This window comes from Chenopodium album, chromosome 27 (assembly GCF_948465745.1).
Source record: "Chenopodium album chromosome 27, dcCheAlbu1.1, whole genome shotgun sequence".
NCBI lineage: Eukaryota > Viridiplantae > Streptophyta > Magnoliopsida > Caryophyllales > Amaranthaceae > Chenopodium > Chenopodium album.
Genome location: NC_137860.1, coordinates 25,798,273 through 25,941,786, shown reverse-complemented (window position 1 = coordinate 25,941,786; position 143,514 = coordinate 25,798,273). Strand labels below are relative to the sequence as shown.

Here is a 143,514-nt window from a genome sequence, read left to right as displayed (position 1 = left end):
TTTGGTAGAATTTTTGGGTTAGGGTTTAGGAGGGTGGTCAGTGAGGGTAAATGGGAAAGTGAAGGGGTCAATTCGGCGGTAGAGGTTGATCGGCGGGGGTAAAGGGGAGGGGGGGAGGGGGCTGCTGCCATGGTGGTGAGGGTGGGGTTTTTTCTTTTTTTTCTTTTTTTTTTTTTAAATTTATAAATTAACTTATTTATTAAATATTTAGTGAGAGTTATGGGTAATTAGAAGAATTAAGGGGAAATTAGTGGTTAATGGAGTGATTAGGGATCCTAGGTTGTTTTCAACAAAAATATTTTACAATTTGGTTTTTTCTTGCCAAAAATTTTTTAAAAGGTTTTTTCCGACAAAATAGTTGTTATAAATGGTTTTTTCTGACAAATTTTCCTAAAAATAATACTCCATCCTGTCATATACGAAGTAGAATCTTTTTGGACGGTTAAACATTAAAGGAGTCTTCTAAATTTCTATCTATATAACAAAAAATCTAGATTTTTTTTTAGCAAAAAAAAAAAAAAATCATAATGAGCTCTACTTTAATTCGTCTGGATGAGCATATTATTAATATTTACTTTTTATATTTTTTGCTAGTGTGAGATAGTTACAATTAAAGATTTGCCTTAATGTACATAAATGAGAATAACGTTATGAAATTAAGAGTGTAATATTTAATAAAGATTTTTTTTTATATATAAACTTTTAATAAAGATTTAGGGTGTGTGTTATTAACCTGATTTCATTAATCTAAACTTATTAGTAAAACTTATTTTAGTTATAATTTAAACATAGATTACTCTTATCAAAACTTATTTATCTTAGAGCTCGCCCCAGTTTCTCAATTGAGAAACAATCATGTTTCTTAAAATGGCAAATACTGTAAATAATGTCAAACTTTTCAATATTTTATTATTTTTCTTGCTGACTCATCCTCTTCCTTCTCCTTTCATTTTCATCATCATTTCTTCAATCTTTTGAATCATCATCAATGGCAGAAGAATTCCATCACCATAACCAACACCATCCCCAACACCACCAATACTATAACAAACCCCGACCTTAACACCACCACATCCGGCGGTTTCGCCGTCGAATTTAACGAAAAACCCTAAGAATAATATATAAATTAAGGGCATGGTTAACCCCAAGTGGTAGGTTATTGTCATTGTCTAAGAATGTTCCCTCCATTGTTGAAGAATTATGCGATTTTTATTGTTGAAAACTGCTCATCAAAGTCCATTGTCGAGGAGAGAGAAATTGAGAGCATGGGTATTTTGAGGAGAGAGAAGTTGAGAGCACTGGGTATTTTTTTATCAAAAAACCAAAATGCCCTTTTGAGAAACATACAATGTTTTTCATGTTGAGAAACTTGTATTTCTTTATTTAAACTAAACTTATTAGACATGAAATAAGTGAAAATAAAGTGAACAAAACTTATCTTTAGTTAGTTTTATATATGAAAAAGGCTAAAAAAAAAAAATATTTAATAACATGAAATTTAGAGAAATATTGGGATTATTTAATGGAAAATGTACTATAATATTATTTAAAAATAAACTTAAGTTTTGGACATTAAGAATCCGGCCTTAAATAATGAGACGGAGGGAGTACTCCGTAGTATATAAGATTGATGCCCATAAGAAGGAAAATAAATGAGTTACCACTTGTGTCCCGTGCTTCTGTAAGGTGCCTCCTATGATGCCGGTAGTGATGAATGCCTTGTGATTTGGTAGCGGTGACGACAGTGGGCGCGGTGGTACCAAGAAACACAATCAAACTTAGAATACAAGTAGTGAGTTTCAGCATTTTATAAGAAAGTGCTGATGAATTTGTAAAATCAATTTGTTATGGAGTTTAGTAATAGCTATAGAGTTTGAGAATGGGCTTAACATCCATAATAAACTGGTGGAAGCTACACGCTGCAAGCCTGCAAGTGAAGTGAAGTCATGCCTTGAGTCAATGAGTAAATTTCCAAGGACTAGTGTGGCCCAAGATACACCCTGTGAATTTTTGTTTTAGGCTGTTGTAGGTCACACCAATTTGCAAGCAACTTGACCAATTTGAACCATAATAATTTTCGTTTTTGGTACGACTAAATTTGGCTGAATAATTGTACTACTCGTCCTTTACAAAACTATAATACCTCTATTTTATTTTAGGTGCTTTGAAAAATTAGTTTTAATAATCTCAGCTTTGGTCGGTTTTGTTTAAAATAAATAATTTAAACTTTTGATCAATTTCAAATAACCTGAATTTTGAAGGTATTCGTTTTTATTAATGGGAAATTCTGAATGGTGACCTTCAAGATTCGAAAATTTTGATAATTAGTTTTAGGATTGAACCTCACTTGGGCTATGTTAACAAGCTGCAGGAGCCATTGCTGTGTAAGTAATAGCCGGGCTCATCTCAATTGAACTATTATCGGATTCTATTATTGAGTTTCTTTCGTTCAGCTCCATTTGTAAGCACTCTTTCAATTCGGTAACAATGTGACTCATTGTTGGTCTTTCAAATAACTTTTCTCATTCAGCTGTTGTGTAATACAGTATGATACCTAAACAAAATGAGCCTACATGTCATATAAGTTGTGTAATATGTATAAATAGGATTTATTAACACATAATTGTGTCTAGTTTGTTAAATTTTGCAGGCTTAAATTTTGAATGGATCACATAATTGTGTCTAGTTTGTTAAGATGGTTGGTTTACTATTAGATGCTTCTAAAACCTTCAGGCATATGCTTTCAATGACAGAGATGTACTATATGTGTGAATATAACATTTCATTAAGAGGGTAACATTCGAATATTTAGAAACCTCTTAATAACTGTGACATCTTTAAGGTCTGTGATGCATATTGGGAATGCAGAGGATTGTATTATGGATCAATGCAAATTGACAGGTAAAATGGAAAGCTTCCACTGTCGTGACTTTGCCACTCGTTTAGTAATCTATTAAGCCTGCACAACCACCAAAGAAAAAAGAAACCAGCATATGTATTTTTGTAATCTGATTCCACATCACAAAAACTATAGGTAATGAAAATAGTACTAATTGTGTTTCACACAAAGCAATGAAAGTTATGCAACAAGGCCGAAATAGGAAGACATATGTCTGGAATGCAATTAAGCCAATAACAAATTATGTGACTCTTATTGTTATCTTACTTCTGGAGCCATTTCTGTGTTCGCGGTCACTAGGCACATTTCTGTCGAATCATTAGGAACTGTTGTATCATGTTCAGTGTTCAGCACCATAGCTAGGCATTCTTTCAATTCAGTGACAATCTGACTCATTGTTGGCCTTTCCATAGCAGTTCGCTTCACACACGCCATAGCTATATCTATTACCCTCCAAACAGAATTCGTGTTCTGAACATCCTGCAACCTTCCATCCAAGATTTCCCTCATATCCCCCGTTTCAAGAAAGGGAATCACCCATTGAACCAACTTTATAACTTTTTCTTCAATATTCACCATTGCCTCTTTACCTGTGATTAACTCCAATAGAACCACCCCAAAACTGTATACATCACTTTTCTCTTTCAAATGCTCTGTTTCATGATACCTAAACAAAAACAATTGTTAATATACTATTTATACATCACTCTCAATAATTCCTAGCATGCTTTGGTTTCAAAATTCATTAAATTTTTCATATGCACTAGATTAGAATCAGAACACATGTTCTTAATGGTATTAGCTGCTTAATATGTAAATCAATAAACAAGTATGAGTTATACATAAATGAACTGCTAATGCCACAAATGGTTGAGTTACATGTAATAGCAATGCAAAGATTATACATGTATAACTACAACTACTAATGGCAATGGCATTGCACTTTGCACAAAAAAATGGCAATAGACAAAAAAATGTGATACATCAGTTTGATCCTACTGTCAAAATTCTAGGAAAGTTTTATCTTGTCTAGCATTATTTTATCCAAAAATGTTGCATAATGAAGGGCTAGGCTTTAGGGTGTGCTTACTGAGGATCGAGATAACCTGGTGTACCGATCACCCTTGTTGATACATGGGTTCTAGTTTCATCTGGGAAAATTTTGGACATACCAAAATCTGCAATCTTTGCCTGGAGAATTTCATCCAATAAGATATTTTCGGTTTTCAAATCTCTGTGGACTACAGGGGGCCTGCAACCGTTGTGCAAGTATTCCAGTCCTACAATTAAGATTATGTGCAAACAATGTCATGGTTAAACATAGCTTGATATAACCTCTAATTTCCAAACAAAAATTTAAATATACATACACTACTTGCTGACCTTGTGCAGAATCTAATGCTATCTGGAGCCTCAATTTCCAGCTTAGTGGCTTCGAAGCTGGTAGAAAGAAGTAATGAAGAGCACCATGAATTTCTTTTAACACAAATGTTATAACATGAATGTTACAAATTTAGCAAGGTATAAAGCATATACTCGTAAACTAGAGCTAAGTTTGTTTCTTCTTCACAGTATCCAATTAGAGAAACCAAGTTTTTATGACGAATATCCATTAAAAGTTCAACCTGTTGTTAAATTGAATGCGGATCAATAAGGAAAAAAAAATGAAACAAGCAGCCATGACCATAGATATTAAATTTCCAACTTGTTCGGATCAAACCTCTGTTGTGAATTGTTCAGAAGCGAGGATTGATTGAGACAACATTTTAACAGCCACATCCGTGCCATCATTTAGGCAACCGTAGTAAACTACTCCAAACCCACCCCTTCCTAGTTCTCTTTGGAAGCCATTGGTCATGCTTGTTAACTCGGAATTAGTAAACCGTGTGACTTCTCCCTTCCTTTTGCCGTGGTATGGACTTGGTCTTTCATACAGTCTGTGAATAAAGGTTCACTCATTAACTAAAGAATCCGAAGAGTATCATGATTTAAATCACATCATCATTTAGTAATGTACTTAACATATGCGGAATTGTACCTAGCAATACGTTTCTTGTATATAAAACAAATGATGAATCCTGCAACAAGTAGAACCAATAGAGCAGAAATTGATGCTACATGAACTACGTGTGCTTTACTTATCTTCTTCTTCAAAGTACAGGATTTCGTCGAACATAGGCCTGGAAAGTTTTCCATACTTAACTCGGCCAAAACAACATAAACAAGTCAGAGACATATGCTTATGGGAAGGGGAATTGTCAAAGAGAGAAAGCTATAAGCTCGTGAATATCTTTTGATAATAATACCTTAAAGACAGAGTTCCTGCTGCAGATTTTTCTAGCAGTAGCTCAGGAACTGAACCAGTGAAGTTATTTTTTGAAATGTTTCTGCAAACAGTGATCGTCTTAATACTTCCACATACTTTGAACATATAATACCCCTGTCTGAATTTAGCTGTCACTTTGCTAGTCAATTAATTTCAGACGGAGGGAGCTTAGAGGAGAAGAAAACGAGAGATAAAATGAAAAATAAACTGACAAGGTTTTTAACATTGGCAAGTCTGCAAGAAGCTCAGGTATCATCCCAGTGAGGTTGTTGTCTGACAAATCCCTGGAATTCACGATATTATCCACAGGTAAGAATCTTGAAATGACTGAAATCATGCAGACCTCAAAGCAAAACTGTTATAAAAAACATTACAGTATCTGTAACGATGTAAGATCAGCAAATGACGCTGCAATATTTCCTGTAAGTCCTTTTGAACTAAGATTCCTGATAACAAAATTGAACGGACTAAGTTCAGTACTCGTTAATTACCAATTGAACAATACGAATAACTGAAAGCTGCTAAAATAAGAAGTACAATTATAAGTTCTCAGCCAGCTAGCTTTAAATCTTACACTGAAGTTATTCTGGAGAAATTGGAACTGTCATAGTTGCAGACAACACCAGCCCATGAGTACCTCTTTGGAAAGTATGGATCTCCTTGCCAATCGTTCATCCGCTTATAGAATGACTTAATTTGGTTGAGAGCAAGAACTAATACAAGTGTAACCAATTGACCTCATATCAAAAGACAAGCATTCACTAATCATTCAGCGGTAATGATAGATTATGTAGTAAAAAATTTACCATCTGCTGCATCAGTGGACAGTTCTGAAATTATAATGCCGTTAAACACTTCAATGGCATTCACTATTGGAGGAAGGGTAGAATTCTTGGTACTTTGGATGGTAATATTAAGATAGGAGTCGGTAATTGGTTTCCGGTTGATAATGGTTATAGCTTGTAAGTAAGGCAGTGTAACGATGTCGGATTGTTGCACTCCATTTAAAGTGATAGCAAGTTCCCTGACTTCACCTTTACGAAGTTCTGAAATCTCAGCAACATAGAGGAAGAAGTAAATTCCTGTGCTTATATCACTTTCTTGCTTGCAGAATATTTCTATAGATTGATTTAGATCTTTTGGTACAAAGGCTGCTTTCATAACTGGTGATGGCAATAAATAGTCATCCGAGTCAACTCTGGACATGGTCTGAATGAAGCTCCCTGAAGTTGGGTGTGTAGGTGTCCAAATGCGGTCAAAGACATCATCCTTGTATCTGAAACAAAGATTAATTAGCCCCAAAATCATATAATATAATGAAGGTTATAGACTTATAGTTATATTATATACTTTACTTGTACTTGATCAAACTGACTATCATCCATTTTCAGTGCAATTTATGTATTACAGTTAATAGTCAACAAAAACTTACCTTATTTTATTTGAGCTCAACGAATAGTAATTTCGATAAACAAGATCAAGCGAGCCAGAGTCTCTTTTATAGATGGAGTCAGTTAGATGCCTTAGTTCTAATCCTGATATAAAAGGTGTTCCTGAACCTGTATTCACGACGCAGACATACAAGAAATCCGTGGATGGTGTGTGTATGATTTCTTTCCTGACTCTCTGATACGAAGTATCTAATTTGACAGTGGCCCATAAATCAACCCCAAGGAGTAGATCAAATGTTGGAGGTTTATTCAACGAATCGTAGTTTCCATACAAAAAATAAGCTCTGATAAAATAGTTTCTGCCTTTCCCTTGAGATGGTTTCAGAGTGTAGCAATTCTTGGTTCCCTCAGGAAAACTTCTGAGATTTGTGTACTGCTGCTTGAATTTGTCTGATTTGTATTCTGGAAGAATGTCCATATTAATTCCACTGTCAATATAATGTTCATCTGGTGTGTAATACAATGTTGTAGAACTATCTGTGTAGCTTGCACTTGTCCCACAATCAATGCTTATGAATCCTGTTACCAGTCAACACAAAAGTTAACAGCAGATTTGTTGAAAATTGTTGTTACAAATTGTTGTTAGTGGTTAGTCATAAACTAATTGTATAAGAATATGTTGTTCTAATGTTAGGCATGATCTAAAAATGATTATGGGATCATGTTTTTTACTTAGAGAGAGAGAGAGAGAGAGAGAGAGAGAAGTAATAAGCCCTTACAAGTCATTTTCTGTTTTATGAGTGCCTAAAATAATGAAGGGAAAACCACCATGGCAAGAATGGTTTGTTTTTATTTGTTTTGACAGTGAGAGCAAAGAAAGAAAAGCACAAGCAAAAATTTAAAAAGACCAAAAAAAGACACTCCCGTGCACGAGCCTTTCCAGCCAACCAGTGTACAGGAATTACCCATTTCCGAGGAACCTTAAGAATTTTACAAGCCGTAGTGGTAGACAGAAGAACCGGATATCCCGAAGTAACTAGTATAAAGAAACCTCGTCCCTCGGGCTAACATCAGACACAAAAGCTCACAATCCGAGTAAATAAGAATCCTACGAAAACCACGAGAAAAGGCATTGCGTAACCCCCGGAAACAAGAGTGGTTGAAAAAGAAAGTATGTGATGATAATGAGAATCATGCTGAAGAGAAGTAATTCACAAATTACAAAAAAAATTATCGTAAATATGTGCGAGCTGAGTGCAATTCTACATAAAAAAAGTTGATAAATCATACTCCCTCCATTTCGTAATAATCGCAACACTAGATGTTGCACAAAGTTTTAGGATAATTATAGAGTGATGACCTAACCAAAAGGTGAATTTTATAATATCAAGTATTGTTAGAGGGAATAAATTTATATGTTAGTAGGAGAAAGCAACGATAAAAAAAAGTAGTGTAAATGGGATTGGTAGGAGAGTAAAGTAATAAAATAATTATATGTCCTTACTACTCCCTCAGTGTTTTAATAAGTGTTACACTTACCAAATCCGGTCGTGTTTTAATAAGTGTCACACTTCCTTTTTTGGCAAAAAACTAAACTAAAATATTTATCTCTCTCCTCTCATGGTCTCCACCTAAATCCACTTAGTTATTTTATTATACATTTCCTCTCACATTCATTACTTTTCAATAAACTATTGACCCCACTATTTTTCTTTTACAGTTTTTTAATACTCTAACTACCCCACTTACCTCTTATTTTATTTAAGTCAATTTAATTGCCTAAAACTATGTGCCGGTCAAACTGTAACACTTTAAAAACACGGATGGAGTAAACAATAAGGATTGTTGCAATTATTATGAAACGGATATGAAAGGAAAGTGTTGCAATTATTACGAAATGGAGAAAGTGGTATTTATATAGGATTTTTAGCCACGTTATGCTGCTTTTATAATTATTTTTTAGTTCATTTAGTTGCTTTAAAGGTCGCATTTGTAAGTTTGATTATCGTACTCTATTACGTTTCGCTAATGGCTTTCTTAGTGTTTCAGCCTTTCAAGTAATTTTTTAAGTTATTTGGACACTTTCTAAGTGTTTAGAGTTCACTAGGATAATTGACAGTTGATTCATATTGTAAATTGGTTGAAGAAACAAAGGGTTTGTAATCGATTCTCTGATTAGTCGTGAAGTGTGATGTACGAGTCTATGGCTTAACGTAAATGTCTTGGTTTGAATTGAGTGTTGAAGGTAAAGATGCTATGGGCCGTGTCAGGTTGTTGTGCCTCGTGCCAGGCCCACGTGCTTTGGCGTTAGTTAGGCCCGACCCATGGCTCGGCCCACGAGTATCATGTCGTGTCGGGCCTAAGTTTTCAAAAGGTTAGCCCGTGCACGGCCCAAGCCCACGTACCTTCGTGCCGGGCTTGCGTGCCTAAGAAAAATTGCATTGACTTTGTCGTGCTGGGCCCGGTCATGCCGTGCCTTATCATGCTTCTCATAAATAAAGGCGGCCCACGACCCACACGCAAAGTATTGTGCCGTGCAGTGCTTTTTTCGTGCTGGGCTTTGTGCCGACCCGGCGCAATAATATTGCAAGTAAGGCTTAGCTGCCAAGCAATCCGTGTTTCGAAGCTGCACCCGCATGCCGAGCTGCTTCGTTAGGCATCTACAAGCAAGCGACAAGCAACGAATATGCCTCACCCACAGAGGCCACGGTTTTTGCTGCGCCTATAGCCCATTAGACGCACATGTCTTACGTGTTGGTTCATTATCGACATCGTAGCTTCGTCATCACCATTAGTCCATTGCTAACTTATGCAATTTTTTTTTATTTCTTTTCTTCAATTAATTTGTTTATTTAAGGGCTTTTTTATTATTTTTTTTATTATGTTGTTTAAGAATTTAAGTTTCTTGACATTTTTTCATTTTTACGCTCGTGGTAGTATTCTCTGTAACTCTAGTCGTTTCTCAATAGCATCTCTCCAGGGATGATTCTTGTATTTATTATTTCATTCGATTTCTATCTTTTACTCCTTTTTCTTAATTTATTTGTTGCTTTTAATTATGTTTCTTTTTTAGATTTAGTATTTATTGTTAATTTCATGTTTGAGTAGTTTATTTTATAGGGTTTGAGAACCCATATATATGTTTATACAATGAATCTTGATTAATATTTGTTGGTGGTTTGATTAAGATTTGATATCTCTAATTGATAACAGTTTTAGCTGATCTTGCAACCTGAACAATTTGATTAATCCATGTTAATAAGAGTTTTGAATCGAAAAATCATACTTTTAGAGGCTTAGAACCTACATATAATTAGCAATTTTGATCATGTTAGCGATTGTACTGTATATGCTGAATTGAAAGTATTCCGACCCGATTGTAGGCTTAGCACCTGCTTTAGATACTTGATTAGTTGAATTAATAATGATATTTTGATTGATTTAAAACTTAAAACAATCTGGCGTAGGTTTATTTATATTTGGTTTTGTTACTTTTAATAATCTTGACTATCTTTTTATCTAGATATTGTGACAGGATAAAATTTCTGTAAATGCTATATTAAATAGTTATTTTCTTGTGATTCGACTTTACTTATCCTACTACATTGTAAGTTAGCTTTGTTAGAATTTTATTTTTGACAAGGGCCGGTGGCAACTTATTAGAAGTAATTTTAATATGGCATTGGTGATATATATTGTGCAACATCAAATCATTGGAAGTAAGAAATATGTATTGTTGTTATTGCAATAACAATATCTGTTGAGGTCACACGTCAAGATCAAACTGTCATTATAACCGAATTGTTGGTACTCCAAAATTGAAGGCGACATCACATGAGTGTGCATCTCGACTTCAACAATTTGAAGAATTTCCAATCGCAACGTTCGTGTTACTGCCGTTACGATTGCGGGAGGGTGTTAGAGATAATATCGGAAAATATATGTGTGATATATTTTCCGTATTGATCTTATTAGGAGATTTATATATTTAGGTTTATTATATGTTAAGATATTATTTTAGTATATCTTTTAGGAAGATTGTTTCCTATCTTATGTTCTTAGGTTTTGTATAAATGCTCTACCTATTGATGAATAATAATCAAGTCATTCTATTCACTCTTCTCTATTAATTTGGCATGGTATCAAGAGCAGGTTAGATCTTGGGATATTTCACAAAAATTTTCCTCCTGCCGGTGGGTTAGAAAATTAAACTCACCGGCGGGATTCATAAATTTTACCCAAAAATTCCGTTGTGAAATTTTTTTTTTCTTTTTTGTGAGTTTATTCGAGCATGATTTTGCTCCTTTGGATATGAGTTTGGTTTTACTCAGAAAAACCAATAAGAGATTTGAGTGTGGTTTACTCTGAAAGACCAATAAGAGATTTGAGTGTGGTTTACTCTGAAAGACCAATAAGAAATTTGAGTGTGGTTTACTCTGAAAAACCAATATTTGATTGGAACTCGGTTTTGATCTGGAAAAACCAAAAATTGTTATATTTGCAGGTTCGAAAAGAATGACGTTCCTGTTTGATTGATGACAGATGAGTTAAAAAAGATGAACGTTCTCATCATTGAAGAAAAAAAAAAACAAAAAAAAATTGAAGGCGACATCACATGAGTGTGCATCTCGACTTCAACAATTTGAAGAATTTCCAATCGCAACGTTCGTGTTACTGCCGTTACGATTGCGGGAGGGTGTTAGAGATAATATCGGAAAATATATGTGTGATATATTTTTCGTTTTGATCTTATTAGGAGAATAATATATTTAGGTTTATTATATGTTAAGATATTATTTTAGTATATCTTTTAGGAAGATTGTTTCCTATCTTATGTTCTTAGGTTTTGTATAAATGCTCTACCTATTGATGAATAATAATCAAGTCATTCTATTCACTCTTCTCTATTAATTTGTCACTCTGCAACTTTTTTTTTTTTTTTTTTTGTCACATTTGATTTTTCACGGTCTCCAAAACTTGGTTCAAAGGTATACATCTCCATTTATATACGCATAAAACTATAAAATTTGATTTTAATAAATACAATGAAACGATTTTAACAAGATCCTACATAATTATATTATCATTTACAAGTTTGACCCATATAAGTTTTATAAGTTTGACCAATATATTTGCAATGGGGGCTAAAAATAAGGGATGCGGGGAGTAGTTAGGTAACTCCTAATCTATAGGAATGTGTTTTCTTTAGTGATTAGTTTGTGTTAGTAGAGTCATAAGAGTAGGGTGTTTAGTGATACAATATTAGGCACCTAATGATTTTGGGGTCGGTCATGTTCGGATGTTCCTTACTTCATTGTTGTGTATTTCGTTTTTAATGGATTGAATAAAAGTTTGGTTTTTCTTTCCCCTCTTTCATCTCTAGTAATAATTTTAACAAGATTTTCAGTCGTACAATCATCCAGTTGCAACAATGCATCTTTTATTTTTCACAGATACAGCCACATGCATATGGCCAATATGAGAGTGGTGTAAACAAAATTTAAATTGCATTAAACTAGTTTACTTCATTATTTTTTTTTTTTATTTTTTTTTTTTTATTTTTTTTTGGTGTTTAGTGAGCCATAAGGGCGGAGATGAGAATCGATCCTAGGATCTCCTGGAATCAGGAGGAAAGCTCTAACCACTTGAGCTATCCCACTTCGAAGAACCTTTATGATTGGATACAAACCCCGACTATTTGCCTATGTGGTTTTTATAGTCGTAGTTCAAATTCTAATATTTTAAATTTTAAATTGTATCATATTAATATCTTTATTATTAGTATAAATTAAGAATAAATATAAAAGTTCCTAATCTCACATAACATAGTATTTCCTTTGTTTATGTTTACTTGTTCTATTTACTTTTCTCTTTTCTCTTTTATTTTTTTTTTATTTTTTTTTTTAAATCACGATCTTCAATTTACATATATATTCAAAAAATAAATTACAGTATTATACAAGAACAACTTACTATGAGTTTAGCCTATAATAACATTACACATACACGTTCATCATATTCCCAAGCAAATTACTTCTAGTTTCTCTCTCTCTCTATTTTTTTAATATTTTTGTATTATATTTTGGTTTTTTTTTTGGTGTTTAGAGAATCGCAAGGCAAGTGATGAGAATCAAGTATCCTCTCCTTAAATCGAGAGGAAAACTCTAAATAATAAATTAAAGCTATCCATGACTCGCTGTCTCCTCATTTGTAACACAACTAGTTTAGTCCCCGTGCGTTGCCGAGATTACGTGGCTATTATTTGTTTAAATATAGTTGTCAATTTTATATTCGAAAAACCGTAATCATAATCTCATTAATTAATTAATTTTCAAAGAAGTATTGTATTTATTTAGTTTGAATATATGAGGGAAAAAAAACAAAGAAAAAAGGGTTTATATACATTATTTTTTGCTGATGTGAAATTTACTAAACTGAAATAATTTTACTACTAAAATTTAATTTTATTGATTCTCTATTATATTTGTTTTTAAAGTTATTAATTTTACTGATTAACAATTATTTTTATTGAACTGAAATTATTTTTGTTGAACTGAATTTTTTTTTTGCTGAGCAGAATTTAATTTTCCTAAACTTAAGTTATATATATATGAATATTATTAAGGAGAAGAGAACACGGTCTAACAACAAGACAATAAAAATAATTAAAGTTTAGTAAAAATTTATTTAAGTTAAGCATATATTATATATTTAATTTTAGTAAATATATTTTAAATAAAAAAATAATTTAAGTTAGTAAATATCAGGTAAAGAGAAAAGGGTTTATATACATTTTAGAATAATTGCACCATTTCTTTCTAGCTCAAGAATTTAGGATAAAAAGGAGCATTATGTTACTACTTTAATGTTTTGAAATAAACATTCTAACCAAAATTTCCTGTCAAAAAAACATTCTTAACAAAAAGGTTTATCAATTAATAAAGAAATGAACGATTTGGTTTTAATGATCTCAACTTTAAGCCATCATTGGTTTTTAATAAACCCAACGTTTAATTTTTTTTAACAATTCAAATTTAAGGGGTATTTGCTTTTGTTTTGTTGGACCAAATTATTAAACCTGCTTTACGTACCATGGTTCCTTAGCACGTTTCAATGCCTAATTTTTTATTTAAATTCCTGTAAAAAAAAATACAGTCCACCACCTCCCATTGTCGACTAACTTCCCCACCACGGCACCACCCAAAATTTTTAACGGACTATTAATGAATGATATAAAGATCGGACTATTAAAACTAACTTATGTACAACAATTTTAATACTAAGGAAATATTCCCTTTGTCCAATTATTTAGTGCTCGGTTTTTCATCAAGGGAATTAAGGGTAGTGGAGAAAATATGTAGTACTCCCTCCGTCCCTTAATACAATGCCTTTTTTTCTTTATTATGTGAGGAATAAATGCTCAAAAGAGGCATTGTATTAAGGGACGGAAGGATTACTTTTTAACGTATTAGAATTCTACATGGGAAAGGTTAAGGAATAAATATAATATTTAATAAAGATTTAGTTGGTGTTATATTAAAAATAAAAATCTTTGATGACATGAAATTTAGAGAAATATTGGTATAATTCATAGGATTTTTTGACTTTTATTACCAAAAAAAATCAAAAAAATGTTTTTTACCACCAAAACTTCTAAAATTTTTATTTTACCACCAAATAAAAAATTAAAAGTTGTTTTTTACCACCTATCGTCAAAAACCTAACGGAATTTTTTAAATTCTTCGATTTTTGTGTCAAACACATGCTCTTAAGGGGTTTTGGGGGTATTTTGGCCCTATGAGCCCAATTTGAGGTCAGAATTGACAAAAAATGATCGGAAATATCTCGTTTTGCGTGTTTAAAAAAACCTCGGTTTGCGTGAACACGCAAAACGAGGCATTTCCGATCATTTTTTGTCAATTTTGACCTCAAATTGGTTCCAAAGAACCAAAGTGCCCCCCCTAAACCTATGAAAAACATATTTGCGCACGAAATTCGAAGGAAATTTTTTTTAAGCCGTTAGATTTAACGGTTTTCTTGACGTTTGGTGGTAAAAAACAATTTTTAGAAATTTTTTTGGTGGTAAAAAAACAATTTTTTGATTTTTTTTGGTGGTAAAAGTCAAAATTTCTTAATTCATATGGAAATTAAAATGTAAAAAAGTAGGTGTATTTGGGATAGCAACGATTTATGTACGGTGATATTTTGTTTGAAGTAAAAACTTTATTTTAGGACATTAAGAATCAGTCATGTAATAATGAGACGAAGGCAGTACTTTATGGTAAGGAAAAATAAATGAGTTACCTGTTGTGTCCCTTGCATCTGTAAGGTACCTCCTTTGATGCCGATAGTGATGAATGCCTTGTGGTTTGGTAGTGGTGACGACAGTTGTCGCGGTGGTGCCAAGAAATAGAATCAAGCTTATAATATTGAGTTTAAGCATTGTATAAGAGCCGATGAACTTGTAAAATCAATTTGTTATGGAGTTTAGTACTCCGTAATAGCTAAAGATATTGGGAATTGGCTTAACATTTATAACCGGGCGAAAGCTACGCGCTGCAAGTGAAGTGAAGTCATGCCTTGAGTCAACAAGTACATTTACGTGATTTTTTGTTTCAGGTTGTAGGCCACACCAATTTGCAACTTGACCCACTTAAGCAAAATAAATTTGTTTTTGGTACGAGAAAATTTGGCCAAAAACATGTACAACCGAAAAAAAAAAAAGAAGGGTTTTTCTACATAGTACCCCCAAGGTATTGCGTTTTCTATGTTGCGCCCTCCTAAATTTAAACTTTTACACGGTGCCCATTAATTTGATGTATTGTTTAATGTATGCCCTTCATAAGCTATTTTGTTAACGATAATTAACGTATGGTTAAATTAACCACCCATCTTAGTTTAGTACTACTTAAATTTAAAGGAAATAATTAAAATTAAAATAGAAAATTAAAACCCTTCTAATCAAACCCTCACATTCATCTCTCGTCCCTGTTTATTTCGAACGCTTATCTCATTGAATTCCCAATTGTTTCAAACCCTAAGATTATTGCTAAAATATTCGAAGCTAATAAGGATTGATTAATAAACTAACATCTTCATAATTCTTCTTTGCCTTTTGTTCGATCAGTTTTTTAGTGTTTATCGTTTGGGCAGAGGAACGATTGAACTACTTTTTTCATCCGAAATTGATAATTAATTTCTTATTATTATGTGCAATAATTAAAAATGATTACATCAACTAAAAGAGTTGGTATATTTCATACAAGTAGTTGTTGGTTGATAGTCTAATTAAAAAGGATTTTCCTTGTCAAAAAAAACTAAAACCATAAAAATATTGCTGATGCTATGCCCTGTTATCTAATGATTTTAGTTTTTAATTTTGTCTTTGATTTTCGATTCTATTTTCTCTAGAATGACGATGCGGCGTTTTGGGGTTGAATTGGAGTCGTTTTTGGGGCAGAATTGGATTCGTAGCAATCGTCATTTTTCGCATATTTTGGTACTCCGTATCTTGCAATTACATTTGAGTCACTTTGAAGTCGGAGAAATGATTATGCGACGAACTGTGTTGCTGAATTGAAAGGCTTACAGGGAGAGAGATTTCTGGGTTTTTGGGGAAGGTTGCATGTCTGGAAAATGAATTAGTTGTGGTTTTTGGGTTGTTAGTTGTTACAGAAGAATAAGAAAGAATAGGAAAGAAATTAGAATGGGGGAGGGTCATGAGTCTCATGACACGTGAGTATGGGAAAGTATAACCACTCTTTTTTTTTAAGAAAAGGAAAAAAATAATATAATGCTAACCATAGTTAGTAGTCAATTAAGAGTATTTAACATTAACTTAATAGGGTTAAAATGGATTAAGTTAATTAAACTTATGGGCACCGTGTAGAATTTTAGATTTAGGAGGGCGCAACATGTAAAAGATAATACCTTGAGGGTACTATGTAGAAAAACCCAAAAAAGAAATACTCCTTTGATCAAAAGTAATAAAAAAAAAAAAAAAAAAAAAAAAAAGACCTTTGAAGACTTGAAGTCTTGAGTGAACGAGTACATTACCTTGCTTTATTTTTACATCACGCGGTTTTAAGAAAAATAGTCCAAAATAATAATCATTGTCCCCTTTTGATAGTCCTTCCTGGGTAAATTTAAGTCCCAAAATGTTCACCTCATTTACATTTTCTAACAATCACTTATATTAATTTTTTTACCTAAATTCCCTCCAATTTGCACAAGTATTGTGCAAATTTAAATTTCCCATGTAAATTTTGTTTTTCCATGTACTTTTATTACTTTCTCTCTCTATTTTTTTGCATACCCAATGTTAATTTACTTTTTCAATGTACTTTTCCTATTCTTATTTGTGTTTATTAATTCCCGTGAAAAATGCCCATAAGGAACTATCAAAAGGGGACAGAGGGAGTAAAAATTACGTTTTGATGTAAGATGTAAGGGAAGTTTATTAAAAAAATAAAAAAAAAAAATCTAAAAACAACAAAAATGGATATCTATAAAGAAGAGAGGGAATATGAGAAATATTAAAATATGATGTAAAGAGACCATTAGTGGAGTGGAAAATAGAAAAATATTGTTAAAAAGTAAAGTTTTGGGTGAGACGGACTCACGTGAGTCCACTATCATGTTTTTGGTATTGTGGGCCTCGCGATCGGGTTTAGTTAGCCCGCGCCTTTTTATTGGACTTTTGTTATTGAGCCCGGTCTCACACAAAACCTTTTGATGTTAAAAATTTTCAAAAAAATGAAATGCCACAAGTAATAATATACGACTTGAAAATGGAGCAAGCAATATAATACTAAGGAATAAGTATCTCTATTTTATATCAGGTTTCTTAATTATAAAATAAAAAGTTGGTTTTAATAATCACAGCTTTGAACAGTTTGCTTAAAATAATTTGAACTTTCAATTATTTATAAATAATTCGAACTTTGGGGTATTCGCTTTATTAGTCTAAACCGGTCACCTAAATTGTTATAATAGGTTACTAGATACACATGTTAGAAGCACCAACACCCACCTTAGAAGCATAAGTTTCCAGCACAATTATTGCAAAAGATCCTTGAGCCTTATTACTCCAAACAAAAGCTCCTTTTTTAAGTGGATTTGTCAATTCCTTGCTAAGTTGCTAATTATTTCACAATTTCGAACAAACTTCCTGTAATAACCTAAAGTCCTAAGAAACTCTTTAACTCCTAGTTTGTAGATCCACACCTCTTTCAGAAATATAGTGACCTAAATGTAGGGTGGCAATTCGGGTCGGTGGGTCGGGTTCGGGTCAGATTTCGGATTATGCTTAGAAACAAGCAAAAATAGTGTAAAACTTAATATTATTACGAAATATGAAATTTTGGTCAAAACGGGTCGAATTCGGATTATTCGGGTTCGGATCGGGTCGGGTTCGGGGTTTCTCTCAGTAACTTCGGGTCGGGTTCGTTCGGGTTATCGGGTCGGGTCAAGGATTGCCAGCCCTTATGGCCGGCTAAATACTCCACCTTTCCCATTGCAATTATGCATTTACTAGCCTTAATTAACATACATCTTGTTTTGCTGCATCAAACTAATCATCTGAGTCAAATGTTTCCGGTGCTCATTTTAGTCTCTACTTTTTTTTTTTTTTTTTTTTGAAAAAAGTGCTATACGGCATATACAGTTGACAATCAACGTCAATGAAAACAGATCTAACAAAATCAAACAAGAATTGATCAGAAAAGGGCTAAGAATCCAAATACATATATATAACAATTCGGCACATTTTCGATTCGTTGTCTCATACAACATTTTAAGTGGGTTGCCACTTTATAAATTTGTGATAAAGAAAATTCTTGTGCTGATTTTGTAACCCGAACCTAATCAATAATCAATCGTAGCCCCACACAATTGGAGACCAAATTAAACGCAAATAACACCTGATTGACCTGAAAGTTAACTTACACCACCAAAGAAAATCAAGACGCATTTCCTAAGAAGTGGGTTCTAGAATCTAGAGACTGTTCATGCACCGTTGAAAAGAAGCAGGAGCATTGGTGAGTCGTACCAATAGCTAGCATCACAAGAATTCAAACTCATACGAGTAGTGATCGGATCTGCATGAGTTTTAAAGGCTGTCTTGAACATATCATCACCATCATGCATGTAATAACCGTACCGTCTCTAAGGCCTGGATTACTAAACATTAACAATAACTTTTGTATACATTCGGTGTACAGTAATTTATTGTACATCGGGGGTCACTTTTTATCAAATTTAGGGTCACTTTTACAATTTTTTGGGTAACTTTTATCAATAAAGTATAAATACTTTGTAACATTTATTTATGTTAGGGTAACATTTATCCATATTAGGGTAACTTTTGCTTTTTTTAGGGGTAACTTTATAACGGATGTACAATATTTATTGTACATCCGATTTATTTAAAAGTTTGTGAAACATTAATGCCCCAGCGTAGCTTTCATCAATTACGAGAATAGGGCAAACTTTCCTTTTACTCTTCTTTTCCTACTCTGTACTACTCCCTCCATTTTTTAAATACTTGCTCCATTTTTCCTAAATATTTTAAGGTACAGCAGCCGGTACCTAGCAAGTTACAGACAAAAAAACGCGGAAAGAACATGTAGCAGTTTTTTTAAAGAACATAAAGTTCTTTTGTAAAGAACATCCAATTTTATGTTTTTTTTATACATTTAAAGAACATCCGTAACATTTATAAAGAACATGAAAATATTATGTAATGAGCATTGTTTATGTATATTCACCATAATTTTTTTTTTTTTAAAAAAAAAACAAAGAAAATTTCACAATAAGTAATTAACATTATATCACAAAGAAAATTTCACAATAAGTAATTAACATATGTTCTTTTCACTCTTTTTTAATATAAATATGTTCTTTTTTACTTTAGATATATGTTCATTATTATTTAATAGTATGTTCTTTTCATTACAATGGTATGTTCTTTACATGTGTGTAATATGTTCTTTTCACGAAACGGTTGTACGATGCAAGGTACCCACGCCTGTAGGAGCCACACATTGCATTTTTCCATGTGCAGAGTTTTAGGAGAAATTGGAGAAAGTAATAAAATAATGAGGTAGTGGGGTAGTTGAGAAAATAAAAAATTGTAAAAAGCAAAAATAGTGGAAGAATAGGAGGAGAGAGAGTATTATGTTGGGTCCACTAAGTATGAGAAATGAATTAAGGGGCCGTTTGGTTGGGGGTAATCAGGAAAGGGAATGGGAATCAAATGGCTCGATTCCCTTTGTTGATGTTTGATTAGCACTTTCTTTCATTCCCTTTACCCTCCCTATTACCCCAAATCCTTTCAACTTCATTCCCCACCCCCCCAGGTTATTCCATTCCAATTCCTTACCCACCTTCACACCACCACATCACCACCACTCACCATCGAAAATCATCCACTGCACCGCTGCTCTACCTTCGAAGGTTTGTCGCACCGCTACTGACCGATTGCCGCACCTCCTTCGGCCGTTCGCTGCACCTCCACCGCCTTCCCTCCCCTCGTAACACTTCACCCAACCCCCCGAAAAACCTTGAAAACTCCCCTCCCTCCCCGTAAAACCACTAGACGAGCCTCCCACCACCCTCGAAACCCTAGGCGCTAAGGTTTCAAGGATGGAGGGAGGGTAGTCTGGCGGTTTTACGGGGGGAGTTTTTAGGGTTTTTCTTGCCTAAGGGAGGTTTTTCGAGGGAGGATGTGCGGGGTGGGGCCAGCGAGGGGTGGGGGGGGGATGGCGAACGGCGGCGATGGGCGGTGGAGGGCTGGAGAAGGGCGGCGATCGGTTTCTTAGCTGGAAAAGATGGAATTAATCAAATGTGTTGTGGTTGTGGTGGTGGGATTGATTCCCTTTGTTTTTAAAACATACAACAAAGCAAAAATGAGGTATTTTCATTCCATTTGATCTATTCCACTCCCTTTGTTCATTCCATTCCGATTACCCCGTGCGAACCAAATGGCCCCTAAATATTGTAAGCTTTTCAAAAAAGGAAATGGAGCAAGTATTTAAAAAACGGCCAACAAAAGAAAAGTGGAGCAAGTATTTAAAAACTAAGGGAGTATCAATTTCCTGTAATAATCCATACACAATTTCTGTAAGTGTTGTCTTTAAATCAAAAAAAGTTTGTTGTCCAAAAATGAAATAAAGTTATCCTGATTTAAATAAAAAATTAATAATCCTATTTTGATAAGGTTACTATATTCAAAAGGTACCCATTATTAATTTATAAAGTTACAGAGTACTATTTTCAAAAGGTACCAATTATTACAATTAGATAATTACTCCCTCCATATTTTATTACTTGCTCCATTTTATTTTTTTGTAAACCTTTTTATAATATTATACGAGTACTAATTTATTCTTTCATATTAGACCCCCAACTATTATACTTTAGTATTTCCATATTCTTCCTCCTCCCAACTATCAATCTATCATACTTTATTAACATTTTATTCTTCCATCCGTCTCTTAATTAATAAGTGTCTATTTGGATTTTTTCACGGGAATTAAGAAAGTCGATTAGGAATAAATGTGTACATGTGAGGTTAGAGAGATGTAGAGAAAAAATAAAGTGATTGGGAATTATTAAAGAGATGGAGAGAGATAATGTTGGAAATTGATATAAAAAGTCATCATTAGTACAAAAAAGGGACGACAACTCATTAAAAAGAAAGGAATATTACTCCGCATCAAAAAGTACAACCTTTAAATAGAAATAAACTCTTAATTTTAGGCTCCTAAAAAAATACAGTACAAGCTATTATTTAATGGAAGAAGGGAGTATTATCTACAATTTCTCCTAATACTTCGCAAATGGAGAAATGGAGTAAGTGCTCATAATAAAATCTAGAGAGAATGTGCATTAATCACAAACATTAATCAAAGTGGAATAAATTAATAGTGCTAAAAGTTAAAACGTTTCACTTATTTAAACACGGAGAGAACACCTTTATGATACAAATTGTAGTTAGATTTTTGACAAGGATTTTTTACAAGGAAAATTTGACATTTGCTACCACCTAAAACGTCACGCTTCAGATTTGCTACCTATTTAAAAATTTTTTTTACTTTGCTACCATCTAAATCAGAGTTTGCTAAAAATCACTACCACTTAACGGAATCCGTTAGAATTTCCGTTAAGTTTATTTTTTTAAAAAAATAAAAAATAAAAGCAAAAAACCCATCCACCCCACTGCCACCCCCTCCCCTAAACCGCCACCCCTCCCCCTCCCCCCCCCCCCCCCCCCCGCCGGTGGCCAACGCCAAAAGAATCCGCCGGCGCCGGCGACCTCACCCCCTCCCTTTTCCCCACCCAAAACCGACAACCCTAATCCTAAGCCACCAACCCGAAACCACCCTAAATGGGTTTTAGGGTTTCCCTTATGGTGGTTTAAGTGGCTAGGGAACTCCGACAACTCCTTCGCGCGACATGGGATTGGTCGGAATGGGACTGAGATCTGATTTGCGAAATTGGGTTCAAATTTGCGAATTGATAATTGCAATTTTCGAATTTGGGGGTTGCGAATTAGTTGTTGGGGGTTGCGAATTGGGACAATGTTGCTGCTATGTGCGGCGGCTGGCGGTGGCTGTGATTGCGTGTTGGTGCCGCTTGGTGGTGATGCGAGGGAACAGGGGAAAGGGGCAGCGAAAGGGTTGGTAATTGATGGTGGTTTTGCTGTGGTTCTGCTGCTGATTGGCGGTTGTTGTGGTGGTTTGGGTGGCTGGAGTCGCAGGCAAGGGATTGGGCAGCTGGTGGGTGGGGAAAGAGTGGTGGCTGGACGGTGGTTGGGTGGTGGTTGCATTGGGTTTGATGTTGAATAGTTGCGGTGGATTAGGCAGTGGGTGGGAAGGAGTGGTGGGTGGGAAGGAGTGGTGGCTGAACGGTGGTTGGGTGGTGGTAACAGAAATACTAACGGTGTAAGACAAGTGGTAGTGATTTTTAACAAAATCTGATTTAGGTGGTAGCAAAATAAAAAAAATAAAAATAAATAGGTAGCAAATCTAAAGCGAAGCCTTTTAGGTGGTAGCAAATGTCAAAATTTCCTTTTTATAATTACACAATAAAAACGAATTGAATTGAAAAGGATGTCGCGCAACTTTTGTTTGAAAATTAAGAATTGGCTTGGAGAATATGTGGCATGTGAAATTTATACTGTATACACATAACTACATGAGAGAAGAAAGATCAAAGTTAAGGGGTACTAACAATACATCCTCCAAGGGTATTACAGCTATTATGCCTGGATATTTTATATACATGGTATTAATCATGAGATCGGGAGATAATATAGATTTCCAATGCATGTAATAATAATATATATAAGGGGTCGTTTGGTTGGGGGTAATAATTAAAGCGAAAGGGAATGAATAGGCCCCATTTCCTTTGTTGTTGTTTGTTTGTTTGTCACTTTTTGTCATTCCCTTTACCCATTTTTATTTTTGAATTTACCCAATTTTATTCCACACTGATTCTCCACCCCCTCTAGCCTTTTTCATTTCCTACCATCGCCATCACCTTCAACCCTAGAAATCCAGAACTACCGACAGCAACCATTAAAGGCCACATGCAGCAACCATTGAAGGCCACCGACATCAACTATTAACTCCAATTTGCATCCTCCGGCCACTCCCTCCTTCAAACTCACATTCCCGACCACCACTACCGCTCCCTACATGCGCATGTTTCCACCAACCATCATGAATCGCTACCCCTCCTCTCTACCTGAAAAGCCTCCTTCCCCTGAAAACATTCACCACCCGCGAAAAACCCTAGCCTAGAATCCCCTTCCCTGATAATTTTTCGCGGGTGTCTAGGGTTTTTCGCGGGTGGTGAATGTTTTCGGAGGAGGGGGAGGGCTTTTCGGGGAGAGAGGCTGGGCTGTTAAGGGTGGGGGATGTGCGGCAAGGGGCAACGAGTGAGGCTGAGTGGTGTTTGGGTGGCTGGAAAAGGTTTCAAAGTGAAGGAAATTGGAGGTTCCGTGGTGGTGGTATGGTGGCCTGGTTTGCTTCCTTTTGTTGTTTGTAAAACAAACAACATTATTGTATATAGAATGGTTTTTCATTCCATTCTCTTTCTTTCCCTTTGTTCATTCCATTCCGTTTACCCTGGACAAACCAAATGGCCCCTAATTATATTTTAATAATTTGTAAATATAAAAAAAAAATATAAAATCTCTATAAATTATTTGTGAAATTTTGGGCAGGATATAAGCTTGAGGAGAAAAATAACTCTCATTCAGTATAGTATTATTATAGATTGATTGAGTGCCAAAAAAATTGTTCAACTAAGGTTCGTACTAAATTCATTAATGTCCTCAAGAATTCAAAATTTGAGGTCAAAATTGATAAGTTGTTTTCTAAAAATGTCTTGGTTTGTGTATAAAGAAACATCTCGGATTACGTGCTTGATTTGCATATAGGAAAGTGGATTAGTTCGTTACAGTTTTAAAGGGTCGATTTATTAATTATAGATCAAATTTAAATACATTGCATTCAGGAAGTGGCTATAACTTTGTTTAACAAAAATGAGATTAGGGAATCTCTGAATGTTTTAAAATTGCAACTGTCATGGAGGATGAACTGGATGATCATGCATGAAATTGACATTACTTTAATTGGTTAAAAAAATTTTCAATTCACACATGTACATAATTTGGAAAGTCGAATTGACTTGATTAGTTCCCTCTAGAGCACGTCTCTTGGGAGGGTTTATTCAAGGGTTCCTAGTTTTTCCTTCGTTTTGAAGGCTCTTACTCGATTTGCGAGTGTTTTGCTCTGATTTTCAATGGAGAATTTTTCAATAACAAGAGTAGATGACAATAACAGTAATAAGAATACTATAGTGACCAGGGAACAAGGTAATATGCGAAGTGAACCAGAAATTGGAGAGAAGATAGAAAAGTCGATCGATACTCGGGAAGAAGAGGATGTTGTAGATTGGGATGTTGGAGAAGAAGAAGATGATGATGCAAGAGTTGAACTAAGTCTGGTGGGTAAGATCTGGACTGATCGTACTATTAATGTAAATGCTTTTACTAATACTATAAGAGTGTTTGGAACCCTAAACATGGTGCTGATATTAGTAATGTTGGTAAAAATCAATTCATGTTCCAATTTTATCATTGGAGATACAAGGGTAGGGTTTTGGAGGATCAACCATGGCATTTTGATCGTCATGCTATAATCCTTGGTGAAGTCGAAGATAATAAAAAACCATCTGACATTGACTTGTTCTTGATTCCTATGTGGGTGAGAGTGCATAACTTACCCTTTAAGGGGAGGATGAATGTCTCAAATGTAGAGAAACTTGGAATAAAATTGGCTCCTTTATTAGGATGAATAGTACGGGATCGATGGGGATTGATAAATCAATTCGGCTGCGTGTTCATATTGATGCTCGAAAGCCTTTACGAAGGAATGTTACATTAAAAATGAGGTGGGTTTGAGGAAAAGTTTGAAGTCAAATATGAAAAGCCCCCTTTGTTTTGTTTCTGCTGTGGTATGCTTGGACATGGTGTCAAAGACTGTGATAAATGTCATGATCCGGATAATGCTGAGCTTGTATATGGCATGTGGCTCAAAGTTTCTCCATGGAAAGTGAGTAGAGAAGTTGAAGTTGGAAGAGAAGGCAAGGCTGAATTCTCTTGTGCGAGGAAACTTTTCATTACTAAACCGAAACCTCAAAAGGTGGGACAACCTAATCTGGATGTTCAGGCTATGACAAAAAAATTAGTGAGATTGAGGTGTCTTACTATACAATTGAGGGACAAATACTTGCTTAAGAAGACCAGGAGAAAAGCCTTGACGATAGGGACGGGGTGTTGTCTGTAGGAAATATTAATGAAGGTGAACAGGAGCTAGAATTGGAGATGATGAGCGTTGATAAAAGTGGGGAAAAGGGAGGGAAAAAAAAGGGTGGAGAAGGAAGGGAACGAGGGAGGAAGTTCATACTATAGGTGTGAAACGAATAGTTAGAGAGGAAGGGGTCATTGAGGAAAAGCTAATTGAGCAAGAGGCAGGAATAGCTGTGAAAAGAAAAGAAACCGAGGTGAACGAAAGAACTGTGGTGGGGCCACATCTTGGGCTCTTGGTGACTTATGAATTATATCCTTTCTTATAATTGCAGAGGCTTGGGGAGTGCCTATGGAGTGAATGCGTTCAAGCACATTGTGATTACAGAACATCCCCAACTAATTTTCTTATCGGAGACTAGATTGAAATCGTTTGAGATGGAACGTGTGAAGGTGAAGCTGGGGTTTGAAAATATGTTTGCAGTGAGTTGTGAAGGAGAAGGCCGAAAGAGAAGAGGCGGATTAGCTATTTTGTGGAGACCTGTTTTTGATATTTTGATGTAATCCTTTTCTAATAATCATATTGACTCTCTGCTAATGAGTGGGGAAAGTGAAGAGTGGAGATTTACCGGCATTTATAGGCATCCAGAAGAAGACAATAAAATGAAGATAGGGGAGCTGCTCAAAAGACTTGCAGGATGTGATAATAAGCCGTGGGTTTGCGGTGGCGATTTTAATTTGATGCTCATAGCCTGTGAGAAGCAAGGTGGGAATGTCTTTAATGTTGAGGAAGCTGACATTTTGCGAAATGCTGCCAATGTGTGTAATTTCGTTGACCTTGGGTATGTGGGGTATGATTTCACTTGGAACAACAATAGGGGTGGGAATGCAAACTTACAAGAACAACTTGATTGCTTCTTTGCTGACGAGGAATGGAAGAGTATGTTCCCTGACTCTTTTGTTTAACATCTTACAAAGCGAAGATCAGACCACTTGCCCATTTTGCTTTGCATGAAGAAAGATATAGTAGTAAAAGAAAAGAAGAACAAGGTTAAATTGTACAGATTTGACGAAATGTGGACTCGAGACCCGTATTGTGCTGATTTAATTGAGGAAGCTTGGGCTCGTGGAAGGGCGCGCGATTACATCAAAAATCAGTGCCACGGCCTCTCAATATGTATCTGGAGTAAAGAAAATTTTGGAGATTTTGCAAAAGAGTTTCAAAACTGTAAAGGAAGAATAGAGACCCTGATAAGAGAGGAGCAGACTGAAAGTGTTCTTGCGGAGATTAGAGCTCTCGATGATCGATTGGATGAGATTGAGAAACGTGAGGAATTGTTTTGGAGGCAACAAAGTAGACAAGATTGGCTCAATAGTGGAGATAAAAATACGACCTTTTTTCATCAGAAAGCAAAGCAGAGAGTTGCCAGGAATAATATTGAGTTTATCAAGGATGAAGCTGGGAATATATATAACACAGAGGAGCAAATTTCAGAAATTTTTTCTTGTTTTTACGAGAAGCTTGTTTCTTCTGGGAATCAAATTGAATCTAATCAGGTTGTTGACAAGGTTTCCACCTCTATTCTAGCCAATTTTTTAGGCGTGTTGGGTGGTCAGTTTAGAAGGAACGAAGTAAAGGAAGCCCTCGATCAAATGCATCTATCCCACCAAGGCTTCGGGGACGGATGGAATGTCAGCAATCTTTTATCAGAAATATAAAGGGATCGTGGGGAATAATGTTTGTAATCTGGTTTTGGGAGTACTTAATAACGGTGATGGTATTGGTTCCTTTAATCGGAATCATGTGGTGTTGATCCCAAAGAAGAAAATGTGTAAGTTCCCGGCGGATTTTAGGCCAATAAGCCTATGTAATGTATTGTACAAATTGGTTTCAAAGGTTCTTGCTAACCGACTTAAGAAAGTGTTCCCCTTCATCATTCATGAGACGTAGAGTGTAACGGATAACATCCTTGTGGCTTATGAGTGTTTTCACTACCCAAGGAAAAAGAAGAAGGGCAAAAAAGGGTATATGGGGCTTAAATTAGATATGAGCAAGGCGTACGATAGGGTGGAATGGTGCTTTCTAGAAAAAATGATGGTTAAAATGGGATTCCCGTCTCATTTTAATTTGTCTCAACAATTATGAAGTGTGTATCTTCTGCTTCCTTTTCGATGCTTATCAATTGTCAACCATCGAGATGGCCTGGTTTCACCCCTAGCCGAGGTCTCTGACAAGGTGATCCCCTTTCACCTTTTCTCTTTATTATTTGTGCGGAGGGCTTGTCGATTTTATTAAGGGATGCGAAGATGAGGAAATGCATTTATGGTATCAAGATTGGAAGAAAGGTGGCTCTCATTAGCCATCTTTTTTTCGGGGATGACAGTTTATTGTTTGTTAGAGTGTGTGAGGAGGAAGTGGACAAGGTCCTTGACATTCTTTCCATCTATGAAGCTGCTTCGGGACAGAAATTGAATATGGATAAATCAGAGGTGTCGTTTACCCGAAATGTAGAGCTTGCAAAGAGAGATTTGCTTCAGACAAAGTTAACCTTTAAGGCAGTAGACGACCACGAAAAATACCTTGGCCTTCCTACTTATGTGGGAGCGTTAAATAAGAAGATTTTCCAATCCATTCAAGATCGTGTTTGGAAGAACCTTAAAGGGTGGAAAGAGTGTTTTCTTTCACAAGCAGGAAGAGAGGTTCTCATCAAAGCCATTGCACAAGACATCCCTTCTTATGCAATGCAATGCTTTGCTCTACCTAAGAGCATTCTTGATGTAGTGGAGAGGTTGTGTAGGCAGTTCTTTAAGGGCCAGAAGGGTGAAGAAAGAAAGCTGATTTGGATAGCTTGGGAAAAAATGTATTATCTGAAAAAAGAAGGGGGCATGGGGTTTCGAAATATGCAGCTATTTATTGAAGCCCTTCTTGCAAAGCAAGGGTGGCGCATTCTCATAAACAAGGACTCTCTCATGTTCAAGGTGCTGAAGGGGGAATATTTTCCCAATTCTTCTTTTATGGATGCAAAGGTCAGCCTTACTGCGAGCTTTACATGGAAGTCAATCTGTAGTGTTAGGCAGGTTCTTAAAAAAGGTGTGAGGAAGGTGGTTGGTAATGGGGACTCTGTTGATTTCTGGTCATGGAATTACAGTAAGAATGGGGATTTTTCTGTTCGGACTGCCTATAATATGCTGCTATAGGAACGTAAACAAAATGCTCCTTCTTCTTCTCGTATTTTGTGTGATTTCAAGTGGAAGCTCTTGTGGCATTCAGATATCCCTCCCAAAATAAAATTGTTTGCTTGGAAGGCCTTGAAGAATGGGATACCTGTTCGTACAGAGTTGGTCAAAAGAGGTATGTCCATTGATCCGGTTTGCCCTATGTGTGGTGAAGGTGAGGAAAACATGTTTCATCTGCTGGTTCAATGTCCTGCTGCTCATATTGTGTGGAGTCAATCTCCCCTTAGAATACAAGTGAGTGAGGTTGGAGGTGAGAAAATTCAACAGTGGTGTTATAAGTTTGCTCATTCTATTTCTGAGAAGAAATGGTGGAGGATTTTTTGGTGTATTTTATGGGGCTTATGGAGATGCATGAATGTGTGGTTTTTGAAAAGGAAAGGTGGTAATGTGGGGAGGTTAATCACAAAGCTTTGCAAATGGTGAGTGAATGCGAGAGTGTCATGAATAAGGACGTAGCTGCTGCTAATGTCAATTGAAGATTTTTATAAAGTTAATTCTGATGCTTCTATTCTCGCGAATGGTTTGGTGGGTTTTGGAGGTGTGGTAAGGGATAGTACTGGTGATGTTGTGCTAGCTACTTGTTGCAAGGTCAGAGGTAGTAACGACATTGATGTTGCCAAAGGGCTCGCTTTAAGGTTTTCCTTAAGGGTCTCCTGGTAAGCTGGGTACCGCAAGTTGATACTTGAAATAGACAACCAACGTGTGTTCTTTGCTTTAAAGAAAGGAAAGGGGGATCCTTCATTCTTGGGCATGATCGTTGAGGATATCATTCTCATGGCTTATAACTACTATGATTGCTCCTTTTTATGGGTGAGGAGGACGGGGACTCAGGTGGCGCATCATCTAGCAAGGATAAGCTATAGGTTTGAGGAAGAGCGTGTTTGGCTAGAAGACTTTCCTGATGAAATTCAGGCCTATGTGAACTTTGATAGTGGTTCTTAGTTTCTTTGTTTCGTTTCCCGTCAAAAAAAAAAATTTGGAAAGTCAAGTCATATGTGTTTATTTAACTGGATAGACGCGCACAAAGATGTACTAGTAATACTACATACTCTGTAATTTACAAGCTACATATGTAGCTAGGCTTGTGTACTTCTGTAACTAGCATTGTTTGCATAGCACCTAAACCCATGTATTGTACAGAACTACAAAATAACGGTACTACTTCAGTTAGTAAATCAAGATTTTTTTTAAAAGGTAAGGAGGACCCTAATTGAATCTCAACCCTCACGGTTTTTTGGTCCGCTACTTACGGATCAGGCACTTTGAGAGTTGGGGGGGGGGGGAATAGGTTGGAAGGGTAAGGATCTCCATCCTCAAAGTGCCTCTAGTGGGGATTGAACCCCCAACCTCAAGGTTGAAAGGTGTCATCCTTACCACTAGTCAAGAATGACCTCTCGGCTCTTGCATACATTGTGTGTATGTACTTCTATCTATATTGTATCAGGGTTCTTAGGGAGCTCAACAAAACGGGAGTCTCGTCCTTTCATCCATTTTTTTTAAAAAATTATTCTTTTGAAAAAAGAAAAATTCTATTTTCAATCTAAACTATATATTAAAAGGCGTCAACCCGTCTTATGTGTGTCCAGCCACACCGTGTGACCACTTATAAAAGAACAAAGTAACCCATATAAACTGACCAAGTAACCCCTGTAATACTAACTGAGTAACCCCTATAACATTAACTGAGTAACCCTATAGCACCGACGAAGTAACCCCTTTAATACTGACCAAGTAACCCCTATTACACTAATGGAGTAACCCTTGCCATACGGTGTGGCTAGCCACATATAATACTTTGTTAACTGGCACTGGCCGCACTGTTCATAGTATATATGCAATGTCAATGCCACGTTATTATCCAAAATATATGCGCCACGTAAGCTTGCTATTTCTCATTTAACAAAATAAAATATGCTTTAAGCCAGATTCGAATCGTGAACCCCCAATGCGTAAAGGTAATACATTTACCATCGCAACCAACTTTTATTAATGTTTCAAATTTCATATAATATTATAAATTGCTTTCATTTATTAAGTAAATTAGAGATAATATAATTCATTTTTTTTTCACAAAATAAGAATATAATTAAATACATATAAGGTAAAAAAAAAAAAAAAGTGACAACCAAGACAATGCTCCAACCACATGTATTATAGTACAAATAGTTGAACATGATTATCAAATTAAAGAAATACACAAATTAGCAGCCCGGGGCATCGCACGGGGCATACACTAGTTGTAGAAATTATACATTTGTATAGTTGATTGTTGTATGTATAAGCTAGGGGTGAGCATGGGACGGGTACCCGTACCGTTAGTACTAACGGTTCGGGTACCCGATAACCAAAATCACTAAAAGTGATATCCATAACCGGAACCGATAAGTTCGGGTACCCGGACTTCGGGTACCCGGATTTTCGGATCGGTTATCGGGTACCCAATAAGATATCCAATAATGATAATTATACTTAATTACGTAGTTACTATGATATAATTTACAACTAATTAACAACAATACCATATGATCTTGACTAAATTATTAATAATATTACTAATCATTGATATAATAAAGTGATTATGAAGTAAAGTGAAAATTTAGATTTATATTAATAGATTTAAGTAGGGACAACAAGCAAAAAAAAATGCTTATCGGATCGGATCGGGTAACCGTTAATTTTAAAATGATACCCATAACCATACCCGATAACAAATTATCGGAACGGGTACCCGAACCGTTATGGTTATTGGATCGGGTACCCTAATTTTCGGAACGGTTACGGATCGGTTTTTCGGGTTTTCGGTTTTTTGGGTAGTTTTGCTCAGCCCTAGTATAAGCTATTTTGTTCATAATATAATCCTGAAAAAAAAAAAAAGCTATTTTTCTCATTCCCTAACTTAGGGTATTTGTTTCAAATACTGAGTACCAAACAACCACTTATCAAGGCATGACACAAAACAAAGCTTGATGTTGTGAAAAGTTTAACATATGCTCGTATTGTTAGCAACATATTCTTCCTATCTCATTAAGATCATGTGCCATTGTATAAATTCCAACGTATTTTGGAATTTGATACCAAGTTTGAAGAAGCATGTCCAATCAATTTTATCATGATCAATTATCTTGTCATCTCTTCTTAGGTAATAATTCTTTATTAATTTACTCTGAATTTTGCTTAAATTCTTGTTTCCACAAATTTATATTTGAATAATTGAATTGTTTAATATCTGGAATTAATATTTCTAGGAATTAAAATATTGCATATAAGATGATTACTAGGGTTTTTTTTTTATTGGAAAATTAAAATTTGTGTTAAAGGTTTAAGCTTAGTTCAAGGTTGTTCTAAAAATTTAATCAAATTTAATTTAAGATTTTTATAGTTAGCTGCGTTGTTAATTTTAATTTCTAAACACAATTTATCTAGAAATAAAGATGCGGATTCGTGTGAAATTGACATAATGTTTGTTGAATTTGTTGTATTGGAGAGTTTAGAGAATGTAGGTTTTAAATACAAGTAATCATTTATGGATGGATGCTCTAATTGAGCTTATACTTTGTACAATACATGGATACAATAACCGAGTCAAGCTCGAATTTTTCGTTTGTTTTTGCTCGAGTTTGTGTGCAAATTCCTTATTTAATTACTTTTTTCGATTAATACTTTAGCAGCTTGTTTGTTTAGAGGGATAGAAGAGGGTGATAGGATAAAAGAGGAGGGATTTAATCTCATCTATTGATTCCACCTTCTTATTCCACTTAATAATCCCATCCCTCCTATCAAACGCCCCGTAGTTTTACAAGAGTATTTGAAACAGGGCTTGCCTAGGTAATCACAAAATTTGTCAATCATAATCTCCACCTCAGCTTTTGTGACCCCCACTTGATGAATCAGCAAGATGAAACATCATTTTATAGAACGCCGTAACCGCAATTGGGTTAACCATTGAAAAGCTTCGTACTCTTTCTTGCTCCATTAAAGCTTCATCAACCTCCATTCCACCATTTTCCCCATCTCCACAACCTTTGAAGCTTTCCCGACACCACCATTGATGAATCCTCAAAATCCACCCACCTTCCCCAATCTTAAACGAAAACCCTATGAATAAAGGGTGAAATTAATGGCATGGTCAACCCCTAAGGGTAGGGGTGACCATGTCCTCCATTCAAGCTCCTTCCATTGAGCTTGATTTTCGAAGATGGGTCGTTAATGGTAGAAGTGAGGTCGTCGATGGCAAAGAGAGGAGATGAAATATACATGACGGTGGTTGTGATGATGGTTGTGGTTGTGATGGTGGTGGAGTGCTTTCACGTTTGACATCGATCGCCGATTGAGTGAGCTCTTCTCTTGGAAGTTACCTCCATTGTTGAGAGATTGAGAAGAGTGAGGAGAGAGAAAGTTGATGGAAAATGTTATGTTAACGGTGTGAATTGTGTGACTGTGAGCTGGAGTAGTGATATGGCAAGAATGCCAACTGTCAATAACAAATTTACCATACCATCCCTAATTTAATGATGGAAATCTCATTTACACCCTTATGATTGACAATTTTTGTAGATCATGAAGATTAACTGGTGTTTTCCCATTTGAAACAGCCCCTTGATTATATTTTCCGATGAAAAGGTCAGTTTTCCCATTAGTATTTTGCCCTTGTGTCGTATCCAAAATTTCTAAGTCCAATTAAAACTAATGAGAAACTTTGAGTCTTTTGTTTGACCATCCGGCGGGTTTAGACTCACAATGGTGGTCGGATGGTTGGGAAGGCTATGAGAGGGGAGAAGAGAGAAGGTATAGTGGACATGGGAGGGGAGGAGAGACAAAATTGAGTGGCCATGGGAGGGGATGGTCGGCAAGGCGATGGGAGGTGGTGGGGAGAGAAGTGTTTTTATTTTTCATAATGCCACTAAGTTAAAAAGAGATGTTAATATAAGATATTAATAGGGACTAGCTCAAATCTAGGCCAAAATGAAAAAGATAGTTCTACTTAAAAGGAAAAAAAAGGATATTGTTGTTCGTAAACTACCTCGGGTTTTGGGTAGTCTTTCTCTTTCTTTATCTGTTGAATTTTTTTAATGCATGCATCGTACATACAAAGTATAAACTACAGATGCTTTTTATAATCATCCCTTTATTTCTTTATGGGAGAAGATTTGCAATATTTATCTTTATCAAAACAATTTTACTTATTGACATTCTCTAGACCAACTGTTTCTGTCTTGGACTCTTAATAATGGTAGATATTGCCTTGGAAAATCTCCACCCTTCTTGATTGTTACGTCAAAAGCAATAACATATTAACAGGGGTCATAAATGCAACTATGCAAGTACAGCTATTTTCTCTTGTATTCTTGTGTATTTAATTATTTATGGAGTGCAACACAATCAAACTATCCTTACTGTACTAAAAATATAAGGCTAGTACACAATGGTTGACTTGCCAAATAAAATATACATGTCCTTTGAATCCCACTTGACACGACTATAGTATTCTAATCAATTTTCATTTATATCCCATCCTTTTCCTCAACTACATGATAAAATCGTTTTTTTTTTGTTCTATACTTACTTCATCTATCTACTTCCATTTTAGCAACTTTTGAACATTCTACTGAGGATTAATTATCATTTTCAGTTTTTAACCTTGCACTAATTTTTAATTAGTAGAGCTTTCTTGGAGGTTTCACAGTAGAAAAAAGGGTACCTATACTGAAGATTAGGTGACAAGTTCTTTTAACCTCTTTTGCTCTTTCTTAATTGGCAAAGTTTTCAATAATTACAAGTTTATAATAGAGTGTCAAAGTTTCTTATTAGTTTTAATTTGACTTAAAATTATTAGAATGTTGAATACATTAATAGAATTGACCAAATCATTGACTTGTTGTTTGTCTTTATCTCCTCTGCCTTGAAGAAGAGGCCCACGTTCATTTCACAACCATGCAAATTTCTGAAATTCTGTATAAAAATATCTGTTAAAAGGCGGCAAGCAGTGGGTGTAACATTATTGAAAAAACTCAATTATATGCATTTGTCATGCTGACTTTGGTAGTTGATTGTGGTGGTTTACAAGTTTTCATGAGTTTTACGTGCTATTTGAATTAAGTTGTGTGCTATTTGAGTCTTTTTTTTGTTTTGAATGAATTAATTCCATTGTCTCCTGCAAACAAAAATGTGCAAGATTACAGCTGCCTCATATGGCTTTTTTCTTCTTTTTTTGCTAGTCCTGAATCTCATCATAACTACTTCCACTTCTCAGGACACTATTACTGTAAACCAGTCTCTCCAAGATGGTAAGACCCTAGTTTCTGCAAATGGGAACTTCGAGTTAGGATTCTTCAGTCCTGGTAGTGGCAGCAGCACAAGAAGATATGTAGGAATCTGGTTTAAGAAAATCCCAGTTGTGTCTGTTGTTTGGGTTGCCAATCGAAACTTTCCGCTTCTTGATTCTTCTGGTGTTCTTCAGTTTAGCAAAAAATCTGTTCTGGTACTTGTCAATGGCACGGGAGGATCTGTTTGGTCCACTAATTCATCGAGATCAGTATCGAATCCAGTTGCACAACTTTTGGATTCAGGAAACCTTGTTGTCAGAGACCAGAAAGATGATAATCTTGACAATGTCTTGTGGCAGAGTTTTGATTATCCCTGTGATTCCCAGCTGCCGGGAATGAAGTTGGGAAGAGACCTTGTTACTGGGTTTGACAGGTTCCTTACTTCCTGGAAAAGCAGTGATGATCCTTCTCCAGGTAGCTATACGTATCGGATTGATCCTCAAGGATACCCACAACCGTTCCTTCTGAAAGACGACGTTGTGCAGTTTCGTGATGGTCCATGGAATGGTGTTTGGTTTTCTGGTACTGCCAGGTTGCCAGCTGATTCCACTCAGGTGTATAAATTTGTTTTTAATAACAGGGAGGTGTCGTATGTCTATGAGCTCATCAACATCTCAATCATCACTAACAGAATTGTAAATCCCTATGGAAATATTCAACGTCAAGAATGGAATAATCATACACAAGGGTGGGCAACATTTTACTCAAAACCAATTGATAATTGTGATACTTATGGGGTGTGTGGTGCATTTACTAGTTGCAACCTTGTAAGATCTCCTCAATGTCAATGCATGAAAGGATTTGTGCCCAAGTCATCCACAGATTGGAATGCAGGGAATTGGATTGATGGGTGTGTTCGTAGTGCTTCGTTGAATTGCAGTGTCAGTGACGGGTTTATCAAGTATGCCAATGTCAAGCTGCCTGACACAAGATATTCCTGGTATAACAAGACAATGACTCTTGATGAGTGCAGGGGCAAATGCTTGGAAAACTGCTCTTGCGTGGCTTATGCTAATATAGATGTAACCAATGGTGGAAGTGGCTGCTTTTTGTGGATTGATACCGTGATTGATGTGAAAGTTATACCTGGTTCAGGACAAGATCTTTATGTCAAGGTGCCATCTTCTGAATTGGGTAAGAATCTTTTGTGTGTTATTATTATTAGCATACTATCAACATTTGACTGCTACTTGACTATCTGTAAGCCGGCAAAATCTGTTGAATTCCTAAATGTACTAACCTTCACAAGATTAATATGGCTTTCATGGATTTTTTTTTTATTTTTTATTTTATTTATTTTTTTCTTTTGGTGTTGACTTGAGCTATTGAAGAATTAACTCAAACCTTTCATCATTTTGTGTATGTGTAGGAGGTAATAGGAAAAAACGGGTATGGATTGCTATTATAATTTCCAGTATTTTGGCTGTTATGTCTCTCTGTGGAGTTGCACTTTTTATTGTGTGGAGAAGGAGGCGGAAGAGAGCAGGTATGCTAATTTCTGTTTCATGATTTCAACTGCTATTATTCCTTTCTAAAGTATGGGTTGATCATTGTTTGGGAATTAGAAGATAACTCTTTCTATCTTCTGGCTTGTAGTTCATTGCACCCCAAAATTTGGTGCTACTCTGACTCTATTCCTGTTTATTGATATGTTATGTTCTTGCAGAAAAATACATTGCTAGTAGAAGATTCACCATAAATAACAACAGTGAAGGAGAATCTGAATTGCCAATATATGCTTTTGATGTAATTGCCAAAGCTACAAACCATTTTTCCTTTTCTAACAAACTTGGAGAGGGTGGCTTTGGACCGGTATACAAGGTTAACTTTATCTCTATTTATTTATTTTCTTTCAAGGCTTCCATTAATTTGCATTGATGATTTGATGCTGTTGTTACCGTCTTTCTGAATCACATTATAGATGCATTCGGTAAAACTTGTAAACAGTGATGCAGATGATGGAGTAAAGATGAAAATTCAATTCATGTGATTCTTGCTCATAGTACTTTTTTCTTTTCTGGAGTTGGATGTGAATAGTTTAAAATCTGAATGTAGTTTCATGTGTTGATTGGAGTTTGACTTAATACTTGCAATGAGCAGTAATTTACCTGCATGTAACTTGCATGTCCAGCAAGAGTAGAGGATTGGCCATCCTGTTCTTGCTTCTGGGTTTTGGCCATAAGAAAACTGATTCTGAAACTATTTTATGACTAGTAATTCACAGTTCCATTGTTTGAGAGAGTGCTCAAGTCTAGAGATGAAGTCAATATGCTCTGACAATCTGAAAGCTGTAGTAGGGGCTTTCTGTGTCTCAATTAAAGGCATTATTATTACAACAAGAACAATCACGTTCACTCTAGGAGTTTTGTTTTTTAAATTGTCTCTTGATAATTGTTAGGGAGTGCTAAGTGATGGACAAGAAATAGCTGTGAAAAGGCTCTCTAAGGATTCAAGACAAGGACTGGACGAATTCAAAAATGAGGTTATATTCATTGCAAAGCTTCAGCATCGAAATCTTGTGAAACTTATGGGATGTTGCATTGAAGCAGATGAGAGGTTGCTTATCTATGAATATATGCCCAAGAAAAGTTTGGACTGCTATATCTATGGTATGTCTTACTTTAGATTTCATGTTTACATATCTGTTTCTTTTTTTGTAACTAGTGCACATATTAATTACTGACTATATTTTTGAGTTTGATTTCTTATGAGGATAAGGTAATACGCTTTGCAACATAGTGATGTAAACTACTCATAAAAATAAATTCAAAACTTTATGCCTTGTTTAGAGTGAGTGTTTCAATGAAAAATTTGATCCAAGTTATATAATTTGGCTAGTTACACACTTACACATCCTTAGCAACAAAAGCTTACAGTCATACTTTGTGGACAGATCCAACAAGCATTGACTTATTAGATTGGCCAAAGCGCTTTGAGATTATTATGGGAATTGCTCGTGGGCTTCTATATCTTCATCAAGATTCTAGACTGAGAATTGTTCATCGAGACCTCAAAGCGAGCAATATTCTACTAGATTTTCAGATGAATCCCAAAATTTCTGATTTTGGCCTGGCTAGATCTTTCATTGGAAACGAGGATGAGGCACAAACAAAGCGAGTAGTTGGAACATAGTAATATTCTTACCTCATTTGTTCTTCTGCCGGTCTCTCCTTGACAGTTTCCTGATATTTTGCTAATTTTTTGCAGTGGTTACATGCCTCCTGAATACACTATTGACGGATTATTTTCAGTGAAGTCTGATGTCTTCAGCTTTGGAGTATTAATACTTGAGATAGTGAGTGGCAAGAAAAATAGAGGGTTTAATCATCCAGACCACCATCACAATCTTGTTGGACATGTAAGACTAGTCTTCTTTCTTTCGCAAAGCTAAGTTGTAGCATGATGTCATTGATATATAGGCTAATAGGGGGGGGGGGCTGTACTTGGAAATTGTTATCATTTATTGAAGGGGTCTGTTAATTACCTGACCAGTGTGTGTAAATTGTATAGGCATGGATGCTTTTCAAAGAAGATACAGCTTTGGATGTAGTTGATCCGTTGATTAGGAACTCGAGTTATGCACCCCAATTGCAGAGAATGATTCACATTGGTTTGCTATGTGCTCAGCAACATCCAGATGATAGGCCAAGCATGTCACTCGTTACTGTCATGCTGAGCGGTGACTCTAATTTACCTGAACCTAAAGAGCCTGGCTTCTTTGTTGGAAGGAATTTGCCACAGGAATCAGTTTCCGGCAACACCCAATCAAGCTCCAATTATGAATCTGTATCATTGCTAGTTGGGCGGTAGGGTGGTGTAATTCAATATAGAATCGAACTTAGAATTCATTTTAATCTTCAACCATGGATATCAAGAAACTACTGACTTACTGAGATTCCAAAAGCTGAAGTAAGTTCTCCGTTTCTTGAAAAGAAATTAGGAAAAAGTAATAAAAAAGAAATTAGTAAGTTCTCCGTATCATTCATTCAGGTTTCAGAAACGTTTTTTCCATGGTTACAGGAATGCTCCTTACAAGAAGTCATCCTAGGTGGGAACCTTATTGGAGACATCAGGTATTGATGCATTGATATGTCATGGATCTCTTACTCACTCAAACACCATGCATTTTAATTTGTTGTTCTATTCTGGATTAGATAGCTTTGTAAAGGATTTGCTCTGAAATCATTTTTATGGAGAACGATGGATTTTTATAAAATTCCTTTTGCATATCTTGCAGAGAAGATGAGCTAGAGAAGAATGTGCTTGCAAGTAGCTGTTTCAAGAAGAGTAAATAGGTCTTTCTGAGTATCATTGCACAGGAACCAGGAAAGTTCTAACCCATTGGAAATTTAAGCCAATTTGTTTATGTACACGGTACACCTAGTTTTGGTTCACATACTTTCACTGCTTCACTGTACAAAAATTAGTTTAGTCTCCACTAGATGTAAAAGTGTTGTGATAAATGATGATGTTCAATAGTAAATAACAAGCTTATTTGATTTGATGGCCTTAATTTCTCTCCCATTTATCTACATCTGAATGAATTTTTAATATTTTTATTACCAATTTTTTTCATTTAGACCAAATTATAGTCCAAGCTGTTTTTTGTGAAGTCCGTTCGCATTATATGCTCTGATGAACTATCATGTTTTCCCAACACATTTCAATCATCTTATTTTATTCAGTCATAGAAATAAGTTAAAGTCTATACGTTTTGTTACCATATCCAATTTTCGTGCATCTGTAGGATTTCATAATTTAGTCTCATATATTTCTTACAATTGTTGGTGTACTTCTTTCTTTTCTATTTTTATGATGATGCTGACGATCTTGACATAGTATAGATATGAAAACTCTATGTTGAATGGGTTTATGAAGACTTATTCAAAAGAAGCGGCTCTGAAAATCTAGTCAATGTTGACGCTCTGATGAATATGATATATAATGTTGGGTCAAACTGTTTTACTCATACCTCTTGCTGCCATGTACATGTATGGGAAATGTTTGGTTAACCCTTTTAATTTGCAATCCTCATAACCATTGGAAAGTTCCTCACAAATGCAGTACATAGTTTAGAGAAAAAAAAAAAAAAAAACACTTTATTCTGTTGCATTTTTGAATATTTATATTCTCTCTCTCTCTCAACTCTCATGACGGTTGACAAGTCATTTTCCTAAAATCTCGTCCTTTCTTTGGTGTGTGTGTGTGTGAACATCTAAGGGTTTGTTTGTTGGAAAATCTTGATTATGTCAAATTTTCATAATAGAATAATCTTCTTCAGAGGATTACATTATTAGCTATAGTTCATTTGCACACAAGGATAATTGTTTATAATAATATGCATGTCTAATGTTGAATGAACTGATTTTGACATGAAGTTGCTGACTTTTTGTTATACTTTGCACACTGGGATTATTGGTTTATAATAATTATGCTTGTCTGATGTTGAATGAACTGATTCTGAGCACCCAGTTAAGCTCTTATCTATCGCTGTAATATACGTTTTAGATTTGTTCTATTGTATTGGGCTTTCTTTCTTACTTTTCTCTAGTCACTATGTTCTTGAGTTAAGTGGGTTGTGCTAACCATCATGAAAGCAACCGCATATATTCTTCTATCGTTACTTGTATTTGTAGTTACTACCTCTGTAGCTCGAGACACGTTAACCACAACTCAATCCATTCGGGATAGGGAGACCTTGGTGTCTTCTGGTGGAACCTTTGAGCTGGGATTTTTCACCCCAGGCAGTACTGAGAGACGATATATTGGAATCTGGTTTAAAAATGTTCCAGATCAAACTGTTGTTTGGGTTGCAAATCGAGAAAGTCCACTTCTTAATTCTTCTGGTGTTATCCGGTTCACCAACAATTCTCTTCTTGTACTTATGAACAATACTGGTAGTGTAATATGGTCTACCAATTCTTCAAGATCAGTGCTGAATCCAATTGCACAACTTCTTGACTCAGGAAACTTTGTTGTCAGAGATCAGAATGACAACAATCCAGATAACTTCTTGTGGCAAAGTTTTGATTATCCTTGTGATTCACAGCTACCTGGAATGAAGATAGGAAGGGACCTTGTTACTGGTTTAGATAGGTATTTAACATCCTGGAAAAGTAGTGATGATCCTTCCCCAGGGAGCTATACCTACCGGTTCGATCCCCAAGGATATCCGCAACCATTCCTGTACAGAGATTCTGCTAAGCAGTTCCGAGATGGTCCATGGAACGGCTACTGGTTTTCTGGGAACAACTTGTTAGACTCAAATCCTTCAGAATTATACCAGTTTGTTTTTAATGACAAGGAATTTTACTATGTCTATAAGCTTATGAATTTTTCAGCTGTCACCAATAGACTTTTAAACCCGTATGGGACTCTGCAGCGAGTTGAGTGGAACAATCGTACACAAGGATGGGCCACATATTTATCGAAACCCATAGATGGCTGTGACGCATATGCAGTTTGTGGCTCATTTGGTATTTGTAGTCTAATGGATTCTCCTCAATGTCAGTGTGTAAAAGGATATGTGCCTAAATCTCCAAAAGATTGGGATGGGAGGATTTGGTCAGACGGGTGTGTTCTGAATACCCCTTTAAATTGTAGCATCAACAATGGTTTCGTAAAATACTCCAATGTCAAATTGCCTGACACGAGATCCTCTTGGTACAATACAACCATAACTCTTGAGGAATGCAAGAATAAGTGCTTGAAAAATTGCTCTTGTGTTGCCTATGCAAATTTGGATGTCACTGAAGGAGGAAGGGGCTGCTTGCTTTGGTTTGATGATTTGATTGATGTGCGAGTTCTCTCGGGTGTTGGGCAAGATCTTTATGTAAGGGTGGCATCGTCTGGGTCAGGTGAGAACCTAATTACTGGTTCTTTTTAATATTTCAGTTGGAGAATGTGCTTATACTTGATTTAATTCTTCCTGTTGAAGGAAACCAAAGGATTATATCTGTAACGGTGTGTGTTATGACATTATCTGGTTATCATAGGAACAAAATATCTTCTTTGCAACACATTGTTATGGACATATTCTCCGAGGTACTTCTGTCTGGCTGCATTTTGTATTCCCTGAGAAATTGTTTGCTATTTGCATGATAGTAGCCTTCGTTTTTTTTTTTTTTTTTTCCTTCTTTTGGGATTCAGCAATTATCCTGATAAAATTACTGTAATGTAAATGAGTTTGTAGATAGGGAAGGAGTATCATTTGTTTTTTATTCTTTTCACTTATGAGATGGATCTAGATGCTAATAATATATAATCTATATATTAGTAAGTGATAAGAAAATTGTGCTGATCCAGTTGGTGTTATCTTACTGATATTGCTTTGAAAGATGTCTTACAATTTTCTGTTTTTCTGTTTAAATTCATTTGTTTTCCTAGTCAATTTGGAACTGAAGAATTTAGTTTGGTGTTTCTCTGTATTGTAGGTGGTGATAAGAAATTATGGATCTGGATTGCAGTAGGCTCCAGTTTGGTATTGATTCTGATCTTATGTTGTGCTGTGATCTTTATTCGTTGGAGGAAACGGAGGCTCAACAGTGACGGTAACTGATAGGAGTTTGTACTCTTTTCTTGTTCTGTTTTTAATCTGAAGTTCCATACTACCATAGCAATTATAGAGCTCAATATTCTGTGGTCCTGTAACCATTATTATCATAATTTAGGATATTCTCCATCTCATGACACTATAGCAGAAATTATAGAAATTGATACGGTGTATATATGAGCCATTGAGGAACCTCTAGCCCTGGATCAATCTTCTATTTCTTTATTTATTAAATGTGGTTTTTCTTTGTTCACAGTTAAGGATCTAGCAAGTAAAAAAGAAAATGGCATTGAAAAGCATGAGGAAGAAAGTGAGCTGCCTATGTTTCCCTTCGACGTAATAATTCAAGCTACCGATTACTTTTCACATACCAAGAAGCTTGGAGAGGGAGGCTTTGGATGTGTCTATAAGGTAGTAGTTTTAATTTTTTTATTAATTTGCTAACATAACTTATTTTTGAAGAAGATATGAATTGTCAGACATATTGGCATTGCACAAATCATGCCAATTGTCAGAAATATTAGCATTGCACATCAGACCCCCTCATGTCAACACTCCTCTCTCCTAGTTCAAGTAGAGATTATGAGGAGGTCAGGGTGGGGGGTAAAAAAAAAAAAATTATGTTTATTGGCTCTTTTCATATGTTTGACATGGATTAACTTTGATATTTGCTCCTTCAATGTAGAATTTATATACCAATTATTACTGTATCTTTTAGTTTCTTGGGAAAGATTTCTGCTGAACTTTCATAGGTTTACCCATAAATATAAATTACAGAAACAAGATTAACATTCTTTAAGCTCTATTTTGCGTGTGTTAGATATTATATAATGATATTATGTCATTATTAGGTATAAATGTATAATATTAGATCACATCGGAGACTTCTAGTCTTCTACTACTCTCAACTTGTAAAGGATCTGATGTAAGCCAATGAAGCTCTTGTGAGTCACTTATTCTAGGTTTGTTATATCATCCAAACTCTGAAGTATATTTCTTATTTTGTCGCATGATTATTCTCATTGTACTGGACAATTTTATTTTATTTTTTTACTTCGTATATTTATGATAAATATATTTTGATTTCCTGTTGTTATAAATTCAGGGAGTGCTGAATGATGGGCAAGAGATTGCTGTGAAAAGGCTTTCGAAGGACTCAAACCAAGGGTTGGATGAGTTTAAGAATGAGGCTCTATTTATTGCCAAGCTTCAGCATCGCAACCTTGTGAGACTTATAGGATGTTGTGTTAAAGCAGAAGAACGGATATTGATATATGAATACATGGCTAATAATAGCTTGGACCGGTTCTTATTTGGTAAACCTCTTCTTAGCCTTGACATCTATGATCTAAATTGTACTAACATGTTCCTTTAGTAAGTAAGTCAATCAGTAAGTTGTATTGTGGACACACGGATCAAGCAACCATCAATAAGTACGGCCTCTCCCCTCCCCAATGTTTGAAATTAGGAAGTTAGGAACCAATAGGCTAGAGCTTTGCTCCTTAAATACTCACTTGTATAATTCGATATATTTGATATATACATCCATAACAAAGGAATTATTGTTTCTGAATTTTACCAGATCAAACAAGCAGTGGCTTATTGGATTGGCCAAAGCGTTTTGAGATAGTCAAGGGGATTGCTCGTGGCCTACTATATCTTCATCAAGATTCAAGATTGAGAATAGTTCACAGAGATCTTAAGGCAAGCAATGTCTTACTTGATAATGAGATGAACCCCAAAATTTCTGACTTTGGCATGGCAAGAAGTTTTATTGGAAGCGAAGATGAGGCACGGACAAAAAGGGTGGTTGGAACATAGTAATATCCTCTCCTCATTTTGTACTTACCCCCTCTCATTTGAGGTCCATATATATGCTAACGTTTATTGTTTTGTTACAGCGGCTACATGCCTCCTGAATATACAATTGATGGCCTATTTTCAGTGAAATCTGATGTCTTCAGCTTTGGAGTAATAGTGCTTGAGATTGTATGTGGCAAGAAGAACAGAGGATTCATCCATTCAGATCACCATCACAGCTTGCTTGGACATGTAAGATTAATCTTCCTTTCTTAAAATGCCGACCAAGGTCATGCAATTATTGCTTAGGGTTTAGGCTATCCCCTGGTTTTGGTGCTAATGTGGTATGCTGAATTAAACCATCATGTCATCAGAAAAATTCTCCCGTCTCCTATCTCTGTTGCTCTTGGTGAAGTTGTGATTTTAGCCCTCTTCTTATTGAAGATAAGCAACCCTCATGCCATCTTTAGGATATTACATGGGAAATGAGTTTAAACAACAATTACTTGACCATTGCATTTGTGATTAGGTGTGATGACCAAGATGCATTGGCATGGTTTTAGCCCAAGTTTCGCCAAAAATATTTAATCATAATAAGCAGTACCATGAAGCTTTATAATTTTGTAAATGCAAATCGCCCCAAAGTGGTGGCAGTATTTACTCCCTCAGCTTCACTATAGTGGTTACATTTGAGATTTTCACACACAATGAGATATGTTTGGAAAATATAAGAGAATACAGGAAGGTGGAAGTGGAATGTTGTTAGGAAAAAAAAAAAAAAAAAAACTAGTTAAGTGGAGTGTTGTGAGAATATGAAAGGAATAAAATAGTAGGTTGAGTGAAATGTTATTAAGTAAAAGGAAGAATAATAAATAATAGGCTGAGTGGAATGTACGTTGTAAGTTTAATTGGGAAAAGATAGTGAAAATGAACTGACTGAGGTGGGTTTACCCTAAAATAAATAATGCAAAAGTGTAAATATTCACTTGAAAGTTGAAACACATAATTATGGAGAGTGTGATCATTATCATGAAACGGAGGGAATTTAAGGTTGCATATTATTGTTATCTCCCTAGTTTGGTACGGCTGAGTAATCTGACTGATATATGTTGTCTAGGCTTGGATCCATTTCTTAGAAGGCACTGCTTTGGATATTGTGGATACATCAATATGGAACATGAGCTATTCATCGGAAATGCAAATGGTGATTCACATAGGTTTGCTGTGCGTTCAGCAGCATCCAGAAGACAGACCTAGCATGTCACAAGTTTCTGTCATGTTAAGTGGTGATACCAAATTGCCTGTACCTAAAGAGCCTGGCTTCTTCATTCAAAGGTATTTGCCCAAAGAACTAAACTCAAGAGGCACACAATCTCATTCCAATGATAAAATTACTATTAGTTTACTGTCTGCTAGATGAAGTGTACATATTGATCATTCCTGTATCCTTATGGTTTCTACAGAAACTGTAAAATTACTGCTGTAAATTGCTTTCTGAAATCAAACTTCTATATTTTGTAATCCGTAAATAGATGTATTATGACTAGCAGCATTTACAATGTTGATTTTCAATATCTTGAATATAGCTAGTTTGAGTTAGTCATACTCAATTTTGAACTTAACAAAGGAAACGGTCGTGTCATTGTTATTGGATGGAGTATGGTTGCATTGTGTAAAGATTGAACATATTCTACATGCAATTTTCAGAACAGCAGAAAAATATGCTGCAAAAATCTGAACATTCTAGAATCAATTGACCAATCAAAGGTAGAGAAGAGAATTGAAGAAAAACTTACAGAGTTACAGTAACAAAAGGTTGAAATATAATTGTATGGGACTTAATCTTAATCACTAAAAAGTCTAAATCATATAGCAAGGTTAAATTCTATGAAGCAGCTGTTGACTATTGTATCAACCTGTCTAGTGGGATGAACCTTCAAGCAGTTATGTTTGAATAAAGAATGCAAATTTTAGCCACGGAAAATTTGGATGAATTTTCAAGTTTTTAATTAATGACATTGCAAAAATTTGAAATAAATGAGCTTTACAATTGATTTGTTCACTCATAAGCAATGCAATCTCCCTTTCAGAAGGTCTGAACTAAGTAGATCAATCACAGAAAATAATTGGATCTCTTGTTAGGTTGTGTTAGCTTTACTTGCACATTGATCATTCACTTTTCTTCTGAAAGCAAGATGACAACTTTGTATGTTATAGCTCTTTTATGGTCATTTTTGTCTCTGATCATTACTTGCATAGCTATAGATACAATCACTCTAGGTCAATCCATTCGAGATGGAAACTTCTCGGAGACTTTAGTGTCTGCTGGTGGAGATTTTGAGCTGGGATTCTTCTCAGGAACTAATGAGAGGAGATATGTCGGGATTTGGTTCAAGAAAATCCCAAGTACAACGGTTGTTTGGGTTGCCAATCGAGAAACTCCCATTCTTGATTTTTCTGGTGTTCTTCAGGTTACCAACAACTCTGTTCTCAAACTTTTCAATGGTTCTGGAGGAGTCCTGTGGTCTACCAATACAACAAGATCAGTAAAGAATCCAATTGCGAAGATTTTGGATAATGGAAATCTTGTTATAAGAGATCAAGATGATGACAACCCTGATAATATCTTATGGAAAAGTTTTGACTATCCTAGTGATACCATGCTGCCAGGAATGAAGTTGGGAAGGGATCTTGTAACTGGGTTTGATCGGTTTCTGACGTCATGGACAAGTAGTGAGGATCCTTCTCCGGGTAGCTATACATATAAATTTGATCCTCATGGATATCCACAGCCTTTTGTTTTTAGAAATGGTTCTGTTGAGCTGTTCCGGGATGGCCCTTGGAATGGTGTTTGGTTCTCTGGAACCTCTATGTTACCAGACGATACTTTGGCCAGTTTTGATTTTAGTAACAAGGAGATGTATTATACCTATACAATTTCTGACATCCCGACTATGAGGACTTTGAATATTGATGGAAGTATTCAACGTCTTAATTGGAATAATAATACAGGTGATTGGGAACCACTTTATAATAAGCCAAATGATAGATGTGACACTTATGCATCCTGTGGCTTATTTGGTATTTGTAACCTTGCAAATTCTATTCAATGTCAGTGTCTGAAAGGGTTTGTGCCAAAGTCACCCAAAGATTGGAACAATGGGGTTTGGTCAGGTGGGTGTGTTCATAACGGCCTATTAAACTGCAGCATTAACAATGGGTTCACGATATATTCCAGTGTCAAATTGCCTGACACGAGATATTCCTGGTATAATACAACCATGAACCTAGATGAATGCAAGCACAGATGCTTGCAGAATTGCTCCTGTACAGCTTATGCAAATTTAAATGTCATAGGTCGAGGAAGTGGTTGCTTGCTTTGGTTTGATACTTTAAAGGATTTGAGAGCTATCAATGGCCCTGGACAAGACCTTTACGTAAGGGTGTCCTCCAAGTCTAGTAAGGATTTATTGTTGATGCTGTTCCTTAAACCATTTTTTATCTTCAGTTTTTATTTTCTATGTTAAAAAATTTAACATTCTTATAAATTTTTTGTTTCTGGTCTGAACTTTTTTGTTCCTGATCCTGTTTTGAACTGTCATTTCTGTAGGTGGTGGAAAAAGACGAATCAGGATAGCAGTAGGTTCCAGTTTATCAGCTGTCTTGCTTATATGTGGTGCTATTATTATCTTTTTTCGAAGGCAGAAAAGGAAGGAGGGGAGGAAAAGAAGTCAGTAAAAAACTTATGCTGTTTTCTTTTTATCTAAATCTCAACTGATGTTTGAAAGTTCAACATCCTGTGGTTTTAAATGAAAATTTATTTTGTAGTAGCAGTATAACTTTTTAAGTCTGAAACATGCTGGTTCCAACTGTAGGAAAAAAATTGTGCTTCGGTCAATCTCATATTTATTCTACCATTATTTTTAATTTCTTATCTGTGGTCACAGGAAACATTAAAACAAGGGAAAGTGAACAAGAAAACCGTAGCAACAAAAAGGAGTCCGAGTTGCCAATATTTTCCTTCGGTGTGGTAGAGAAAGCTACCAATTACTTTTCACTCAGCAACAAGCTTGGAGAAGGAGGCTTTGGGTCTGTCTACAAGGTATCAGATTCAGTCATTTGCTCAACTACTTGGTTGCTTACAGAGGCACTGGCCAATGTAAGCAAATACAAGTATTACTGTCAGATACTCCAATGCTGTTAGGAATCGAGTTGGGCAGCTGATATCTGTTATATTGTTTGGTGAACATCCTTATTGAAAGGACGATATTTTTTACGACATTTCATATATTTTAATTAAATAAATGTGAATTAGACAGGTTTTACTTCTAAATTGGTGTACAGTTCTGATTGCCACGTCTAATAATTCCCAGGGATTGCTGAACAATGGGGAAGAGATAGCAGTGAAAAGGCTTTCAAAAGATTCAAGACAAGGAATAAATGAATTTAAGAATGAGGCTTTGTTTATTGCTAGGCTTCAGCATCGCAATCTTGTGAGACTTATTGGATGCTGTGTTGAAGCAGAAGAAAGGATTTTAATCTATGAATACATGCCCAATAGAAGCTTGGACCACTTCATATTTGGTTTGATATTCTCTAGACTTCACATCCATGCTTATTTTATCACTTTCATTGAAACTTTTTTCTTTCCTTTTTTTTTTTTTTTTTTTTTTTTTTTTTTTTTTTAAAAAAATTTTTTTTTTTAACATGCAGAATAACTAATAAGTTCAGTAAAATTTACGGTGTTTGTCCTGAAACTGAAGCTTTAGATTAGAGCATTGACAATCATTAATACAAAAAACTAGGCATTCTTTGCATTTAAATCACTATGAAATGATTGAAATCATCCAAATTTACTGCACCCATCACTGGCAACACACGATGAATAGAAAAGCTTACAGTTCTGATGTATTTGCAGATGAAACGAACAATTCTACATTGGATTGGACAAAGCGTTTTGATGTAATTAAGGGGATTGCTCGAGGTCTGCTTTATCTTCATGAAGACTCTAGATTGAGAATAGTCCATCGAGATCTTAAGGCAAGCAATGTATTACTTGATTCTGAGATGAACCCCAAAATTTCAGATTTTGGCTTGGCTAGAAGTTTTGATGGGAATGAACACGAGGCAATGACTGTCAGGGTAGTCGGAACATAGTAATTTTCCTACATCACTTTACACTCCTCGACTTCTTGTATCTTATCCTTATGTTGATGACTAATTACATACTTTGTATGTTATTTTGTGACAGCGGTTATATGCCTCCTGAATACACGATTGATGGGATATTTTCAGTAAAATCTGACGTCTACAGCTTTGGAGTATTGGTACTGGAGATTATTTCTGGCAAGAAAAATAGAGGGTTCCAACATTCAGATCACCAACACAACCTTCTTGGACATGTAAGATCAGTCGTACCTTTCTCTGGTTGCAACTTTTCAACTCTTTGTTTTCTGATTTCAGACTGTATCTGATGAACCATATCTTCTTTCAAGCATGCAACAACTCTAACAACCTTTTTAGGATTGAGACAGGAATGTAGAATTTGTGCAAGTTATTATATTTGATAAATCATATTTTACAGGCAATTATCAAAACATTATTTAACATGGTTAAAGTTTGGTAAGTAAATTGGTTAAAGTCTTAGGATGATACCAAAGGGAGAAAATTACGTCTACATTATTTATCCTTCGTATAAGTTCATAATATGTTTTCGAAGATCTTTTCAATGAAGTTTACTCATTTCAGCTATAATCAGTGCTGCTCGATCTATTGTGTTCTATCTCAACTAAAATTGGTCTCCTGATATGTGGTACACCAAGTAAACAATGTTTTTTTTTACTGATCTAAAATACTTTTCACTTAAACGAACTAAGGGCATGTTCTCATTGACTGAACTCAGCTGAACTGAACTTAGTTGAACTTAATTGAACTGAATATATTATAAGAGAAGGAAATTAGGAGTTGAACTGAACTGAGAATTGAACTGAAAATAATCGTATGAGAACAGGCCCTAATTGCTAAAACATATTTGAGTAAGTTGAACAGACCAACTAACTTGATTTTGTCTATGTTATGTAGACATGGATGCTTTTCAGAGACAAGAAGGCTTTGGACATTGTAGAACCATCAATTCGGAACCCAATCTATGATTACGAAATGCAAAGATCGATACACTTAGGCTTGCTGTGCGTTCAACAGAATCCAGAATATAGGCCTAGTATGTCTTTCGTAACCGCCATGTTAAGTGGAGATAGCCAATTGCCAGAACCTAAAGAACCTGGTTTTTATTTTCAAAGGAATATGCCACATAATTCTGTTTCAAGCAACGCCCATTCAAGTTCAAATAATGAAATTACTATGACTTTGATATCTGGAAGGTAGATTAATATATTTATATACTTACTATGTTACATGGACTCGGGAATGGGTGTCGGACACGGACACATGTCCAATTGTCCGATCCGGCAAGTTCTAAAATTTTAGGACACGGGGACTCTATCTGATATTTGGACACGGGTATGGGGAAATGTCAATACGTCACTTAAATTTATATAAATGAATTATACGTTTACCCCTATTTTTTTTTTTTTATTTTAATTCTTTTCTCGGTAAATTCTCTTAATAAATGACAATCTTCTTATCTTCATCTTCTCTATATTAATGGTGGTTTTCGAACAAGATTTATTTTTCTTTCATGTTTCTTCTCTTTTTCCTCTCCTAATTTAATGGAAGTGTCCGAGTGCACATTGAAGGATCGGACACGTGTCATGTGTCCGTGTCCGTGAAATGTCGTGTCGACACGGACATTTCGCGATATTAGCTGTGTCCGATTAACATAGTATAATTATATGATGATCATATTGTTAAATTGGGATGACTCTGCTAAATTCTTTGGTTTATAAATTATTATCTAAGCTTCAAGAATTTTAATCATGTATAATGTTGTGAGTTGTGACTAACTTCAGCCATTACTGATCTACAGTTGATTGCTCAAGAGATAGGACTGGATTTCAATTGATCTGCCTAAAAAAATATTGTAAAAAAAGATTACTTTCAAGCTTCAAGCTTCATTACTTTATTCTTCATATGACTTTTGACTAGGGCTCCAATTAAGCAAAAAAGTTCATGTACTGGCCGCAATTGACACTTCTAGATAAGTTAAGAGTAACATCGCTCTTAATCTTATTTGACGGTGTACAAAGAGCTCATCACACTACCATATCTTTAACTACTTTGATCTTTTTAAAGGTTAAATCTAGAAATCAGATTAGATTAGATCATGTGAATTGAACACAAGTAATAGTAAAATGTAAATAGTTGTTTGTCAAATACAAAGTAGCAAGAATAGTTGAAATTGTAATGTAACACGGACTAGAATCACAAGAAAGGAGGAATTAAAGATGGACCATGGAGGTGAAAGATAATGAAGAGTTTTTTTTTTTCTCTCTCTCTCCAAATGTTAACGAAACTTATAATCTTGTCATCGAGATATCTTAGAAATTAACCTGGGTAGCAAAACTATATATAAGTCAACAAAAATGACTATTCAATATATATATATATATATATATATATATATATATATATATATATATATATATATATATATATATATAATGAAAAACTAGTGTGTGATTTGGCTTTGCTCTAAGTAAAATTATGAACAATTTCTTTTTTTATATTAGATGGTTTAAAAGACTTTATATTATTATTTTTTTTAATTGTGATTAAATTAGAATGTAACTAGGCTAGGTTCCGTGTCATGCACGGTTATTTTAAGTACTCCATATTTTCTTTATATAAGTTAATTTATGGCATACAAAATAAAAAGTTAATATCTTTGTAGAATAAATTATATTTCACATTAAGAAAGGTAAATATTATTTGTTGTTTATTTAGTTGACAAAAAAAAAAAAACTTTTTTTAAAATAGCTTCCTTAAATAAATTTTTTTAATTAATTAAAAAAAAATACTTAGGACACACCAGGAGATGACACGTGTCATTGCTGGTGTGTCTTTTAGTATATAGTTATTGAATTGATGATTGATGGCAACAATAACTTTTTCTTTTTTTTTTGAAACAACAATAACTTTTTCTTATACTCTACTATTTCTAAGTATCTATAAATATAATTAAAGTAATTACCGCTGATGTCATTAATTTCAACATGTCAACTTCTTATAAAAAAATTTCCCGCCAAAACTAATAATGACATCATTATTTTTTCTCCAACATAAATAAAAATTTGAAAATGGTAAATTAATTATACAATTTCTAACAGATTTTATATTTAGATTGACTAATTATGCTATTTCCATTGGAGAAATTAAAGGAAGGTCGGACCTTTTCATTTTATTATAAACATTATCTTTTGCTATTACTAATTCCGTATAATTTATACAGATTATATAAATTGGGTTTCCACTCTTTATAAATTTAACAATTTAATAGATTTTGCTTAAATTATTTGTACTACGTACATATTACACACAAATAAGCTAAAAATATTGTTAAAATCGTAAAATAAAGTTAGAAATCATGCATCGCACGAGCCTAATATAGTATTTATATACTTCTATAAATGTGGATTAAAGCTCAATTCTCTTCAGCTTCTATTCAAAAAAAAAAAAAGGGCTCTATTCTCTTCAGCTTAATGTCAGTTTAGTTCAATTTAGTTCATAATTTCCTTCTCTCATTAACCGTTCGATTTAGTAAATCAGAACATGACCTAGGATGTTTTTAATCTTGTTAAGATAGTAATATATGTAGTTTTCATTCAATCGGTTTTGATGTTTAAATCTCACACCGATGTAAAAAGGATACAAGTGGCACAAAGATAATTTTAAAACAAGTTATTTACGAGTTTGCCATTGTTTATGGAGGAGATAAACTTGTAACCCAAAATTACAATACACTGCTGCGGCAAAATACTTACTCGCATCAAAAGGTCCGCTAATTTTGAACTGGTAAATTTTTGTGCACTATTATTCGCTCGTTGTGGAGAATTATTAAAGAAAATTGATTAAGGTAACAAAATTTATCTTTTATTATTGATTGATTCTCTGCTATTATAATTGTTTTATTTTTTTGAAACCACTCTGCTAATATACTTTTGCTTGAATTATCCAGTCAAATTGAGTCTTATGATAAAATGTTTGTTTTAGTTGGATTTTAGTCGAATTTCGTTTTGCATTTGTTCACAATTGTTGATTTGGACCTTATATTCAGTATGATTTTCCGGATTAAAGATGAGGAAGAGGGAAAGAAAAGTGAAATTTGGTAGGAAGCTGAATTGCTCCCACAGCCTGGTTTGTTTTTCACATTAGTAGTTCAATTTAACATAATGCTTGGATTTACGGCCTATTTGGTAGTCGGTTATAAATATCGGTGATGGGAGTAGAATTAAGTGTAATTTGGCACAATAATATCATAATGTCCTTAATGAAAAGGAGGTCTATTGTCATTACCATGAAAATGAACAATTGAACATTCAAATGTATGTATAATGCCACTTTTCAAAATGTACAATTTCCATTACCAACATTTAATACTCTTATGACTTACTAAACGTGTCGTTATAAGTCATTCAAATGAAATTTCAAGTTGTGAAAACATAGCAAGGGGTGTTGATACTTTTACATAAAAGTAGTAGAGGATGTTGTTTAATGTTTACCAACGTTTGTTAATTAGTAAAAGGAATTTTCAAAATGGTTTTAAGTTGATATAATGCACAATAATTTTAGTCATAAGTCAGCATGACTTTTCCATTTTGTTGAATTTATATATCAAATCTAGAAGAGCTTACACAAGTATCTTAATACCTCAAAAGCATTACGATGCACATTTTTGTAACTTAATACATCTATGTTTAAACTCGAGTTTTAGTTCTTCGAGTTCACCCAGTGTTCACTTTAGTGGATGAATATCAAATTTTCTCTATTGCATCATATTAGCTTATATGTGCAAACTATTCAATCTTTTTTCCTTTTTACTTCCCAGCGAGGAAAGATGAATGCAACTTACATATGGTATAGTTTTTCATGTTATTTGTGCGTAGAGTTCTGTTGTTATGGGCACCTGTAATACCCTTTTTTAATTTCAAGTTTCAAAGATAAAATTTCTTTCAAAGGGTTAGATTGTAATACCAATATTTTATGATTTCATTAGATAAAGTCTCCTACATAAATATATGTTATTTGGGAAACTAGATCATGTTTCTTGATAATGTTATTGGTTTACTCAAATATTTTGTAAAGCTAATTTGTCAACTTTATAATATTGAACAGTTATTAAACACTGTTTTATATCTAGTTATTGGTCACGTGTGAAACTTTGTATCAAACATGCTTCAATTTTTAAATATTCATTAAGTTATGTTTGGTTGTTTAACTTTGATAAGTGCCAATTGCTCAGCTTTTGCTGAATTGTGTGTTTATATTGTTATGCTCAGTCAAAGGATCATCAAGGCTCAAAGACCTTAGTGTCAATTTGTGGAGATAATGCACATGGATGTTTCCTAAGGCAGTAGTAGAAGAAAATCTGATGGAATTCGATTCAAGAAAATCCATACTCGGGATTTGTTTGGGTTACTAATCAAGCTGCTCTATTGGCTTCTTAAATTTTCTGTTGTTCTTCATGTCACCAAAGACTCTGCTCTCATGCTTGTAAACAGTATAGGACCAGTCTTGCGGTTTACTAATACAATTAGATCAGTACAAAATCCAATTGCACAGCTTATGGACTGTGTAACCCTTGCTGTCAGAGATCAGACTAATCACGAAATCCTACTCAATTCTGAGAAGATTCATAGAACACCACACTTTGCACCATGGCAAGATTTTTTATTAGAAGTGAAGATGAGGCACAAACACAGGATGGTTTGTACATAGTAATATTCTCTCTACATTTTTGCACTAATCCTTTCATTCTAATGCTTTATTGTTTTGCTACAGCGGCAACATGCACCCTGATTCCTGAGTATACAATTGATGGGTTATTTTCGGTGAAATCTGATGTCTTCAGCTTTTGAGTAACAGTACTTGTGATTGTATTTGGCAAGAAAAGCAGAGGATTCATCTGTCCGGACAACCATCACAGCCTACTTGGACATGTAAGACTTATTTTACCTCTCAAAATGCAAGCCCCCAAATTCACAAACACACACACATGCACCAAAGGTCATCATTTCATGTCCAGTGATATTGTTGCTATCTCCAAATTTTGGTGGAATGTTAGTGTTACACCATCACATCCTCTGTATATTCTCCTTTGTTTCTTAATTCTTTATTTGTTATTCTTGGTGAAAGTTTGATTACAGCCTACTTTATTTGAATATGTCATTACCTCAAATACGCGTGTCAAATGCTTCACACTCAGACATGTATAGCCGTATAGGACACCTTGACCTTTCATTTTGGGCCAATATCATGGAAAATTTACAAAATATAGTGGAGTTAGACACTTGGACATGTGCTTGAGTCCCATTATTATCAACTACAGCTATAAGCCTTCTTATTGAAACTGAACAACCTGCATTTCAGATATTTAGTGAAAATGACTTTGAGGCTTTCTGTTCATGTTCATTTAAACAACAATTTCTTGACCATTGCATTTGTGATTAGGCGTGATCACCTAAAAGATCCGTTGGCATGTTTCTAGACTAAATTACAATGTTTAACAAGAAAATGAAATTACAAGTCACCAAGAAGCAGTATAGATTTATAAAAGAAAATGTCAGCATATGTCGTAATCCGTTTACCCTCTACGAATGACCCAAAACAGTGGATTGTTGTTTTGGGCCAGGGTTCTGTTTATGCCTCTTTTAGGAGCTCATATAGTTTCTGTTTTAGGAGTAATGTTTTAGCTTCCAGCCTATATAACTGTAACATGTATGCCTAATTCCTACTATCAAAAATCTATCTTTCCTACATGATACATTGTTAGTGAAATACATAAATTTGTGTTGTTCTTTGTTTACTGTTCTTCTTTAACAATTCTCACATCTGTTACAATTATAGCTCACCCGAAAATGGGCGGAATAATATATAAGGGTTAATCAAGGCTAATCAGGTCCAATCAGGTGTAAACCTAAGCTGAACTCAAGACTAAGTTAAAGTATGCACCCTTTATTCTACTTTCGATATACTACCCATTCTTTTATCTTTATGTTTTATTTCAAATAGTGTAATATTATTGTTCTGATTCAGATTTTGGATTCCAAATTTAATTTTTTCACTAGAGGTATTACAGTTAACAAGATTTTGCATGATGTACAACCAACTACTTTTTTTTTTTTTTTTTTTTTTTTTTTAGGAAAATGTACAACCAACTACTCATCTACACTACTTTCAATTTTGCTTATAAAAAATGAACAAAAAAAAATTTTTATTTATAAAAAAAAAACTCCCTCGGTTTCATATAGTTCTTTCAACATTCTGTCTTCATCCGCTCTTTAAAGTTCTTCCTACTTTTGAGCATACATATTACAAAGTACATTGCCTTATTATTCAGTCTACGTTTTGAGGCTATTTTTCTTATTTAAATTGTCTTTGTCATTAAAAGATAATGACGAGTATTTGTAAAAATGCTTCGTAAGACTTTGTCTAACCTGGTCAGTAGATGACCAGAGTGAAGGTGTGAAGTGAGAAAAGGAATTTGAAAATGAAATAAATTAAGAGAATGAAATCTCCATGCCCAGATTTACCCTCTCCTATAGAGATGACCAGGTTGTGCTATTTGGACTTCACATGAGCTGCTTATGCATGGCAATGTGACAGGTGACTTTTATTTATTTATTTATTTATATACTTATTTATTATACATTTTATTGACTATAATTTGTATTATTTCTATCATTACTGGTATTATTATTATTACTGGTCGTTCAAAGCATAAAGAACGAAATAATTAAAAACATATCTGGGACCTACTAATATGATAGTTTTGGTTCAATGATCAACCAATGACTATGCTCAACAATATTGTATAAAAGAAGAAACTGTTGACTTTTATATGTTATGCATCTGTTGCGATGAGCATTCAAGCAATTACATGTGTGTAAAAAATATTTCACGACTTATCCACGATTTAATTAGTGAATTTAAATATGTATGAGCTTGATGATAAACGTATTCAGTCAAAATCTTTATTTTTATGAAGAGTTGAACTAAGTGGATCAATTAGACCATGTAATTCATTGTTCTATAAGGTTGTCTAAGCTATACATAGTTTCACACCATTAAATTTTAAAGAGAGATGATAACTAAGTATGTTATAGTTCTTATCTGGTTTCTTGTGTCCTTGATCATTAGTTGTGTAGCTGTAGATACAATTTCTCTTGGTAAATCCATTCGAGATGGAAATGTCTCGGAAACATTAGTGTCTGCTGGTGGAAATTTCGAGCTGGGGTTTATTTCAGGTACTAATGGAATGAGATATCTCGGAATTTGGTTCAAGAAAATTCCCACTGTGAATGTTGTTTGGATTGCCAATCGAAAAGCTCCAATTATGGATTCTTCTGGTGTTCTTAGGCTCACCAACAATTCTGTTCTTACACTTTCCAATCAATCCAATGGTTCAGGGGGAGGAGTCTTGTGGTCTACCAATACAACAAGGTCAGTAAAGAATCCAATTGCACAGATTTTGGATGATGGAAACTTTGTTGTAAGAGATAAAAATGATGACAACCCTGATAATTTTTTATGGCAAAGTTTTGACTATCCTTGTGATACTATGCTGCCTGGAATGAAGTTGGGAAGGGATGTTGTTACCGGGTTTGATCGGTTTCTTACAGCATGGAAAAGTAGTGTGGATCCTTCTCCGGGTAGCTATACATATCAAATGGATCCTCATGGATACCCACAGCCATTTGTTTTTAAAGATTCTTCTATTGAGCTGTTCCGAGATGGTCCGTGGAATGGTTACTGGTTCTCTGGGACCCCTTTGTTACCAGATGACACCAGGGCTGAGTTCTTCTTGAATGACAAAGAGATGTACTTTACCTATGAAACGGGTGATGTCCCTACTAGGAGGACTTTGGATATAAATGGCAACATTTTGCGTCTTAATTGGAATAATGTTACTAATACTTGGGAAACATATCATACAAAACCAAATGATAAGTGTGACCATTATGCAGTCTGTGGTGCATTTGGTATATGTAATCTTGTAACTTCTGTTCAATGTCAGTGTCTAAAAGGTTATGTGCCAAAGTCCCACACTGATTGGTATGAAAGGGAGCAGTTTAGGGATGGGTGCGTTCGCAGTGGCCCATCAAACTGCAGCATTAACAATGGGTTTATAAAGTATTCTAATGTCAAACTGCCTGACACAAGATCTGCTTGGTATAATATAACCATGACCTTGAAGGAATGCAAGAACAAGTGCTTGCAGAACTGCTCTTGTACAGCTTATGCATCTTTAAACCTCAAAGATCAAGAAAGTGGCTGCTTGCTTTGGTTTGGTGCTTTAATGGACATAAAAGATCTCAATGGCCCTGGACAAGTTCTTTACGTAAGGGCGGCCTCTGACTCTGGTAAGAACCTGTTACTAGTTCTTTTTCTTAAACCTGTTTTCTTTCTTTTTCAGTTGAAACTAAATAGTACGGATTATATGTACGGAGTATTTTGTTTCTGATAAGAATTTTGCCTATGTTCCTGATTCTGTTTTCTTTTGCAAACATTTCATTTGGTATCATTTTGAGAATTTCAGTAGTTAATCTCTTGTAAGTTGTAGAATTTTTAAGTGATTATGTTCTTCTTTTTGCAGGTGATCGGAGAAAAGTAATTTGGATAGCAATAGGCTCCAGTTTGTTGGCTGTCCTGCTTATATGTGGCACAATGATCTTTGTTCTACGGAAGACAAGGATGAAAGAGAGGAAAAGAAGTCAGTCTGAATTTATTTGCTGTTTCTTCATATATATAAACCACAACCGATTTTAGGGAGTTCATCCGTACTGCGATTTCAACTGACAATTAATTCATTGTTGGATAACAAGCAAAGCTTTGACATATTCTCTAAAAATAAGTAGATGCCACTGGGAATATAAAAAATAAAAAACTTTCCAGTTCCACCTTGAAGGCTTGAACACTTGATTATTCTTCCCTTACATTGTTTTATTGATTTCTTATCTATTGGTCACAGGATTCTTTAAAACAAGAAACGTTAAGCAAGACAGCAACAACACCAACAACAACAACAAAGAAAAAGAGAAGTCTGAGCTGCCAATATTTTCCTTCAGTGTGGTACAGCAAGCTACCAATTCCTTCTCACAAAAAAGCAAGCTTGGAGAAGGCGGCTTTGGGCCAGTCTACAAGGTATTAAGTTCAGTAATTTACTTTGTTCCATAATTGTTTAAGAAGGTGCAGCCACATACAAGTGTACAGCCAAAAAAAAAAAAAAAATGTCAGACACCAATACTAACATGAAGAGGAAACTGGATGATCAATATATGTTTGGCAAATATCCTTATTGAATGGAATACAAATCTTCTATATCATTTCATTTTCTTGAGATATTGTGAATTAGACAGGTTTTACTTTTAATTTGCCGTACAGATTTTGATTGCCCCGTCTAATATTTCCCAGGGATTGTTGGATACTGGAGAAGAAATAGCAGTGAAAAGGCTTTCAAGAAAATCAAGACAAGGATTGAATGAATTTAAGAATGAGGCTTTATTTATCGCTAGGCTTCAGCATCGCAATCTTGTGAGACTTATTGGATGCTGTGTTGAAGCAGAAGAAAGGATTTTAATCTATGAATACATGCCCAATAAAAGCTTGGACCGCTTCATATTTGGTTTGGATTTCTCTAGACTTCACATTAATGCTTATTTTGTTACTTTCATTAGTTTCATAACAAGTTTTAATCTGCTACATGTTGAATAATTTAGTTTGTTCACTAAAAACTGGCAGTATTTTTCCTGGAACTGAAGGCTTTAGATTGAAGCATTGACATATAATAGTAAAGAAACCTAGGCATGTTTGAAATCATCTTAGTTTATTGCAGCCATTGTTTGCAACGCACAATAAATAGAAAAGCTTACAGTTCTGGTAAATTGGCAGGTGAAACGAGCAAATCCATATTGGATTGGACAAAGCGTTTTGAGATAATCAAGGGGATTGCTCGTGGTCTACTTTATCTTCATGAAGACTCTAGATTGAGAATTGTTCATCGAGACCTTAAGGCAAGCAATGTATTACTTGATTATGAGATGAACCCCAAAATTTCAGATTTTGGCCTTGCTAGAAGTTTTGATGGAAATGATTGTGAGGCAATGACCACGAGTGTAGTTGGAACATAGTAAGATTCTTAACTCACTTTAGACTATTGGACTTTAAGCTAGTTGTGGTTCCTTGTTCATCTGTTAACGCTTCCATTTGTTTGTGACAGCGGCTATATGCCTCCTGAATACGTTATTGATGGGGTGTTTTCAGTGAAATCTGATGTCTACAGCTTTGGAGTTTTGGTGCTGGAGATTATTTCTGGCAAGAGAAATAGAGGTTTTAATCATTCAGATCACCAACACAATCTTGTAGGACATGTAAGATCAGTCATCCTTTTGATTCTATTTTTCTTACCGTTCCTAGTGAAAATTACTGAGTACAGTCTTTCAAGCTTTTGTCATACAAAATGTGCATTCTTTCCCAGTTGCATATTTAGGAACAAGACAGGACTGTAGGCTTTATGCAACTTTTTTGATATACTTCGTCTTATGTTGCACATGCAAATATCAAAACAAGTTTATCATGTGCAAGTGCAACCAATTATAACGAGTCTTTAAAGCTCATCCCAATCAAAACTTTACTCATTTCAATTAAATTCAGTTCTGAACTTTATTCATGGTTTTACAGCCTAAAAACAATCTGCTTAAATTTTCTTCGTCTTCACTGTGGTCCAGCCAAAACAATGCTGTTGTTACTGAATTAGACTGGTTTTTACTTAATGAACTAACTGATGGAACATTATTTTACAAGTTCAGAACCACTCTTAACTTGATTTTGTCTATGGTATGTAGACTTGGATGCTTTTCAGAGACTGCAAGACTTTGGACATTGTAGAACCATTAATTTGGAACCCAAAATACGACTATGAAATGCAACGGTTGATACACTTAGGCTTGTTGTGTGTTCAACAGCATCCAGAAGACAGACCCAGCATGTCTTTTGTTACAGCCATGCTAAGTGGAGATAGCAAATTGCCAGAACCGAAAGAACCTGGCTTTTACTTTGAAAGGAATATGCCGCAATATTCTGTTTCAAGCACCCCCCATTCAAGCACCCAAAATGAAATTACTATGACTTTGTTTTCTGGAAGGTAGAGTTAATCATAACCATATTGTTAAGCCAGAGTGACCCTGCTAAATACTTGGGTTTTTTTACTGGTTATTTAAGCTTCGAGAAAATTATGTATAAATGTGTGATACTAATGACTTACGATTACAGTTGATTGCTCACGAGCTCTAAGATAGGATATAAAATGTATAGATTTCTACCATAGTTCTTAGAATGTCATGATGGCTCATGCATAATTTATCCACTTGTTCTAGCTCAACTGTTCCTGCCTTCCTGGTGGGTTTTGAAGCAAACAAACGAGTGAGCTATATGTACAAAAACTATGATACAAATAAGAGAGTAAAAATTTGGTCCATTAATTTGAACTCTTTCCAAACAAGGGTTGGATAAAAGGTTAAGAGTTAGAATTCCAAAACCCGAAAAAGTTGAGGCTGGTATATCATCTAAGATTAGGGATTCAATCATTGATAACTGTTGATCAGAAACTGGTCTGATGTACAGCTGACAGAAATTTGACAGAGGCAAGATGAACTATTTAAAGCACTCGGAAAGATACAATGGAATGCGTTTCTTGTGTTTGTTATCAATTCTTTAAGAAATAAATGAGTATTTTAAATAGTTTATGAGAGGCAAAAAAAATGAGTTGATAATGATAAGTTGATGATATATAAGGTTCAAGAGTTCGAGTTGTAATGATCAAAGTTGACAGAGGCAAGCATACCTCCAGTCGACAAAATGCTTGTTGCTACCTTAGTGGTAATGTAGGACTAAAGGAGTGTTTTATTAAAACAAACTTCATGAAAGGCATTTGAAGGCTTGATTGGTATATTAATTGGAATTCAAATCAAAAACCCCTAAAACCCTAATTGGTTACTGCTAACAAAGAATTCCAATCAAACTTTTATGGGGTAAAGACTTCAAGCCAGTCCCAGCGGATGCAAACACTTGCAAATATATTAGAATAAAAGAAATTTTAATAGAGAAAAAGGATAACAATACATTTCTTTTTTTCCTAAAAGGAAACACAATGGAATTAGGGCAGACTTCTCTCGAGACTATACCCTAGTATAATGTATACATGACAAGCACTGCAGCAAATTTATCATGCTCTCTCTGTATTTTACAGCCTTTTTGTCAATAGCTAAAAAATTTAAATCAACCCAAATAGAAGTCTCCTTCAACAGCTGGTCGCTATGATTCCTCAGTAATATGCTTTGCGCGGGTTATTCTACAAAGATGAAAATGGACAATATGAGCAACAATATTAACATATATAATCTTCAACACAATAATACTATGATAAAAAGACTTTTAAAAGGCAATGAATAAATGAGGTGTCTTTAGAACATAAGAGAAGGCAATACCAGGGGATTTGGCCTGTGACGATATCCTAGCATCATGCGCTTCTTGTACTGCTCGTATATATCATCTTCAGGAGTCACCTCACCAGGTTGCTGGGCACCAACACCAAGATGGTCTTTCTTTACATTACCTGCTGCAATAGGATCAGCAATGCCTTTCCTTGAACTGCCCAGGCCCTCACCTGCAATATAAAAATCAAGGTAAGAACACTAATTACCAAATTATAATAGTTTTCTGTTGGTAATCAAGTCCAAAGCCAATAGTCAGGTATCTACAATAGCAGGAAAGCTTTTAAGGAAAATTAGTCAGGTAGGAATGTAGGATCTTGTTAGATTCATCTCTATTAAATACAGGCATAAGCGGTACCCTTCACTAGGAGAGAGTGTCCACTTTACAAATCCAAAGAGGTTTTATCCCAAAACCATACGGCAACAAAAAGAGTAACCCCTGAGTCTAATAAAGTTTAATTCTCTCATCTTTTAACAAAGTGGGACACATGTTTGTAAAGGCAATACTTTAACATTCCCTAACATATAAGGTCCCTTTATTTCCGTTACCCAGGATTTATAATCCAAGAGCACTACTACTACTAGAAAAAAGTACAACTTTTGAATAACATGCACGAATGTTAGTTGTGCTCAGCAATAAAATGCACCGAAAAAAGACGTTCAGCATAAGTGAAAGTATGGCATGCGTATGACTATGACCATATAAGGTTTAAGCTGGTCAGCACAGATGAATCGTGTCTACACAACAAATACCACTCAGAGTAAAATCAAGTGTAAGGCAAGCTCTGGAATGGTCCAGATGTACACTGACTCACCCATAACCACTAACCACTAACTTAAATTTGGCCGTACGAGACTTTCCATTTCAAATCAATACATTAATCAAATTATGTAAAATGTAATTGCAAGCAAAATAATCCTCAGGACTTCATATCGCAAATGATAGAGTAGGAAACACACCTTCTTTCCATCCCATTTTTGACAAGAGCTTATGCCCAACATTATCTGCTTGAATTTTTGCCTTGTCAGCAGCCTCCTTGGCTGCTTTTTGTGCAGCTGCATCATTACATTTAGCCAAAAAACCCTCTAGCTCTTCTGGTGGTATGTAGTCTCCCATGTGATGCCCTCTCTTTCCAACGGCTGCCATGGCAAATTCAAAGATTAGCAACTGAATTCAACTGAACATGCATCACAAAATTGCTCAAGCCTAACATATCACAGAAAAGGGCCAATTTTCCACACCCCAGCCAGGCTGGAGCTAGAAAGGGAGAGGGAGGGATTTCAAGCATCAAACCATCAAAGTGAAACTTAAGATTAAGAACAGCCACCCCACGTATTGAAGCTATCATAAGCAAGTCTAGGAACACCAATATGCTCATCGTTGAGACTTGAGATTGAGGCTTTTTCAAATTAAAAAACCAAAAAATAATTTTTAGAATACTGAAAGAAAAAAGCAGTAATCAAATAATTTTCTAAAACCATATAGATTTATTTTTTGGTTACAAAACCATATCAATACATAGTATATAATAAAAAAATATTTAAATACAAAGTAATAAACGGTAAATTCTTAATTTCTTGAAGACAGCCAAAATTTACCTTGAACTTGAAGGGAAGCTGGAGGAGGCATCTCATCTCGTGATTGTTTAGGTGGTCTTTTCTTCTCTTCAGCTGCTGCTTTCTTCATGTAATACTCCATCATCGCTATAGGATCTGATCCAGAAACTGATGAGCTTGATTCCCCTGCATAATAGAAATCTTATAAATATTATAATCCTCAATCAAGAGCGGAATAGACATAAGCAAACTGAATTCAATCCATGTATGAAAATTCACACATCAGGATACAACAGAAGACAAGGCACATAATAATGTCAATTTTGAGAAAAAAAATCAAATCATAGGCATTGCTAGATACAAGCCCTTGTACATCCTAGGACCTTCACTAGTTGCATGCTTCAAGAAACAAGGAAGAAAAATCAACACAATCAGTAAATTGAACCGGTATCGGTACACCAACAAATCTTTGGTGATGGAAGGAAGGATAACATAGTTTGATCAATACATCCATAAAAAGACAGCACTTAAAAGGAATATTAATATGCACTACCAAACCACAACACAAGAAAAAGGCATGATAATTTAAAAATTCAATATTACAAAAAGGAGGGCATATTGGAAAGACAATTTCCAGCAAAAGCATCACAGAAAGGCTAGTTATATCATGTAGCTCCAAAAAAACCACAATCATTGGAGACAAAGAACTGCAATAATCATTCAAACTTTCTATTAAAGACATAGTAAACATACAGAAAAACATAATGGACCAAATTCTCACCGCTTCTTGCAGATGTAGTCTCAAAAGAACTGGCTTCATTTACGTCATAAGCAGGTGTGTGATAATTTAACTGCGGATTACTTTCCATTCGAGGAGCTGAAGCAATCTTATCACCTGTAGATGCAATTTTCATGGGGTAAATGCTAGCACCATGGAGAATTCAAAATCTTCTCTTAATTACGAATAATGCAAAATCATGGCATAAAGCCTTCCATAGGTAGTAAGCAGAGAATTGATTGGGTCATTATAGTGCCAAAGAAACATTTTTAATTTTTTACTGGATGTTACAAGGGAAGCTTAAATAAAAATGTATTATAAATCTTCAGTGACCCCATGGAGCATTTTAATTTCATATCCAAGTCCAAAATGCAACACAATAGTGGCAATCACACATAAACAACATAAAACGTAAGCATACCTATCATCATGTCTAAGAAAAAAAAAAAAAAACTTCAATGTATTAAAAGTTTCTCAAATTCATCTACTTCAGTTATGAGTTCTTCAAGGTGTAAGTTCAAACAATAAGGGGAAAAAGGATAAAAGGTGGGTGTCAAAAAAAGTAGAAGTACGAAAAGCTTTCACAAGAGTCAATGAGTAAGCATACTACACACATGCCACTTTGTAACCTACACTGAAATTGAAGAGGAAATTTATTTAAATATTGTAAATATCAAGTAAAAAGGACACTCCAGAGATGTGAAAAATGAACCCTACAATCTACATCACGAACCCTCTCCCCAGAAAAACCAGAAGCCTTCAATATGAAATCATACCAAATCTTGCCCAGGTAAACTAAATAAAAAAATAAAAATAAATAAATAAATCATATTCAAGTTAGTGCTAATTTGCATGAGTGCATGACTAAGCTTTCCCCTCGAAAGATATCATACCCTATCCGGCTATCCCTCCATCTAGCCAACCCACCAAACAGCCTAAAGTACAATATATTCAGTATGCACTTCTCTATCCAACTCGGCTTCTAAACTACCAGATCATACTTCAATTTACACTGTTGACCAAAACAAAAATACTCAAGTTCCCCAAAGAAAGCACCGAATGTCCCAAAGTCAGAGTAACATCAGAGCATATGCTGAAGAAAACATATATGCAACACAAACAGAAACAGAGTACTCGAGCCTATGCCCTAGCCAAACTGTGTAGCTCACATCCACATATCACTAGTTAAGGCAAAGGCCTTCAAGTTCATAACAGCACCGAAAGATCATTGGAAATTTTATAGAGATGACTAGATGAGATCTTAAATGAAAAAAAATAGTAATTTATCCTACTTGATCAGAAATAGTAATCTTATGCTTCCCAATTCCAGAAAGTACTTAGTTTATGCACTCAAAAAAACATTCTAGGATGCTGTTAATTATCCAAAAAAAAAAAAAGGGAACCAACCACTTTGTGTAGTCTGTAAGTCCTTGCTCATAGCTAGTGCTTTTTCCTCTTCCTGAATACGATACTCATAGTACTTGAATTCAGTGCAGGCTTCATCAAAGAGAAATCTGAAGAGCAAACATGATTAGGGATAGTACGAGCCAGACAACCAATAACCCACACATCTCAATGCAGGAAAGTATATACAGCTTCCCATAAATTATCCAAATTCAGCCAAAGAAGCTAACATTCAGGAATCAGACATCAACAGGCCCCATAACGCAAATCAAGACAGCAAAAATCTTATAAAGTATACAAAACATCAAAAATAAATCAAAGATCTTAACATATCTTTCCTTTAAAAAAGTATCAATTCTGGATATCAATTACATTGATATGCAACATTATTCTATTACAACATCATTCTATTACAACATTATGCACGTATATTGTCACACTGACTACAATAATAAAATGCATACATAACATGTAAACATAACCCTAATGCCTTTAAACATATCTGTTACTATGGCAAGATAATGCCTCAAAAATTGTGTGTAGATTTATTCAAATAAATATTGTAACTGATTCAACAATATCATCCATTACCCAAAGGGAACAGCCAGGATTTAAAATTTATTTTAAGAGGAGTGTGCATTCAACTGCCTAAGTTCACTACACATAAATGGGCCCAGTGTAGCATAACTTTTTAATGACTAAGATAGGAAACAGTAAGAAAGAAAGACTACACTCAAGAAGGGTTCTCTTAAGTTATATTAAAAACTTGAATGGCTTGAGTGGCTAAAACCAGATAAGAGTTGACAGATTACGTACCTAAAAGGAGTATTTCCAGGATTTTTCTGACGAGTGATATCCTCAATTTGCCTTCCTTTCTTAGCCACAAAACTTGCTAGCCTGTCTGCAGCTTTCTTCACTGCAGGATCACTTGGGGAAGGAGGTGCTGCATGTCACTTAAAGAACTGATTAATACCATGGGCATGAACAACGCAATGCAAATTACTCTTGTAGCAGGCCTGCCACATTTCCAAATCGTTCAATGAACATATCTTTCCCCATGGTTGAAAGGGACATAAGATGTAAGCTGCATTCATGAGACAACACACTTGATAATGAATAGTCCTACGGATTCGCTATACAAACAGAGAAGCTTGTCCACGACTTCCTTAGGGAACAACACATCAAAAAAGGGGGGAAAAGTAATAGACGTGAAAGCAATATTAAAGTTGGAAAAAAAAAATGGTTGAAACAATATATTATCTGAATGCACCCTCTCTATTCATTCGGTCATTCCTATACCTTCCATCAGTCATGGCAAAGCATGAAAATCTTTGAACTTCTAACTTAAATTAGTTGCCAACATCGCGGACCTTTAGTCACCTCTTCTTTCAAACCAATAATAGATAAGTATTTATTTGGTAACAATACGTGCTAACTAACTCTTGTAAAACCTGAACCCTATGAGGAAACCAGAAAAATATGAAAATCTCAACAGGACAGTACTATTATATATAGATTTTAAAGGATGAGAACTATGAATATCAAGAGCAACCATTGCCCAAGGTATTATGTGCATATATTATAGCACAAAGACAACTTGCCAGAAATTATTGGTTCTCCTTTATTGTCAACCGCTGATTATATGTCAAGCCAACTACAGAAGATTAATAGAATGTCCATGCAGCAATGCACATAGTTTAAGAGAAACTACACTTGACATGTAAGGGTCGATAAAGCCTGAAGAGTAAATACTAGTAAAGACACACATAAACATCACATACAGAAATGAAAAATAATAGAAAGAATCCAATCATTGAATAAAGTATAAACTAAAATTGAGATATGTGTATACAAACAGGCATTACCAACATCAAATTTTCTGGATGACACAACAGAAGCTTCTGATTGACCCAATTTCTGCCGTTTCACAGAAACTCCATCAGATCCATTATCTGTCCCAGCATCATCTTCGTCATCATCTTCACTCAACTTTACAGAAGGAACCACAAGTTTTGATTTTTGTTTCAAGCTAAATGCAAGCTTGCCACCTGAAGGAGCTGAAGTAGTTTTCCTCTGATTATTATGTTTAGTTTCCGATCCAATTTTAATACTACTGGTAATTGGAGTTGAGTCCCTAGGTAAATTTGTTTTTGGTCCACGGTCCTCAACTACAGCACCCTTTTCCTTGTCTTGGTGAAGCTGTTTAAACTTCTCCATAAATGAGCCATCATTAACAAATAAGGTAGGAGGCACACCTTTATCCATTAGAAAACCCACTTCCTCTTGATCTGATAAAAGGACTACAGCCACTTGTTAAGTTCACTCAGCTCAATCAGACATTCAAGCCGATTCAGGGATATTCCCTTATCAATGTACAGAGAACATAAATTTTAACTAAACAAAAGAAATTTGTGCTACAACAATTCTGTCAGTAACCAAACAAGCCGATTCAAGAACAATCACATCAAAATATGTACTCGTATATCGCCCTTCTCACTCCCTCGATAAAAATATAACCATGTAATCAAATAGATTACTTAAAGCAGCCAAGTCAGGGGCAAAAGCTTAAACAATCAGTCAAAAACAATCATGATTATATAGTGTTACGAAGTATATACAACAAATTGATAGCTTTAATTAATCATCAATCCTTTGATCTTTCAAAGAAACCATTATTTCTCATTAAAATAGATACTTCCCAGAACATAATTGTTCGCAAATCCCACTACACAAGATTGAAAGCACAAAATAGGATAAATAAATAAATTAATTAAAAACTCTCCAAAAACTTGAACTACTAGCAAAAATCAATCAATCTATCAATTATTTCTAAGGAATAAGGAAAGTGAAACCCTAGAATTAAACTTTACCCCAAAAAAACGAAAAATAAAATCAAATACATAATCAAACAACAAGGAATAACATCAACTCGATCCAAAAATAATGATTCAATTGAGCTGTTTGAAGAATTGAATCGCAAAATAGAAAGTGGTTGAATTTTAGCCCCTATCTTAACCGCCGTGAAAGGAAGAATTCATCGTAAAAATCAAAAATTGAAGCGAAATAAAATCTAATTAGAATCGAAAAGAAATACCTAATTGTATGATTAGGGGATGATCGCCAAAATTGCAGGTAGTGAGCGATTAGAGAGCAGGACTCCGAGAGGGAGAATGAATGAATGTGGATCAGTGAAATACTGAAAATCCAAGGTGGGTCGTTTTTATTTTCTTTTGCTGTTATAATATGGAGTATAATTATACAAAGTGAAAAATATACGTAGTATGGAGTATATTTTTTTTTTTTTTTTTTGAGGGAGTATGGAGTATATTATACGGTTTTTTTTTATACTTTGACGGGAAAAATATACAAAAAAAAATTGACTCTAGTAATCCCAACTATGATTAGCATAATGGATTAATGGTGTTTCTTGAATGGTGCTAACTTGCTAATTATCGATTAACTCAGGTTGGTCCTAATTTTTTAGAAGGTCATTGTCACAGCGGTGTCTTACATATGTATATCTAACTTATTTGACCAGTTAATAGTGTCACTCGCATGTCTTATTTTTTTCATCTCAAAACATTTATATTTAGTAAATGAACTACTAAATATTCAACACATGATAATTTCAACTGGTTTACCCGGTCATAATAGTTTAGGGAATGTTTTAAGAAGAACCCCAAGAGTAAGAACCCTATGAGTTAATTGTGAGTTGGGGCCTTACTTTTGAAGAAGAATGTCCATAGTTAAGAATGGTAATGTTAATTTTTTCCAATATACAGTTAAGTATTTTAGTTGGGTTTCGTTAGAATTGTCTCAATTTATATTTCAAAAATAGATATTTTTATAATTTTTGCAATCACATTATTAAAGATATTTATAATTGTGTGTTAGCAAACATACTAGTTAAAGTAGAACAATTAAAAAGCAGAGGAAGTAATATTTTGGGGGTTAAATTAAGTAAAATTCCTAGCACCAAGAGCGGTTTTAAAATACCATCCATTTTTTTTCTTTTTCTTTTTTTTTTTATTTCCCAACCATCCATTTTTTTTCCAAAATGGTACAATTATGCAATTTTTTTTTTTGGGCTACTAAATGTCGCCCAAAATTTACCCATGTAATAAATGGAAACATTTTCTGAACTAAACTTATTTAAACTTAAAGTACGAGTACTTGAAATTCACACGTGTCTCACCATGCTAGGCTTTAAAACTCCATCCTAGATTCCTAGGTTTGTCTTTCATAAAGTATTTACGAAGTATGTTTTAATGCTCTTTTGTTAGCAGTCTGTACTCTATAGCCAGCTAATTTGCAATTTTGCATGTAGGTGGGCTTGTAGATATATTATTACTAGATCAACTGATCAAAAACTCGTAGTAGCAAGCAAGGTGAACAACTTAGCATTAAAAAAAACCATCTTAATTTAATCTTGTTATTATTGAACATCAACAAGATGAAATGATTAATGCTAACAAGTCCAATGAAAGCAAGAAACTAAAGTCTAATGAAAACAAATGTATCTTAAACTGATCGCTCATAGAATCACCACATCAATGCCTCCTCGAATTTGCTTGGCAAGCAGCTCCGCTTGTCCTCTGGCATAAGGTATTCTACCACTGTATTCGATGTCATACCATTTGTGTATATTCGTCATTGACGGAGGACAATGAGGGTCACAAATAATCTTGTTAAGCATGGGTGCATTTTCGGTGAGACAAAATACAAGGTCAGCAAGACGAGCACTTCCATCGAATCCAACAAGCTCCAACACCTTAAGTTGATTATGTTGTTGCATTGCGTGATTAATCGGAACATCCCTTTGAGCTCCCATTGGCACTGCTTGTCGTCTACAAGGCCACAACTGCAAATTAAACCAAACTTGAATCTGTAAGTATAATTTAAATACAATCAAAAATAAAGTACGTCTATAAAAAGTATACGTACGTGCAATAAAAAAAGTTAAAAAAAAATTAAAAAAAAAAACCGTACGTACCTCCAACTTGAAGGTATGCAACAAGGGGCACGCCTCAATTAAAGAGGTCCAAATGAGAAAGTTATTGTCTTGAGAGTGAACTATAGGAAATAAACCTAAAAAACCTGGAATAATACTAGTTTCCTGTACGTATACAAAATTAGAGGAATGAAGAAAACGAAAATAGTTAAGTTGGTTGTGCATTGACATACGTAAAACTTATTGATCAATTGTTGCAGTAATTAAAGAACGAACAATAACTAACCCGGTTACACGGAATTGAGAGTTTCTGGAGTCGATAGGAGAAGTTTGAAAAAAGATGCAAATTTTGCAAAAGGTGATAGCAATATGCAGCTCCAAAGGTGACATTAACAAGTGATGGAACATTAGTATACTCGACTTCAACCTTCCTACCTTCCGCGAAAAATGTAAAACTAGTAAGTTTCGGAGCAAATATTTCCAATGCTTCAATGTTGTGGCAAGAATGTAACTCCAAGTGTTTCAGCTTGAGGGAGGAAACAACAAGTCTTCGTGTTGGAGGACTATTGTACAAAACAGAAAACTTAGATATAATGTTGTTAAACAAGCACGACCTCACCGTGAGGCGCTCGAGGTTGAGACAATAGGCTAGAACATTTTCGACCACGGGTCCTTCCAATACTAATCCTTGCAAGTGTAGGGATCGGAGGGTAGTAAGATGATCATTATAAACGGGGTGAATGAGAGGAAAATCGCGACGAATATATCTATTACCAAAAGTGTATCTACTAGCAAAAAAATAATTATTGCCATGAAGAGTTGATAAGTTCAACTCTAAGTCGCGAACCTTTTTGTTGAAGGCAAATTTTAACCAATTATCAATTTGATCAACATATGTATCATAGAGGGGAAACTTTATTCTGAAGGTGTTCAAATTCGAGGCGTTATTCCTGGCAACAACCTGATTAACCCATGTAACATATCCGTTTATATGATTATTAATCTCTGTTATGTTCGACAAGAATAACTCTGGATCGAAGTTCAAATCAGTAAGGTGAGTCCAAACAAACCTCCACCTTTTCGAAAGAAGGCTACTTCTTCCTGCTGTTTTCATATCCACAAAAGATAACAAGTGAACCAAGATGTGATCTGGTAATTTGCTAATTCGATCTACTTTCTTACTCATTTGGCTGCCTTCATTAACACTTTCTGTTTTCTGTCAACAAAATCAAATCTTTTGTTTGTTAAAATCTAGAATAAACACATAGCGCACACAAGTTAATAAACACATCAAAGACATCATCTTATGGTTTGTTCTCTTCAACTTATTTTCATTTTAGTTCCTCCTCTCATAAATATTCAGTTTAATTTAGTTCAGTTTAATAAATCAGAACAGGCCCTTATATCCGACTACACATAACTTTCTTTTTCATCAATTCTTACCGATACCCAAAAAAAAAAGGTTGGGTGACCATGTGATTAGGGTATTTTGTGTGTCAACAAAAACAAGAGGTAAATATCACAAATAAGTAAATAAGCAATTAATATTGCCCCTTCACAAAAAAAAAAAATGGAGCGATTTAAAATCAGAGAAAGTAATTGTTAATTTCTCATATAATTGCAATTATAAGAGAATGATTTCGGATGCCTACGCTAGTATTGGGGTACCCAATTTCTCATAAAATTAAAATTAATTTAAATCTATCAAATTATTAGATACCCAATTACAAAAAAAAATAAAAAAATAAAAAAATAAAAAATAAAAAGGAGAAGAAAAGATCGAATGCTCACTATTCTCTTGGGCTTGCATTCTGCTTCTGCTTCTTTGCCTCTTTTCAACGGTGAAGAAGGAGGTGATGAGGTTAAATCTATAACTTCAACAATATGATCAACAGGTCGGGTTTGTGTCGGATTATCAAAGGTTTTGGCTAGTACATCCCATAGTTGGTGAGCAGTTTTGGCTTGTGAAACAAGAGGAAAAACACTAGATGATATGGTACCAATAAGTGCACCAAAAATTAGCTTATCTTGGCGAAACCAGGTTTGATAAGCAGGGTTTCGAAGTGCGGAGTCTTTGGCTATGGTCATGGTCATGGTCATGGGTCCAGCGAGATGTTTGTCGTATAAGTCGTAGCCAATGAGCACGGCTTCGACTTGAGTCTTCCATGATTGATAGTTGCTCGACGTTAGTGTGATCGAGTTAGGGATCGAAACCTTTATAAGAGGTTTTGAGGGATCATCCATGTTTGGGATCGAAATGTCGTCGTTGGGAATGGACATGGGTAATTGATTGATTTGATTCTAGGTAGAAAAATAACTAACCTTAACTAGGTTTATATATAAGTTAAGCATCTAAAAGATAAGTATAGGATCTTAAAGATAAGCACTCTGGTTTTTTAAAAATAAAACTAGTGTGTGACCCGGTCTTCGCCCCGGGTGATACTTTGACTTATATTAGATGATTTAACAGACTTATTAATTAATTTAACATGGGTAAATTAGAATACAAGAATAACAATAATTTATTTTGGATTTTTTTTTTGTTTTTATTTTACAGGTTTCGGGATTCAAATCTCTTTGTATGCATTTTATGGCAAAATACTAAAGGTTGTTTCATGATAATGTGACGCTATACCGATATAAGAAGAGATACACGTGGCACATACACAATTTTATGAACGTCTTTTAATAAACACAAATTTTTAAATAAATCGGATGTACAATATTTATTGTACATCCGTTATAAAGTTACCCCTAAAATAAGCAAAAGTTACCCTAATATGGATAAATGTTACCCTAACATAAATAAATGTTACAAAGTATTTATACTTTATTGATAAAAGTTACCCAAAAAATTGTAAAAGTGACCCTAAATTTGATAAAAAGTGACCCCCGATGTACAGTAAATTACTGTACACCGGATGTATACAAAAGTTAAATATATACTAGTATATAGTTCCCTACTTCCCTTCAATTATCTCCTTTGCCTTTCCTCTCCTATTCAAGTAAACAATTATTCTGTATTTACGGAATGAGAGAGTTCGGTAAAACAAGACAAGAGCACAGGAGAGTGAAGAGACTAATCAAACAATGGTGATGCTCTCATAAATTCATGTACTTCAAAATTTCTTACCAATGAGTCAATAATTAAGGGTAAAGGAACGGAGAAATCTGAGTATTTTTAACACACAGCAAAAAATTTATGAATCGAAATTAAACATATATTAAGAAGCAGAAGATTGCAAAACAATGACAATCCATGTACACTTACCTGCTAAGTTATCAAGCTACCAAAAAGCCCTCGAAAAATTCACAGTGAGGGGAATTTTCAAAAAAAAAAAAAAAAAAGTTTCTTTTTTCAATCATTCCCTCTCTGCCCCTCCATTTTGTTCATCATGTGGGGAGAAAGGGACATATCACGCCGACGTACACTAATCCTGACTATACATCCCAGCCATCCTTTCTCTGGTTAAACTTAGACTTTCTGTTAGACAAACTTCCATACCACTCTGAAAACATTGAGAGGCAATCACTCCTTTTCTGGTAATGCACATCAGTGTTTCGACTAATGGCAGCACCAGAAAACTTGGAAGTATCAATTGCCCAAGCGGGCTTGACATATTCAACAGTTGCAGATGAGCTCGCATTAGCATACAAGTAATTCAGTAGAACATCTTCGCAATTAAAAAATTTATCCACCACTCGCCTTCCTGCCTTGGCTTCTTCACTCCAATACCTACTAAATGCAAGCTGGGTGTCCATGAAAGCTGCCCCTGTTAAAATCATGTTATATCCTTTCTGCTTTCTAGCATACTTCTCGGCCCTATATTTAAGAGGGTTCCCATCAGCAAGCCGTGGATAGAATCCCACAATCCGATCTGGGTGCTCTCGCCATACTTTAAAACCACGCTCTATGTCATTACAAGTCATCATAATGTCATCATCAAGCTCGAGAATAGCACGAGTCTTGATCAAAGGATCAATATTAAACCGATTGTTGAGTGAGTTCAATTTTTCTACCCTAATTCTGACAGGTACAGCAGAATCGAATTCACTTGGTTCAGGAGCTTTACCTTTGTTCCAGACCACAACAATTTCCCTTACTGAAGAACACCTCGAGTAGTGTTTTACATACATCTTCAAATTCCAGAGCCGAGCCTCATATGTCATTGTCAACATAGTGAATTGTGAATAATGACCATTAAATAGGTAAGGCTCCTCTGCACCATTTCCACCATAGATGTATGTGACCCCATTGCACATCAACACCACCCCTGATATAAAAGCTAGGAGAAGAACCAGTTTTCCAGTGAAGGTGTTGGGTCTTATCCAGACCCGTAGAAATGTATGTACTCTATTCAAGCGAAAAGAAAATTGTCTAAATTTGGAAGACAAAGTGTTTGGTCTCTCCCAGCCTGACAAAGCATCACTTCTCTTCCTTAAGTTATTTGGGCACCAATTCAGAGGGACGAAGCACTTTACTGCTCCCATAAGTACACCTAACAGCAAAACAAGTGCAGCAACAGCCAAAACAGATGTACAGCCAACAATAAACCGATCAACTGAGTCACCTGAAGGCACACGGTCCCCATCCATAACTGCAATCCACTCCCCAGAACCAAGCTGCTGTACATCAAGGTGGTGGTGTCGAACCCCGTTCCAGGCATTGCGGCCCTTTTTGGATTCCTTAAAGCCTGAAGGTACTTCAACCTCTTTGTAGTCATCCTCAGTAAGTATCTCCACCTTAAAAGTACGAATTCGCTTCCCATATGTTTCTCCACAATCTTGGCCAACACGATAGAGAAAACCATCATATACAAAAGGTCTGCCTCCATTTCGAGCTCCAGAGCTCTTTTCTTGGTTGTGGATAGGGTTTTTCTTGTGGGGCTTCCATGGCCCGAGAGGTGAATCACTATACCATATCTCGAGCCGCCCATTCTTTACAGCACCAAATCCACTATGATCTGAACCAAAAATCCAATACTTGGAACCATGTTTGATAAGAAAGGAATCAACAAGTGGTTTCTTCAGAAGGACTTTTTCCAGTTTCCACTGCAGAGGGAAGCTAATAGCTCGGTAAAGTCGAAGTTCTCCATTCTCACTACTCTCCGGCATCATATATATCTGAGACATAACAATACACAGTGTGTTATAGAGTTATACTATTGCCAAAAGAACTATATTTGAATTGCCATAATTTCTTTCCTAAGTATGTTCAGATTTGAATATATAGAATATCCTTATAACTACCATCAAGGTAGCAAGAACCATTTCAATCTAATAAAAATTACCCCAACTTTTTCGAAAATACCATTCTTAATTACATACGATGTGACTTTTTTCAAACTCCAGAAAACATTAGTTAGATAGCTAGGATTCACCAACAAAGATAACAAATGAGAAGTAATAAAGCAGAGATTTCAAATTAAATACGACTGTTGTCAACGCAATCTAGTAGAACTAGAACATATAATAAAATGAATTAAACCAAACACAAAAAGAAACAGAAAGCTTGCTAATAAAACATGCAATCGAAACAAAAAGAAGTTGGAAGAAACCAGATGAATATAGTTAAACATGATTTGGATAGTAGTTTGATTACAGGTTAACACAATTTAGAATATGACATGTTCTACAAAGGAAAATAGGATAAAATGCTCCAGGAAATATATCAGTAACAGGCTGGGAACATGGTACCGAGGTGAATAAAGCTGCTAGGAAAGTCAGGTTTAACAGTGTTGTATCGATTTTATGTGAGACGAATTGTTTTACCAATCTTTTTACTTGGAAGACAAGTATTAATCATGTTGTATCATTTTTTATTGTTCATTTCTTCAATGTAGAAGGATCTTACAATCCCAGCCCCCTCACCAATCCAAAGTCAGATCCCAATTCCAACAACCTTGAATTAGACTAATGCACATGTAAAAACATCCTTCCTATCACTAGTGTTCTTACTTCTAGTCTAAATTTCTTCTTAAAATTCCACTTACCAACATAAAGTTCCTTCATATATACACAATATGGAAAGGGGAGGGAGAGGGGAGGTGAAGGTGTAATGGAAAATTGGAAATGAAGATAAAGTAAGAACTAAGAGCTTCTCTAAAAGTAAAATGAGATACAGAGTACCAGCTAACAATTAAATAAACAGGATGGAAAGAACTTACTTGACCATCGTGATCAAAAACATATGGATAAGATAGATGCCAATTTTCATCCAATACTGTACCCAACTGTTCCCATGTCACTCCCTTATCAATGCTTCTTGAAACACCAATGTCTCCTTGCATTGTTACTGAATTTTTGGTTTCATAGAACATGTATAACACATCATCCTGAATTAAAAATTAAGAAGATTTTAGAAGTGTTATTCAAGCTCTTTTGTCAAAATGCTTGCTTGTGCATATAGGGATAGGAACTTGGAATATATTAATGATATGATTGAGTGATTGACAGTAAACAATATAGCAAAGCACAAAGTTAATCAAATGAATCAAATCATAGGAAAAGAAAAGCCAGCCTCAGAAAATGGGTCATTGAAGATTTATATTGAAATAAATTTTAAAAGAAAACTATATTGAAATAAATTTTACAAGAAAAATTACTTTCATTACTTACATTATTTATTTTACAGACAGACAATAAACAATTCACAATTCCATTAATAACAACTGCCTCATCTCTTCTATAATTCACACAGGAGCGAGATCAAGAACGAGAAAAAGAGGCAGCATCTTCGAAAAAGTTGAAATCACAATTATGTTAAATGGTAACGATGTAAAAAGTCTGAGGGACTTCTAAAGTTTAAAGCTATTCTAGCCAGAAAATTAAAAGAAACTTCCAGAAAAGAAAGATAAAAGCAGATTCAGGTATAACTGTCAAAGTTAGATAGTAAGAAAACTGGAGCCCTTTATAGAGCCGTATATTTCCATTTGATTGATAGAAAAACTTTTATACTGTCACTGGCAAGCAACCGTGTACATAGTCTTTTCTTCAGGGTCTAGCCTCCTCTTTTTAGTAAAATGGTGGAAGAATATGCATTCATGCATCACATTCACCTTATACTACCACAACCTCAATATCATACATAATGGCCAAATTTAGGAAACATATTGTGGATTTAATCATTCGATGTTGTGTGCACATCACTCTAGATTTTACAGGCTCATGTGTTTTGGGTAACTGATATATGTACTCGTGATAGTTTATAATTTGTATCAGGATGCTAGGCATAAAACTTGGGGAGGAGAGGAGGAGGGAGGGGGTGGGGTGGGGAGGCACTTTAAGTAGTACTAGCAGCATTACAATTTAGTTATTTTAGTTATGGTGGTTTGAAGAACAAGATAGCTAGTTACATAAGAGGAAAAGCTCAATAAATAGGGGAAAATAGTGAGCATTAGGAAATGTCGATAAATATGAGGCCATGAGGTTTTTCTTTAGCTTTGAGATTGTCAGGTGAGAGAGAATCAAACCCCTTGAAAGCATGAATATCCTTCACTTTCTGTAATTTTGGTTTATTAGTCTAACTGCCATCTTCTGCCCTTATATCCCATTAAATAGTGTTTTAGCTAGAGAGGTGAAAGAGTAAATGCCCTACAATTCTAAGGCTTGCTTACAGCTTACTACGACAAATATTTATGTGCGAGTCAGAATACGTGGTACATATTAACAACAAATGAGAATCACCAGTTACTCGTCTTTTCCTGATTTTCCAGGCCTTCCCACAGAGCAACTATAGTGGTCACCATTCCCAACAATTCATTCTCAAGTATAAGATTAATCCACAAAGCATCTAAATCAAATTAGAGAACGCATTATATCAGGTTTATAACTATGTGGTATTACTTAATCATTACAAGCTTAAGATTGAAAGTACAAATATTCAGAATAGATTACCTCATTTAATTAAGGTAACTGTCAACCAATGAGTCTAAAAAAATAAAGACGAGGGATGGCAAACCATAAAAACCTCAAAAATTGACAAGGATTGGATAGTTGTGAAAGAAGTTTTCTGACACAAAGCAACTAATCACAATGCAAAAGTACAAAACAATAGCTCAGCCACTTGTAATGCCAAGCTTTCAGAAGCAACTCAGGCTTCTAGCATGTTTCTATATGCACCTCCAATATCCATAAAATAGACACTGAAAAATGAATTGAGCTATATATACATATCAACTTTGTTCCATCATTAAAATGACTCTATTTTAAACTCCACAACTACAAGCGCAAATTATACCGTAAACCAACCCATAGCCTAAAGGCCCTAAACTTTCTTAGTCCTACAAAACAAGTGCTGAATTGCTGTTCAATAACCTTAACCAGAAGTTAGAAGGTCTTCCACGCACCTCAGTCTAGATGAGAGTTTAAATATTAAAATAGTCTCATAGAATCATATCAATCAAACACCATCAATGTTGATAGATACTAATCACATGCAGTGTTGCCGTGTGAAAGGCTAAAATGATGGCATAGCTCACAAGAGCCAAAACCATCACTGACATTATAACAAATGTACAGCAAAACATCATTCTTTGTGAATAAGAGTTTACCAACAAAAGTCTCTAATGCAAATATTAAAGGGGAAAAGAACTTTGAACAATACATAGAAATCACCTTTTAAAAGAATCAACTTTAAAAAATGCATGTGTAACTTTGTAAATCACAAAGATTTTGTATAGCGATCAAGAGCACTCTACTCGGAGTTTCAATCAAAATAAAATGTCAAATATTTAAATAAGCAGGTGCATAGTATAAATCATACATCCAGTGTACGGTGTTGGGCTGAGTCATCCACCTTGTTGGGTGCATGCACACTGCAGCTCTTCATTAGTATGATATTATCTGCTTTGGCCTAATCCGCACGGATTTGTTTTTGGGCTCCTTCCCAAAAGACCTCATACTAATGGAGTGTACTCACACTTATAAATCAATTCAACATCAATTCAAGTCAAGTTCAAGCCCTAGGGATTAACATTCTTTGTTCCCAAATAATATTCCCTTAGTCCTAAATATTTTAAGGTCTATTCAAAGGTTCAAATCATATAATATGATGATAAAAGGTACGATCTTTTGTCAAAAAAAATATATATATATAAAAATAAAAGGTACGATCATAACTTTAGGACAAAGTTGTCATTTGGATAAAATATCACAAACATCCTTGAATTTTCCTTTTTCTAGCTTTCTATAAATAAGAGGGTTGAGCACAACTCACTCATTGAATTAACTCTTTACCAAACATTCAAAATAAAGGATTTATGGATTGAGCCCTCTAAATTGGTCAAAACACTCTTCACTAAAGATTATGAACACTAAAGATTAATAAAGTAATGGACTGATCTTCTGATTGTAAATACTATATGAATACTAAAGATTAATAAAGGTGAAACCTTTTATATTTTGATTGATAATGGCCAAAGGTTTACAAAAGGATAGGTTAATAGCTTTAGGCTATAACTCTCAAATAATGGCTTGAGGGCATAACTCTCTAGGTTTCCCAATACTAATTTCTGCCTATTTTTTCCTTTCCCCCTCCCTCTATTTATGCTAAGGCTAAAGACTCTATCCTAATAATACTAGTATACCAATATTGCCCCTTCTTAGGTTAGTCTATGACAAAGGCCTCAATCTTATTCAATGCATTTATTAAGGGATTTCCACTACCTAAACTTCAATTTATTAGTTCACTGCATCCAAGAAGCACAATTTCAACAATACACTATCTTGCGGACAACACCTTACCCCTCTCCTGCCCTCTCCACCTCTACCACACCTATTCCAATCAATGGAGTAACCATCTTGAAAAGTAATGATTATATACTGGTGGAATTTATATATTAAGTCCCGCAACATAAGAGCAGTGAACAATGGATCACAAATCATATAGAATGGTAATCAGAGGTATAATCAAGCCCATGGATCTGCTTTTAATAGTTCACGTGCTGAATCTAACTTTACACATTCTGATTTGGTGAAAGGACAAATTATTGTAATCAAGTCTAAGCAAAATCTATTAGAGCTAATAAATTTCTCAAAGGAAACAGCTTTAAGAATATAAGAACAAACCCAAAAACCAAATTCCGAAAATATCAGGATTCTTTATGCTACTGCTTACTTGGATATAAAGAAAAGGATCCGCAACAAAGTTACTGGGAGAACCAGACTCAGAAGCTGATGCACATGTAATCACTGGATTGGCCAGAGGCCAAGCTGCACTCTCATTCTTCCACACATTTCTCTGAACATAGAAGGCCAATATTCAATACGCATCCAAAAAAAATTGCATAGTAAGAAAAACAAGAATAAAATAAATACACTAACATCTTCAATCGGTTGGAGAGAGAAAGGGGAGGTGCCATAAAAAACACCAATGGACCAAGAACCCTCATTGTCTACTTGGCAGCCAAGGGAGGGCACTAGATAAGGAGTTCGGACAAAAGGGCTGAACACAAGCCAGGCATAAAGTGACGCAATCGAACCAAAGAGCAAGAAAGCACTAACGAAGAACACAAATGCTGGTGAGAAAACCCAGTTTTGTTGTTTCTGTTCAAATTTCATTTCTCAAGTATCAACCTCCTTGCTCAAATTTCTCAAAACCCCACTTCTTTTCAGGAAGAAACACATGTGCTACGCTTTACTGTTCTGCAATTAAACAACGCATTCGAGATCATTCACATTAAAATATTCAACCTCCCCACTTCACAAAATATGAATCATGCAACCTTTAAAAGTCACAGCTACATCATAAAGAGAGAATCCTGAGCAAAAGACGAAAACCGGACAAGAATTGGACAATCAGCTAAACTCTAGTGTATTAGGTGAACAACCCAATCACCCATTTTGTTACTAAAACCAATCATACTCTCATAGAACAAAATTTCAAATCAAATAGGTAAAAAAAATACACAAATTGTTAATAGCACCTTAAAATGGCAATCAAATCACTTCCCACAAAACTTGAAACTTACAAAACAAAATCAAAAGCTCGATTCAATACAATGACATAAAAACACAAGCTAATCAACTAAATCACCCCAATTTCTCAATCTCAAAAGCAAAAAAATGAGCAAATACTTACAAAAACCACTAAAATAAAGCAGAAACCTAACAGAGCTAACAAATCATAAACTAAAACAGATTCAATCTACAAAAACACAATCAATTCCAAAAGAAAACCTAGAATTGAACTTCCACCGAAAAATGCCAACAAAATCAGTAACACAAAATCAAACACAACAAATCGATCTACACAAAAAGAAATCAAAAGAAAAAGGACGAGAAAATCGAGAAAAATACCTGAAAAAGTAAGGTAGAAGACGAAGAAAGCATAAAAATGGCGGCTGAAGAAGAAGAGAAAAGTGGAGGAGTGGTGGAATACAGCGTGAAAGAGTAGGAGTCTGAAATTTAAGTTAGTTGTCCAAAAGACAAACCAAGGAAATTTACGAGTACCATCATTACGCCGGCGCCTTCGGAATGGACTATTATTATCAAATGAAATACAACATTCAAATCTAGAATTTTGAATATTATTATTATACACTTGTTCAATATGGGAAAATTCAAATTTATGGAATTCAAAGTTGAGATTAACAAAATTGAATAATAGGGGGTCCCGTCAAAAAAAAAAACAATGGGAAGTTTTTGTGAGGAAGCAAGAGGGGGGTCGGAAAGGGAAAGGAATGGAATTATGCAAATCGAAGAATTAGTTTGTGGTTGTTGTGGAGTATTTTTGGTGATTATTATGAATTTGTTAGTGAATTGGAGAGGAGAAATTAAGGTTTGTAAAATAAGTTCGGGCTATATGATTTTAGGTAAAATTAATTTATAAGATTCAAACACAATAAATTTGGATACGTTTAAAATAAAATAATGTAAGTTCAAACGAAATAAAATAAATTTGGATACGTGTAATAAAATAAGTTCAAACACAATAAAATAAGCTTTTATACAATTAATTAAGTTGAGAAAACATAAATTCATACAAAATCAGATGAACTTATATTCTTTAATAAACATCTACGTATCCCGCTCTAGTGCAGCAAAATCAACAAACTTAATTATCTTCCTAAAATCATCATTATTATATACTCCCTCCGTTTCATAATGATGTTCCTGTTTCGTAAATCGATGCAAATTTTGACCCAACTTTGACCGCAAATATCTTTAATCTCACACTAGCAAAAATTATAAAAAATAGATATTAATAATCTACTCACTAAGACGAATCAAACTAGATCCCACATGACTATATTTATTCTTATAGATTAAGAGAAATTTAGAAGATTCTCTCTTTTTTAAAAAAGTCAAAAAGTCAAAACAAGAACATCATTGTGGAACGGAGGGAGTAATTAAGTTTGATAAATTGACTCAAAGAAAACATATGATATAGATCTTAACCAACTAACATTTATGCCCCTATGTTTACAAACAACATTAATTCATTCTTAAATTTATGTTGACTTTTGAAATGCCTCCGTAGCATAATCATAATTTTCCTCTGTCCAAACCTAAAGCCTAGATTGGACCCGCACTTCCCGAGGTTGGATGGAGGTATTCAACCTATAAATAGTAATGATAACAAGATCGAGCTAATGAAATTTCATTCTTAACTAGTTATTGACCTGGGCGATGCCCCGGCCCGGATTATCATAAATTCATAAGTTTATTTTATAAAATTAATTTAGAAGGGTTGATGTTGAACAATATTGATAACTAAATGAAAATATAATAAGAGGTTAATATGAAAAGATTTTCAATTAAACTAGACACTATAGCATTAAAGTTAGACCAATGAAAAGTTTTTGTTAAAGAGACTAAGGGCATGTTCTCATTGACTGAACTGAACTGAACTGAACTGAAATGAATATTTTATAAGAGAAGGACATTAGGAGCTGAACTGAACTGAACTGAATTGAATTTCAACGTAACAGAACAGGCCCTAAACATTAATACAATTCATCCATATGGTGAGAGAAGAGGGATGACACGTAGGATGACATGTAATGCATATGTGGCATATGGGTGACATATGTCGTTATCATGTTGTCCCCATGAGTTTTAATAATATTATAGATATGCACCATATTTAAGAATGAAAATGACCTAAATGGGTCATGACTAGACACAAGCAAAGGGCCTGTTCTCTTACGTTGAAATTCAGTTCAGTTCAGTTCAGTTCAGCTGAGTTCAGTTCAGTTCAGTTCAGTTCAGCTCCTAATTTCCTTCTCTTATAAAAATATTCAATTCAGTTCAGTTCAGCTGAGTTTAGTTCAGTTCAGTTCAGCTCCTAATTTCCTTTTCTTATAAAAATATTCAGTTCAGCTGAGTTCAGTTCAGTTCAATTCAGTTCAGTTCAGCTCCTAATTTCCTTCTCTTATAAAAATATTCAGTTCAGTTCAGCTGAGTTCAGTTCAGTTCAGTTCAGCTCCTAATTTCCTTCTCTTATAAAAATATTCAGTTCAGTTTAGCTGAGTTCAGTTCAGTTCAGTTCAGCTGAGTTCAGTCAATGAGAACAGGCCCAATGTCACACCTATTTAGAGGTCTTGACTATTTTGGGTCCAAAAATTATATACTAATGACCAATGGACATGAGATGGTCTAGTTCAATTTAGATGTCCATAAGTTAGATCTAAGTATTCGCCCAATGGTTTTCTACAAGACTATACAAACATGACCGTCTCACCAAAAAAAAAATACTAACATCCAACCATGGACCTAGGGGTGATAATGAGACTGAGCTATTTGTGAATTATTCGAGCTTGAATCGGTCAAAGCTCGATTTGTGGTGGCTCGACTTGGGTTTGAGTTCTGCTCGAGACCTTAACGAGCCAAGCTGAGTTATGCCAAGCTCGACTCGAAAGTTTGTGAATAAGCTTGAGTATTTTTTCCATATAAGAAAATCATGTATATAAATATAAATACATTTATCAATAGATATTACACAATAATAAGTTAGTATTTTCATTATTAAAAAAATAAACTTGTTGTAAAATTAATTTTTTAATAATGAACAATAAAGAAGACAAGTAAACTAGGGATAAGAATAAATCAAGGTTGTTCGTGAACAGTTCGAGTTCAGCTCAATCAACGCTTAGTCAAAGCTCGGCTCGGTCAAAGCTCGACTCTTAAAAGTTTGAACTCGGTTTGAGTTCGAAAATTTAAACGATCACGAGCCGAGCTGACCATAGTTCGGGTTTGGCTCACCCGATTAGCACCCCTACATGGGCCTTCTTTTTTACAAACTTTCTATACAAAATGCTAATTTGAGGAAATTTTGTCTGGAACCACCCTAAAGATAGGGTCATTTGTTAACAACAACCAATTTTTTTTTATTTGCTAAGAACTACCCCAAAGTTCCTACCCGGAACGTTTTCTGTCTAAAAAAAAATATTAATGGGCCCACTTTTTCTAAAAAAACATTAATGGGCCCACTTTTTCACTTTTCCCATTTAATTAACTCCTCTAATTACGTTCTCTCTCCTCTCTAATTAACTTTTCCTCTATTTTCACTCAAAAAATTCAAGAGAACATACTCCCTAAATGCTAGAAGTAGGGCTGTAACTTAAGGACGGAGGGAGTATGAGACTATGAGGTAGGATGCCTCCTTATCCCCCCACCCCCCAAAAAAACCCCTAAAAAAACCTGAAAACTGAAGGCTGTTAATCGGTCACAATTGATTTGGATTGTGGCCTTCTCCTTGTGGGATGCTGATTGATTGCAGACTTGCAGTTATAATTTAGGGCTGAATTACTTGTGCGGCTGAAGATAGGGCCCAATTATATGGACCAGTTCCATAACCAAAGTTCTGCTTTCGAATTTGGACTCCTTTTTTACTCAGTACTTCGCATTTCATGAGAATAGACGCAAATTAGAGTAGAAGATGTTATGCATCCAGAAAAAGTCAGCCCACTTTCAACATAAATAACTCACTCTTTTGGTAGAAAATTTCAATGTAGTGAATGTACTCATTTAAAGGTCAACCTCTATTCTTACTCATATAATATTTTTATTCAAGCTTAATATTACAATTAGGTTATCTCCCGTGCAATGCAAATATATTGAATAATTATAAATTTATAATATAAAATATGTTAATTACGTAATAATTATAATGTATGTGCAAGTTAATATTTTAAGAAATTTACTATAGATTTTGTATAAAATAAAAGTCATAATCTCTTTTTTTTTTTTTTTTTTTTTTTTTTTTTTTTTTTTTTTTTTTTTTAAACAAATAAAAGTTATAATACAAATGCAATCTTATTTTAATATAACAATGATTTTTTTAGAATGTAATTTTGGCAGAAAATTTTTTAATAATACATTGCCAAGTGTTCCCTTGTATTCTTTTATTTTATTTTATTCTATTTTATTTACAAGAAGAAAAATATTATCATTAATAAATAGCTATACGGCCCATACGATATCTACAATAATAATAATAAAGATTTGTAAACCACATACTCGTTTTTAGTAGTATACTAGGTTAGATCCCGTGCCATGCACGGTGATCGTTAGTTATATATATAGTTATATAGTATTGATTGAGAAGTATTACTGTACTCAGTATAATCATAAATTAGTCGAGAAATAATAAAAGTATGAAATATGTTAATTTGGTATTTGCAATTTTAATTGTAGCTTCTAATACACAACTAAAATAAAAGTAGGCAAAAAATCTGAGCAATATTTTTTCTTATTGTAAGATTATTTTAAAATTTTGATTTTTGGTATATAATTGATTTACAAAAATCATGTTAATATGAAATATGCAAAACAAAATAATAATAAATAATATGATATTTGTAAGTGATTTGTTTCCTTAATTGAAATATTTTTTTTTTAGTAAAAAGAAAAAAAATAACTAAGGACACACCAGGAGATGACACTTGTCATTGCTGGTGTGTCTTTTAGTATATAGTATTGATAGGGTCTGTTCACAGTTACTTAATTTCAGTTCAGTTTAGTTCCAATCAGTTCAGTTCAGCTCCAATCAGTTCAGTTCAGCTCCTAATTTCTCTCTCTCATAAAATATTCATTTCATCTCAGTTTAGTACCAATCAGTTTAGTTCAACTCCAATCAGTTTAGTAAAAGTGAACAGGCCCATAATTGAATGAATTTGGTTAATCCTTATTAAGTTAATTATTAACCCACATAAAAAAAAATTAATTATCATAGATACTAATAAGTCTATTCATCAATTTATTTTTGTCATTTTTATAAAATAGTGAGTCCGTTAGCAATTGTGTATCTTTTCCATGTCAAAAAATAAAATAAAATTGGGTATGCCTTATTTTATCACTCATAACAAGTGCTTAATTTTTTATCTTTTATTTTTTTATTTTTAAGGATCATAACAAGTGCTTTGTACTATAGTAATTAACACTTAATTTAGCTATAAAATGACGTTGTGTAATTCCTATTATTGTACCTTTTTTAGAACTATAAATTTATTGCATGATTTTATCAATCCATTTAAAGCTTATTAATCCTTTGATAAGTGGAGATAAGGTTAGTAGAACCATACTTTAATTTCAACTATTGCTTGGCAAAACAACAATAAAAAAAAGAACAATCATTGGTATAAAAACACACATAAATACCGACATGCAATTTCAAAGTTAAAAAATATTAAAACAAAACAAACACTTTTATTTTTGTTCTCCACTTCTAGACTGGTCCGCCTACTCCATATAGATGTAGGAAAAAACATAAATCGTCATAAAATAAATTTAGACTTTGAGAAAAATAAAAGTCCAATAAAAACATGATAGAAAAAAAAAAAAAAATTTGATTGTTTCAAGGTTCAAAGCACCAAGATTGAAGAAGGTCCCTACTCTTATCCCTCAAAAACAACCAATGATGGCTATAATGTGGTCGTTTGCTTGCTCATGAATTGAACTTTGGGTTGAAGTTGGGTTTACTATGCTCATGTATGATATCATGCACTTACACCAGCTGTCTCACTTGAGAAAGACAAATCCTATTCCCTTCTTCACCTAAAGTCAATATTTTTGGGTCATCATCATCAATCATGTAATATAATCCTCTCTATGATATGATATGATATCCCCCTCTTACGTACGTAAGATACATAGTGGGTTTTTTCTTTTCGATTCATGTTAAATGTAATTGTAAGGGATATATATATAAGAAGATTAGTAAAAGTTTATTGGATTATATTATAATTGATAGGTGATTTCGTCATTACTTAAATTATATATGAAATCAATAGGTGACATTTGAGTCATTCAGAATAAGTTTTGATCAAGTTAATCGTTTTCGGTCAAAGTTGATTCAATAGTCAATTTGTGGTTTTATGATATAACAATAAGTATCAATAATTGAATTTATGACCGTGCTAGTTTTAGCCTAGTAAGTTATGTCTGGTTCATATCGAATCTTATGATTATGGATAGAGTTAATTCGACTTATAATCTTATGATTATGGATAGAGTTAATTCGACTTATTAGATATGGGTCAGTTTTTTGGCACATAGCCTGTTATTTTTCATACTTTGGGAAGCCTTAACTATTAGAATGTCAACTCCTTGGCAGAATACACTAGATTGGTACTACTAGTACATGGTACAACATTAAAGAAACAAGCCAATTAACATAAAAAAAGAGCAAATGAGAAGCAAAAGAGTCGGTTTCATTCTCAACAGAATTTGCTTAATTTAGAAAGTAAACTTAACTTACAAATGACAAAAGAAGAAACAATCTTGATCCAAACAAAAAGTTCACTTTATTTGTACAACCATGTCAAATTCGTGATTTCTTGCATCAGTCTACATCACCAACTAACTTCTTATTGTTTGTTACTTAATTTGCAATTGGTATAGTGACTATAATTGACTATCCTAATAATACACCTATAATAAGCCTATTGCATGTGAGAAATTATTACAATCTTTGAAATATTTAAGTTTAATATGGTCCCAACCGACTAATTGGAAAATGAAATTTGGGACATTCCTTCAATATAATTAATGATTTTTGCAATAATATTGATTTTTTTTGAATCTATGTAACTCAGTGTGTTGTAAACCAATTCATGAAACTTCAAATGGTAAATTTTTTCATTAATTTGTTTATTATACCCTTGATTTTTAAATTTCATGAGGAATGCAATGCAAGGGGAGTACCAATTACATGATAAACTTACATTAATATAATAGATACTAATTTTTTGTTGGCTTTTTGCGAGCTAGTACCTTTTTTTTTTTGTCAACTATTACCTTAATTATCTAAGGAATTATTACAAGTTGAGGTGATAGAGTAGTGACATCGCTCTTACCTTTTATCCTTGAGGTTTAGAGATCAAATCTCATGGGACTCTTTTGAGAGATTTCTCTTATATCACCCTTCAAATGCGTCCCTTCTTTTTACCATTCAAAAAAAAAAAAAAAAAAAAAGAGAAAGTCAACTTTTTTGAGCATTAACTTCTTTTTATTGGTTGATTTGAATTGTAAAATTGTATGTGTAGCTCAATCTTTTTATAAAATTAATTTTAACATACTCTACCCTCTCACTCTTATCATTGTTCAATACTTAAAACCATCAAAGAATGTATTTGTATGATCTTGCAATGTAATCCTGTTATCATAAAGGTCTGTTATTACTTATAAGTTATAACAACGATTTCATCATAGATTACAAAAACAAGAGTGATTTGAAAAACATATAAACCCATTGTTTAAAAGTAATAATATAAGGATGAAAGAAATATGAAAGGATTCCCAGCCATGGGTATCGTGGTTTCTTGAATCACGAAGAACAAGTAAGAAGTTGAGGAAATTTGATTTGGAAAAGGCAAGTACAAGTCAGAAGTTGTGCGTGAGATAGGTTTCAGTATAAGGCCTTGTTCTTTTGAGCTGTATTTTTCTACTAAATCCTGATTTGCTTTGCTGAAATCTGGTTTGCTCAGCTCAGCTAACACCTAATATTATGAGATCTTATTTTGGTTTTATACGCCCACCTACGAGACTTTGCTCTATCTACATTGTTCTTGCACTACTCTACTCGGTTTCAGATTCCAATTGGTTGGGTGTCACTTTAGGTTCAAATTGTTTTCAACTCCGAGTCAAATTAGTTGTTGATTAGATCAGATTAAAAGTAGATATGGGCATAAAAGAATACCAGGTTAAATAAATTATCGATTAATATCGAGTTGGGTTACATCTCATGCATGCAATAAGTATCTCCTATTATATTCAATTACAAATTGAGTTCAGGTCATTGCTGGCTTAAGTTGGTTTATCATCAAGTCGACCTAGTTTTTGATATAGCTCTCCCCTCCTTAATTATAAATTCAATTTACATTTAAGTACTTTTAATATCTCTTATAAATATCAACATGACTTGTATGAAAGGCTAACAAAAGTGTAAATTACCTTGAGTTAATTGTACTAGCCATGGCTTATAGTATAATCCAAGGACAAATTGTAATTCATCTTGTTTTTACTCATATGTCCATTTACTTCCTCTTTCCTATGTAAATGATTATTAACAAAAAATTCCAAAAGTAAAGAATGTTGATATTGAACCTATTGAATGCCAATACAAAAATTCAAGCTAGCCGCTAGCTAGCACTATATCAATAGCCGCATCAACTTTAAACAGATACATAAAGGACAAATTGAATGTTACAAGAAAACACATAGTTCAATGTTTAAATAAAAACATAAGATTAGAAAATGGACAAATAAAAATTACTTAATTAAATTAAACTAGAAAATTAACAAACATAGGCTGACAAAAAAGAAGAATAATCATGTGCTAAGCAATATGAAGTACTAAAGCTAAGGGGTGACTTTCAAGGGCACGCTTTGGATTGAATCAAGGAGACAGGACCACTATTGGGTCCTCACTGCTTTCATAAGAGAATGTCTCGTGCAATGATATTTTATTATATTAATTAATCTCTTAATTAAACCTAATAATTGTCGTATCGTATTATACGAACTTAAACTAATCAAATACGAGTGATAAAACAAACCCTAGACATTCCTTTAATTTATATGTAGCGTTTGTGGTTTTGTACAAGTTTTTTCAGAAGTATCAGTTAACGTATTACTGTTTAGGATAAATAAATAATAAATTAATAATGCGCTGTCAACACTGACATTTTAAACGAACATATTAATGGTTTGAAGGATTGATCGTATAAAATGAGAAAAATTAACTAAGTAGTCAGAAAATAATAACAATAATTAAACATCAAGTATAGCAAGAACAAGAAAGTGAACCTTTTCAAGTACACTAGAAAATGCTCATATAATTGGTAAAAAGATTACATAAAGGGACATAATCACTTTTCTGACCTCCCCTTTTTCATAATCATATGTGCTATAATTACTTAAACTTTTCACAGATCAATTGAAAAAGGTCACTACTTTAATAACTTGACTAATAATAATTAAAAAAAAAAATCATCCCACCACTAAAAATTACTAAAATACCCCCCAAACATTGTAGGTAAAATTACAAAAATGTTCACCTGTTTTTGAAGTTGATTTCCTCCTTATCACTGAGATGTAACAGAGGGAGCAATGATGATGACTATGATATCAATGATGACAATAATCATGAAATTATGGGGAGATGATGTAGGGTTAAATTGGTCATTTCCCTTGAATTCTTTTTTCTTGGGTTTTACAATAATTAAAAGTACATCAACTTTTGGGAAGTACATGAAGATGATTAGGGTTTTGTAGTGAAAATTGAGGGTTAAAAATAGTAGAATTATTATTTGTGGGTAATTGCATGGGAAATGGCATGGATGAAAATTGTAGGTTAATTGAAGGAAAAAGATGATTAGTAGAAGTATTAGGAGAATAATGATAATGATTATCAACCTTATTATTACTACTATTACTATTATTATTATTATTACCTAAAGTTTCTAAGGCTTTGACTTGGTTCCTAAGAAACTTAAGATAATTAGCAGCTTCATCAAGCATTGAGGCAGTATCCATCTTACTACCACCAGGCACAAGCTTTTGCAAAACTCTCAGCCTCTCACTAATCCTCTCCCTCCTTTGCCTCGCCGCGACGGTTTGTGGATCACTTGATATCCTTACATTTTTCCTCTTAGGCCTCTCCACCAAATCCACCCCAAAATTCACCGGCCTAAAGGCGGCCGCCCTGTATATCATCTCTTTCATTTGTTGAATTGCTTCTGCATCGGGTTCCTCGATTGAGGAACCCGATGAACTTCCTTGTTGGAAGCTTATGTTCGATGATCCCTTGTGTCGGCCTGACCCATACTTCTCAACATTGTTGTTGTTGTTGTTGTTCTTCTGCCTCTTATGGGGCCGCAAACTTGGTGAACAAGTATTTTCCTGGGTGATACTGAATGGAGGAAACTCCTGATGATCACCTTGGAAATCTTGTTCAATACTACCTCTCTTCTTAGGCTCATTTTCATTATGATTTTCACCATTGTTGGAATTATTAAAGTTGAAGAAATTTCGACAATCCGAAAAAATCATAGAAATTCCATCATCTTCAACTGAAGTATCAGTATTACTATTAGTACCTGATAATAAACACTCAAATGATTGTTGATCAAAGGAATTGTTAGCTGATGAAGTACCCTTATTAGTCGATTTATCGAATAATGGTTGAGATTGATGAATGATGTTGCTCGAAAACGGATTAAGAATCATAGGAAGAGAAGAGCACATCTGATTATTTCTTGGTACACCTTCATTATTCCATGGGATTATTATTCCTTGACCATCATTCTCTTCTTGATGAAGCTCTTCATGGATCGGATCTAAGATCAAAGTCGAAATCGATCTCGATGTCTCGATACCGCCTTGTTGATGGTAAATGTTGCTCCATTGAGCCATACTTGTACAACCATCCATTGGAATTCTAACAAAACATACAATATAATGACATATAATTAGTACACACTAATAATATTATGACATGATCAAAAAAATAATTAACAAAAAAATGTACTTACTTATTTTTAAGATATAAAGTTTGCAACTTTAATGATTTGGATGAATGATGAAATGATCAGCTTGATGTTCTTCTGATCTTCTTTGTTATCAACAACGGCATTAACAAACTCAATCACTTTTCAAATTGTATTGTTTTTGTTTGAATGATGATGATATCTGATGAAAGTACATTGGAAAAAAGAATTTCAACGTCAGCCATGGATAACCAACTGTTTGATTATGTTTATATTATAAAAATGCAATTGTACAAACAAGTACCGATCGTTGAAAGTTCCGTTTAGAATTAATAGTTACGCTGATAATGTAATTTGAAGCATTGCATGTGATAATATAACTAAATCTAGGCGGTGAGAGTATGCTATACAAATATTAATTACGGTGATAGTGTAATTTGAATTGCTGTAATGATGAGATAGAAATTATTACCTTTGATTGAACAAGAAGTTGCTAGACGGCGAAAAATTGGCTTTTCTTTGATGATTTTTTTTTTTAATTATTATTGACAAAGTTTTTAAATAAACTAGAGAAAAGAGAGTTGAAGAGGTGATATTTATATAGAGAAGGCCAACTATAGTTGAAGTGATGTATATAAATATTGAGAGAGAGACTCTATTAATTGCACCCAAAAATAAAATAATATAATACACATAAAATAAAATAAAATAAAATCATATAATAGAAAATAAAATAAAAATAGGAGAGAGAAAGAAGGGGTGTTGATAGGAAAAGATAAGGGGAGTTTTGGGTCAGGTTGGTGGGATAGTTCAAGGGATTCTTTTATTTTTGCAGATGGGGAGCACAAGATAGCAGAACCAACTATTTGAATCTTTGTGATTTTTGATAGATTTGAATTATTTTTATTCTATGATTCTTTCAAAAATATTCTTCTCTTTTGATTTGGTTAATGAGTTCAAAATCACCAGAATTATTAGGGGTAGAATGAATATTAAATGTATCATTACAAGATACCTCCGCCAATTCTTTACCAGCTAATTTACCTGATATAGTTTACTTTAAAGTTATTATAAAGGCCAACTTAATTTGAAAGTCGACGAATCGATCAAGTGTAAATGGTTATGGATACAACTCATACAAGGGATGAATTCAGGAAATGTACAAAATTATAGAGTTTATGAATGTGGTACTTTGTGATTTATAATTTTGCTATTAAATCTGTCCAACTCTATATACACTAGAAATAATCTTAAAAAAGGTTTGGCCCTTGGTCTTGATTGATACTGTATAAAGAAGTGTTAGTTGTATTACTAAATACATGTTCATGTGGTGTATTATCCAAAACTTAAAGGAGAACTAGTGAGGTTACACTATAAGCTTGGAACTATATCATTCTTGTTTCTTTACCTTGTTATTAAATAATTTATGTCAACCTTTATAAGCTAGTTGGTCTTTAGATTTCTATTAAAGGAAAAACCTAAGTGATTTAATAACACATTATAACTCATGAACAAAAAGTTCTTCTCTTGAACTTTTCGAAGGATAATATCTTTATATATCATCATAAATATATTGATCTTTTAATTTGTATCAAACTAATATTTATTAGTCTAAGTACCTTTTTGTTATAACAATGAAAGATACTACATACATCACTATTCTACAATACAACAAATAAACAAAATCAAAGATATCTCTTCATCGTGATATTTTTATAATAGACCGGATAATACTGTATATACATTGCATATAACTATATAAGAATTAATTGTATTCTCTAAAATAACACTTCGTATTTGAAAGGTTATGTCAAAGTTATGCATAAATCGGTGTAAGTAATGATTAATTATTCTCAAATTTTCATTTTTTCATTAACTTCTTACATGCAGTCCTAATAACAACATATATCATTTTCCGATTATAATTTACATATTTAGAAAATTATACTTATATTTATAGACGTGTAACTAGTTGGAGAAAGTCTGATCTCCTTTTGGCTGCTCATCCGATGCCTTTGGCACCACTGTAAAGCCTGAAATAAAATTTGAATTATTAATTTTAATAAATTAACAGTAAAATAAGAGTGGCTGACTAAGGTGGGGCATCTTTGCAGTAACAGAGTTGCCACTCTTTTCTGTAAAGGCTTTTTTCTATTAATCATAGTTTTAATCATAACACTAATAATCAGTAATCTGTTGTTGTAAAGTTACTGTTATATTTAACCAGCTTTTCTTACTTTTGAGTATTCACTTTCAACTCTTTTTTCCTCGACAATTACTCTTATTTTTGTACACCACCCTATGCATCCTTGTTTGACCATCCCACTTTTGGCTTAATTGCACATTTATTATTGATTTTAGGTTGTTTTTAGTATGCTATTATGTGTAGGTCTTGTCTAGTTATAACTCCAATACATTAGCAATGTCAATTTTAATTTGAGATATGTGAAACTATTTGATACCGACCTCTATATTTTGTTTAAATGCAAACTACTCAAAACTAATAACAAGTAGTTGAATCGACTTGATATTTATTCAACTTTCTAAATCGACATGTAATCGATTTATACTCGACTCAAAGAAGATCTATATAAAGAAGATCTATATATTTTGAAAATGTCCTATATAACATGTTATTGATCTAATCCACTTCAACTTTGATCCGAAACATATATAAGTGATGAGTCATAATGTTGTTATGCCAAGGTAAGTAATTCAATTACAAATCTCACTATTGTGGGAATTACAAATAACTCACAAAGGAGTCAAAGGGATATAGGGTTAGAAAGTTGTGTGTAGGAAGAACAGACATGCATCATGCATATGGATTGTTTAAAATGACATCTTACCTTAGAGGATCATATTAATGGATCACTCCCAAGATATCTGTCAAACACTAATATATAGATGACTAGTGTAGATTCATGAAACTGATGAAATTGTACGTGTAAAATTTCATCTTAGATGTCTGTAAAGATTACTAACATCATATTTTCAGAAAAATCACGATTCTATTCAACAATTATATGGTAAAGCTAGATATTTCGAGAGAATTTTATATGCTCATAAATTACTAGCATTAAATATGGAATTTGGGCTACATTTACCCAAAGTTAGTTGAATTTCGAATGTATGACTCAAACTTGAATGGACAAACACGATTTGCTAAACCTGATTGACAGTTGATGAGCTACGTTTCAAAATTATTGACTGTTCTTTATAAGACAATAATAATGTAACAATATGACCTACTTGATCAAATAATCCTCTAAACCAAATTGCACTTCCTACATTTTGACAAGGAGCCTATATGCAAAAAGTATGGTCTCTCACGCTTCCGAATCAAATAATTCAATAAATTCTTATTTCCTAACCAGTTTCCTCATTCTTTTATAATTTAAAAAATATATAAATGTATTTTTCAATTAGATGATGTCAAAAGTGAGAGAATTATTGTAACAAAAATTGAGGAAGTACTTAATTAACTAGTTGAGAATTATTTTATGCTTACTACATAACAAACTTGACAATTGTTAGTGAGATGCGAGCAGAGAAGCAGAGATAGTTGTCAGCATATATACAAGATAGCACATACACCCACCACTTGCTCCTAGGAATTTGTCTTTTATATTTTATAATTTTCAATTTTTTTTTCGTTCAATAATTTTATTTCAATAATTTTGAATATCGTGAAATCTTATTATTATTATTATTATTATTATTATTATTATAAATTATTATTCCCTCCGTCCCAAAATAAAGTGCTTAACTCTATTTTATTTGTATGGTATTTAATACGTGTTTTTTATTTATTTATTTATTTATTTATTTATTTATTTATTTATTAATATACATAAATATATGTAAATTGTCTTCAAAAAAAATTAAAAAAATTTGATATTTTAAAATTACCATTAAAACAAATCTAATGATATGATATATAAAAATTATTTTTTATTATATATATTCATGAGAATTTTTTGTCAAAGTTTTAAAGTTTGACCATGAAATATAGAGAAGAACACTTCATTTTGGGATAGAGAGAGTATAAAGCTATCAAAAATGCATATATATAAGCATTAAACAACATTTTCTAAAATATCATAAGTCTGGAAAATTAATAAATAATCATGTGGATCAATATTGTTAACGTCTAATAATTATTCTTTATCTTTTCTTTTAAAATTTCTTGTATGCAACCTAAGAGCTACATTTATCATTTTCCTAATTATACTAACAAGGTCTTATTATTTCTAATGATAAAGATTGAGGGTTTGTGTCTGATGTATTTCTCCAATCTCCACCCTTATTTGTAATTTGTTAACCTCCACCCTTTTTTTTTAAATTGTTATTTGGAAAAAAAAAAAGGAGCACAAATTGGGTAATTTTGAGGTGTTTCACATAGGAATATAAGATCCACTCCACATGCAAGCCATTACTATTGGTTACAGCTGATTTTTAATCAGGTGACTTGCCTTAATTTGCAACTTTGCAACAGATTGTGTATATTTATAATTTTATAAATGCAATTTGTTGTTTAGACGTCCTCTCGACCTTCCAGATTATCAATAGTCAACTCTAAGAGTGTTTCATAGAAGGATGGGCCATATAAGTGTCATTAGATTATTTGAGTTAGTCTAACTATATATTAATTTGAGTTAAGACTCATTAATATATAAAAACATGCTACAATTCTTGTACTACCACTACACCAAGTTTTATGCGTACACGAAGACAATTTTGTCAAAAAAAAAAAAAAAAAAAAACAAATGCATACACGAAGACAATGATTTTATAGTCTATGTTTTATAGTCTATCACATCCCCTCACACGAGAGCCCGTTGAGAGCTTGAAATGTGGTTGCATCATTAGCCCTCCGCATAACCTGGTTCACTTGAAAGTGGAGGGTAGATAAGATTTGGACTCTTAAACGACCCATTCAACTTCTTTAATTCTCATGAAAAAAAATCCAAATAGACCTTTATAAAAGGACGGAGAGAGTAATGATTCTTTTACTAATCGTAAAAAATTTCATATCAAGAGTACGAATAACATTTAGAAATGGAAGGAATATGGACAAGTAACAACAATCTATATATACTATATATTAAAAGGTATTTTTTTTAAAGGAATGGCGCCACGTGTCACTTTTCATCGTATATGACACCATGTTACAATGCCACATCACTATTCAAAGTACATGCGACACGTAAGCTTGCAAGCTCATTTAACAAAATAAATATATTATGCTTTGATCTAGATTCTAACCCGCAACCACCAACAAACAAAGGTTATACACTTATCATCTCAACCAACTTTTATTAGGGTTTTGAATTTCACATAATTAACATTATATACTCCTTTCAAATTAGAGGGGTCACGCCCGAATCACACACTAGGTTATACACGTAGGTACGGTTATTTAATTTATTTATTCTTAACAAGATTAGAAAATATATACATATAAGGTAAAAAAAGCTGTAACATGCGAGGCACGCTCGGATCACACATTAGCTATACAAATAATTGAACATAAATATCAAATTAAAGAACTACAAAGTATAAATTAGCAATCCGGTAAATCACCCGGAACACACACTAACTAGTAAATTTAAAAGAAGATAAACAAGTAAATTGGGGGTAGCAACCTGAGCAGGTGTACTGTAGTGATTATTCCAATCAGCATAGATTTTTGTGCAACAATAATTTCCCATATGCAATTAAGTATTTAAGTAACACTAGCAATTTTCAATCACGTTAGACCTTCTAAATTATGCTTTAGAATACATGTCCTACCTTCTACCTGAATTTTCTTTCACTTCTCTTTTTCTTGTGTCTATTTAAAAATTTCATTTAATTATTAAAGGAGAGAATAATCATGTTGATAACGCAATAAAATTAATAATTAAATTGATTGGGTAGTTGGAAAAAAAATTGTCACGTTCAAGGTTGGCATGATGGAAACATACAAATTCACTTAAAAAAAAGACAATAGGCAATAATCCATTGTGTTATCTACAAGTTTGTGGAATTTGGAAAACTACTAGTGAAAATGATATTTCTTCTTAACTACTAGCAATAGTTTCCATGTGTGCATGCATTTATTCATCATCTTATTGTCAATGAGTTTGGTGTGAATCTCAAATTGAACTTGCTTGTTTGTAGTCTAGTTCATCTTCGATCCATTGCAAGTTGCATATTAGTTCATTCAGTAATCCGTAATCCAATACATTTGTAATATAATACAGTACCTCATTGTTGATGCATGTATTGGGAGGGCCCATTTATTGATGATTGCAAGTTGCAACCGTGTAGATTTGACTATTTGTATAAGATACATTGAAACTAATAATCTGACGCACCATAAACATGTATGGTTGTATATATTGGTGTATGTATCATAAACTTGTTTCATGTAAAGTAATTGAAGATCATTGTACATAGGCTACATACCAATCATTACTACATACCACCAACTACTTGGATTCGGTTATACTTTATGTATGAACCATATACGATTAGCATATATATTCACAAACCATAATCAATGCTATATTTTTTGAATGTTGATTATAATTGAAGTCAACCTAATCATCAATGCGTGAGATATTAAATTTATCTTGTTACCTAAATTAGCTAATTCACATATAGATGAATACAAGTATGATTCAAAAAATCCTATTAATCTATCACTCAAATATAACTCAAATTTAATTCAATTATAATAGTCCATAATATTCAAAATTTGAACGCACAACATCTCTACGTCGCCTCTCTTAAAATCAACTTACAATTGTATCAATAGTGACCGGCCATCATAAAAAAAGTATTATATCATATAAATAACTAAAATAAGTCTTCATTATTCCATAATTCTTGTGAAATAGATAGTTACATAATAATTTTCCCGCGTTATAATGAATATGAATCTACAACAAACAGTTGAACCCCAAACTTTAAAGAATTTTAACAGTCTTAAAACCTCGCCACTTGCCCTACCACAGCGTTACTACAAAGCTAAAGTGGGTCCCACATTACATTAGTACATTCTAGATTTATTACCCAATCACACGTGAACAGCAGCCGTTTTGCCTACGTGGCTTTCTGTCATTGGCTAAAAGGCTGACTTTCACATGCTATATAATTTTAATTTTTAATTATTTTTACAAAAACAAAAATTAAAAATAAAAAAAGAGAAGTGATAGAAAAGAGCTGTAAAATTGGGACCATCTGATCTTGTTGTTAGAGAAACTGTGATCTGATGATAATCTGAAAACTTCAAGTTATAAGAGTATCAATCTCATTATTTTAGATTATCCTTTTTATGTTTTTTCTGGCAAAAAGGATCGGGCATTTGAATCAGTTTCCTTGTTTAATATGTTTGTTTTCTAATTTGAAAGGTATAATTGCAAATTGCGCAAACTTTCATATCAGATTGGAGTAATTGCGTGAGACCAACGTGAACGTTTTTGATTGAGCTATATGGAGATGGAATTGTTAGAAATTTGTACAATTATTTGGCCAAAGGTGGGTGTATTATTAGTATGAAAATAACTCATGTACGACTGTACGAGTTTGGATTGGTCGTAATATTTTTGTTCCACATTGAAAGTTACTCCATTAACATATAAGATTAATGAGTTGCTCCATCTATTATCAATTAGTTTAAGATATAAGACCCTATTAAATTTGTATCAGATCATTCTAATAAAATCAAGTTATAAAAATATTCAAGATTTAGACAAATCAAATTCTTAGACACGCTTTCATCTATCAGGTGCTTATCTATCAGCGTCTTTATGCTCATTTCATACAAAATTAATTGCTAGATATAAAATGTACTTACAATTTAGTGCTATGCTGTGTTAAGTTAAACTTTACATTATTAGATAACACATCATTTAAAATTTGTATGAAACTTATTATAATAAATTCTTGTACTAATACTTAATTTTGAACGTTTAGTCACAAAAACACAACGATAATTATTTTTAATGAAAGGGATACATTGACATTTGACACACATAAGAACTTGTGAGTGACATTTTAGTATTTTGCCCATTATGAACTTGTGAGAAAACGGTTTTACCATAGGTTTTATAAAGTTAAAATAAGACACAACTTTGAACCAAAAAAAAAAAAAAAAAGTCAGAGCTTAAATATTATGAAATCAAGAAGACATGATAATTAGTCAATAATTGCTCGAAAAACTTGTGGTTGGTTTAGTTTGGTAGAACACAATCACGAAAGTTTGACAATTGACAATTGGATTTGAGGTTTCATGTGGCTGTCAAAGTTTGACAAAAATAGAAATACTCGTACTAGATGCCAATTTAATTGGTTGATCATCAAAAGATTTTCAACTTATAATTTTAGGTCCTAATAATAAGGCCATAAAATCTGGAGTACCGTTACATACTTGCATGTTGATGTCCCACTTTCATAAAATCATCATATGTAACAAGACCTAAAAGGCAACTAAGCGATTCCACCACTTGTGCCTTGTTGCACTTGTTCTTTTAAATTTGGAAAAGAATCGTGAGATATAGATAGCATGATGGACATGCCTCGGGTTCGTACCTCATCATCTATAGTAAAGGTCCAGGCCGACTTTGTTGGACTTTGAAAAAAAATGGTGAAATACATTTTGAACCGATAACCATATAATGTAATTTAAACAGATAATATTACTATTGAATCCGAATATCTGATGAGAGGGTGTGTAATACATGGTGTGGTTGTTTTTTGTTGTAAAAGGAATTAATGGGGCAAATAAATAAGGACAATGAGAGTATTAATAACCAGTTTCCCTTAATAAAATCTACTGATTTCTTTTTTAATGCTCCTAGTAGTTAACAGTTGCTAATAGTATATGGTCTGATATGGAGTAACCAATTAATTGATGCAAAGTATATGCGCATGTAACATTTCCTTGAAATTGGGACATAGTTCATAAATTGTGGTCCCTTAAAATGAAGAGGAGCATGCATCTATATTGCAAAATCGAATCGGTTGACTTCAAGTCTCCAATTAATTTGGATGAGACAAATCAAATTAGTTCCTACTCCCTCCGTCCCTAAATTACATTCCTCTTTGAAAATTTACACGGGAATTAAGGAGGGAAGAATAAGACAAATAACAATAATTAGATAATGCAATGGGAAGTACAAAGATAGAATAGTTATTACTCATGACATGTCATCAATCCTTTGCTAAAAAAAAGGACCAATCACATGCTCCTAATTGAAATTTTTTAACTAATCACATTCATTGTAATTTGGTACAAGGATTATAAGTGAGATTAGGTAAGGATGAGTGAGAAAGCATTAAATATAAAACAGAAAAAGAGAGTTGATTTACTAAAAAAAACTTACCAAAAATAGAAAGGAGGAATGTAATTTTGGAATACCAAAAATAGAAAGGAGGAATGTAATTTTGTAATACCAAAAATACCAAAAATAGAAGGGACGGAGGAAGTATATGATAATGTATTTGTTTTTGTTTTCTTTTTCCATATAAATTAGTGTAAATAATTGGTTAAAGTTAGTTATATGATAAACTAAATTAAGTCCCGTGTAATGCACAGTACTCCGTAACTTTTATTGTTTATTATTAGCATAATTATTGCATAGTATTAATCAAAAGAATAATATTTTTGTTGAGTGTGTATAAATGAAATATAAATACTCGTACTAAATAGTAAGGGAAATATTATTGCATAGTATTCTCTAAAAAACTTTGGCAAAAAAAAAAAAAAATGGCAGGAAATTTTTAAAAAGACGACACATGCATGTCATTTCTGATATCACCTTTAATATAATATAGAGTTATAATTATAGATTTATGAAAGTGAGGGAAGCTCAAATAGTTAGAGCTTCCTTCTCGATTCTAGGAAATCCTAGGATCGATTCTCATCCCCGCCCTTATGGCTCTCTTAACACCAAAAAAATAGTTATAAATTTATGAGTTAGCATCAATTTGATGCATTATAACGTTTTTTTTGTTTTTTTTTGTTTTTGTTTTTAATGTCTGTTTTAGTGTTTTGTTATTGATTTGGTCATCATATTTGAAAGATTCAAAATAATTCAAACCAAACTAGAAAAATTAAGAACAAATCAAGTCAAATTATACAAGAAAAAAATATTGTTGAAAAAATTTAAAATTTAGTTGAAGTAAACACGTTCTAATCTTCTAACTTTCTTTGTACTTAAACTTAAGCTTCGTCTTTCCTTTGCATACATTTATAGAAAGAGGAATAAAAAAGATAGTGATGTTTGGATAATTTAAGGTGCATTAGATTGGAAAAATATTTAGTTTTCAGTATGTCTTGTGTGTGGCTTGCCATACCATGTGACTAGTAAAATAACAAAGTAACCCCCCTATAACACTGTGAGTTTCCTCTATAATACTGACCGAGTAACCCTTATACCACACTTAAGTAATCCCTGTACCACAGGCCAAGTAACCCCTACTAATGATTTGATGAAGTAACCTTCATAATGGCTGGCCAAAGCCACGTACATATAAAAGTTGGTATTTAGCTTTTCATGATCATGAAAGATGCAAGTAAATTACAATTAGTAAAATTTATCCGATTATGAGATAAGAAAAGAGTTTTATTCATAGATGATGTATTTCATATAAAATCTAATATATATATGTAAAGGGGAGTTTTTTCCCAAGTTTTTAGGGAGCCACGTAGGATCTAATTTTCTCAGCGCGCCATGTAGGATTATAAATCTTAGGAGTAGCCAATTAAATAAGAGATTATTAATTTCTTTTAAAATTAAATAATTCAAATGCCACGTAAGCAAAATTGGCGAATGAGATTTTTAAGTTTAAATTAATTTAATATTAAATATTATCTTTTAATATTAGGAATTTTATCTAAATATATAACAAATATTAGCTCATTAAAAAAAAAATCAAACAAACCGTGCATCGCACGGGCTTCATCTAGTTACAAACATAATTAAGTTGCATCCCATTATATTTTAGCCCACCGTCTATGGGGATAGATGGTCCAATATTCACATGCAACCACGCACCATATATGTGATATGGCATCAAGCATACACACGCAATGAAAAGGAAATTCTACGAAAACTATCGTTTTGTTTTGCTAAGCCTATAGCACAATTCCACAACTACAATTTAATTGCTCTTTGTCGTTCTCAAACTGATATTATCAGCGGACGATTTTGACGTTGCTTCACTTTCATATTCAATTACATTGTTGGAGTGATTGAAAGCCTCATCAAGCTAATCCATTTTACAACAATTCGGTTTCGACAATTTTTTTTAATGATATCGACCTAACATGACCTGATACAGATGTAAAAAGTTTGATATATTTTACGTCTAACCAAACATACCACTTAGTTCTTTCGTCATTGTAAAAGTGAATATAAAAAGTCAACTATAGAGATTATAAGCAATGCTCAATGTTTTATTCCTAGGTTAGGAAATCGATTGTTTCTTTGTATTAGAACTAAAACTCAGTAGAGGTATAAAGGAATATAATGAAAATTGTTATAGCTATTATTGTCTAATCAAAATACAAGAAACTAAAACAAACAAATAGACTAAGGGAGAACTAATACTGTTAAATTTCGAGACAATATGAAATGGGTCTGGGCAACCCGAACAAGGAGGAGGAGAGTTTGGTTGGAACCACCTCTCCTCTTTCTCCAATGTGGGACACTCATAAGTGGGCTATAATTGGGATTCAACAAATACAAAGTATGTAGTGTATAAACTCTATTATCTCAAGCAACACCTTGATTTGTCATTAGCAAACCAATCTGCTACACAGTTACCTTCCCTATCCACATATACCTTATCGTATATAAACATTAAATACACAATCCTAATAATTTTCCGAGTAGGACAAAAGAGGAACAATCAGCAAAGGCGATGTTGCGGCCCAACGCTACAAGAAACGGGGTATAAAGAAACGGGATGGGAGGGTGTAAATGAAGATTGAAGAGCCGGTGAAAGTGATGTAACTAAGAGTAGTAGAGTGAGTGGATGCGAGGTTTTTGGTTAAGTTCCATGTACAATAATGGTACGTACTTGTCACCATCAAAATTTTACACACAAGACAAGAGAATTGGATCCCTACAGTTTATCTCTTGGCAGACTGATTCGTTACTTCCCCACCACCAAATTTAAGTACTCACTACTACTAGTTCCAACCTGTATCCGTGTGGTCTTCCTGCCGACCATTGCTGACATGGTCCGCAGATGCCATCTAGGATGCAATTTTTGTAACCGTGAGATCCCGACAACTATTTATTCACTCCGTTTTTGAATACTTGTAACAATTTAACCAGTAGGCGGCAACCAATGCATAAAATTGACCATAGTATATGCAATTTTGATATTGAAAAAAATGAGATTAGTACAAGTATTAAGCAGTGAATTTGCTTTCTAGCCAGGAAATATAGTCAAAGTTAATGTATAAAATAATGTAAAAGTCAACTGTTACTTATATCCGTGAAGTCTTACTTCCTCTTTTACACTCTATTATTTCTTTGTTTAATTTTACTTGCAATAGTTTAACACATTTCACTATGCACGTTTTCTATTGATCATCTTTAGTTGTAATTGATATGTAAGAAAAAAATAGTCAAGTGAAATCTTGTTATATTCAGCTCAGTGTATTTTTTTTTTTAATAATATCAAGTTTTTATAATATTTAATCATAATCAAATTTATTAATGGTTGAAGATATAGATTTACAAACGTAAAAAGTCAAACTGATGCAAGTAAAATGGAATGAATGAAGTATTCTGTATAATGAATCTGTTTATAGATTGTAAACGTTTGAGACATGTTATTCAAAAGTTGAAATCTAATCTAATTTACTACATTTGCAAAAGAAGAAGAAGAAGAAAAAAAAAAAAAAAAAAAAAACTTTACAATTTTATAGTAAAAATTTAGGGAAACTTGGGATATAAAATTTGCCGGATCAAGACACCTCATAATTATTTTGGTAAGTAGATCTGCCCTTTGATGGTCCAACCTTTGAGTGTTGTTTCCAAGCTCACCAAAAAACCATATTGTGACAAGAACGAAAACAACACTTATTTACAATCTTGTAACCACATCCTTACGTGTATGGTGCATCTAAGCTCAACACACCATCATATGACAAGAACGAAAACAACACTAACCTGATGTCCAAGACAATACAAAACACAATCTTGTTATGTTTAATTAAATGGCCGACCGCTCGGCCAATCATGTCACAATATATACAAACCAATCTCAATAATTTGGATTACAAATATTGTCGTTTTATTTAACTGTGCACCTTGCTCTTTTCAATGTGAAGTTCATCAAAGGGTTAATAAGTTTAGGGGAAATGAACGAAGCTGAAGTCGCAAGTATTCGTTTCCACACCACATACACTGGTGAAATAACAGGCGGCAAATCATATGGTTTGGCAAATCATATGGTTTTATATCAATAATTTCTAGCAGTCTATGCTTTAAATCCAAAACAAACCTCTTAAATTGTCATGAATAAATGTCATCCACATTGCAATGCAATAGGATAAGAAATGAGCCAATGATTTCCAGCTCTATGCTGGCTAATCATGGCTCACTGATGCAAGTTGATTTATAACTCTTCTCTTCAATTTTTATGTTTACAAGTTTCAGAATACTTGCAATAACTTCAGGATGTAAATGTTAGGATCTAAACCTAAATATCACAATTTACCGTCGTTCATTAATACTCCTAGTGTTTTGGAATTCTTTTTCATAATAATCATCATTCATTTCTTTCTTACATTTTTTCATAATCATGGATCAGTCATGTGCTACAGCCTATGTAAAGCATCAATTAGGAGGATTTGCAAGTTAGTGAAAGAGATACTGTGATATTAGTGAATGCACCAGCTTGAAAACTGGTTAGCCACACATCCTACCTCTTAGCATGGCTTCTGCCTTCCGTACTTGTCTCGTTGGTCCTATGATGAAGACCTGCATAAATATATTTGAGATCAGATTAATACCAAAACAATTATTTCATGTTTTCGTATAACATTGACTCCCAAAGGCCACAACATTTCACAACAATTATATTAAGCTCAAGTATCCACTCCAAGAAGTCGTATGGATACATGAGCTCTTACATTCTAGCCAAAGTGCAAGGTTTACATAGAAAGCTAACTATGCTATCAACTTGGGACGACATATATGAGCAAAATAACAACAAACATAACGCTTCACACATATTCTGAATAAAGGAGAGTAACCTAGTACACGTATTATGAGTCCCAACCATAAGTTTACACTCATACAGAGTTTCTGCATCTTCAAATATAAATTTTCCATGTCAGACTCTCGGACACATTCCAAGCCCGACATTTGTATTCAAGTTGGAGCATCATTAGAAAGGACAAAAAAGAATACAATCAGGATTGGGAAATTAGAGGAGCGATGACAAGTTATATGACTTATTTCTCAGAATACGGAGATCAATCAACCAAAGCCTAAATCCCATAAGTGGGGTCTACATGACCAAAAGTGATTATTCCATGTAGTCATCAACAAAAATCTTCCTCCTCCATCCCTTATGATCCAACGCCTCATCCTCATGCAAATCCACATGCTTCAAATCCTTCCTAACTCCTTCCAGCCAAGTCATTTTTGGTCTCCCTCTCCCTTGTTTAACCCCTCCATGGTCCCATTCTTCCACTCTTCGTATAAGTGCACCCTCGGGTCTCCGTCTTATATGTCCAAACTAACGCAAATTACAGGAACAATAACAAGTTATTTGACTTATTTCTCATCATACAGAGATCTTGAAGTTTTCACCTCTAAATTAATAAGAAGTGTCCAACACTAGAAAAATATGAGACGAGATATGCATATAGTGTGCAGCTACATTCCCAATTGAAAAGTCAAAGCTTTGGTGTTAAGGTGGGTCTTACATCACTTATAGTCCATTCCTATTGACTCATATTGGGCGGTTGGGCCATATATGTTAGGAGCTTATTGATGTGCCATGACCTGCACTGTGTTGATACTTTTAGGTCAGAATACACCTTAGCCCTCTTATAGTTCAACTCCACCAACTTTGATCAGGCCATTCCGGTATAAACCATCAGTTCCCTAGATTTTCTTCAGGCAGCATTCCAGAAGTTAAATTGTTTCTTCTTTTGGTATACTCTATTTCATTTAAACTTCAGAATAATTTTATGCAGAGGTACAAGGGGTCAAAAACCACCTTGATATCATACAAACAACAAAAAACTCTAGCACAAAGGTCATGGCGAGGGAAGAGGGGGTATAGTAGTAGACAGAGCCTCATCTGCATCGGGCATTCCCAACATTGTCATACTTACAAGTGAGACCATAAGTTGCTCAGCTTAGCGCCTTAGCCTCACATACCAGAGAGGTCAGCATTATACATTTAGTTATAAATTAGGCTAGAGCTTCACATTATTGTGATACATATGCCAGTACATTGTTCCTCAACTAAATTTAACAGGCCAAATTAAGACTAGTCTAGTCCCAACTATAGCACAAATCAACAGCATCAATACACAGTTATTCAAGAGGTATACGGACTAATCTTCAAATACACAATGAGATGTACATCATATTCTAGGAACCTGGAACCCTAAAGCTTGCACTGCTGACAATATACACATTTGTGGCTCATTATCCATTTAACCTGCTGAGGTGAATGTTAGGTGCAACCTTTTCTCTTAGACAGCATTTGGGTAGGAGTAAAACATTTTCCAAGAAAAGTAGTGTTCTGATATCCTATGTTGTAACTGGTAAGGTTTATAAAGGATATGAAAAAAAATTTTACCAAGGGTGGAGGATAGTTTTTCTAAGAACTTAAAAATTAATTACTAATTTTTAAATTAAGAAATGCCACATTTTTCTCCCTAATTCCTCACCCTCCTATTCCTCTTTTCTCATCCAGTATTCTCTGCCCACCAGTTCCAAACTAACTTTTATCTTTAACTTTCTTACAAGGAAATACAGAAAAACTAATCTACAATTGTGTTTTTCCCTGAAAAGGGTACATTCAACCACACAGAGCCTTCGTAGAAAATGAGCATTTGCACAAGAATTGTAACTAAATTTGGGGGGGGGGGGGGTGGTTCACTAAGGAGGGACACATACGAGAGTATTCAATCAAGTTAAGAGCTTGATAGAAGTTCTGAGACCACATAACCTTACCATGAGAAAGCTACCTGGCTTCCCTTTACATTAAATTTTTTTTTTTTAAAAAAGAAAAAACTATGGAACATGGTATAAGCATAAAAATGTTTATGTTGTGACAACCATAATTGCCATGAATCAGATAAGGCACTTAAACACTCCAAACAATCACAAAGATTCACTAACCACTATAGGTCTATAGTCATGTGTAATTCAAACTCTTACATTGCAAAATAATTACAAATGGCTCAAAAAGGTATTTGACTATTTGAGTATTTCAACTTTAAGCAAAAGAACAAAGTGGAAATTTTGTAATTTGTCAATCTATGATAGTTCTATTATAAGTCTTAGACTAGTAGTTTGTTGTGAGCACACACAAAAGAATTTCACATATACTTGCAGGCATAAATTAAAAATGTAGAACATGAGAGTAGATTAATTCTGAAGCTTACTTTGTCAGAAGGACCTCTTTCACCTCCAATGAAAATTTCAGCACTGCAAGCAATACATGAAGGTGCGTTTAGAAAGAAAAAAAATAAAGAGAGACAAAAAAGAAAAGAAAAGAAAGATGTAAGTGAAAGCATGGAATTCATAAAAGAGAAGGATTATACTTGCACGATTCTTTTATGAACTGGATTGTAGCTCCCTTTTTTCCAATAATGCATCCCATTTTCCCGGATGGAACATCAATCACAGATAGTATCTCCTGCTCAGGAACTTTTCCACTTGGAAAAAAGTCACCTGACAAGAAATGGAACCAAAGTGAGACTGAATTTGTCATTCTAGATTTCTTAGAATTTGAAGCTCATTAAAATTTTACCAAGAGTAGCCCCATACACTTTAATTAAACAATGACTTACGCTATGTTTGGATAGAGAGAAATGGAGGGAAAAGAAGAGAAGAGAAATGGAGGGATGCATCCTCCCTTGTTTGGATATCTAATGTAAGGAGGGAAGGGGAGAGAATTGGAGGGATCCATTTTACTTCCACTTTTAATAAATCAAATCCCTCTATTGTTGGAGAGACTTGGAAGGAAAATGGAAGGTCTCCTTCTCCCTCCCCTCACCTCCCTTTCCCTTCCCTCTTTTTCCTTCCCCTCTTTTTCCATTCACTATTGTTATCCAAACATAGTGTTAAGGTCCCATTTGACATTCAACTCATTTCCTAAGACTTCACTTTGTTATTCTCAGGAAGCTTAAGAAATCCAGCACTATTTTTCCAAATAGCTGCTGTTAAGCCTCAAGTAGGTTGTGGATTAACTAATGTCTCTGCTGCATGTACTCTAAGACAAGTATAGTTGCCATCCTATTTTCATGCTTTGACTGTGGTGGTCCAGGCTTAAGGGGCTTGTTATGTGATGGATTTGACTGCTGATTGAAGATGAGACATTGGATAGAGTATAGTCAAGAGATATCCAATACAAAACATTGACAACATAGAGAAGAATAACGATTATAGTCATGCCTCAATAAGTTTATGTAATAAATGGAATACACCAATTTGAGTGATTAGACAATAGACACCAGCATTAAAAAATGTACGTAATTACATGTAAATTACATATAGTGATATAGATGATGATAACACGATAAAATACACCTTTTATATGCCATATTTATATGATATTTGTCGTGAATTCTTTCTACATTTAATTATTTAAGCGTTAATTTATATATATTTCGTTATTGCTCTCCTCGGGATCTTTTTCTTTGTTTTGTAGGAATAAGCTATTGTGTGAGTTGAGCTATGTATTGGAGATGTTTTAATATGACAAAGAAAAGGAAATTACACAAGGACAAACTACTCCACAACCGAGGTGTGGCATATGCCTTTCTCCACAGCCTACCCGCGGAAGCACATTATAAAAAAGGAGAAGAAGAGTGGTGTGGCAGCCCATTCCACATCCCGCCTGTGGCCAGAAGAGGTGCGCCACAACCAGGTTGTGGCCTGCTCGTGATTGGTACTTTGTACACGAAATTGGGCTTGTATGGGCTTGATTTCTCGGGAGTTTTAATTGTATTCAACTACTCTAATATTATCTTTGGCTCATTGCTTATATATAGCTTGTTATTAGGGATAAGGAGGGGGTGGCCACATGATGCAAAACTAGGAGCAGCAACTAGTGGTTGTTCTTTAATGATTTTCTTCTTTGCTTATTTTCACTTTTCTTTTATTATGTATTTCTAGTCTTATTTTCTAGGGTTAGGTTGAACCCTAGCCATGATTGATACTTGATTTGTTCTTTTAAATTCTCAATTAATTGTTTATATTGTTCATGCTTAATTGATTGTGCTTATGCCAATACTAGATTAGGGATAATAGGTATTGTTATTATTCCATTGTCTTGATTGCAACGGGAGTTGGGTTTTGACGGATTTGAATAAATCAATTAAGGGTATGAAATTCTCCACAGAAGTAGGTAGAACGGATTATTAGGAAGTTAGGGTGCCGAACTTAATGTCTTTAATTTACATGATTCCACGGAAGTAGGTTTGATTGTTAATTAGGGAAGCCATTGACAACTCGGGAGAGATCTTTGGTATTTTATAGGGCGTACCTTTCCTTGTGAACGTATAATTAATTGATTGGGGTAAGAATTTATCTTGTATTGATTATGCTAGTGGTGATACTTAATTCTAGATGTTTTTATTATTTGATTTTCTTGCTTTAGTAGTTTAATATTTTCAACCCTATTTTGATTGACTCGACTAGTTTTAATTCATAGGAACCAATATTGATACTACCTTCTCTGTGGGATCGACCCTGACTTACCCTACTACATAATTAGGAGGTTTAGTTAGGTATTATTTTTGATAGGTGTACGACCGCCTATCAGATGACCCAAACATAATATTGCATTCAAGCTCGGCTAGTCTGCAGGACAAAGGAAGAGTCTTTAAAATCATGCTCAGGCCATTCATTTACTACATGAATGAAATTTGAATGATCTTATATTATGAGTTGTTCACAAATATATTGATCCATACTTCAGTTAGAAGCCATAATTGTGGTGTACAGGTGTACTAGTAGCATATATCTTGATCCCAAAAATGGTGGACAGATATTCAAATCAAGTTTTTGAAAATTGTCCAAATTGATGATATGACATTTAAACAGTTAATAGATCACTAAGTCAGTCAATAGTATGAGTCAAGAGAAAACCTGCAACAGAAGGGATAGATGGCCAATCTGCATATCTATTGTTGACAATGCAGAAACAGCGACAGTGTAATGCACCCCGAACTGCAAGTTTCCACAGGGATTGTTCATTCAGTTGCTCCATTATCATATGGTAAACATAGAGAAGGAAGCGAACATCATCTACAGCAGAATTAATCATCTGTTCTGTAAAGGGTCTGTAGGTCCAGTACATGGGATCCTGAACAAGCCAGTCCAGAACATCTCAGTTTTCTATGAAGCTCATTCACATAAACAGCTATGATATATAACAAGGCGATTCACAAGAATTACAACCCAGAAGCTGGCATGCTAAAATGCACAAAACATGAGCTTCATAGCTGCTATAGTCTCCAATACATCACAAGAACTTCACAATGGACAATGACAGGAATTTAGTTATTTCAATTCATTTTAACTTTTAGTCAACTCTGTTCATGACATAATTATTTCAGAGCTTCCATTTTGTCAAATATCACTCTTAATATAATTTTAACTATTAACCCCCACTCTAGACACCAGAATGTTCAGGAAAGCAAAATTCTTCTTGTCATGAGCTCGTGACATCTAAAAACATTAACACCGTGTTTGGATAGGATGATACAAGGGAAAGGAAAGGAAGAAAATGTGAGGGATACATTTACCTTATTTCAAGCAAGGGAAGGGAAAGGAAATGGAGGGATCCATTTTCTTTCCCCTTATAATAAACTAAATCCCTCCATTGTTGGAGGGATTTGGAAGGAAAATGGAAGGTCACTCTTTCCCTTCCCTCACCTCCCATTCTCTTACCTATTTTTTCTTCACCTCTCTTTTCTCTCACTAACATTATCAAAACATAGAGTAAGTAATGATATCCCTTCCACACAAACAACAGCAGTATAAAACTAACTCCTACCTAATACTGACCTGTATTAGGAGGGTGCGTATTTCTTTCTTTTCCAGATAAGATATTCCTGTGATTAAGTACAAAGATCAAGCACAAATAAACAAAACTGACACATAATCCGATCAACCTTTCATAATATTGTCTTGCTAGGCACAAAAGAAATGGTAAAGGGAACATATTCAGCATTATATTCTGCAGAGATTAAATATAGACTTACCAGAACAAGTTAAAACTTAAAAGGAAAAGGAACAAATATAACTGAATCCAGAAGGGAAGCAACTAGTGTGACTAAAAGTTTACTTGCACTATATTGGATGTCAAATCTCAAAATGGTATGCTTTTGAGCTTTTCTACTTAGAACTGCCAAATAAACTGAATTGAAGTTGAAAACTTTGACTGCATTAGATAGCAATTTAATCCAAACACCTCACCATACCTGTTGTGTTTGAAGTAATAAGTATAGAAATTAGATAGCTTAATACCTTCATTGCAAGGTGCCTTCACTAAATTTTTTTTTAATAGGATGCCATTCCTGTTCTATATAAGGATGGTATAGGACAGTTCCTTATGATGATTCATGTTAGCCGACCCCAAATCATTTTGGTGGTGGTGGTGGTTGTTGTTGTTGTTGCCCTTTGGCATGCTTTATTTCTAGGCTTTGAGTACTATTCAGGCTTATAAATTCCTAATTGCATTAATTCCAAATGCCAAGCAGCATATATGAAAATGCAACCTCATCACTTTTAAATCCCTTTGGCATGCTTTATTTCTAGGCTTTGAGTATTATTCAGGCTTATAAATTTCTACTTGCATTAATTTCAATTGCCAAGCAGCATATATGCAACCTTGACTACATCTTAAACTTGGCAGTCAGTCCAACACAGGTCAAATACTTACATAGGTTCCTTAGGTGGTCCTTAGAATATGTTCCTAATTCCTCTCATTTTTACTCCTAAAAGTTCTCTTTTTTCATGTAAATTAAACAGAAAGATCAGAAAATAGTCCAACTCTAGCTGGTGATGTCAGAACCCCTCAATCAATGTTTTACAGAAACTGAACATCCAAAAGCAATAGTATGCTATCCCAATATGAAATCATATTGCTGTAGATTTGTCATCAACTATAAAACACTTTTCCTTGTTTGCACCATGTGCAAGTGCAATTGAGGCAATAAATTTGGATGAATGCGTAAGACCTTGGACAGGCAACAAATTTAACATGAGATGAACAGCAATACAGCATCATAGAGGTTATGCAGTATGACACAGAGCCTATGATAAACATGACTGCTGGCACTCTGTTTCCATCTTTGTTTGACTTGTATTCCATCTCTTTGTCGTCCATTATGAGAGAAGGTCCTTTGAAATAACTGATTGGAATTGTAAAATTTCCAGGTTAATTGCTAGCATTAAGTATCTCACCTATATCATTTTACAACAGAATCGACTTAAGTCCTATTCTTTTGGAGTGAATGGAGCTGAACTGAACTGTACTAAACTAAACTTAATGGAGTTGATCTGAAATGAAAATATTAATAATGATGAACTGAATGGAGTTTAGCTGAGCTAAACTGAAATGAACTGAACTTAATAGAGATGAACAAAACTGGATTTCTTTTTTTTGAGGAACTAAACTGGACTTAAAAGAGCAGAATAGAGCTAAAATTTTGAAAAATTACTCCGAAAGAACAGGGCCTTAATATTAAAGAAGAGAGTGGCATTTGAAATAATCTAAAGCAAGAATCAAGTTTTACATTTCTTAGCCTTACCACAAAAGCGATGATCAGCAAGCAGGCCAATGAAGGAAATGCAATCATCTGACGGTTGAGCCAAACCTTCTTGTTCTTGAACAAGGGCATATGCAATCTGTGCACAGTAGAATCAGATGTACCAAAGAACAATAGTCTACTAATCAATACACCATAAACAGCTCAGATTACAAGTTGATCAGCTCAAAGCAACAAGATCTTCATTGACAATAAAATCCAACATGCATTGTTTAACTGAAACCCAAATTTGATTATGCTAATGTAGGTAGATAGACAGATGATAAACATAAAGAAACAAAAAACAAGAAGACAGTTGACACTCCAACCCTCTACTCTTCTAAATCCTTTTTGACAGGTAAGGCTAAGACAAAGAGAGGCATTTAATTTCCAGTTGTCTGCTATGAAACAAGAATTTTTTTTTTTTAAATTTTTTTTTTATTTTTAAATGTTGAACAAGGTACCTAAACTTGGATCTGAACAAGCTAATCAAAGACCTTAAAATCAAAATTAATAAGGGTAATTATAACCATGCATGCAATGAAAGGCTATGGATTAACCGATTAACCAACTATAGACTTAGATATCCAAGTAACTTATTCACATAATTAAAAAAAGAAAAGGCCTTAAAAGGGTTAGTGAGAAGTATAACGTGACACTGACCTGTGTATCCACTACATTGTAAAGCTTGATGCCAAACTGATGATATAATGCCTGCAAGGCAAGGATAAAAGTTAGTAAGCTGAGAGACATAATGACTTGCAGTAACAAGACATAAAATCTGTAAATCAAGTTTTGGGACCTCACTGTCTCGTTTGCAATCATGAATAACTTTGGTGACATAGGCAGACTCAATAGCTGGTTTACAAGCATTTATTAGCTCCTTGCCTCCAACGGTAACATCCACAATATATATGGCGTCTGATGTGGCAATCTGGAAGGTAAAAATTGATAGTATTTAATTAATTATTTCTGGACATTAGCTCGCACAGCAAGCCAAATACCATGGAAGCAATAATTTTGTAATCATATATACCAAATAAAGCTATACAATCACTGTAACAGCCATAAAAAAAAAAAAATAATAAAATAAAAAAAAATAAAAAAAAAACTCCAGTTTGGTTGAATAAACATCTGTACCATGTTCTAGTTCATGATGTAGTAAAGTTATCATATGAAACTTATACCCGAACCCCACCTTGATGCAGGCAAATAAAATATCCCACAAGGATCATCAACACAGTATGATTCAATTATTGCAAGATTTATCCAGTGAATACTCCCTCAGTAAGTTAATGCAATTAGCAAGAATGGCAACCCTGAATCGTGTTGGAGTAGAATATTTCTAGAATTTATGTACAGTCCATATAGATACAGATTCTATATCACAAAAAAGTTTTTCAGGGAACTTGATAAAGCTATAGCCTGCATTGTCATATAGTTTGAAATTTGAAAAATGAATGACAAGAGAACCTGTATAATGCAAAGAGCTCCATGACGTGAGAGATTTACACCTTCACAATCGAATCCAATAACCAACTGCCTATCAGGAGACGGTTGCAAAAGTTCCTTGGGAAGTTGAGATGGATGGGTGACAATATGAATCGGAACTGGTAATGTGAAGGTGTCATGAACTTGACCATTCCCTACAAGTAGAAGAGAATAAGCTAGCAAGTATTAGCAAATGTTATGCTATGCACAGTGCTAAAATCAATATAGAATGGTTTATCAACAGAAAAAAGAGAGAAAATGAAATAAGGTGGCAAAAAGACCTTGGATAGGAGGGTGTTGACGACATGTTTGAGGTTTTGGAATCAAAATCTTTATGAAGACACTCATGATCGCGAACAAACTCATGATCGCAACACATCATAAGTTTTTCCTAGGTTACTTGGACTCTTCATATTACCTTAAATACTTGACTCAAACATGAGTAGGACATTCCAACTCTTCATTTTGGGCCAATATCAAGAAAATTAATCACACCATAGTTAAGTTGGACACTTGGACACGTACCCATATTAAACATTAGAACACTAGTCGAAGCAACATAGATATTATGTTATATTTGGTGGTTCCATCATGAATTAGAAGGGGAACAGAGGGGACAGCTTAAGAATAACAAATTTAGAAGGTTTGTAAAGTTCTTCATAGAGTGACTTTCACCCAAGCAAGAAAGGGGAAGTGAAAACTAGTACAGGAAAAGTTCAAGTCCCTAGAGCATAAGGTTGAAGAGACATAAAATATGACCTCAGAGAAAATATCTATCAGCATGGAAGAAACAGGGCCAAATCTGAAAGGCAAAGTACCAAATATGCATACATGATATGGTGACTTCTAAAACAACATTAAATAGATCAAAGTCAAGTATTTGGGAGGCATAGAAAGATAAAAATTGATGGTTCAAATTCCTAACCTTATTTACATAGTAATTATTGAGAAAAAAATATTATCGATTCCTAAAGATACTCCTTAATAAAGAGAAATAAATTATAGTATTTAATTGTTTTTTTTTTTTTTTTTTTAACTTGGCAAAAACACCAACTCGTTGTTTGATAATAATAGAGGGTAAAGGAAGTAAGGGAAGAAGGAGGAAGGGGAAAGAAAGAAAGGGAGTGAAGAAGTGAGCTTGCATCAAAACTTTCCAACATTGGAAATGGAAAAGAAATTCTTCCATTTCTACTGCTTTCCCTTCCAAATTTCATATTCAAACAAGGAAAAATATATATCCCACCTTCAACAACCTACATTTTGGCATTTGCCTCTAAATTTCCAAATCCACCCTCTAAAATAAATCCTTCATTCTTTTTTCCTTACCTATTTCATTTAACACAATTGTCTGTGCATAACTTTAACCATCAATATTTATAATTCTCAATAAGTAATAATAATTAATATACTACGCATTATAAAGTATTAATTGAGACAATTCTAACTAGAATCTACATGATTCTGTTTTCCCTAACGCATAAATCACAAAAGATGGTTGAAGGAGACTGTATGGATATTGCAAAAGTCAAACTAAGTCAAGTAATGCATGGGCAAGCTTATTAAAGGTTGAATTACTAATGAATTTTTTTTTTTTTTGAAAGATGAATTACTAATGAAATAAATAACTCACTTTTAGTTCCCTCCATTTCCTATCCTTCATTAGAGTTCGAGAGGATCCCATTTCAAAAAAAAAAAAAAAAAAAAAAAAACAACAACAACAACTAAAAATCCCAAAATAAATTCGTCAAAAAAAAAAAATTAGATACTACCATCCTAGTAATCATTGGCGTAATGCTTACATACATCTAAATATTTTCTCATCAAACCCGGAACGGATGATCATTGCTATGGTTTTAACATTTAGTCTAGTGATAATAAAATGATTGATTGATTGATTGATTGATTGATTGATTGAGTCAATCCCCACTTTTGGGATTAAGGCTTTGATTGATTGATTGATTGATTGATTGATAATAAAATGATACACCTGAGAGGGAGGGATCCTGGGATATCTCAAGTGTTTAAAGCTTCCCTCCCGATTTAAGGAGATCTTGGGATCGAGTCTAGTTATTAGGGCATGAGATGCAGCAACTTTTACCAAGCTATTGAGTCAATCATTCGGAATTCCGTGTTTGTGTACAGATCATATGCTACATTTTAGTGAGAAACTTCAAGAACTAAGCATGTAGTATCCCAAATCCCACAAAACCCCAAAATCAACGGGAAAATTACCCAAAACTCCGTGCATAAGAACACATAAAAATGCAGATAATTGACAAACATACTATAATCAAAGCAGATAATTCCTCAATTATCAGAAAAAAAAAATGCAAAAAACCTAGAAAAATTATATAAAGAAGCAAAATAACGCAGATAATTTACAATTACAAAATAATCTAAAAACAGAGAAATAGCAAAATTCAGACTAAAAATCAATAAAAATAAAGGGGAGAAATAAAATAAAAAAAATGGTTGAAATTACCTGAATATGCTGGTAGAGGAAGGCAAGTAGAGTGTGGGGGAGGAAGAGGCGCCATTAAAGAGTAATTTAGCGAAAGTGAAGCATCGCAAGCTTCCAGTGTTAGTGTTAGTGGTAGTGGCAGTGCCCAACAATTGGGACAGTTTATAGCAGTGCCAGCATGAAATACTTGTGTCCTTCGGTCTCACCAAACTACGGAGTATTAGGGATGAGGGTAAATATTTAATATTTTTTCTTATTTGATACTCCCTCCGTCCCAAAAAGAACACTCATTTAGCCAAAATTTTGTCCCAAAAAGAATGACCACACCCACCAATTTACAACAATATTTGTGCAAAATTAGTTTCCCCATATAAAAATTTGATTTTTCATGTTATTTTATTACTCTCTCTCTATTTTTTTTTACAAACCCCATGTAAATTTATCTTTTCAATATACTTTTACTTCTTTTTACTTAACTTCTTTAATACCCACGTAATCAACCCAGATGGGTCGTTCTTTTTGGGACGGAGGGAGTATTAACTAGGAAAAATTGCTCCCATTAATATGAACTTTGCCTCATCCGTCGAAATTAATCCCAACTTTCGTTTATTATCTATCACTCCCAACTTTAGGGGTATTAATTTCTATTGCACCCAACAGGTCATCCAACTTGATGTAGCAGGTTACCTAGACACGTGTCAACACGTGATAGGTCCAAAAAAAATGAAAAAATAAATAAAAACAAAAATTAAAAAAACAAAAAAAAAAAAACTACCAAACCCAGCCACCACCCCCATTCCCGGAAAACAGTCCATCACCACCCCCACCCTGCCGGAAATTCGAGCCCACCCCCGAAAACCCCTCCCCCGCTGCCGGAAACCGCCGCTTAGTCACCCCTTCCCTTCCCCCACCCCCGAAAACCCCTCCCCCACCCCCAAAAACCCCTCTCTTGCATCGAACACCACCCCAAAAACCCCAGATCCGCCGCCCATCACTCCCCCTTCCCTCGAAAATCACCCCTTTCCTTCCCCCACCCCCGAAAACCCCTCCCCCGTTGCCGGAAAACGGCGCCCATCCCTCTCGCACCCTCGAAATCCATCCCTTTCCCTTCCCTCACCCTCAATTTCACCCCCTTCCCACAAAAACGACATCCCCTTCCCCGTCAATTAGCCACGAAAACAGCTATGCTAAGGTTGTTTCCAAGGTCTGGGATGGGTGGTGGAGGAAGGCCGGTGGTTTTTAGTGGAAGTCGGAGGTTGCCCGACTGTTTTCCGGTAAAATTGAGGGCCGGGGTTAGGGTTTCGGCGATTGAGGGTGGTGGTGGTGGTAGAGGTGGCTGTGTGTGGGTTTTTTTTTTTAATTTGTTTTGTTTTTTTTAACCTATCATGATGCGACACATGTGCAATTAATCACAAGTCAGCAATGTTTACCTGATTAACCGGTTGCAAGTCATTTGGGTGCAATAGAAATTAATACCCCCTAAAGTTGGGAGCGATAGATAATAAACGAAAGTTGGGATTATTTTCGGCGGACGAGGCAAAGTTCAGATTAATGGGAGCAATTTTTCCTATTAATTAATTAATGTTATATTTTCATTTGTTTTTCTATTTTTAGTTCATTATATGTGGTCCTAACTCCTAAGGATTATGTATAGCAATTTCCATAAAAAATAAGATAGTAGTGAAAAACAATACTCCGTAATTAAGGGCATGTTCACATTTATTGAATTGAACTGAACTGATTGGAGTTGGCTGAACTGATTGGAGTTGAGTTGAACTGAACTGATTGAAACTGAACTAAAATTAAGCTAAAGTAAACAGACCCTAAATTTCTAATTTATCAAGTATTAGCCTTAAATTAACTTTGCAAATTGAAAATTTACATTGAAAGTGGGTAAATATTCTTATTGTATATACAAATAGTTTCATTGACAATATGCAAACATTTTTATAAGTCGGGATAATTGGATGAAAAGTAAATATAAGAGAATTTTTTGTTAAAAAAATCTAGGAAATAATTAAAATGTAACCATTAAAGGGAAATGGCTAAAATGACAATAGTTTAACAAGATACTAAGGGCTTGTTCATACTTACTGAACTGAGCTGAATTGAACTGAACTGATTGGAGCTGAACTGAATTGAACTGAACTGATTGGAGTTGGGCTGAACTGAACTAACCTAAAATGAATATTTTATGAGAGAAGGAAATTAGGAGCTGAACTGAACTGATTTGATTGGAGCTGAACTGAACTGAACTGAACTGAAATTAAGTAAATGTGAACAGACCCTAAGGTATTGTATTTTCGTCCCTTTTTTTTTACATGTGATCAAGAGTTTAAAATTATGTGGTGGTAATTTTTTTTTTTTTTTTTTGGGGTGCTCCACCCTTTAGGCTAATCCGGTTGTAGAGGACCTGTTTACATTTACTGAATTGAACTGATTGGAGCTGAACTGAATATTTTACGAGAGAAGGAAATTAGGAGCTGGCCTGAAGTGAACTGAAGTGAACTGAAGTGAACTAATTGGAGCTGAACTGAATTGAACTGATTGGAGCTAAATGAACTGAAATTAAGCTGTACAGGCCCTCAGTGCTCAGTACTGAGTGGTTAGGTTCTATACCCCTCCCAAATGTTGTTGCAGGGGATCGAACATGCAATACTCCCAATTACAGTTCCAATCACCACTACACAGCAACCAATTGGTATGTTATAGCAATTTATCATGATGCATAAAATTGTTCAAACCACAATTCGAAATTATGTGGTACCAATTTATAATATTCTTTGAAAAGATATCGTTAAGAAAATAATTATATCTAGCTAGCATCTATATATATATAGGTATAAAAAAATTGCCCGGAATAATCCAACTTTTACCTCATCAACCCAAAATAATTCCACCTTTCGATTATTTATTATAATGGTATAATATGAATTGTCAAATTCTGAACACCCCGTAATGGTATAAAATGAATTGTTCAAATCTTGAACTCGTAGTTCATAATTTCTACTTACTTGCGTTGCAAAATAAAATATAATTATATGCTATATTCGTTTCTTAACATTTACACATAAAATCTTGCATGAACCTGATCCACAATAATATGGACCCGATGTTTATATACATGCGAACTAACGTTACATTGAACATAGTGATTGTAAATTTAACATAGTATCCTTATTTTTTTTTAAATGGTAACATTTATTAAAACTTGTATGAACTTTTAATTAATGTTATTAAAATTTTCATTGAGAAGGTTTTGCGTGAGACCGTTTCACGTGAGTCCGGTTTATAATACACACACTCATCCTCCACCCACTGCCACTGCCACTACCTAGCCACTTGTCGTCAGCGGCCGGCGACCACCCACCCCCTCCCATCCCTAGACGCAGCAGTAGGCAAGACCTTATAAGACCCCCCCAAATCTTCTAGAAACAACCACAACATAAACCACAAACATTACACTAAGACGACAACAATACCCACATGAATAAAAAACGCAAAATCAAGAATCGCAATCGCACGAAGTTTAGATTCCTCGTCGATCCTTTAACCCCACAACAACATCAAGAAGACGATGATCCTGCCAATTTCAAGCTCAATCGTCCTTGTTGTTAGTGTTTGTTGTTCTTCAGTCGAGTTTTTAGTTTTTTATTTTTATTTTCATGTGTGTTGTTGTCGAGAGATATGATGAAGACCAACGGTGGCGATGATTGTTGATGATGGTGGATGGAGCAAGAAGAAAAAAAGGGGAGGGTTCTGATTGTTTGAGGAGCACAAAGAAGAACAGGGGAGGTCTGACTGAGGAGCACGAAGAACAGGGTCTGATTGTTGGGATGTTTAATATCTAATCAATATTGTCTAAAATCTGATCAATATCGTGTAATATCTGATACTTATAAACTAATATCTAACTATAATAATCTAATTTCTGACACTTTTAATCTAATATCCGATAATTATAATATAATTTCTGACTATTACAATCTAATTCCTGACAAATAAAACCTAATATCTGACATTTGTAATTTAATATCTGATAATTATAATCTAATATCTGACCATCATTATATAATTTCTGACACTTTTAATCTAATATCTGATATTTATAACTTAATATCTGACCATTATATATCTAAAATCCGACAATTAAGAATATTTTTTTTTCTATTTGTATGACCGGACTCACATGAGTCCGTTCTACACAATACTTTGTGATTTTAATATTTATAGTGACTTTTTTTTTTATTTTTTATATAAAAACAAGAACAATCGTAGTGTCTCTACTTTCTAATGTTAGTAATCCACAATAAATTAGTGTGAATTAGGTTCATTTAAAAATGTTTTTTTTTTTTTTTTGGCAGCGGTTCTAAACAACCAACAACCTATCCATATTTCCTAGTAAAGGTAGCTAGAGAATGAGCAGGAGCAACATTGGATCTATCCACTTTGATACAGAAGACAAAGTCTCGTTTTCCAGCTTGGTAGATAACATCCTTAGCTATACTCTTGAGCTCTTCCTCTGCCAACTTTGGATCCTGATGGTAAAGGGATATTCGGTCGTTGGACGATCACCCTAAAACCAACAATATTTCTACCTAAACCAACCTAAAACAAGTCTAGGGTAAGTAGAGGATCGTATCCACAGGGAATGGGTAAGTACACCGAGAGTATGAAACGGTTGCAATCTAGTTCGGTCACAAATTGGGTTTTGAATGGTGAGCTACTATATAAAAGAACGCTAGGGGAAACGGGATTCAACACCAACCAAAGCCAAGGAATCAATAACAGGGACAAATCATGAATACACATAGAGGATAGAAAAGGAACTTAACATTGCCTTCTTTCAAAGTCACAACATAAGTACTCCCTAGATTAAGCACTAACACGATAAGGATTAAGTCTCAAGGATAGGAAGTGGGTTTCTAGCTCGAGTTTGTCTCTCGATCGCTCCGAACTAGCATGAAGCTCGGATAATTGGGATTTCTCACCTAATTACCATACTAAAGCAACCTAGTTAATGAAACCAAACATCCAAAATCATGAAAGTAGCATAATCTAATTACACAAGAAAAGACTCACTCCGAAGCCCCATCTTTCGATGTGAGAAAAGGGATGAACACATGGGCATAATGTGGCCAACAAAATACACATGCAATTATCAATTCAAGCATAAACAACTATCAATCCAAGGTAGCACATGAATAATTCCAAGTCAATTAACCATAGCTTGGTTGGGTCTTTACCCAACCCCTAACTAAAAGACTACTCACTAAACATGGTGGAAATTACTCTAACAATTAAATCTAGGGTTTTCATGAATTCAAATAAGCTAGGAAAGAGATGAAACAAGGATGGATTAAACATGCAAGAACAAATAAACAAGATTAAGGGAGAAATTATCAACTCAAAGCAATTAAAATTAAAAATTAAGAGCAAGAGATAGAGGAAAGAGATTACTTAATAAACTTCAAAGTTGGGAAAATTGTTGAAATTGATGGAACAAACTTCCAATAATTCTACTACAATGATTGAGTTTGAGAAGACCTAAGCTAATTAATGAGGGTTGAGAAGAACTAAGGGCCTAGGAAAACTAAGAGGGAAAAAAAAGATCCAAAACTGAAGCTAAGTCGTCCTATTTATATGCCCAGAAATTACATCGTAAAATCCGTCAAAATTAGTCTTCAGAACAGGAGGAGCGCCCGCTCCAGTAAGTAGGAGCGCCCGCTCCTGGGTGTGGAGCGCCCGCTCCTGGGCTCTCTGCACGCCCTCTCCTCTTGCACCAGTTTGAGGCAGTTTGTAGAGGATCGGGGAGGAGCGCCCGCTCCTTGGAGGCTGCACGCCCGCTCCTATATGTGCAGGGGGAGGCAGAATGTGGTGCTGGGATGAGGAGCGGCCGCTCCTCTAAGGGTGCACGCCCGCTCCTGCCTGATATTGCTCCCTCGAGAAAGTCTTCATGCTCACGCTACTTAACCATAATCTCATTGAACCTACAAACACGAGCACACACATAAAAAGAAACGGGAAACCCAAAAGATGCAAGTATGCACAAAAAGAGTTAGAAAAAGGGATTGAAGTAGGGGAAAGAGTACAAAATTGTGTTTTAAAAAGCCATGATAAGTGGACAAATAAAACACTTATCACCTGAATAGCTTTAATTGCAATAACCGAATCACTTTTAATCACTATGTTGCCAAACTCAATCGGAATTTCTTTCAAAGCCTTCCAAATTGCTAGAAGTTCTGCTTGGTTTGAGGATGCTGCTATGGTTCGGGTCGAATAGTGGATCTGTTCTTCCATATTCTCTACAACCCAAGCTGTAGCTGCTTCCCAATCTATTCCTCCCTTAGAGCCAGTCTTGATCTTCCTCCTTCTTCGCTTCCAGGCTGCATCAACACAGATGGAGATGAAAGATTTTTGTGAGGGTTGGCCTTTACTCTAGAAGATTATGCTTCCTTTTCCTCCAGGTGAATGCAGGTTGGTGGAGGTCTGAGAGGCCTTCAGAGAAACTGCCTGAATCCATCTTCTGACGTGTGACGGTATTAAATCCATAATCAGTAATGGATTAACACTCACGCCCTTGAAAATTATGTCATTCCTGTGCAGCCAAATTGCCCATAAAATCACAACAAAGAGAGATAGCCGAGAGTTAGAATGGTCTAAGTCCTGCATAAATAAACTCAGAAAGTTAGCTACCCATTCCCTGCAGGAGACAAAGTTAGGATTAGCAGAAGAGATTCCCAGCAGTGAGGACTTCCAAACTAATTGAGTCACATCACAGAATCTGAAGATGTGATTCATAGTTTCTTTCTCTGATTTACAGAACGGGCACAGTTGAGATGTATGCATCCCTCTTTTAGTTAGATTGTCCATTGTTGGGATGATATTTTGGAGCATTTTCCAAACAAAGATTTTCCATTTTGGAAGCAGGTTGCTTTTCCATAAAATCTTCCAAAAGTTTTCCTTTCTCGGATTCCAGCATTGCACCCCTTTTTGATTAATAAGCCACCAGTAACCTGTTTTCACTGAACAATTTCCTGATTTGTGTAGGAGCCAAGTGAACTCATCCACTTGATCTTGATCTGGAATGTGAATGGAGAGAATTTCCCTAGCTGCATCTTCCTCGAACGCCTTCCATATTAACCCTGCATTCCACCTCTTTTTCGAGGTGATCAGGTGTGATACCTTTGAAAGCTTCGAGGTCTCAACGTTCCTTTTCAACTGGACTCTCTTCCCATTTACCCAAGCATCATCTTCTATAGAAGTTGAACATCCATTTCCAATCCTTTTCCCAATAGCCCCTCGAAAGGAAGCTACTGCTCTTACCATGCTGTTCGCAGCCCAAGAACTCCTAGGAATGTTCCCTTTTTCTAAGCCCAATCTGATAGGATCCTTACCATATTTTGCAGAGAAGATCTTGCTTGCTAAAAGAGAAGGGTTCGCATATAATCTCCATCCTTGCTTCATAAGAAAACTCCTATTAACTGCTGAAAATTCCTTTATACCTAAGCCACCCTCTTTCTTATGTAAGTAGAGAACTTCCTTCCTCCTCCAGCATAAATGTGAATTAGAATTGGAAGATTTCCACCAGAACTTATTGATTGCAGAATTAATCTTTGACACCAGATTCTGTGGACACCAATAGAGAGCAAGCACATGGTGAGCTAGTGCAACCAGGATCCCATTGATTAGAACTAATTTAATTTCCCTGCTTGAGAAAGTGTAGAAAATTTCCACGAAGTAATTTTGCGCTGAATATTGTCCAAAATAAACTCCAAACTTCTGCTCTTCCTTCCATTTATATCCAAAGGGCATCCAAGGTATACTCCAAGTTCAGAGCAGCTTTTAACCTTGAGGGGTGACCTTAGCAACCGTATAAACCTAGAAGGAGTGTTAGGACTGAACAGAATAGCAGATTTCGATTCATTCACAACCTCCCCCGACATAAGGCAAAACTCATCCAAGACTGATTTTATTAGTCTACAAGAGGAGGGAGTGGCTTTGAAGCAAAAGAGAGCATCGTCTGCAAAAAACAAATGATTGATTGGAGGGGCATTTCTTGCAAGCCTTATCCCTTGAAAATCCCCTGAGTTTTGGAGAGAAACTAGTCTTCTTGAAAGATTTTCCATGACTAAGATGAATAAATAAGGGGATAACGGATCCCCTTGTCTTAGCCCTGCTTTTGGACAGAAGAAATTAGTAGCCTCTCCATTCACTAAAACAGCATAAGAAACTGTGGAAACACATTGCATAATCCATCTGCACCACTGAGTTGGGAATTCCATCTTTTCCAAGATTGCCTGGATAAGTTGCCATCGAACCCTATCATAAGCCTTGCTGAGATCAATTTTCAGGATTCCTTCGAATCGACCACCTTTCTTTCTGTTCTTCACCTTTGATAGGATTTCATGGGCTAAATAACAATTATCCAACATTAGTCTTCCTGGTATAAAAGCATTTTGAAAATCCCCTACCAAGTCAGGAAGAATGACCTTGAGTCTATTCACCATGCACTTAGAAATAATCTTGTAAAGGGAGTTGCACAAACTAATTGGCCTGAACTCATTTATACATTTTGGCTGCCTAACTTTTGGGATTAAAGTAATAAAAGTGCGATTCGTTTCCCTCAACATGTTTCCAGAATAAAAGAAGTGTTGAACTCCTTTAATTATTTCATCCTTAATTGCAGCCCAATTTTGCTGGAAAAACATAGGTGGGCTTCCATCTGGGCCTGGAGATTTCAAAGGGTGGGGAGCAAACGCAGCCCGTTTTATTTCTTCTTCTGAAAACGGCCTGTCCAACCACTCTTTATGGGTCCGGGTTAAAGTCGGAAGCTGATCCGTCCAAGTATTAGTTAGCTGATCCATTTCTTGCAGCTGGGCTTCCAAGAGATTCGGCCCACTGAACAAAGTCTCAAAGTGGGCTCTAAATTTCTCTTTAATCAAATGTCCATCTGTAATCCAATTTTCATTTTCATCTTGCAAGACTCTAATTTCAGCCCTTAGAGATCTATCTTTCACACTTTTGTAGAAGAAGGAGGTAGATTGATCCCCTAGAGCATCCCATTTTGATTTCGCCCTTTGCCTCCAATACCACCATTTCAAATTTGCTGTTTCTTCTATGCCCTTTCTCTTCTCAATTTCCAACCCCTCCACTCGATTATGAACAAGATGATCTTCCTTCTGGAGATCTTCTATTGAGTCATGAACCTCCTGCCAATTTACCCCCATTCGTGTACCTTTGAAAGATAAGCACCATCGTCTTACTTTTGATACATAATGTTTGACTTTCCTTTGGGCCTGGAATAGGGGAGATCCACTAATGTGTTCCCCCCAAACATCTCCAATTAAATTATGCACGTCTTGAATTTTAAGGCACCAAGCCTCCATTTTATAAGGGGTTCTCTTCTTTGACTTAAATGAATCAACTTCCAAAACTATCGATGCATGATCCGAAAATACGATAGGGAGATTAAGGACCTTAGCATTTGGGAAACTCAATTTCCAACCATTATTCGCATAAGCCCTATCCAATTGCTCATAAATTGGGTCTTCTTTTCTATTATTACACCAAGTGTATTTTAGACCCATTGAGATGACATTAGAAAGGCCAAATTCAATTTTCCAGTTAATGAACGATTGTTTCCCTTTAATTTGAAGGCTACCTCCTAGTTTTTGATCCAAGGATTCCAACTGATTAAAGTCTCCAATTAAAATATAATCTCCCTTATGAGTTAGCATGAGGCTACTCAAGGTTGACCATACTTCATCCCTGTTTGAGTGATCGGGACAACCATAGACACACGCGAGATAATACGAACGCCCATCCACTAAACATATATTACACAAAATGACATTAGCAAGAGTCACAACAGCATCTACTACTACCCTATCCGACCAGCAAAGGAACAAACCACCCTTGCTAGCTACTGCATCATATCCGGTACTACCTTTGTACCCCTTCCTACTGAAAAAAGAAGTTCGAGAGCTGACTTTACACTTAGTTTCACTTAGAAAAATAAAATCTACATTAAACCTAGCCGCTAAGATCATCACGTAAGGGAAAATTGGGGAGCTATGATCACTCGCTCCCCTACAGCTCCAACTTAAGCAACTCATTTTCCACCCAAAGGCTGTGGGCCAGCCGCGCCTTTAACCAAGTTTTGAGTAGGGTCCTTGCTAGTCACCTCATCATCCGACCCAATAGTGTCTTCTCGCACTATGATCCTTAGAACTTGAATTCTTGTTGGTAAGGAAGCAGCCTCATGCATATCCTCCAATTTTTCCCACAAATCATCCTCCCTGCTGATACCAAATTTGCATCTCTTGCTACTGCCCTGGCTTTGCTCTTCATTACCGTGACTCTGCTCAGTTTCAGACTTGAAGATACCCGTGAAACCCTCAGTCTTAGAACTTCCTGCCCTGCTATCTCTGAGAAGATCCTTCTGCACTCCTGCATTCCACTTCTTCTTCCTAGCCCCTGTCTCAGAAAAACGTCTACTCTTCCTTCTCTTGTATAGCCTTTTTCTCTGCTCATGAGAGTAGAACTCTAATTCAAAGTCAGAAGATTTCTGGCTGGACTCTATTTCCAAATTGTCAATTTCCATAGCTTGGTTCAGCGAGTCCGAGGAAATAGAAGAGGGAGCCGTATTAAACGACTCCATAGAGGCTGGAGAGTTAGGAGGGCTCTCTTTTACATCATCCGGAGAGATTGAGAATTTCGATGAACTAGAGACAGAAATAAGCATGCGACCTTTCAACTTCGGCCACATATGAGCAGGGTTCGAACTAGACTGCCCCTCAGAAAAATTCTTACAAACAGAGGAAGAGTTTGCAATTAGGGAATTTAGTGAGACATAGCTTGAGGAAGCTTTGGAAGCAAGGTAGGTTTCCAGTTCTACTTTATTGGCCATGAGGAGAGGGAAAGCAAATTCAATCTTTCTGATTAGGGGGTCAACCAGGACACTTTTTGGTCTAAAAGGGTCAAGGAGAGGGTTGAGAGTGTAGACTCTGTCCGAAGGTAGTAAAGAAACTTTATATTCTTCTTTCCCTTCCATATTTGTAGGTGAAAAATAAAAAAAGAAATTGACAGTTGGTGGTTGGGACGAAAGAGGAAATTGACAATGATAGGAGAAGGTGGTGGGGCTTTCAAGCGAATAAAACGGGGGATAAAACTCAACATTCTGAGAATAATAGGGAAGTACAGACGGATACAATTTCGAGTAGTCATCAATGCAGGTGGTTGGGAGGAGTTTTGGGAGAGTAGAAATAAAGCCAATAGAGAAATTACTATCCTTAGTTAATGAGAAACCTACCGAATTAACTCCCATATGAGCTTAATTAAAATAAGCAAAAAATCCCTCTCTACTAGAAAGAGGATAGTCAAAAGTCAACCTAACCTCTGAGTCAGCTACGAGGGGAGCAATAGGTTTAGGAAGCAAATTAACAGTTGAAATAGTAAACAGGAGCTGAGAGTCTGACCTTTGACCAAGAAGAGACGGGTGATCTTGAAACGGATATAACTTCCGTTCAGAAATAACAGGGGACTGCTGAGTAATCCCGTTACCTTGAACTGAGGATGATGAAGATGAACTTGAGACAAATTTTCACTTTTTTCTTTCAATTGAACTCGAGTGAGTTGGGGATCCTGATCGCTTACACCAAGTAGTAGCATATTTCCTGCCTGAATTAGCTCTGATTGGGGGGTGTACAAGACTCTTCCATTTCACAAGTCTATCTTGATTTGATTGCAGGGAGGGTATAATCACTGGAGGAAGGTCTACCAGACCTCTTCTCTCTATAATAGACTTCCTTACAGGAGCAGGATGATTGTTAGAATGATTGATAGAAGGACAACTGATCAAATCAGAATCATATTGATCAGTTTTTCTTCTCTTTACACCAGACGATTCTACCATATCTTCAGGAATCTGTCGCTTATCCATGATAGCATTGCTCTTTCTGACTCTGTTACTTGGCCCTGGATCCCCATTAGAAGGAGAGCTCTGAGAAGAAGACGATGAGGAAGCCCTTCACAGCAAAATTCACAAAAAAGGAAAATTACTACTCCGTACTTCATGTTATTTATAGGATGAGTGGGGACTCTGCCTAATGGATAGATTACCATATGACGTGCATGATTACATTTATATATTACCTCTATTTTAGTACTTATACTAACTTAAGGCCCATGTCATGCACGGTAAGTCTAATTTTTTTAAGAAAATTAATTATATCCAACAAATAAAATTTGATGAAACATACAAATCAAATATATAGAAATTATAATGTCATAATATATATATAAATAGGCAAAGCAATAAATTATCTGAAAAATGGATTTTTTTAGTCTGTTCAAACTCGGGAATTTTTCAGGCGGGGCATATTAGTGAATATGTATTTATAAATGCATTTTTAATAAACATCATATGTTAAAAAGGGAAAGAGATTTTTGGAGGGAAAAAACAACACCAGGATGTGACACGTGTCACTCCCGGTGTCTGTTTTAGTATTAAGAGTTATTGATTATTGATTAATGGCAAAATATAATAATACTCCATTTAAATTATAGTTAAAAAGGAGTTGAGATTTTTTTATTTATTTTTTTTTTTTTTGAAAAGAAGTTGAAATAATTATTTAGGTAAATGTATATATATATAGAATAATTATGAACACAAAATAAAAAGGAATATATATTTGTCATAAAAATAATATAATAGATTTGAAATGATATTATTATAAAAACAAATATTAACAAAAAAAAAAGGGGGGTTAAAAAGGAAAGAGGAGTTTTGGAGGGAAAAAACAGCACCAGAATGTAACACGTGTCACTCCTGATATTTGCTTTAGTATAAAGTTATTGATTATTAGTAACCATTTTATATAATAATGTTACAACCCCGTTATTGTTACAACCAAATTGAAAGGAAAATTTAAGAGCGAGATTATCCATGCAATGTGAGTATATTCATATAGGGAGAGAAAATAAGAGTACGAAATTTTTTAAAATAATAGGGTCCAAGGCCACAAGGTGTAATAAGAGATTATACGTAATAACTGTTAACTAAATAAAAGATTTCCATTGAGTTAATAAAATTTCAAACAAGGGTATAATTCTGAAATGAATATGCAAAGTTGGTGAGGTGAAAATCAGAATGGTCAAGACAAGCTATCGATAAAGATGACGACAGGGTAAGAAAGATGCATATACAAAGTTTTTGATATATTTTTTTTTATTGGTGTTTCGAAAGCCATAAGCACTAATATTAAAAATCGATCTCAAGATATCTTGAAATGAGGAGTAGAACTCTAATCACTTGTTAAATTATCCCTCATTCTCACAAAGTTTCTAATATATATGATGCTCATATTTTTTAAACTAACTAATTATGTTTATTTTTTTATTTTATTATTTTATTTTATTTTATTTTATTTTATTATTTTTTTCTCTCTCCTTCTTAAATTAAGAGCATCTCCAATGGTTCAATTATAAGGACTTGCTTGCAATTTAAATAAAGTTCCTAGCTACATGCTTACCATTGGAGAATAAAAAATTGAGCAACATGCTAGCAATTGTAGCCCAACCAAGCTACATGCTTGATTGAAAATGAGACAAATAATCTCCATTCATATTGGAACATGTGTATAATTATCTATTATTTTTTTAAAACTTTATTATTTTGCAAACTACAATATGTTGTGGCTTACCATTGAAACAAGTTGTTGCTTAAAAAGTGTTGTAGCTTAGAAATTTATGTGGAAAAGCAAGCTACAAAGCATTTTAGCTTGCCATTGGAGATGCTAAGTATTTTATTAGTACGAGTACAAAAAATGAGATATCTTACACATTTGAAACCTTTTGATCTCATTTGGGTTAAAAGAAAAAAAAAAAACAATATATAGTACTTCATAGTTTTAATAGTTTGTAAAATTGTAATGGACCCTTAGTACATTGTATGTCACCAAGTAATTTAATCTCCCTTGTTACACATGCTTTATTTAAGAAAAATAAAATCCTTTTTATTAAAAAACAATTTTCCGTTTAAACATGCATCGTTTAACAAATATAAAACAAAAATATAGGTTATTTTAAGTACTTGATGTTACAGAAAAAAAAAAAAAAAAAAAAAAAAAAAACTAAGAACCATTTTCTTCGGAGTCAAACTTTTTTTATAAGGCCAGGGTACTTTTAACAAACATGAACAATAGTAATTCCTAAATCTTAGTGGTTTATTTCTTATACTCTTAACTTGAATCAAATAATACTCACATAAAAAATAATTAAAACCCTTTTTTGACAATAACATAGCCCTAAATCTTGGTCCCTATAAAAAAGGATTGGCAACAAAATAAATCTTAAATAATTGCGAAAAATAATATTTTGTTCATGCAAGTGGTACAACCGTTGTACGTATCATTAGAACACTTGAGAATGAAGTAAATTAGTAAAGCCACACAATAAGCTTGATCTTAAACTCACATGATTTTCTGTTGTTAAAATAGGTAAATATTACAACTAACTAATACATATTTCACCACACAATTTCTCAAATAGAAATTTTCTTCCCTAAACTAATTTTAAGCCTAAACTATAGTGAGAAAACTGTACTAGTCTCTCCACTTGGGTCTTACAATCCGTCCACTTTCACTATCCTTTGACAATAAAAAAATATATAAGTTGTTTGTTTTATTATTATTATTGTTATTATCTCGAACTAAATTTTTCCTAGTTTATTTTTTCTTTTTTGTCTCGATCTCAAATCATTTTTTTAATCAACATTTAAATTTGGAAACTCATCTAGTTGATTGTTTTTTGAAGTGTTATAGAGTATTGTTGAAATACATGACATCTCTGGGATTTGATTGAATTTGGCTTTTGGGTTTGTTAGACATTTATTTGTCTTTTACAAAATTCCTTTTTGGTACAGAAGACTCTTATTTTAGGGTTGAAAGGTGCCATTTTCAAGATCATCGTGTGAGAATTTTCCATAACATCGTGTCTAATAAATAAGTTGAGATCGAGGTTAATATTGAGAAAAGTTGATATACAAAGCTAAAGATTTGTATATTTTTCCCTCACTCTACTTCGAGTGAGGAGATTGTTTGAATTGTTTTTTCAAGGAGCGAGTACTGAAAGTAAGTTGTTTGATAACAAGTTATAATGGAAACAGAAAGGCTAATAAGAGGAAAACCCGAGGGTAAGATCACGAGACCTCTGTTTCCAAGGCTTCATATAAATGATTACAAAAGAATAGGGCCGAGGGCACCTCCTAGAAACAAAATGGCTCTTTACGAACAACCAGCAATTCCTTCTCAAAGGTTTAACAATACACCAACATCGACATTACCTCCTCCGCATGTTCATAATCGGATGCTAAGGAATATGTTGTCAAGCCAAGTGAGTTCATTTGTTCATTTGAATTTAACATTATTGTGATTTGATTTTAGTAATCGTTGTATTATTTGAGTAACTATTTATGTGTCTTGGATTTTTATAATATTATATCATGTTCTAGTTATACCTAGTTAATTTTGCATGTCAATTAATTTACATAGCTATACATTATATTTAAGCATGAATGGTATGTTTAATTGTACATAATTACATAAACATGTATAACCTTATATAATAATTTGTATGTATTAAGTGATATAGATGTAGCTCAGTATAAATATATATGAGTCATAATTGTAAGACTATATGTATTATATCATTATGAAATTTCATCGACCTAATTACTAATATAATGATATAACACATCATTTTTTATATGATGGATTACAGGTTGGTGCCAAAAGAGAATTGTTTTCTGTTGGCAAAAAATCTCATGCCCCAAATCATTCAAATGGAAAGCACAATTCATGTTCTTATAAAGAAATTTCAGGTAATACGAATGGAAATCCTCTTAAGAAGTCAATGAATCAAGAATGTCAACTGTCGAAAGTACCACTTATGTTTGTCGAGCCAAACAACCCATCACAATCTAAATATCCTTATGTACATATTGTTGAGTCCGATTGTAGATTACCTTCCATTGTCCATCCACAATTGAGTTTGAGCTCTAATAAAAATCAATCTGGTTCAAAAGGCAAACATTTGGTCGATGCAAGTTGTTGCTTAGAGCTACAAACAACTAGTGCAAAGAAGGTAAATATATATTCAAATGGAGATGACTCAAAGGTGGTTGAGGTAAGACACAAAAACAATAAGACACTACTTAGTTTCCCTCAAGGTAACGATAAGCATGATGGAAAATTAGGTAGTCAAATTTTACAAATTAGTGCATTACCAAAAATTTCTTTAACTCCCTTGATCAAAAAAGAAAAAAATGAGTCATCGGATCAAAAATCTACTAGTGAGTTAGATCAAATCGACTTCAAAAAAGATCAAGATAATGTGGGTATGATATCCAATGAAGTTGATAAAGTATGCATGGGTGTAACTATTGAAGAGCCAAGAATCACAATAACTAACAATATTTCAATATTAAGAAGTGAATCATGTAATGAATCTCACATTACAGATGATCATCGTCAAACTCTTAGTGTTAGAGATGGTAATCAAAGTGAAGAAAAGCAAAACAGGAATTGTATGGTCGATTTTGAACATGGTGATGATTCACACACTTCAATAAAGGAATGTGCATCGCGTGGAGTCATATCCCCAGATCTTGCTGTAGAGATGATAGGTCAGAATCATTTTTGGAAAACAAGGAAAGAGATTATTAAGTAAGTTTACATTCCTTTCATTTAAATTTTTTTTTGCATATTTTGAATTTACTTTTAATAAAGTTGGTGGGCTTTTAGAAGTATTTGTGATCAAAATAATTTGTTGGATGATGGTTATAATTTAAACAAACAAGAGAGCTCTCTAACACAAATAGAAAATTGACCTTTATTATTTAATATTGTTTTTAGCTCCATACTAAAACATACATGTATATATAGTGGAATATGTCGATTTTTTGCTCTAGCAAATCATACTCGTAGATAGCTTGTTCTAGATTTTTCTCTACCCTAGATTTTTTAAACAATCTTTCCATACACTATTAATACTAGATTATTCTATTTTATTTTGAATAATCTAGATTATCATATTTCAACAATTCTGTTACCATGAGTATTGGACTTAAGGATGCAATATATTCAATAATAGGGTTTAAAGGTGGCATGTTGAATATCGAGCCCTTATAAATCAAATTACTACAAGTCTTAGTAATTTAATTTAAGTCTTTTTATAATTAACTAGAAATTAGATAGTACAACATGCCAATAAGACAAACTTCTCAAAAGTATCTTGAAATAAATAGTTGATCTTAGATCAATTAGAGTTTGTGTGGATTGGAGAAATAAAATACGTCTAGCTAAATATTGAGGAATTAAGATGAATTAATTCTAAAATATATTATATATTGAAGGGAGGTATTTGTACAATTTATTTAAAATGGTGCTGATATCATGTTAATTCTTTATTTTTTTTGTAGTCAACAAAGAATTTTCTCCAAGCAATTGTTCGAATTGCATAGGATTGTAAAGGTAATCTAGCTTACAGTGATTGTATTTTTTATATTCAATTCTTATGTTATTTCATGAAGAAGATTATTATTATGTCATATATAATCCATCTTAAAATTCAATAGGTGCAAAAGATGTTGGCTAATTGCAAAAATTTGCAAAAGAAAGAGCCCTTATCATTGGGTGATTCACTTGTTGAACCTACTATGAAGAAATTGTTACCCAAATCTATTCAAGAGGCACCATCATGGCACGAAAAATCGAGAAATGAAGTATCGAAGATCAAAGTTGTTGTTGATAATGAAATCGAAAATCTACCCCTTCCTTCCCTAAGCTCCGATATAACAAGCTTGGCTAAAAATTTTGGTAAACACACAAATACTAATTCGTCTATGTGGTGTCTTCCACCACCAAGAAACCAATGGTTACTTCCAGTGATACCTCCTTCAACGGGACTCGTGTACAAGCCCTACCCGAATCCTCCTCCTCCCGGAGGTTTCTTTCCAACTCTTTCCAACAATTTTAGGCCTACAAACCCTAATATCACCTTAGGGAACGAGGAATTTCTTAACTCGCAAATTGGAGTTCACGGTGCTAACCCTAGTCCTATGGATCCCTCATACTTTGCACCATATGGTATGTCTATTATAAATCCACTCACTTCCACACCAACATTTAAGCAAATGAGCTTTTACGATGTACAGTCGAGCTCATGTACAAGTAATGGTACTAGAAATGTGGGTGAAACGAATGAGAGTGAGAAGCTTAAAAGTATAGAAATTAGTCCTAATAAGAAGATCAAAACTTGTAATGGTGCACTTCCTTTATTTCCTACTACACCTTCAACAGTAGATATTGGACAACCTATAAAGAATTGTAGCAATGAGCACAAGACCAAGGTGATTAAGGTTATACCGCGTAGTAATCCTAAATTAGCAAGTGAATCAGTTGCTAATATAATCAAATTAATACAAGAAGAACGTAAAGCAATGGTGTGATTAGTTAATTATACTGAGGAGACACGAAAGAAAAAAAATACTTAATTATACCGAGAAAAATATACTGAAAAATATTGGGAGATTTCTGTTAGTTTCAGCAAAAATTATTCATTTTTTGGCAACTATAAAAAGATATGATTTATTTTTTTCAAGATGAAAGGTGAGCTTGATACAAAGGTTTTGAGCACACGAATAAGAAAATTAGAGTACAAAATTTTATTTTGTGAATTTATTGATGTACTATTCTCAAATTTTGATTATTGATTATCCTTTATATCATTGTAATAAGGTGTTGGATATTTGGTTTTTATTTACTTGTAAGAATTGAAATTGGACTATAAGTATTATGGAATGAGGCTGTTAATTTATTTTAACATGTATGATCGTTTTATCAGATCAAATATTGACTTAATACCCTCTTTGACATATATCACTGTTTGATACAACTTTCCATGAGGGGGTCTTTTTTCAATCTATTGTATCTATTTTGTAAATCAAACAACAATTTTTCATGCAATTATTGTAGAATAATTAACTTTCATCATTCATGACATTGCACAAATCTTCATTAAAAAAAAAAACAATTTTCCTACATTATTAAAATATATAGCCTTAAATAACTCTCACAAAGAGATAAATTAATCTTGATACGAGTAGATATAACCCAAAAATTGGTAGAAAACTCTCTAATAGAGAGAGAGAAAGGATAAATATCATGACCGTAAAATAAAACTAGAAGAAAAACTAGAGATATAGGGCTTATCATCAACCAAAAGGTTGGTGGTATACTGGTATCCCCAACTCGAGTTAAAAATTAGGTTTTTTTTTTGACTTTTTTTTTGACAAAGAGTAATATAAATGAAAAGCAAGTTTACAACCTAAACTAAGTACAGAAAGCAAGATTACACGATAAAACATTGGGGGTCGGACCATACAACTTCTTATGATTGGGAAACCAAGTATATTCGGTGGGACAAGAAGCTATTCTCTTAGAGCCGCTTAACTTGCAAAACAAAGAGTTAGTAAAAAGCACGGGAGACCTACTTTAATTTGCAGAGTGGCGTATTTCCTTCTAAACTTGGGACGGAGAAACGATACAAAACCCAACAAATTTTCAGAGGAGTACGTTGTTGGGTGAACGGAAGCCTGCAATGGTAGAAGTGTCAACGTAGCCTCACATGATGACTCTTGACTTGCCATACCTATGGCTGGATCTACTTGGATCAATTTTAGAGTCGTTTCACACCTATCATGCCCTTCCACAGGGGGGTGACTAAGCTCTATTGGTGTAAAACCTTCTTGAGTTTCACCACTATCAATCTTCATCGAAGGATTGGCTACTGGGATGGTAATGAAATTCTTTTGGGAAGAACAATAGTATTGTACTGTTCTCCCTTTGGAAATCACTCCATACATTGTTGGAGTGAGATGCAAATAGGAATCATATCGCTTTTGGCTTAAAAACCGAAAACTTGACCCTGTCAGATTTGATTTTTTTTGTTTCTGAAGTTTCCTTCAGGACAAAATTGTTATCTATAATGTTGGGCCTAAGATCTTGGTTGGTAGGGTTGACTTTACCCTCCAAATCCAAAGAATTTCCGTCAACATTCTTATCCATGTTGGTGTTGTCTGTCACACCAGTACACCTTCAGATATTACCATCACCACGACCATCTTCTACATACCTTTCTTTTCCCTTTTTTCCTTAACTTCTTACTATTATCTTCTTTCCCCGAATGAACATAATCTCTAAACCTATCATTATCCCTTGTTATAGTAAGTGCCTCGTCAACGAAATTCGGAGTCCAACCTAATAAGGATATCACCTCGTTTAGTTTTTGTTGGAACTCAGTGTTTTTAGGATCTAATTTAAGGGATTGTGCAAGATCCATGAAAGCTAAGGAAGGTTTATTAAGCTCTAACGTTGCAATCGCACTTCTGAAGTAAGCTTTCACATTAGTAGTATCAAAACACAAAACCGCCGAACATAATTTACCCACTCTGTCATAGTCTTTTACCTTGATGAATCAAGCACCCAAGTTTAGATTAAGGGATACAGCTATGTTCGAAAACAATAATTTATCCTCATCACTACAAACTGAAGCAAAGGACAATATTTTTAGAGCAAGAGAGTATTTCGCAATAGCAAACCCTATTTGATTATGCTTGTAGAGATTGTTTCCCTCATCTTTTAAACCCTTAACAAAATTGAGAATACCAAAAGGATTCTCTAATTGCCCAACTAAAAACTCCAACCCATGAGAAGAGACATCATTCTCTTCAACATGTGAATTACACAACATCCCCCTTAGTTCCTCAAAGCTAGCCATTAAAACTGAAACACACTTATTAAAACACCAAAGACAAAGCTAAACTAAACAACTAGGCTTTCCCTTAATTACACAAAAGGATAGACCATACTAAGACGATGAGCAGGCCGACGATGAAGGAAACCCAAACTCCACTTTGTCGGTGGGACAAGGAGATAATTGGTGGCTCAAAGAAGACGCCGAACTACCTGCGAACCTTGATACAAGTCGCCAAAGGTACCGAAGAAGAAACCCCCAATTGAAACCCTAACCTACCTATACTCCGAAAACAATGAATGGACAAGTGGTAGGCGAAATAGGTCTAATCAAGTGCAACCCTTCAAGGACTGCTCACCGGTGACCTTATAAGAGCAGTGACGCTCAGGTCACCGGCGGCAGGGAAAAACACGGGGTGAGGGGTGAGGCTCTGTTTTGAGGAGAGAAGGCAGAGCTTTTTTAGAGAGAGAAAGTTTATTGCTGCGAGTTAAAAATTAGGTTATTTGAGGAGGAATAGACAATAGAGAGAATAGAGAAAAAGAAGGGGAGGTGGTGTATTAATGTATTATAAATACTTCATGTCATTTCATGTAAATTACGATTAATGTTTTATTTTATGCATTTGTTGAGCATGGTTGAGACTAAACGTTAATTATAAGTATGTTTTTGATATGTTGTCTAAGTAATGCACTAATAATATACAGACTAATTTTATAATCTTTCATATCCATTTGGCTATTCATTTTATCACCAAAAAAGAGAGAGAGAGAGAGAAATACTTTTTGTTAACTTTAATCTATTATATCCAAATAATATTTGGTACAACGTACAAACATATATAATCTGTGTAATTCCATCAATATCTTCAAATTGTTTTGTAAAATTATATTTTTGGTCACATTATACCTTTTGCCAATTTGTATCCAAATTATAAGATATCTATGTAATCCAGTAAATCTTTTCTTCAAAAAGAAAACAATGTAATAATGATTGCTTTATAAAAATGGGATGGAGAGCGAAAAAGAGTGGAGAGTGTCAGGGCTTTCGAGTGAAGAGGATGACCTCTTGCAGCGCTCGAGTAAAAAATTCAAGCGGGTTGATGATTCTATAGTTCAACGAAATGGTGATGCAAATGAAATGGAAATTTTTGGTGTCCAGCAGGATTTGGAATTGGAGAAAGAGCATCCTCTCCCGAGGAATTCGTATTTGAAGGTTAAGAAAGGGCCGGACTCTGCCATGAACCCTTTGTTTGATGATTTGATTGAATCAGATGGAGAATGCTCTGAAAGCGAGGAGAATGTTGATGGTGAATCGGATGATGAGAATTGTCCCACTAATAGATTGACTAGAGAGGAAAAGAATCGTCTGCGAGAATCTTGGAGAAATGCCCTAATAATTAAGTTGTTTAATAAAAGGTTGAGTTATGAGATTCTGATTCGGAGGTTGCAGCTCAAATGGCAGCTTCGAGGAGATATTTCGTCAACAGATGTAGGTTGTTCTTATTATGTTGTTCGATTCAATAATATGGATGACTATGAATTTGTCATGTCCCAAGGGCCATGGATTATCAGAGATAGTTACCTCACCATTTGAAAGTGGATACCTAATTTCTTGCTAGATGAGGAACCTATTAAGAAACTCACTACTTGGGTGAGAATCCCAAATTTGTCTGTCGAATATTTCGATAGGCTATTCTTGCATAAAATTGGCTCTCGAATTGGTAAAGTTATGAGAACTGATAAGCATACCAAATCCCAGATCAGAGGCCAATTTGTCAGGTTCAGCATTGAGGTGGATTTGTCAAAACCCTTGTTGTCTAAGTTTTGAATGAATGGGAGGATATGGAGAATTCGGTATGAGGGTCTTAAGCTTATTTGCTTTAAATGTGGGATGCTTGGTCATAAAGATGAAGATTATGAAACTTTCAAGAGGGGTGAAAAACGATGGAGATGTTGTTAGGATGAATGGAGTGAATCAAGAAGCTAATACTCAAGAGAATGTGAAGAACTATCATAAACCAGAGGAGAAAGAGTTGTATGGCAGCTGGATGTTAGTTCAAAGACCACCAAGGAAGGTTAATTAAAAGAAACTTGTTGATGCGGGTGGACAAGTCAATAACAATCAGATTAATGGGTCTAAGAAAAGTGGTCAAGGAGGTCCCCAAAAAATAGCTCCCACAAAGGACTCTAAGCTAGGTAATCCAAAGAAAAATTCAGAGAATTCTGGTTCAAGATATCAAGTTCTTCAAGGTGAAGAGGAGTTAAATGATTTATCTCCTAGACAGAATCCCACCAAAGAGGATTGGTATCAGTTTCAGCCAATGCAGCAGCTCAGGTGAGTTGGGAACAATTAAGTTGGGTGATGATGAGGTTATGGATGCTGGTGATCAACATGGTGATGTGGCTACTATAGCTACGGAGGGGAATAGTGCTAGGTCAAAGTCAGCGGTTGACTTAGGGGAGGAGTCTCAACAATTTGGTAAGGATATTAGGACAGCTGGATTTAAGCAGCGAATGGTGGCAATTAACCAAGATAAAAAAAGATAAAAAAGGAAGTGCTCCTAGTCAGAGTAGGATTTTAGGAATAAAATCTTCAATGTCTAGCCAGAGTAAAATAAATATTCCTTTCGAGAGCCGAAATCTTACGTAATCTTATTTCAAAAAGATTTCGGCTAATTATGTTAAGTCTCATCCCCCTATAGGAAAAGAGAATCTTCATGAAGTAGCATCTGCTACACCTACTGCTCTTCAAAATAATTCAGAAAGTGAGAAAGTGGTGAGTTTGGAGGAAAAAAGCAAGATGACGCTTTTGATTCCTTTGACTCTGGAGACAAGAATTCCGCCTTCGTACAAGACGTTCATAGATTACGAGACGGAGGGGCCGACCAGTGTGCAATGTCATCCCCTAGTGGATCAGATGTGGATTCATCTGGACTCATACCGTCCTCCAGAGCACAACCCTCTGGAATTGATGGCGAGGTTCGAACTTCCCCTGTCAACGGATGGACCGATGAGAGCTCTTCGGGAGGCATATTTGTCTCTCTGGCCTAATGTTCCTTTGAACGTTTATGATAGGTACCCAAATTTTCCATCGTT

At 34.4% G+C, this 143,514-nt stretch overlaps 13 protein-coding genes across 19 annotated transcripts in view; 7 read left to right on the top strand and 6 right to left on the bottom strand.

Annotated features, from left to right (window-relative positions):
* LOC145619421 (putative LRR receptor-like serine/threonine-protein kinase At1g05700) overlaps positions 1-1,951 on the bottom strand; it is a 14,792-nt gene extending 12,841 nt beyond the window's left edge. Inside the window, exon 1 of the mRNA XM_081674107.1 lies at positions 1,662-1,951. Coding sequence (XP_081530233.1) covers positions 1,662-1,806 — 145 coding nt within the window. The 5' untranslated portion in view covers positions 1,807-1,951. The remainder of the gene's footprint in view (positions 1-1,661) is intronic.
* A 1,206-nt stretch (positions 1,952-3,157) lies between these two features.
* Positions 3,158-7,585, bottom strand: LOC145619860 (putative LRR receptor-like serine/threonine-protein kinase At4g29180). Its single transcript, XM_081674550.1, has 13 exons — positions 7,582-7,585; positions 6,658-7,195; positions 6,032-6,501; positions 5,800-5,938; positions 5,600-5,671; positions 5,450-5,509; positions 5,206-5,310; positions 4,917-5,096; positions 4,620-4,824; positions 4,413-4,524; positions 4,283-4,342; positions 3,990-4,179; positions 3,158-3,566 (listed from the first exon to the last, which is right to left on the bottom strand). Exons 1-13 carry the CDS (start codon positions 7,583-7,585, stop codon positions 3,158-3,160), a joined length of 2,544 nt encoding a protein of 847 aa, XP_081530676.1.
* An 18,922-nt stretch (positions 7,586-26,507) lies between these two features.
* On the top strand, positions 26,508-27,152 carry LOC145619859 (uncharacterized). Its single transcript, XM_081674549.1, has one exon. The coding sequence runs from the start codon at positions 26,508-26,510 to the stop codon at positions 27,150-27,152; it is 645 nt and encodes a 214-aa protein (XP_081530675.1).
* A 588-nt stretch (positions 27,153-27,740) lies between these two features.
* On the top strand, positions 27,741-29,612 carry LOC145619858 (uncharacterized). Its single transcript, XM_081674548.1, has 4 exons — positions 27,741-28,511; positions 28,632-28,920; positions 29,149-29,326; positions 29,489-29,612. Exons 1-4 carry the CDS (start codon positions 27,741-27,743, stop codon positions 29,610-29,612), a joined length of 1,362 nt encoding a protein of 453 aa, XP_081530674.1.
* A 5,184-nt stretch (positions 29,613-34,796) lies between these two features.
* Positions 34,797-39,555, top strand: LOC145620882 (G-type lectin S-receptor-like serine/threonine-protein kinase At4g27290). The gene is made up of 9 exons (XM_081675605.1): positions 34,797-36,127; positions 36,363-36,479; positions 36,660-36,814; positions 37,392-37,602; positions 37,887-38,124; positions 38,201-38,351; positions 38,504-38,902; positions 39,014-39,066; positions 39,231-39,555. The coding sequence occupies exons 1-7, from the start codon at positions 34,834-34,836 to the stop codon at positions 38,801-38,803; spliced, it is 2,466 nt and encodes an 821-aa protein (XP_081531731.1). The 5' UTR covers positions 34,797-34,833; the 3' UTR covers positions 38,804-38,902; positions 39,014-39,066; positions 39,231-39,555.
* A 980-nt stretch (positions 39,556-40,535) lies between these two features.
* On the top strand, positions 40,536-45,952 carry LOC145621057 (G-type lectin S-receptor-like serine/threonine-protein kinase At4g27290). Its single transcript, XM_081675792.1, has 7 exons — positions 40,536-41,850; positions 42,427-42,543; positions 42,802-42,956; positions 43,651-43,861; positions 44,128-44,365; positions 44,447-44,597; positions 45,463-45,952. The coding sequence occupies exons 1-7, from the start codon at positions 40,584-40,586 to the stop codon at positions 45,763-45,765; spliced, it is 2,442 nt and encodes an 813-aa protein (XP_081531918.1). The 5' UTR covers positions 40,536-40,583; the 3' UTR covers positions 45,766-45,952.
* Positions 45,953-46,540: 588 nt separating this feature from the next.
* LOC145619855 (G-type lectin S-receptor-like serine/threonine-protein kinase At4g27290) lies at positions 46,541-50,750 on the top strand. The gene is made up of 7 exons (XM_081674547.1): positions 46,541-47,804; positions 47,956-48,075; positions 48,293-48,447; positions 48,719-48,929; positions 49,264-49,501; positions 49,597-49,747; positions 50,427-50,750. The coding sequence occupies exons 1-7, from the start codon at positions 46,541-46,543 to the stop codon at positions 50,727-50,729; spliced, it is 2,442 nt and encodes an 813-aa protein (XP_081530673.1). The 3' UTR covers positions 50,730-50,750.
* Positions 50,751-53,265: 2,515 nt separating this feature from the next.
* LOC145620538 (G-type lectin S-receptor-like serine/threonine-protein kinase At4g27290) lies at positions 53,266-61,857 on the top strand. The gene is made up of 9 exons (XM_081675227.1): positions 53,266-53,376; positions 54,800-55,226; positions 55,302-58,882; positions 59,116-59,232; positions 59,491-59,663; positions 59,934-60,144; positions 60,411-60,648; positions 60,739-60,889; positions 61,364-61,857. Exons 3-9 carry the CDS (start codon positions 57,604-57,606, stop codon positions 61,664-61,666), a joined length of 2,472 nt encoding a protein of 823 aa, XP_081531353.1. The 5' UTR covers positions 53,266-53,376; positions 54,800-55,226; positions 55,302-57,603; the 3' UTR covers positions 61,667-61,857.
* Positions 61,858-62,576: 719 nt separating this feature from the next.
* LOC145620262 (SURP and G-patch domain-containing protein 1-like protein) lies at positions 62,577-69,976 on the bottom strand. 2 transcript variants are annotated; one of them, XM_081674905.1, is made up of 9 exons: positions 69,844-69,976; positions 68,615-69,037; positions 67,566-67,692; positions 66,753-66,859; positions 65,349-65,462; positions 64,610-64,753; positions 63,971-64,150; positions 63,005-63,183; positions 62,577-62,868 (listed from the first exon to the last, which is right to left on the bottom strand). In XM_081674905.1, exons 2-9 carry the CDS (start codon positions 69,012-69,014, stop codon positions 62,842-62,844), a joined length of 1,278 nt encoding a protein of 425 aa, XP_081531031.1. In that variant the 5' UTR covers positions 69,015-69,037; positions 69,844-69,976; the 3' UTR covers positions 62,577-62,841. The 2 variants fall into 2 exon arrangements, with proteins under 2 accessions (XP_081531031.1, XP_081531030.1); XM_081674904.1 differs by having other exon boundaries at positions 68,615-69,049; positions 69,844-69,962.
* A 4,923-nt stretch (positions 69,977-74,899) lies between these two features.
* LOC145621353 (glucosamine inositolphosphorylceramide transferase 1-like) lies at positions 74,900-83,322 on the bottom strand. Its single transcript, XM_081676085.1, has 5 exons — positions 82,999-83,322; positions 82,024-82,344; positions 81,818-81,940; positions 77,868-78,035; positions 74,900-76,824 (listed from the first exon to the last, which is right to left on the bottom strand). The coding sequence occupies exons 2-5, from the start codon at positions 82,258-82,260 to the stop codon at positions 75,142-75,144; spliced, it is 2,211 nt and encodes a 736-aa protein (XP_081532211.1). The 5' UTR covers positions 82,261-82,344; positions 82,999-83,322; the 3' UTR covers positions 74,900-75,141.
* Positions 83,323-91,947: 8,625 nt separating this feature from the next.
* LOC145620913 (transcription factor bHLH87-like) lies at positions 91,948-94,409 on the bottom strand. 2 transcript variants are annotated; one of them, XM_081675646.1, is made up of 3 exons: positions 94,105-94,409; positions 93,678-93,834; positions 91,948-93,583 (listed from the first exon to the last, which is right to left on the bottom strand). In XM_081675646.1, exon 3 carries the CDS (start codon positions 93,574-93,576, stop codon positions 92,377-92,379), a length of 1,200 nt encoding a protein of 399 aa, XP_081531772.1. In that variant the 5' UTR covers positions 93,577-93,583; positions 93,678-93,834; positions 94,105-94,409; the 3' UTR covers positions 91,948-92,376. The 2 variants fall into 2 exon arrangements, with proteins under 2 accessions (XP_081531772.1, XP_081531773.1); XM_081675647.1 differs by lacking the exon at positions 94,105-94,409 and having other exon boundaries at positions 93,678-94,059.
* Positions 94,410-106,365: 11,956 nt separating this feature from the next.
* On the bottom strand, positions 106,366-119,878 carry LOC145620474 (uncharacterized). Of its 5 annotated transcripts, XM_081675156.1 has the most exons (11): positions 119,624-119,878; positions 117,124-117,296; positions 116,453-116,584; positions 116,314-116,364; positions 115,654-115,750; positions 113,906-113,952; positions 112,985-113,201; positions 110,434-110,563; positions 110,275-110,317; positions 107,569-107,623; positions 106,366-106,810 (listed from the first exon to the last, which is right to left on the bottom strand). In XM_081675156.1, exons 1-11 carry the CDS (start codon positions 119,676-119,678, stop codon positions 106,806-106,808), a joined length of 1,005 nt encoding a protein of 334 aa, XP_081531282.1. In that variant the 5' UTR covers positions 119,679-119,878; the 3' UTR covers positions 106,366-106,805. The 5 variants fall into 5 exon arrangements, with proteins under 5 accessions (XP_081531282.1, XP_081531281.1, XP_081531283.1 ...); XM_081675155.1 differs by lacking the exon at positions 106,366-106,810 and having other exon boundaries at positions 106,824-107,623; XM_081675157.1 differs by lacking the exon at positions 106,366-106,810 and having other exon boundaries at positions 106,824-107,623; positions 115,654-115,728; positions 116,458-116,584.
* Positions 119,879-134,761: 14,883 nt separating this feature from the next.
* On the top strand, positions 134,762-138,113 carry LOC145619854 (protein HEADING DATE 3B-like). The gene is made up of 4 exons (XM_081674546.1): positions 134,762-134,998; positions 135,386-136,329; positions 137,085-137,136; positions 137,241-138,113. Exons 1-4 carry the CDS (start codon positions 134,762-134,764, stop codon positions 138,111-138,113), a joined length of 2,106 nt encoding a protein of 701 aa, XP_081530672.1.
* The last annotated feature ends 5,401 nt before the right edge of the window (positions 138,114-143,514 follow it).

Excerpts from the sequence above, each read along its gene's own strand:
- LOC145619860 (XM_081674550.1), bottom strand. Across the intron at positions 5,672-5,799 it reads TTCTCCAGAATAACTTCAGT|GAATCTTAGTTCAAAAGGAC; the intron begins GTAAGATTTAAA and ends TTTTGTTATCAG. Across the intron at positions 5,097-5,205 it reads GCAGGAACTCTGTCTTTAAG|TATGGAAAACTTTCCAGGCC; the intron begins GTATTATTATCA and ends GGCCGAGTTAAG.
- LOC145620262 (XM_081674905.1), bottom strand. The coding sequence starts at position 69,014 with ATGGATAAAGGTGTGCCTCCTACCTTATTTGTTAATGATGGCTCATTT. Across the intron at positions 65,463-66,752 it reads CTTACAGACTACACAAAGTG|GTGATAAGATTGCTTCAGCT; the intron begins GTTGGTTCCCTT and ends TTGCATCTACAG. Across the intron at positions 64,151-64,609 it reads AGCTTCCCTTCAAGTTCAAG|CCGTTGGAAAGAGAGGGCAT; the intron begins GTAAATTTTGGC and ends TTGCCATGGCAG.
- LOC145619858 (XM_081674548.1), top strand. The coding sequence starts at position 27,741 with ATGAGGAAATGCATTTATGGTATCAAGATTGGAAGAAAGGTGGCTCTC. Across the intron at positions 28,512-28,631 it reads CAATCTGTAGTGTTAGGCAG|GAACGTAAACAAAATGCTCC; the intron begins GTTCTTAAAAAA and ends ATGCTGCTATAG. Across the intron at positions 28,921-29,148 it reads ACAAGTGAGTGAGGTTGGAG|ATTTTTATAAAGTTAATTCT; the intron begins GTGAGAAAATTC and ends TGTCAATTGAAG.
- LOC145619854 (XM_081674546.1), top strand. The coding sequence starts at position 134,762 with ATGGAAACAGAAAGGCTAATAAGAGGAAAACCCGAGGGTAAGATCACG. Across the intron at positions 136,330-137,084 it reads ACAAGGAAAGAGATTATTAA|TCAACAAAGAATTTTCTCCA; the intron begins GTAAGTTTACAT and ends TTTTTTTTGTAG. Across the intron at positions 137,137-137,240 it reads AATTGCATAGGATTGTAAAG|GTGCAAAAGATGTTGGCTAA; the intron begins GTAATCTAGCTT and ends AAAATTCAATAG.
- LOC145621353 (XM_081676085.1), bottom strand. The coding sequence starts at position 82,260 with ATGAAATTTGAACAGAAACAACAAAACTGGGTTTTCTCACCAGCATTT. Across the intron at positions 81,941-82,023 it reads CTCTCCAACCGATTGAAGAT|AGAAATGTGTGGAAGAATGA; the intron begins GTTAGTGTATTT and ends TTCTATGTTCAG. Across the intron at positions 78,036-81,817 it reads ATCCTTTTCTTTATATCCAA|GATGATGTGTTATACATGTT; the intron begins GTAAGCAGTAGC and ends TTTTTAATTCAG.
- LOC145619859 (XM_081674549.1), top strand. The coding sequence starts at position 26,508 with ATGTGGACTCGAGACCCGTATTGTGCTGATTTAATTGAGGAAGCTTGG.
- LOC145620913 (XM_081675646.1), bottom strand. The coding sequence starts at position 93,576 with ATGGATGGTTGTACAAGTATGGCTCAATGGAGCAACATTTACCATCAA.
- LOC145620882 (XM_081675605.1), top strand. The coding sequence starts at position 34,834 with ATGTGCAAGATTACAGCTGCCTCATATGGCTTTTTTCTTCTTTTTTTG. Across the intron at positions 36,128-36,362 it reads GGTGCCATCTTCTGAATTGG|GAGGTAATAGGAAAAAACGG; the intron begins GTAAGAATCTTT and ends GTGTATGTGTAG. Across the intron at positions 36,815-37,391 it reads GCTTTGGACCGGTATACAAG|GGAGTGCTAAGTGATGGACA; the intron begins GTTAACTTTATC and ends GATAATTGTTAG.
- LOC145620538 (XM_081675227.1), top strand. The coding sequence starts at position 57,604 with ATGATAACTAAGTATGTTATAGTTCTTATCTGGTTTCTTGTGTCCTTG. Across the intron at positions 60,145-60,410 it reads CTTGGACCGCTTCATATTTG|GTGAAACGAGCAAATCCATA; the intron begins GTTTGGATTTCT and ends GTAAATTGGCAG. Across the intron at positions 60,649-60,738 it reads ACGAGTGTAGTTGGAACATA|CGGCTATATGCCTCCTGAAT; the intron begins GTAAGATTCTTA and ends TGTTTGTGACAG.
- LOC145620474 (XM_081675155.1), bottom strand. The coding sequence starts at position 119,678 with ATGGCGCCTCTTCCTCCCCCACACTCTACTTGCCTTCCTCTACCAGCA. Across the intron at positions 116,365-116,452 it reads ATTGCAAACGAGACAGTGAG|GCATTATATCATCAGTTTGG; the intron begins GTCCCAAAACTT and ends CTTGCCTTGCAG. Across the intron at positions 113,202-113,905 it reads TACGCACCCTCCTAATACAG|GATCCCATGTACTGGACCTA; the intron begins GTCAGTATTAGG and ends TGGCTTGTTCAG.
- LOC145619855 (XM_081674547.1), top strand. The coding sequence starts at position 46,541 with ATGACAACTTTGTATGTTATAGCTCTTTTATGGTCATTTTTGTCTCTG. Across the intron at positions 47,805-47,955 it reads AAGGGTGTCCTCCAAGTCTA|GTGGTGGAAAAAGACGAATC; the intron begins GTAAGGATTTAT and ends TCATTTCTGTAG. Across the intron at positions 48,076-48,292 it reads GAAGGAGGGGAGGAAAAGAA|GAAACATTAAAACAAGGGAA; the intron begins GTCAGTAAAAAA and ends CTGTGGTCACAG.
- LOC145621057 (XM_081675792.1), top strand. The coding sequence starts at position 40,584 with ATGAAAGCAACCGCATATATTCTTCTATCGTTACTTGTATTTGTAGTT. Across the intron at positions 43,862-44,127 it reads CTTGGACCGGTTCTTATTTG|ATCAAACAAGCAGTGGCTTA; the intron begins GTAAACCTCTTC and ends GAATTTTACCAG. Across the intron at positions 44,598-45,462 it reads ATCACAGCTTGCTTGGACAT|GCTTGGATCCATTTCTTAGA; the intron begins GTAAGATTAATC and ends TATGTTGTCTAG.